Source organism: Scyliorhinus canicula, chromosome 2 (genome assembly GCF_902713615.1).
Source record: "Scyliorhinus canicula chromosome 2, sScyCan1.1, whole genome shotgun sequence".
NCBI classification, from domain to species: domain Eukaryota; kingdom Metazoa; phylum Chordata; class Chondrichthyes; order Carcharhiniformes; family Scyliorhinidae; genus Scyliorhinus; species Scyliorhinus canicula.
The window spans coordinates 32,474,869-32,596,764 of NC_052147.1; the positions used below are offsets into that span (position 1 = coordinate 32,474,869).

General features: G+C 45.5%; 1 protein-coding gene and 1 long non-coding RNA gene across 2 annotated transcripts; one reads left to right on the plus strand and one right to left on the minus strand.

The window, feature by feature from the left end:
• The first annotated feature begins 9,377 nt into the window (after positions 1 to 9,377).
• On the plus strand, positions 9,378 to 89,566 carry LOC119952021. Its single transcript, XR_005457743.1, has 3 exons — positions 9,378 to 9,535; positions 81,280 to 81,409; positions 89,368 to 89,566. It is a non-coding gene; the product is annotated as an uncharacterized LOC119952021 (long non-coding RNA).
• hif1aa (hypoxia inducible factor 1 subunit alpha a) lies at positions 42,211 to 107,822 on the minus strand. Its single transcript, XM_038775483.1, is given in 16 exon segments — positions 42,211 to 43,690; positions 44,480 to 44,597; positions 45,779 to 45,896; positions 47,150 to 47,601; positions 49,140 to 49,262; positions 49,600 to 49,723; positions 49,725 to 49,869; positions 52,391 to 52,608; positions 53,418 to 53,565; positions 53,897 to 54,003; positions 55,918 to 56,120; positions 60,001 to 60,113; positions 61,591 to 61,700; positions 62,097 to 62,217; positions 70,587 to 70,780; positions 107,551 to 107,822. Coding segments are annotated over 16 exon segments (2,475 nt in total). The 5' UTR covers positions 107,580 to 107,822; the 3' UTR covers positions 42,211 to 43,538.
• Between the last annotated feature and the right edge of the window lie 14,074 nt (positions 107,823 to 121,896).

A 121,896-nucleotide genomic window follows, 5' to 3' on the forward strand; every position in this document is an offset into this window, starting at 1 on the left:
GTTTTATGGCAAGGGAGTCAGAACTTATAAATTCTATTGAAACAGTAAGGTCATGGTTAAAATAGTTTTGAACACTGTACTATAGGAAAGATGTTGAGGCGATGGAGAGAGAACGGCACAAATTTACTGGAAAGCTACTTGATCTGGGAGAATAGAAATATGAAGGAAGGCCTGAGAAATTGGTGCAATTTTTATTGGAGAAGTTGAGATTAAGAGACAATTTGGTGTAAGTGTTTAAAATAATGCACGCATAAACAGAGAATAAAGAAGCAGACTGTTCCTAGATCTGGAATGAAAGGTCTTATACATATGACTAAGAAAAGGATTTTCACAGAAATTAGGACAAAAGTTTGTGAGACTATTCAAAGTATTACCAGAGTGAACGATGGAAGCAGAGATCATGCCAACATTTAAGAATAAGTAGGTAGAACCTCATGGGACAGAAGCAGTTAGAAATTCAACCAGAGACATGTAGAATTAGAACAATACGAACTGTTAAACATGGATCCTTCATTCTCTCTTCTCAACCTTCATCCAGATAACCAGCCTCAAGTGAGTGCTTTGTTGTCCAAACCTTTGACCAGGCCATGTACTAAAACCATGTCTCTTGCCTTGCAGGATCATCAACCGAAGAGCCTGAACAGTCCAACAGCTTTGTCCCACTGCCCACCCTCGACAACACCTCGGAGGAGATCTCGGAGGAAGATACGGCAGAGGCGTCCCTGGTCTTCCGACGCTGGGTCTGCCCTGGGAGCCGCTACTCATCGCTGCTGGAGTCTGTGCTCTTCCAGCACAATGATAAGAAGATTAGTCAGCTCCACTGGCTTCAGACCGATATCACTTGGTGACCTGCGAGGGATGGGAGAGAGAGAGAGAAAGGTGACAGAAGGGAGAGACAGTCAGGTTGGTGTTGTAACCAGAAAACATCAGTATCTCCATTGACCCTTTGACCACTCGGAACTGGAAGCAGCCAATCCCACACCTTATTCAGCTGCTACCGCTCGCTCACAGCTCACGTGCTCTCTCATCTCCATAGCTGACTGGCCCCAGACTGTTGCCTTTGGCCTCCCGTCTGGTTCTCCCTTTCCAAATTCTCTATATAAATGGGGGTCCTGACAGGACGTTCGCAAATCCCTAATGGGCACAGTCAACTGGACAATGATGTCCGCCTTGGGGACTAATGTATCCTCATTGTTAGGTGTTGGGGTCTGACACTTAAGCAAGACCAGTGACCCTCGATCGTGTGTACCCAATCATTGAGCCTTGAACCTGAATATACATCCCATTCCTGGAGCTTGAACCTGTGGACAGCTGACATTGTTAATGGTTAATTCTCGATGGCTAATTAGTTTGATGAGCACGGGTCTTTGGATTGTTGGAGGGCACAATTGCTTCCTGCTTCAAGCAAAGCTAATAGGCATCCTTCTTATTCATGCTGCACCATTCAGAGATCTCATTGCTGTCATGCCTCAATGCTTAATACTTCTGGACAGTCACTCCAGATTCCCCCCCCCCCCCCCCCCCCCCCCCCCCAACCACCACCCCCAGGCTGGGCACCGTTCTTTTGGGGTCTCATCCACTCAGCCCATTAGGCCCACCTCCTGGAGTGTTTCCCCCACCTACGGAGATGGCTAGCGGTCTCATCTCCTTCTTCCTTCTCGGAGATCATGGCGCCTGGTTCCCGTTTTTAAAAAGCAGTAGTAATTTGCACCAGCGTGACATCATGCCTGGAAGTGGAATGATTCAATGAGGGCTGAAGATGTTGCATGAACCACACAAAGTATATTATAATGCAATCAAATTGATGAGGTTTGTGCTTTTCCTGGGCTTAAACCTGATCGCATCATCGGAAAGGATCCGGAAAGGTCACATTCCAAAACCTCACTGGTGCAAATCTAATTTTTGTCCTTGTGAGATTTTGCAGCCATGACAAGATTTGTGCCCGTGTCTAATGGCCCTGATTGAATCCCACCCTGTGTATCCGCCTCGTAACTTGCGATCTTACCTATATTTGGATCATCTGCAAATTTGACTCCAAATCAATCAGTCTCTTTATCCAAGTCATTGATATAGATCATAAATAGTTGATGCTCCAGCATATAAGCCCAGGAATAACACAAACCTCATCAATTTGATTGCATTATAATATACTTAGTGTTGTTCACGCAGCATCTTCAGCCCTGTGGCACTCCATTAGTTACAGTTTAAAAACCTGAAAATCATCCATTTATTTTGACTCCCTATTTCCTCTTAGTTAGGCGATCATCTATCCATGAACAGATCGCTCGTCCCAACATCATGAGCTCTTTCCTTGTGCAGTGGCATCTCATCAAATGTCTTTTGGAATTCCAAATACGCTATTCCCACCCAGTGTGTTATATCCCTAAGAACTCTAATAAATTTGTTAGATACGATTTCCATTTCACGAAACCATGTTATCTGCCCGACTATATTAGGATTTTCGAAATGTCCTGTTGCTGCTTCCCTAATAATGGATTCTAGCATTTTCCCAATGAAAGATGTTTGGTTAATTGGCAAATGGTTTCCTGGGGTGGAATTTTATGGTGCCTCCCACCGGCAGGTTTTTCCAATCCTGCTAAACTCATTGAAATTTTGAACAGCTTGCCATGTTTTCTGGCACCGCACCCTTCCACAAGGAGAGCTGTAAGATTCCACCCTGCTTTCCGTCTCTCTCCTTTCTGGAATAGTGGTATTACTACTTGGAATTTTCCAACTCTATCCTGAATGCACTCTGTCAACTCAGCCTCCAAGCTACTTACGCCAATTTTATTTGCCTGGTCTGTATGAAGATTAAAATCATCCTGCTCTTGACCCTCAACAGAAATGGAAGGTGGAGCTGCAGAAGCTGCTCCCCTGCCCTGCTGATGAATGCTGGCAGCAGGATTGTGTTGCTCCAGGTGGGGGCAAGGCAGGTGAATTGCCTTCCCGGAAGTTGGTATTCACCTGTCGAGTGAAAGCACCCAGATAGAAGAAGTCTCTCACCTGGCCATGTTCTTCACTGGAGCTCTTCACTGTAATTGACAAAAGCCTTTCCAGCTTGTCAGTTTCACTGAGGAAGAGCTTCCTGCTGTTGACTCAGCTTGGTCTCCCTGCCCTGAAAGCTGCCTTGGGGAAAGCTGGAAGAGGGAGGATCACCGTAGGATCTAAACCAAGCCAATTTCAGGAACTCTCCCGCTTTTACCACCCCCCCCAACCCTTTCCCAATAAGAGGGGGAAATTCTACCAACCATGGCAGCTGGGTAATTTAAATTGAATGAAATAAAAATAGAATAAAGAAAACGAGTAACAGTAACTCATCTGGTTTCCACGTTGTGGTAGTATGGAGGCATGACAGACCATGTGACCAGCTTGGTGCCAGGGATGGAGCATGGGAACCTCAGTCAATGGAAAGTTTGTGCAGGACCCTGGGAGCAGGACCCCGGGCAGTGTGGAGCAGTTGAAGTGTAAAGTCCTGTTCCATAGTGTTCTGTTATCTCACTGTCTTTGTCTTTCATCAATAAACTCCTTTGTTTACTACTGGAAGCCTCCAGCATATGTCTCAGGCCACTGGCATCCATAGGGAAGGAAATGTGCCTTCCTGATCCAGTCAGATCTTCTTGTAACTTCAGACAGTAATTTTTTTTTTTTTAAATAATTTTTATTGAAAAATTTGGATTTATACAACAATAACGCACCTTAGTAAAATACCAAAAATAACAATAATATTAACAATCATAAACATTCGCCCCACCTCCATGAACAACACAGCATTTTAACAACAACGCAAATTAACGCAATATAAAGTTACAGAATAGACACTACAATAAGGAACACCCCCCCCCCCCCCCCCCCCCCCAACCTGGGTTGCTGCTGCTATTGACCAAGATACCTATCTTTGAGCCAGGAAGTCCAGAAAAGGCTGCCATCGTTTATAGAACCCTTGTATTGATCCTCTCAGGGCAAATTTGACCCTTTCCAGTTTTATAAATCCCGCCATGTCACTGATCCAGGTCTCCACACTTGGGGGCCTTGCATCCTTCCACTGTAGCAGAATCCTTCGACGGGCTACTAGGGACGCAAAGGCCAGGACACCGGCCTCTTTCGCCTCCTGCACTCCCGGATCTACCGCAACTCCAAAAATCACGAGTCCCCACCCTGGTTTGACCCTGGATCCAACCACCCTCGACACCGTCCCCGCCACCCCCTTCCAGAATTCTTCCAGTGCTGGGCATGCCCAGAACATATGGGCGTGGTTCGCTGGACTCCCCGAACATCTGGTACACCTATCCTCACCCCCAAAGAACCTACTCATCCTAGTCCCGGACATGTGGGCCCGGTGCAGCACCTTAAATTGGATGAGACTAAGCCTCGCACATGAGGAGGAAGAGTTGACTCTCTCCAAGGCATCCGCCCAAGTCCCGTCCTCTATCTGCTCCCCGAGTTCCTCCTCCCATTTAGCCTTCAGCTCCTCCACTGACGACTCCTCCACCTCCTGCATTACCTTATAGATGTCCGACACCTTCCCCTCTCCGACCCACACCCCCGAAAGCACTCTGTCCATCGTCCCCTGCGGGGGCAGCAAAGGGAATCCCTCTATCTGTCGCCTAGCAAACGCCTTTACCTGCAAGAATCTGAACATGTTCCCTTGGGGAAGGCCAAATTTATCTTCCAGTTCCCCCAGGCTCGCAAACCTCCCGCCAATAAACAGGTCCCTCAATTTGCTGATGCCCGCCCTTTGCCACCCCCTAAATCCCCCATCCTTGTTCCCCGGGATGAACCGATGGTTGCCACCCAGTGGAGCCTCCATCGAGCCCCCTGTTTCCCCCCTATGTCGCCTCCACTGTCCCCAGATTCTTAGGGTCGCCGCCACCACCGGGCTCGTGGTAAACCTCTTAGGGGAGAGCGGCAACGGCGCCGTTACCATGGCACCCAGGCTCGTACCTCTACATGACGCCATCTCCATTATTTTCCACGCCGCCCCTCCCCCCTCCATCACCCATTTACGCACCATTGACACATTGGCTGCCCAATAGAACCCCAGAAGGTTGGGCAGCGCCAGCCCGCCTCTATCCCTCCCTCGCTCCAGGAACACCCTCTTCACTCTCGGAGTCCCATGCGCCCACACAAAGCTCAAAATACTGCTAGTCACTCTCCTAAAGAAGGCCCTAGGGATAAAGATGGGCAGGCACTGAAAGAGGAACAAGAACCTCGAAAGCACCGTCATTTTGACGGACTGTACCCTCCCCGCCAACGACAATGGCAGCATGTCCCACCTCTTGAACTCCTCCTCCATCTGATCCACAAGCCTGGTGAAATTATGCTTGTGAAGAGTCCCCCAGTCCCTGGCCACCTGCACCCCCAGGTACCTAAAGCTCTCCCCTGCCCGCCTAAGCGGGAGCCTACCAATTCCCTCCTCCTGGTCTCCAGGGTGCACCACAAACACCTCACTCTTACCTAAATTTAATTTATAACCTGAAAAGGTCCCGAACTCAGCTAGCAACTCCATCACCCCCGGCATCCCTCCCACCGGGTCCGCCACATACAGTAACAGGTCATCGGCATACAACGACACCCTATGTTCCTCTCCACCTCGCACCAAGCCTCTCCACCTCTCTGAATCCCTCAACGCCATCGCCAGCGGCTCGATTGCCAGTGCAAACAACAAGGGGGACAGGGGGCAACCCTGCCTGGTCCCTCGGTAAAGCTGGAAGTACTCCGACCTCCTCCTATTCGTGGCCACGCATGCCATCGGGGCCTCATATAGCAGCCTTACCCATCTAATGAACCCTTCACCAAATATAAACCTCCCCAACACCTCCCATAGGTACCCCCACTCCACTCTATCGAAGGCCTTCTCCGCATCCAGCGCCACCATTATCTCTGCCTCCCCCTCAATCGCCGGCATCATGATGACATTCAACAATCTCCGCACATTTGTGTTCAGCTGCCTTCCCTTCACAAAACCTGTCTGGTCCTCGTGCACAACCCCTGGCACACAGTCCTCTATCCTGGTGGCCAGGATTTTTGCCAGTACCTTAGCATCCACGTTGAGGAGAAATATGGGCCTGTATGAACCACACTGCTGGGGGTCCTTGTCCCTCTTTAAAATTAACGAGATCAGCGCCTGCGACATCGTCGGGGGCAAAGTCCCCCCTTCCCACGCTTCGTTGAGTGTCCGCACCAGCAAGGGGCCCACTAGGTCCACAAACTTTTTATAAAATTCCACCGGGAACCCATCCGGCCCCGGTGCTTTCCCTGACTGCATCTGCCCGATCCCCTTAACTAGCTCCTCCAGCTCAATCGGCGCACCCAACCCCTCCACCTTCTCCTCCTGCACCTTCGGGAAAGAAAGCCCGTCAAGGAACCTCTCCATTCCCCTCCTCTCCCCCGTTGGCTCCGACCGGTACAGTTCCCCGGAAAAGTCCTTGATGACCTCATTCACCTCTACCCCCTTCCGCACCACATTCCCACTCTTATCTCTCACTCCAGCAATTTCCTTAGCCGCATCCCGCTTGCGGAGCTGATGAGCCAGCATCCTACTCGCCTTTTCACCATGTTCGTACACTGCCCCTTGTGCCTTCCTCCACTGTGCCTCCGCCTTTCTAGTGGTCAGCAAATCAAATTTAGCCTGTAGGCTGCGCCTCTCCCCCAACAGTCCCTCCTCTGGTGCCTCCGCATACCTCCTGTCCACCTCCAGCATCTTCCCCACCAGTCTATCCCTCTCACTCCTCTTGCTCCTCTCCCTGTGTGCCCGGATGGATATCAGCTCCCCACGAATCACTGCTTTCAGGGCTTCCCAGACCATTCCCACCTGAACCTCCCCCGTATCATTCACCTCGAGGTACCCCATAATACTTGCCCAGACCCTCCTACACACCTCCTCCTCCGCCAGCAACCCCACATCCAACCGCCACAACGGGCGCTGGTCCCGCACCTCCCCCATCTCCAACTCTATCCAATGCGGAGCGTGGTCGGAGAATGCAATGGCCGAATACTCGGCCTCCTCCACTCTCGGAATCAGTCCCCTACTCACCACGAAGAAATCTATCCGAGAGTAGACACTATGTATGTGGGAGAAGAAAGAGTACTCGCATGCCCTCGGCCTCACAAACCTCCATGGATCCACCCCACCCATCTGGTCCATAAACCCTCTCAGTACCTTGGCCGCCGCTGGCCTCCTACCCGTCCTAGAGCTGGACCGATCCACCACACCCTTATGACGCAGCTCCCAAATACCAGCCCCACTCCATACCCCCAACCCGACATAGAATACAACAAACCCCCTCGACCCTCCCCGCAAGATACACAACTCAAACAATGCCCCACAGCAAAAAAAAACAGAACAACACCCCCGTAAATAACCATATCAAAATTGCAAAATTACAAAAGTACAGAAAAAGAGAACACAGCAACAGCAGAAACCAGCAATAAAATATTACAACCGACCCCGCAACCCCCAACCCCTAGTTCAAGTCCAGTTTCTCCGTCCGCACGAAGGCCCACGCCTCCTCCGGGGAATCGAAATAATAATGCCGGTCCGAATAAGTTACCCACAGGCGCACGGGCTGTAACATTCCGAACTTTATCTTTTGCCTGTAAAGCACCTCTTTCATCCGATGACTTCAGACAGTAATGTGGATGACTTTTAAAAAAATGAAATTTAATTACCCAATAATTTTTTTCCAATTAAAGGGCAATTTAGGGTGGCCAATCCACCTACCCTGCACAGCTTTTTGGGTTGTGAGGGTGAGACCCACACAGACATGGGGAGACTGTGAACCCGGGTCCTCAGCGCCATGAGGCAGCAGTGATAACCACTGCGCCACTATGCTGCTCTAATGTGGATGACTCTTCATTGCTCTCTGAAATGATACCAAACCTGGAATGAATGGGAAACAGTCAGGGTATGAATTCCCTGCAACAGGACGTAGGTAGGTGAGCAAAATGGACCTGCAAACGGCAATTTAATACAGAGAAGTGTGAGGTGATGCATTTTGGCAGAAGGGGGATAGTGAGTGGCAATATTGATTTCATTGCACAGCTGTCGAGCGTGTGCAGGGACAGAGGGACATGGGGGTTCATATGGATCCACCTTTGAAGGCAGTAGTGCACATTGTGAGATGGATTATCAAAGCATTTAGGATCTTAGGCTTCATAAATCGATGCACTAAACTCAAAAGCAGGCCAGTTATCTTGAGCCTTTATAAACCTCTGGGTAGGCCTCAACTAGAGTATTGCACCCAGTTCTGGTCAGCACACTTGAGGACCATGTGATGGTCCTTGAGAGGATGCAAAGGAGAATTACCAGAATAGTTCCAGGAATGGGGGAAATTTAATTCCAAGGTTAGGTTGGGAAGGCGGGGATAAGGTAGGCAAGGAAAAGCTGACGGTACACGTGCGCGGGGGATAGAGACATGAGATATTGGACAAGAAACGGAGGCGGAACAAAAGGAAAATCCTTTTTTACACAGTGTGGTAACGTCCTGGAATTTTCTGCCCATGAAGGTGGAGCAAACGGAAACAATCAATGATTTTGAAAGGAAATAGGATGGGCACATGAACAAAATAAACTTGGGAGGGCTAAGGGTTCAAACCAGGGAGTGGGACTGACTGAATTGCTCCACAGGGAGCCCATGGGATACAATAGACCGAATGGCCTCCTTGGGAGTGACTAAATGGACTGGACTAGCAATCTTTTCACATTTGCAATTCAAGGCAGGGGGTGTCTCAGCACCAACCTTCTCAAAGGGAGGGAAATTAGGGAAGGGTACGACACCCTGGCCCTGCCAGTGCCTGCCACGCCCTGTGAACGAGTGCAAGAAGCTGGAGCTGGGCATGAGGAAGTGGGGTGTTGAAGTCAGACCTTCATGAAGAGTTTCAGTGGCTGCGGGAAAGTGGAAGTAATTCTTGTCGAGATGCAGCGTGACATAGATCGGTGACAAGGAACGAAAGCATGTCGGACGTGCAGGGGTGAAGCTGCTGCTGTGGGGATTGCTGAGCCATAATGCAACTATTACCACACACACACACAGCTCAGTGGTGGTGGTGTTGGCAGTTCAGAATCAGTAAGATTTCCTGCGGGAGGAGGGAGGGGGGAATTGAAGCTGAATTTGAGCCGGCTCCACTGCTCCCTGAGATCTAGCAGCGTGCAGACTGCAAACACTCCTGTCCAGGCTCCTCCCGGGGAGGGGCGGGCTCCTTGCTCTTTCATGGTCAATTTCATCCCTCCTGGGGGCGGGGTGCAATAGGCTGTGAATGGTGGATCTGGGGTTGCCGGGGGGGGGGGGGGGGGGGGATGGTTATCAGCGATTGGTTGCACGGCTCCTATGGCTGGGGACGTTCTGTTCCTGCTGAAGCCGGCGTTGCTGACAGCTTTGCAATGTGAACGATTGATCTTCGAGATAAATGAGCGGAGAGTGAGGGACTGCAGCTCCTGCCCTTTGCCCCGGGAGCAGCTTTGCACGGCTCCTGACTCCGGGAGGTAGACTGGAAAAGTTAGCTGGATCCAACAATTTGCAACCATCAGGAAACACAGGTAAGTCTTTGTTCAAATCTCCATTGTCCAATTAATCTGATCCACCAGTTAATTTTCACCCTGTAAAAAAAAGGAGGTCCTCCAATGTATTTTGTTCGCCTGGATCCAGTGTAGCTAGAGGCAGGGATGTTTACGAATCAATCTATCATCTTCTTGAGTTATCAAATGAAAACAACAAAAATTACCACGAGAACATGAACCATTGTACACGTTCATCTTGACAACTCCCCACCCCGGTCCCAGAATGGGGAGTGGAGAATGGACTTTCTTCCTACTCACCGTGTTGCTGTCACCTATATTGCAGCATGTCAGACGGTACACATGGATGTTAGTTCATGCTGTGCAACTTCACTTTGGGACTTAATTGCGATTTAGACGTTGTACAACGCTGCGTTACTTATTTTCACCCCCCTTGTACCAGTCCCATCTTCGAAAGAATGTTAAGAGTCCCAAGAAAGAGATATGCAATTGTCCCAAACACGAACTCGTTGCTTTGGGTAAGAATCCTGCTAATTAATGTGAACAGTTTTTCTTTGCAGGTAAACCTGCCTAAGTAAAATTCCAGCTTTTAGTGGTTCCTGATTTCTCCTAATAGTGTAACAAAACGCAGTACTCCCTGTGGTACAGAAACATAGAACATACAGTGCAGAAGGAAGCCATTCGTCCCATCGAGTCTGCACTGACCCAATTAAACCCTCAGTTCCACCCTATCCCTATAACCCAATAACCCCATCTAACCGTTTTGGATACTAAGGGCAATTTAGCATGGCCAATCCACCTAATCTGCATGTTTTTGGACTGTGGGAGGAATCCGGAGCACCCGGAGGAAACCCACGCATGTCATGGTAACCTACTTAAATGTTTAATTTGCCTGAGCTGATAAATAGAATGTACATGTTTGTTGAAAATATTTACCATCTGAAGCTAAAAATAGATACCCAGAGTGCACTAAGAAAAGGTCAAACATGTAGAGAATTGGTGGTGAACACCATTGTTGAAGTATATGGAATACACCCTGTATTCCCTTCACTGGTTGCACCTGCTTTGCAAACTGTGAGGAATTTAAAATAGCTGAAGGTTGGGCTTTGTTTTTTTTTACAGTACTAATGTTTATTAGCAATGTTTATAGATCTAAGTTTGAAAATTGGCTGTCATAACTTCCATTTCCTGGGGGGCCCTGCAAACCACGTTCATATGTTTTGGTCCTGTCCAAAGCTGGAGGATTACTGGAAGGAGGTGTTTAGGGTAATCTCTAAAGTGGTGCATGTGAAACTGGACCCGGTCCCTCGGGAGGCCATATTCGCGGTGTTGGACCAGCCCGGGTTGGAAACAAGCACGGGGACAGATGTTGTAGCCTTCGCCTCGTTTTTTTTTGTTTCTTTGTCTTTTTTATAAATTTAGAGTACCCAATTTATTTTTTCCAATTAAAGGGCAATTTAGCATGGCCAATCCACCTAACCTGCACATGGCAAAACCCATGCAAACACGGGGAGAATGTGCAAACTCCACACGGACAGTGACCAAGAGCTGGGATCGAACCTGGGACCTTGGTGCCTTGAGGCCGCAGTGCTAACCCACTGCGCCACCGTGCTGCCCGAGCCTTCGCCTCATTGATCGCCTGAAGGCGGATCCTGTTAGGGTGGAGATCAACCTTTCCACCCTGTGTCCTGGCATGGCAGGGGAACCTGCTGGAATTCTTAACGCTTGAAAAGATCAAATTTGAATTGAGGAGAAGGCTGGAGGGGTTCTAAAATTCATGGGCATTATTCATTATGCACTTTCGAGAATTGGATCACATCGAACATTAGGAGGGTTGGGGGGAGGGAGGACTGTATGTGTTAATGGTGACTATCGGTGATTCCTGATTCCTCTTTGTCATTTGTTTATGTTAACATGCGGGCTAATGGCTGGGGTTTGGTGGGAGGATGGGATCGCTGTTATTGATATGGGGATTGACATTACCTTCGTTACTGATTATTGTTGGCTGTAAATTTGGGAGAAAATGTGAAAAAAGAGAATATATAAATTTTGAAAAAAAATAACTTCCATTTCATATCAGCTGTCATAACTTCAGTTTCATATCAGCTGTAGATTGTCCTGTTAAACTGAATAGATACATCAAGTTGACAGTGAGAGTGTGTCAACTGTATCTTGGTGGGTAGCCTTTGATTCAGGAGGTTGTAGATTCAAGGCCCACTCCTGAGATTTGAGCACAGAAATCTAGGCTGACCCTCCAGTACAGTGTTGACAGTGTTGGAGATGGTGTCTTTCAGGTAAAGCATTAAACCAAGACCCTGTCTGCTCTCCCAGCAGCATGTTAACTATCCCATGGCACTGTCTTAATTAAAAATGGAAGAGTTATCCCTGGTGCCTGGGCCGATATTTTTTTTAAATAAATGTTTTTTATTGGGTTTTTGAACAAAGTATATTTACAGTTATGTACACAGAATAATATATATATATATATAGAAGAGAAAAAGAAAACAAAAAATCTGGTATGATATTGTGCACTTGCTCAACAACAGCAACTTGTACAGCTAGCAATATTATTTTTAACAAATAAGTAGGCACCTGTTTGTGGGGGAGTCTGGGGAGGTACATATACATTTGGGTGCCGGAGAAACAATTACATTAGTTATGTCCAATACAGAGAGGGTAATACTAGAATGGATCTGGTGTTGGTGTTGTTACTTGCTTCTCCTGGACTGTTGTCGCTGTCGCGCGTTCTCCTCCACTTCGGCCGTGCGTCCCGTCTTTTGCCCGTATTTTCCGTGCTCTCTGTTACCGTACTTGCTGAGTTTGTTATCGTTTCCCGTGCTCTCCTTCCAGCTATCAGTCCCTTGCCTCCCCCCACCCTCTCCGGTTCCACTCTATTGTTCCCTGTCTACTCCCTCTTCCCCCCTCCCCTTCTTCTGTGATTTGCCTTTCTTTTCTCTTAGGTTTAGCTATCCCCCCCCCCCCCTTCCAGGTCTATCCCTCCCTCTCACGCCTTGGCTACATTCCCGATTCTTGGCTACCTGGCTATTCTTCTGCTTGTTTGTTGGCCACAAACAGGTCTCGGAACAATTGCTTGAATGGCTCCCACATTCTGTGGAAGCCTAGGCCGATATTAAGCCTCAGTCAACATCATTAAAACAAAGGGTGGGATTGTCCGTTGGCAAGGCAATTGGGCGGAGAATCGGTCAGGAGGCCAAAATCGTGGCCGGCGCCGGGCACATGCCAGAATAGCATGCTCCAGTGGCTCGACAGCGGCGTCAATACATTCTACATCGCACATACAGTAAACGCCGTTGGCATATAATTAGCAGGCCTGACCCGGTATTCTCCAGGGCTCCGCCGATGCTCTAACTCCGCCAGGAGGAATTACTGATGGCGAGGTTCACAGAAATCGGGAGACAGACGCCACAGATGCTGAGGGAAAGAGAGGGGGTACAGAAAGTGTCCCACACTGCCATAGTGTGCTGACAGTTGTGTCGATGGCCGGGTTGGCTTCTGCCAGAGCTGGGGGGGGGGGGAGTCACAGGGGGTAGCCAGGAGGTGGGCCATAGGGTCTGGGTGTTTGGGCATGAAACATCAACACCGTAGTCTGTGGACGTCCCGGACTGACCACTGTGAAAGTAGTGCCCACTGTGAAGGTAGTGCCAAGGGTGCCTCCCTAGGCCACCCCGAAGATACCCTCTGGCCCCAGCTAACCCTTCAAAGGGCTGGGCATGTTCCAGTGCAACCAGTGCTATCTTGTTGGCTAGGATGTGTGTGTGTGTGTGTGTGTGTGGGGAGTGGAATGCTAATATGCGGCTGTAGCTTGTCAACCTCTCGAATTCCAATCTCGACCCTGGCAAATCCGACACCATTTTTCATTGGACTCAGTCGTGTTCTCCGAGGCGGCCCATTAACCGTTCCTGAATTGCTCCAGGAGTGCCGCCAATTTTGCTGGCATAGAATCCTATTGATTCTGTCCTGGTGCCAGCACTTGGTCTCTGAAACAGAGAATCCCGCCCCATGGTGTCTGGTCATTATCACATTGTTAATTGAGGGGCCGTTTTGGGTGTAAATTAACTGTCACACTTACGAACATATGAATTAGGAGTAGTCCACTTGCCCCCTCGAGCCTGCTCTGCCACCCAATAAGATTGTGGCTGACCGCAACAACGATAGGTTCACACCAGCACTGACTGGCGCTGGTCAAAAGGTGGAGGCAGGACGGGGGGACACTGACAGTCAGGGACCTATACACGGACGACAGGATCGCAACACTGGACGAACTGACAGAGAAATTTCAGCTAGCTGGGGGGAAAGAGCTACGGTACCTGCAGCTCAAAAACTTCCTACGAAAGGAGACAAGGACGTACCCACAACCGCCACGACAGACACTACTGGAAGACCTACTGGACGCAAGTATCCTCGAGAAAGGGAACTGTAGCGACATGTATGACCGACTGGTAGAAAGGGACGACACCGTACTGGACGCAACAAGAAGGAAATGGGAGGACGACCTGGGGATGGAGATAGGGTGGGGACTCTGGAGCGAAGCACTGCATAGGGTCAACTCCACCTCCACGTGCGCAAGGCTCAGCCTGACGCAACTAAAAGTGGTACATAGAGCCCACTTAACGAGAAACCGTATGAGTAGGTTCTTCCCGGAGGTGGAGGACAGATGTGAACGGTGCCAAAGAGGCCCGGCCAACCACGCCCACATGTTCTGGTCTTGCCCCAGACTTGTGGAGTACTGGACAGCCTTCTTCGAGGCTATGTCCAAAGTGGTGGGGGTGAGGGTGGAGCCATGCCCGATTGTGGCGGTCTTCGGGGTTTCAGACCAGCCAGATCTATTCCTGGGGAGGAGGGCGGACGCCCTTGCCTTTGCCTCCCTGATCGCCCGGCGTAGAATCCTGTTTGGCTGGCGGTCAGCATCGCCGCCCAGAGCTGCAGACTGGCTGTCCGACCTCTCGGAATCTCTCCAAATGGAGAAAATCAAATTCGCCATCCGAGGGTCGGACGACGGCTTCCACAGAACGTGGGAGCCATTCATGCAATTGTTCCGGGACCTGTTTGTGGCCAACGAACAAGAGGAAGAATAGTCGGGTGGCCAAGAATCAGGGGAAAATGGATGGGAATCGGGGGAAGGTTGCCCGGGGGGGGGGGGGGGGGGGGCTACGGGTTCATTATGGGGGTTTGATGGCTAGCTAAGGCCAAAAACCAAACTGTAAATAAATGCCAATAAACATGGGCGAGATTCTCCGCACTCCCGACGGTGCGGAGAATAGCGTGGCTCGTAAAATTTTACGGCCACGCTGTTCCGACACCCTCCCGCTATTCCCCCCCCCCCCCCCCCCCCACGCCCGACTCCCGATACGAATCGCTGCCGCCGTTTTTTTACGGCCGGCAGCGATTCTCAGCTGATCGATGGGCCGAGTTCCCAGCCCTTTACGGCTGTTTTACGAACGGCAAACACACCTGGTCTGGCCGTTCGTAAAAACGGCTGTAAACTCTAGATTTTTAAAACCATGGCACCGATTGGCACGGCAGTACCACGGCCGTGCCAAGGGTGCCATGGGTCCGCGATCGGTGCCCACCGATCGCGGGCAGCGGGCCCGATGCCTGCCCACTCTTTGTCCTTCCGCCGCCCCGCAGTATCCATTCGCGGGGCGGCTGAGGGGCATCCCGGCCCGCGCATGCGCGGGTTTCGCGCAAATGCGCGATGACGTCATCCGCGTATGCGCGGGTTGGAGTCTTCCAATCCGCGCATGCGCGGCTGACGTCATATGACGCGTCAGCCGGCGCTAACTCTGGCAAGCGGGCTTAACGAAATTCGTTAAGCCCGCGATGCCGGAGTTTACGGCGTCGGGATGCTAGCCCCGACCGGGGACCAGAATCGGTTCCCGGTCGGGAAGGGGGGGGCTGGCGTCAAACCCGCCCGGATTTGACGCCAGGCTTACGATTTCTCCCCATATGGGAGAATCTCGCCCCATGTGCCTCGGCCATATTGGGGAATGTAAAATATGTATGCCGGCTAAAGGGGGGAGGCCACAGTTATTATTACGAAGATGCTTACCTGTAAATATATATGTTAATTTTTGCGTGTTGTTTTTTTTTTCTCTCTCTCTAACAATTTGTAATTTGTTCAATATAAAACATGAAAACTGAATAAAAAACATTTATAAAAAAAAAGATTGTGACTGACCTAATTTTAACCTCAACTTCACATTCTTGCCTACCCCCAATAACCCCGTTGCTAATCAAGAATGTATCTACTTCTGCCTTGAAGATATTCGAAGAATTTGCCTCAACCAGCTTTTGAGGAAGAAATTTTTTTTTTCTTTACTCATTCAAGGAATGTGGGCATTACTGGCTGGGCCATCATTTATTGCCAATCCCTAATTGCCCTTGAACTGACTGGTTTGCTATTTCAGAGGACATTTAAGAATCAATCACATTGCTGTGGGTCTGCAGTAACATATAGGCCACACCAGGCAAGGAGGCAGATTTTCTTTCCTGAAGGGCATTAGTAAACCAAATGGGTTTTTGTAACAGTCGCCGATGGTTTCCATGGTCATCATTGGACTTTTAGGAATTTGCACATTCTCCCATTCTCCCCCTGTCTGCATGTGTCTCACCCCCACAACCCAAAGATGTGCAGGTTAGGTGGATTGGCCACGCTAAATTGCCCCTTAATTGGAAAACAAAATTGGGCACTTTAAATTAAAAAAAAGTTTTTTTAAAAACCTTGTCTGCCTTCTCAGATGGATGTAAAAGATTTCTTGATGCTAGGGCAGCCCGGTGGCACAGTGCTTAGCACTGCTGCCTCATAGCGCCAGGGATCCAGGTTTAATTCCAGCCTTGGATGACTTGGGAGTTTGTACGTTCTCCCTGTGTCTGCATGGGGCTTCCTCTTGGTGTTCCGCTTTCCTCTCAAAGACAAAGATGTGCAGGTTTGGTGGATTGGCTATGCTATACTGTCCCTTAGTGTCCATGGTGTGCAGGTTCGGTTCCAGGGTTATGGGGATAGGGCGGGGTGGACGGGCGAGTGGGCCTGGGTAGAAGGCTCTTTCAGAGGGTAGGTGCAGACTCAATGGACTGAATGGCCTCCTGCAGCACTGTAGGGATTCTTATGATTCCAAGAGCAGGAAATTATCCGCCATGACCCGGCAGATATTTATCCTTACATCAACATCACAAAAAAATGAATATTTGGTCACGGTCACACTGCTGTTTTTCGGAGTTTGCTGTGTGCAATGTGGCTGCTGCTTGGCCGAAATCGTGCCAACGACTCTAGTTCGTAAGTGCTTCATTGGCTATGGAAGTGAATCGGGTTATCCTGAGGTTGTGAAAGACATTATATAAATGCAAGTCTTTTCATTTACCTCACCCCACTATACCCCATGAATTGGTTCAATAGCAAGAAGGAATCAAAGGCAACAGCAAAAAATGTAGATACCCCATGAAAAGCTGCCTATTAATTCATAGAACGTAGCAAAATTTGAGAAAGTAATGTTAGGAAAGTTAAAAGAATCAGAAGCAGATTGTCTGAGCACTTGCGCAAGTACATGTGGATCAGACAGTCAGTGTGGAAAGGGTAGGCCATGTCTTTATAATCAAGTCTAATTTTTTTGAGAAGGTCCCTAACATGGTGAGGAGGAGAAATTCCATATATTTTATTGAAATGGATTTCCAAAAGGCATTTGTTGAGGCTCCTCCTGAGATTATAAGCAAAAATAAATAAGAGTGCGCAGAATTGAAGATAACCGCTCTTTCTTCAAAATAAAATTGAAGATAACCTTGTGATTATTGGTGTCGGTTGATACATTAGAGACAGACAGCATTGGAGACAGGTAGCAAGGATAAATAGAATGTATTCTGGCAGGCTGTGACATTTTGCGTTTCCAGATGTCTGTTCTCGGGCGTCAGTTTTTACTTCATGCTAATAACTTGGGTGAAGAAATAGAAAGTAGCTCATGGACATAAGCAGATGGCGCTAAACTAAGAAGCACATTAAATGATGTAGATAGGAGCTGCAAGTCACAAAGGGGTATAAGCTGATGAGGTGTGTGAGCAAAAGAAGGATGAGGTCATCTACTTTGTACCCAAGAAAGATCAAAATATATATATATATTTTGTTTAAAATAATTTTTATTGAAATTTTTTACAGAAAATATAACAACAAACAAGGAAAAGCAACAATAAAACACCATAATAACTGTAACACCCCCAAGACCGTATCAACGTATGTATCACACCCCCCCCCCCCCAAACCCAGTAAACAAGAGAACTTAAAAAGAAATTAAAATTAAATAATCAAACATAGTCAACGTCCCCCCCTCCCTTTTCCCCCCTCTCCCCCCCCTCCCCCCCCCTCCCCCCATTCCCCCCTCTCCCCCCATTCCCTCCCTCCCCCCTCCTCTCCCTCCCCCTCCCTCCCCCCTTTGTATCTCCACAGGACGCCCTCTCCATCCGTTTCCGTGCTGCCCCCTCCCCCTCCATCACCCACTTGCGCACCATCGACACATTGGCCGCCCAATAATACCCCGAGAGATTGGGTAACGCCAGCCCCCCACCATCTCTACCCTGCTCCAAAAAGACCCTCTTCACCCTCGGGGTCCCATGCATCCAAACAAAGCTCATGATGCTGCTAGTCACCCTCCTAAAAAAGGCCCTAGGGATAAAGATGGGCAAATACTGAAAGAGGAACAAGAACCTCGGGAGAACTGTCATTTTGACGGACTGCACTCTACCCGCCAACGATAGCGGCACCATGTCCCACCTTTTGAATTCCTCCTCCATCTGCTCCACAAGCCTGGTAAAATTAAGCTTATGGAGAGTCCCCCAACTCCTGGCCACCTGCACCCCCAGGTATCTGAAACTCTTCACTGCCATCTTAAACAGGAGCCTCCCAATTCCCTCCTCCTGATCACCCGGGTGAACTACAAATACCTCACTCTTGCCTAGATTTAACTTATAGTCCGAGAAGCTCCCAAACTGAGTCAACAGCTCCATCACCCCCGGCATTCCCCCCTCTGGGTCCGCCACATATAACAGCAGGTCGTCTGCATACAGCGATACCCTATGTTCTTCCCCACCCTGCACCAGGCCCCTCCACATCCCCGACTCCCTCAGCGCCAAAGCCAAAGGTTCTATCGCCAGTGCAAAAAGCAAGGAGGACAGGGGGCACCCCTGCCTGGTCCCACGGTAGAGCCTGAAGTACTCTGATCTCCTTCCATTGGTAACTACACTCGCCTCAGGGCCTCATAGAGCAACCTCACCCATTTGATGAACCCCTCCCCGAATCCGAACCGCTCCAGCACCTCCCACAGGTACCCCCACTCAACTCTATCAAACGCCTTCTCTGCATCCAGCGCCACCACTATCTCCGCCTCCCCCTCCACCGCCGGCATCATAATAACATTTAACAATCTCCGCACATTCGTGTTGAGCTGCCTTCCTTTGACAAATCCTGTCTGATCCTCGTGTATCACCCCTGTCACACAGTCCTCTATCCTGGTGGCCAGGATCTTCGCCAACAACTTAGCGTCAACATTGAGGAGCGAGATTGGCCTGTATGATCCACACTGCAAGGGGTCCTTATCCCACTTCAGGATCAGAGAGATCAGCGCCCGTGACATCGTCGGGGGCAAAGCCCCCCCCTCCCATGCCTCATTGACGGCTCGCACCAACAGGGGGCCCACCAGATCCGCATACGTTTTATAAAATTCCACCGGGAACCCATCCGGCCCCGGCGCCTTACCTGACTGCATTTGACCAATCCCCCTGACTAGCTCCTGCAACTCTATCGGCGCCCCCAGCCCCTCCACCAGCTCCTCTTGCACCTTTGGGAAACGTAGCCTGTTCATGAAGCTCTCCATCCCCCCCCCCCCCCCCCCCCCCCCCCCCCCCCCCCCCCCCCCCCAATCGGTGGCTCTGACCGGTACAGTTCCTCGTAGAAGTCCCTGAAGACCCCGTTCACCTCTGCCCCCTTCTGCACCACATAAGATCAAAATATATTAATAACGAGAAACTAAGAACCATGAAGGACTAAAAGAATGTGCATGTTCCTTTTCTCAAATCACAAAGTCTACAGCACAGGTATAAAATGCAACCTAAAGTCTAATGGAGGGATGTTCTTAACATTATAATTCAGATTCACCTAGAATTATACTGGGCTTACACAGGGCTACATTATGAGGCCCAGTTGTACACTTTGTATTCCCATGGGTTTAGAAGATGGATGGGTGATCTAATTTAAGGTATTTTAAAAAGACTAAGATTGCATCAAGTACACATAGAGAAAGTATTTCCTCTGGTGGGGAAACCCAGCTGAAGGGGACAACAATCTTAAAATTAGAGCAAGTAATGCCTGACCCCCTCAACAATTGATATGATTGTGGCTGATCTGATTGTGATCTCAGCTCCATCTTCTTGCCTATCCCTATACCCTTTGATTCCATTAGTCAAGAATCTATCTGCCTCTGCCTGAAAAATATCAAATTACCCTACCTCCGCCACTCTTTTGAGGAAGAGCGTTCCATAGACTCATGACCCTCAGAGTAAGAAAAATCTCCTCATTGCCATCTTAGATGCGAGACCCCTTATTTTTAAACTGTGTCCCTGAGCTCTAATCTCTCCCACAATGGGAAAACATCCTTTCATCATCCGCCCTGCCAAGTCCCCTTGGGATTTTATATATTTCAATAGGGATGCAGGGTAGCTTAGTGTTTATTCCTCATGAGTTCAGGCCGTACCAGTGAGAGGATCCTGTCACCTGTTAGCTGATCTGGCCCACAAGTGATTACAGTGCCAAACAACATAGTTCATTCTCAGTGCCTTTATAACTATGTTCAATATGTACTGCTGGACAGAGTGTTGCTTGCATTCCAACAGCAAACCTTTAAAAATATAAAAAGATTCTGTGTATTCACTGAGAGTGGGAACATCTATGATCAAAATGTATGCGTCAACTCCCAGGGATTTTCAAGCTAGTTTTCTTGAGCTTGCCAATTGTATAAAATTGTACTAAATTTCCTCTTGCACCCTTCACTCACCTACATCACCATGCCAGTTGAATATTATTAGCACTTGCAGTCCGTTCATGCTTCAGGGCGCGGGTCGCAGGTTCAATTCCCGGCTTCCTCCCACAAGTCCCAAAAGACGTGCTTGTTAGGTGAATTGAACATTCTGAATTCTCCCTCAGGGTGCACGATCAGGCGCTGGAATGTGACGACTCGGGGATTTTCACAGTAACTTCATTGTAGTGTTAATGCAAGCCTACTTGTGACATTAATAAAGGTTATTATTGTTATTAGGTTCACCACTGACGCAGATTAGGTGTCAAGTCCGAGACTGTTGCCAAAGTCGGAATGAGGCTGCTTTCCCCAGAAAACCTGTTGCTTCATTCAAAACAGTATCTACACCACAACTGTTCTTGTGCGCGTGTTTCAGTTTGGGAATGCTTTTAGCCACACCATAAGTGCTAATTACTGCTAAATAACCTCTGGGGCGCTGAAAGTTAACAAGGAACACGAGTGTGGACTTTATTCCTTCAAGTTTTAATGATTTGAGATTTTTTAAATGCTAATTTAATATGCCATTTTTCAAAAATCCCATTTTCTTCCTCCCCCAAACTCTTTATTTCCCTCCCTTTCTGTGGCTGATTTGACATTGAAACAAAGGCACTTATTTACACTCTCTTCTCTTGTTTACTTGACAAACATTCAATCTGGATTTGGTGAGAGAGAAAGATAAATAATTCCTTGCTCTGTTCAGCTCCGGTTCCAGTATCCTGGCCCTGTTATCAGTTTACATTTTATGGCAACATGGGCATGAAAAGGAAGTCAAACCGAAAGGCACAGTCTCAGGAGGGGTCACTGCTGGCAGATATTGCTGGAGGCAGAACCTGTCTGCAGAACCCTTAGTACCTCACAGAATAAGATGCAGCCAGTGCTGTTCTGCCTTGGAGTTACCGATTAAATCCTGAGGCACTGGCATCAGTACAGGTCAGGGGAGGGAAAAGTCTTTCTGCTCTGCTTGATTTACAGGAACTCTCTTCCCACAGGAAAAGAGACTGCCTATTGCGGTGTATTTAACATCTCGGCCCCATTTAGAGAACCTATGCCTATCCTGTGTGGTCGGAATTTGCATATTGGACTTTGCCTCGATATTGTCTCCAGATATGGGTTTGTTTGCAGCGGGCAAGAAAGCGGCGTGCCTACGATGAACTTGTTGAGAGGTTGTTCTGGCCGATTGCCACTTCGAAAGGTGACACCAGCCTCTGACCTCCACGCAAATCTGCTGTGTCAAATCCAAACAATTTGTGTTTTGCTGGCATCTCTTCTGTGTGCCTTCATTTTAACCATTCCGCTCGTTGACCAGCAAAGTTCCTCTCTGCAACCCGATCGTGTGCCTCGGCACGTAGGCACTGTGCGAGCGAGCTGCTGTTACTGATAGGAGTGTTCCTGGATGTACTGCTAGCTGGTGGACGTGACCAGCAGCACTTTCCCGAACAGGGAGGGACTCCTGCTGAAATTGACAATGAACTGCACTTTCTATACCCCTCAAACCGCCGAGCAACACACATCGGGCCAAGCAAGGGAAAAAGATACATATAATCGGGCTGTAAGTAGCTGTTTGATAGGCGACTTAAAGGAAATAATCGCAGCAAATGCATCTTAAAATTGTTCGCTCATGTGCAACATTTTGATGGGTAGAAATGATTAATTCACCTGAACACCTCCCCTTTAAGCACTGCTGGCTCACAGCGCAGGGACCTTGCGGGGGGGGGGGGGGGGGGTCAGAGAATCGCCCGGGGCCGGCATAAATCCCGCCGTGGCCGGAATTCTCCGCCACCCGGGAATCGGCGGGGGCGGGAATCGCGCTGCGCCGCTCGGCGGGCCCCCCGCGGCTATTCTCCCGCTCGTGATGGGCCGAAGTCCCGCCGCTGTCAGGCCTCTCCTCCCTCTGGTGTGGGCGGGAACAGGCGGCGCGCGCGGGCGGGGGGGGGGGGGCGTGGGGCGATCTGACCCCGGGGGTGCCCCCACGGTGGCCTGGTCCGCGATCGGGACCCACTGACTGGCAGGCGGGCCTGTGCCGTGGGGGCACTCTTTTTCTTCCGCCGCCGCCACAGCCTCCTCCATGGCGGGGGCGGAAGAGACACCATGCGCCGGGGTGACGTCAGCGGCTGCTGACGCTCCAGCGCATGCGCGGGCTCACGCCAACCGGCGAAGACCTTTCGGCCAGCCGTTCGCGCCAGCTGGCAGGGCGCCAAAGGCCATTCGCGCCAGTCGGCAGGGCGCCAACCACTCCGGCGCGGGCCTAGCCCCTAAAGGTGCCGATAATTCCGCACCTTTGGGGAGGCCCGACACCGGAGTGGTTCTCGCCACTCCGGTACCCCCGCCCCGCCGGGTAGGGAGAATCCCGGCCCAGGATTCAATTCCGGACTTGGGTGACTATGTCGGGTTTGCACGTTTTCCCCGTGTCTGCATGAGTTTACTCCGGGTGCTCTGGTTTCCTCCCACAGTCCAAAGATGTATGGGCTAGGTGGGGTTATACGGATAGGGCGAGGGAGTGGGTCTAGATAGGGTGCTCTTTCAGACGGTCGGTGCAGACTTGATGGACCAAATGGCCTCCATCTGCACATTCTATAGGGGCGGCACGATAGCACAGTGGTTAGCACTGTTGCTTCACAGTTCCAGGGTCCCAGGTTTGATTCCCAGCTTGGCTCACTGTCTGTGCAGAGTCTGCACGTTCTCTCCGTGTCTGCGTGGGTTTCCTCAGAGTGCTCCGGTTTCCTCCCACAGTCCAAAGATGTGCAGGTTAGGTGAATTGGCCATGATAAATTGCTCTTAGTGTCCAAAGGGTTAGGTGAGGTTCCTGAGTTACAAGGACAGTTGGAGATGTGGGCTTAAGTTGGGTGCTCTTTCCCAGAGCCAGTGCAGACCCGAAGGGCCGAATAGCCTCCTTCTGCACTGGAAATTCTATTCTACAGAATGATTCTTCAAAATCTAATTCATCATGCTCCTTCGTTGATTGGTGTCATTTTCTCTGAGCGTGAGGCACCTCAAGGTGCTTTATGAATGCAAGTTATTGTTGAAAGGACAATATTAAATGTGACTGAGTAAAATATACTATATATGCATATTTTTAATCACTGCATTTCCAATAGGCAGGAACAAATGTTTCATTATACTTCATGCCAACTTAAGGGGGGGAGACTTTTAAACAAAAAAACCTTTAGCTATCTCGACTTGCTCAGGCTGCTTGCTTGGTTAGTTACAGATGCTCTCTTTTTATTTCCTCCCTTGTGTGTTGAATAACTCTCCACTTGTCATCCCATCTAAAGATGAAAACATTGACCTGCTTGAACGCAGGCTCTTCAGTGAGTTTGGTCTTTGCATGTTTTCAGATGGAAGCAGCCTTTTTAGTCTGCTAAACATGCACCATTCTCTGCCCATGTGTTCTGGTTACTAAACATGATTCAGGGCTCATGACAAACACTCGGTTACATTTTGATTTAAAATATTATCACCTGTCTTGTGTACAGCATATGTCATTCCTAATGTGGCTGTCACACCAAAGTGTCATAGATCCGCCTCTGCAGAAGGAATATTGTTGTAGATGAGTTTACTTGTGTGTCTGTTTTTTCCCCCATCATGTTTCCAATGGATAGGAAAATCACCTCATAAATCAGCAATCTACACATAACCCAACCAAATTTAAAAAAAAATTTGTTCATGGGACGTGGGCTTCACTGGCTGGGCCAGCATTATTGCCCATCCGTAATTGCCCTCGAGGGGGCAGTTGAGTCAACCACATTGCTGTTGATCTGGAGTCACATTAAGGCCAGACCAGGTAAGGATGGCAGATTTCCTTCCCTAATGGACCATCAGTGAACCAGGTGGGTTTTTACGACAATCGACAATGGTTTCATTGTCCTCTATTAATGTCCAGATTTTTAAAAAAATTCTAATTTCAACATCTGCAGTGGTGGGATTTGAACCTGGGCCCCCAGAGCATTACCCTGGGTCTCTGGTTTGCTAGTCCAGTGACAATACCACTATGCCACTGGCTCTCCATTTCTCTTTCCTTTTTCCGTAGCTACCACTCACCAACTTGTGCAGCAGCAAAACAGAACAAGCCAAGCAAGCTTTTCAAAATCATTTGTGGAAACTGTGTTCCTTTGCTTAGGTGCAGCTCAAAATATTTACAAAACACAAAAGCACAACTTAAAATGATTTACAAGTTATCCAGAAAAGTCTTTCAGGTTGGAAACGTGCACAGGTTCTCTCCGCATAGGATTGTAAGACCGAGCATTTGAATTCTACTTCATTGCCAAAACTGTAAATCAAATGGCTTTGGGTGCTGCAGAGTGCCGACTCCTACCGACATTCTTTGAGGGAAAAGATGCCACATTGGTTCTCATTCTGTTTCTGTCGACAGCAATATTCAATGTCAAGACAGAATATTTATAAACATACAACCACAAATGATTGCTAGGGCCAATGGATGTTTATGTGTTCATGTGATCGTTCTAACTTCAAGCTAGAGCATGCTGAATGACCATGTGTTCATGGTGCTAGTAGTTGAAATCAGTTTGAAGGAAAATACTTGGTCTAATGGCAAAATGGGAAATGTTAATTCACCATCTGACAGGGGTGCAAAAGAAATGAAATGAAGGAATTGGAAGGTCTTTAGAGAGAGGTATGACCAAAATACTTGAATCTTGAGGAGCAGAAAGCATTTTATAATGTAAACAATGAAATTAGGTTAGGGTGTCAATGTAGAGGAAAGGCAAATAGAGTTGAATTGCAGATAAACCATGATTGAAGAATGTTGGAACAGACTCAAAGAGCGGCATGACTTTATTTTCAACACCACCTTGAAAACATAAGCACTTTGTTCTCCACAGAGAAAACTATTTCTAATTCAAACAAGCATGTTTGGGTGTGTAGTTGATGTTGTGCAGTACGTACCAGTTATCTGCTTTTTTTCATATTGAATGCACACATGGCCTCAAACTCTCCATATAGATATTACCTGAAATTCTTTAAGAAAATCTGGGGGAAGAATCAAGTGGACAGCGTTTATAGTTAAAGCGTTTGATAAGGTTCCCCATGGTAGGCTATTGCAGAAAATACGGAGGCATTGAATTGAGGGTGATTTAACGGTTTGGATCAGAAATTGGCTAGCTGTAAGAAGACAGAGAGTGGTGGTTAAGTGGAAACGTTCAGCCTGGAGTTCAGTTACTAGTGGTGTACCGCATGGATCTGTTTTGGGGCCACTGCTGTTTGTTATTTTTATAAATGACCTGGAGGAGGGCGTAGAAGGATGGGTGAGTAAATTTGCGGATGACACAAAAGTCGGATGGAGTTGTGGACTGTGCGGAAGGATGTTGCAGGTTACAGAGGGACATAGATAAGCTGCAGAGCTGGGCTGAGAAGTGGCAAATGGAGTTTAATGAAGCAAAGTGTGAGGTGATTCATTTTGGAAGGAGTAACAGGAATACAGAGTACTGGGCTAATGGTAAGATTCTTGGTAGTGTGGATGAGCAGAGAGATCTCGGTGTCCATGTATATAGATCCCTGAAAGTTACCACCCAGGTTGATAGGGTTGTTAAGAAGGCGTACGGTGTGTTCGCCTTTATTGGTAGAAGGATTGAGTTTCAGAGCTATGAGGTCATGTTGCAGCTGTACAAAACTCTGGTGCAGCCGTTGTGTGCAGTTCTGGTCTCCGCATTATAGGAAGGATATGGAAGCATTGGAAAGGGTGCAGAGGAGATTTACCAGGATGTTGCCTGGTATGGAGGGAAGATCTTAGGAGGAAAGGCTGTTTTCGTTAGAGAGACGAAGGTTAAGAGGTGACTTAATAGAGGCATATAAGATGATCAGAGGATTAGATAGGGGGGACAGTGAGAGGCTTTTTCCTCGGATGGTGATGGCTAGCACGAGGGGACATAGCTTTAAATTGAGGGGAGATAGATACAGGACAGATGTCAGAGGTAGGTTCTTTACTCAGAGAGTAGTAGGGGCGTGGAATGCCCTGTCTGCAACAGTAGTGGACTCGCCAACATTAAGGGCATTTAAATGGTCATTGGATAAACATATGGATGATAAGGAAATAGTGTAGATGGGCTTTAGGTTGGTTTCACAGGTCGGCGCAACATCGAGGGCCGAAGGGCCTGTACTGCGCTGTAATGTTCTATTGTTCTATTATTGACAGGATTACAGACTGAAGGGAAGCATTTAGCCAATTGTCTTCTATGTTTCATTAACTGGCCAGTGGGGCTGCCGATTGTTTCCCGAATTCCTTTTTATCAAAAAATAAATTTTGAGTACCCAATTTTGTTCCTTCTTACTAAGGAGCAATTTAATGTGGCCAATCCACCTACCCTGCACATCTTTGGGTTGTGGGGATTAAACCCATGTAGACACAGGGAGAATGTGCAAACTCCTCACGGACAGTGACCCTGGTCCTCAGCGTCTTAGGCAGCAGTGCTAACCAATGCACCACCGTGCCGCCCGGTTTCCCGGATTCTTTTGGAACTTTTCCTCCTCTGTAATTTTTACATTTCCCAAAAGTTCTGAATTGCTGCAATGTTAACTTTGAACTAATTAAAAAAGAATGAATACATAAAAATGCCACAAGAGGTCATTAGATAAGGACCAAGGGAAGGAAAAATCAATTTGTCCTTTTACAACCTGAATGAAATATATAGCAAGAAACACCAGGCTCCATGAAATTTACTGGCCACCTAGTGGCTGAATTAGCTTTTACAATATAACTTTCAGATTAGTACAGCTGCAGTTGTCAGCAGTCAGTCGCAGTTTCTACCACAGTTATTCAAAGAGAAAGATTTTATAAAAGGGAACAAGCTTTCAAGAAAATGGCCTTAATTTTTCCACTGACTGGACATAGAGAAGTAAATTTTCCTCACTGGACTTTGCCTGTTCATAAGAATGTAAGATCTGGGAGCAAGAGTAGACCCTGTGGGCCTGCCTCATCATTTTAGTGCTAGGTCAAGTTGGCGTTAGGATGGAATATGATGATACAACCTATTACTTGCCATTGGTGATCGTGAGAGGGAACAAAGTCTCCCTGATGGGAAGAAATTGGTTTAAGAAGATAGTTAGACTGGGCTGAGTTATTTACAATAGGAATCGGTAAGAATATGTCTTGACATTAAGAAAGTGCTGGGAGAGCACAAAGTGGTTTTTAAGCAAGGAGGATGAAATGGTAAAATCAAGCATCACAAGGCTGAAGTCAAGATAAAGGACAATGTATCACTCACATTTAGCAGGCTAGGCAGGATGCAATAAGTTACGAGCTCAGTAGAAGCAATGAAGAAGGTGAAGAGCTGGGCCACACACATTGTAGCAGTTCAAAAAGCAAGCAGCTCCATTCAGATGGAGATTATTAGCAAATGGTAAATAAGGTGATTGAGAATGACTCTTACCCACTAGCAATGAAGACTTCAGTCAGCTAGATTTGTCAAATACAAATGTACAATTAGAAGTAACTGACAAGGGTTAGGACCTGCATATAAATTCATACACAAAAAAGTTGCACCAATACAAAATGTTACCATTTGGGGTGTCTACTGCTCTCGCAGTGTTCCAGAGAGCATAATAGATCATATAATAAGTGGAATGAAAGAGATGTGCTGCTTCTTAGATTATCTAATTAGCAGTAAGAAAAAGCAAGAGAGCATTAGGTTGGCTTGATGGCAGAGTGGTTAGCACTTCTGTTGCGTTTGATTCCTGCCTTGGGTGACTGCCAGTGTTGAGACTGCAAGTTCTCCCAGCGTCTGTGGGTATCCTCCCACAGTCCTAAGATGTGTAGGTTAGATGGATTAGCCATGACCAATGCGCAGGGTAACAGGCATAGGGTGGGGGGGGGGGGGGGGGGGGGGGGGAGTGGATCTAGCTCAGGGGTGGGCAAACTTTTCCGTGCAAGGGCCACATTCAGAAATTCACAATTTTAAAGGGCCGCATAGTATATTAAGTAAAATAATTACTTCACCCGGTTATGATTCTGGGAGCCTCATGTAGAACATAGAACAGTACAGCACAGAACGGGCCCTTCGGCCCTCGATGTTGTGCCGAGCAATGATCACCCTACTCAAGTCAACGTATCCACCCTATACCAGTAAGTAACCCAACAGCCCCCCCCCCCATTAACCTTTAAAAAAAAAAAAAAAATTTTTAAAAAAAAAATTTTTTTTTTTTTAATGACTTGGTGGGCCGCATAAAGACCTTTGGCGGGCCGCATGCGGGGGCCGTAGTTTGCCCACCCCTGATCTAGCTCTTTCAGAGGGTCGTCGCAGACTCAATGGGCCAAATGGCCTCCTCCTACACTGTTCGGATTCTAAAGTTGAACAACACTCTAGATTGAGTATGGCATCAAAGCTAAGGAGCTCAAGTGTTGCTCGTGATGTCAAGTGTAGCATATCTGGGTCAGAAAATGGGTTAAGGTATCCACCCAACACAGGAGAGGGTTGAGGGGACTTTGAAAGCAAAGAGAACAGAGAACAAAGAACATTCAAAGGGAGTGTTGTGTATTATTATAAATTATTCTCCATCTTGGCTAATACGCCTGTACCAGCTGCTCAAAGATGGAATAGATTGAGAGTGGGCTTGCAGAGTCGGAAACACATTTGAAGTTAAGAAAGTACTGACTGGTGATGCTGTTTTGATCCACAAGAATAAAACCGTTTTAGTTTTTTTACACTCCCCCACAGAGATTAGATGTGGTGTTAACTCGCATAATGGAAAACAATGTGGAGAAGCCTGTAGCATAGGCTTCAAAGGCAAGATAGAGCAAAATTAGGCATTTAATAATAATAATTTTTATTGTCACAAGTAGGCTGACATAACATTGTAATGAAGTTACTGTGAAAAGCCCCTTAGTCACCACATTCCAGTGCCTGTTCAGGTACACAGAGGGAGAATTCAGAATGTCCAAATTACCTAACAGCGCGTCTTTCAGGACTAGTGGGAGGAAACCAGAGCACCCGGAGGAAACCCACACAGACACGGGGAGAACGTGCAGCCTCTGCACAGACAGTGACCCAAGCCAGGAATCGAACCTGGGACCCTGGCACTGTGAAGCCATAGTGCTAACCACTGTGCTGCCATGCTGCACAGTGCCACTGATATAATATACTCTGGGTGTGGGACTTCATTGTCCATCACCAAGAGTGGCTCGGTAGTACTACCACAGACCAAACTGGCTGGATCTTAAAGGATATAGTTGCTAGATTGGGACTGCAACAGGTAGTGAGGGAACCAAGAGAGAAAAACATATTTGACCTAATCCTCACCGATCTGCCTTGTTGCTGGTGTATCTGTTCATGACAGTATCAATAGAAGTGACCATCGCACAGTTCTTTTGGAGAGAAAGTCCATCTTCACATTGAGGATACTCTCCATCGTGTTGTGTGGCAGTACCAACATGATATGTCGGATAGACTTTGAATAGATCTAGCAACTCGAGACTGGCCATCCATGAGGCACTGTGGGCCATCAGCAGCAGAATTGTTTTCAATCACAATCTGCAACCCCATGGCCCAGCATATACCCCACTCTACCATTACCACCAAGCCAGGTATCAACCCTGACTCAATGAAGAGTGCAGGGGAACATGCCAAGAGCAACACAGGCTATGAGGCGTCAACCTGGTGAAGCTATAACACAGGGTTACTTGTGTTTCAAACAGCATAAGCAGCAAGTAATAGACAGAACTAAGCAATTTCACAACGAACACATCAGATCTAAGCTCTGCAGTCCTGCCACATCCAGCCGTGAATGGTGGTGAACAATTAAACAACTCACTGGAGGAACCTTAGCTCAAATATGGACAGAAGAGCTGAGTGCCAGAGGTGAGGTGAGAGCGACTACCCTTGACATCAAGGCAGCATTTGACTGAATATGGCATCAAAGAGCCCTCGCTGAACTGGAGTCAATGTAAATCAGGGGGAAAACTGTCCACTGGTTGGAGTCATACCTGGCATAAAGGAAGATGGTTGTGGTGGTTGGAGGTTAATAATCTCAGTTCCAGGCCATCACTGCAGGAGTTCTTCAGAGTGGCGTCCTAGGCCCAACCATATTCAGCTGCTTCATCTATGACCTGCCAACCATCATAAGGTCAGAAGTGGGGATGTTTGCAAATGACTTTACCATTCGAATGTTCACCACCATTCGCGACGACTCATATAATGAAGTAGTCCATGTCCAAATGCAACAAGACCTGGACGATATCCAGGCTTGGGCTGAGAAGGGTAAAGTTACATTCGCGTCACTCAACTGCCAAGCAATGTCCATCTCCTACAAGAGAGGCTCTAACCATCGCCCCTTGATATTCAGTGGGCTTACCATCGCTGAATCCCCCACAATCAACATCTTGGGTTTGCCATTGATCAGAAACTGAACTGGACTAACCACATTAATACTATGGCTACCAGAGCAGGGCAAAGGCTTGGAATCCTACGGCGGGTAACTCACCTCCTGATCTCCCCAAAGCCAGTCCACCATCTACAAGGCGCAAGTCAGGAGTGTAATGGAATACTCTCCACTTGCCTGGATGAGTACAGCTTCAACAATACACAAGAAGCTGAACACCATCCAGTTCAAAGCAGCCCGCTTGATTTCTCCCCCTTCCACAAACATTCAAACCCTCCACCACTGATGAACAGTGGCAGCCATGTGTACTATCTACAAGATGCACTGCAGTAACTCACCAAGGTTCGTTCGGCGGCACCTTCGAGACCCACGGCCACTACAATCTAGAAGGACAAGAGCAGCAAATACCTGGGAATTTCACCATCTGGAGCTTCCTCTCCAAGTCACTCACCACCTCAACCCTTCACTGTCACTGGGGCAACATCCTCGAACTCCCGCCCTAACAGCAGTGGGTGTGCCTACACCTCGGGGACTGCAGCGGTTCAAGAAGGCAACTCACCACCTTCCGAAGGGCAACTAGGGATGGGCAATAAATGCTGGCCTAACCAGCGACACCCACATCCCGTAAATGAATTTAAAAAAAGGTTACTATGTTGTATGCATAGTGTGGGAAGTTCAATTTGTTAGCTGATCACCAAGCCCTTGAATGAATGGAACAAAGTTAAGAGCAGGAATAGGCCACTCAAATCTACTCCACCATTCAGATACATCATGGTTGATCGGACTGTAACTTCAATTCCACAATCCTGCCTACCCTCAATAACCTTTCGCTCCCTTATTAATCAAGAATCTATCCAGCTCTTAGCACTGCTGCTTCACGGCTCCGAGGTCCCAGGTTCAATTCCGGCCCTGGGTCACTGTCCATGGGGAGTTTGCACATTCTCCCCGTGTTTATGTGGGTTTCGCCCCCACAACCCAAAGATGTGCAGGGAAGGTGGATTGGCCACGCTAAATTGCCCCTTAATTGGAAAAAATTGGGTACTAATTTATTTTTTTTTAAAAATCTATCCAGCTCTGCCTTAAAAATATTCTGAGACTTTGCATCCATTGCCTTTGGAAGAGTGTTTTGAAGAGTTCCACAGACTCACGACACTCAGAAAAGAAATCCTCAGTTCGGCCGTAAAAGAGCGACACGTTATTTTTAAACAGTGACCCCCTAGGTCTAGCTTCTCTAACAGGAGGAAATATCCTCTCCACATTCAGCTTGTCAGTACTCCTCAGGATTTTATAAGGTTTTGATGAGGTTGCCTCTTACTCTTCTAAACATGCTAATGGATACAAGCTGTCCCTGTTCAATCTTTCCTCATAATACAGCCTGCTCCTGGTGAAAGTAACAATCTTTATTGTCACAAGTAGGTTTACATTAACACTGCAGTTATTATGAAAAGCCCTTCGTCGCCCCATTCCACCCCGAGTCGCCACATTTCTGCGACTGTTTGGGTACACAAAGTCAGAATGTCCAAATGACCTAACAGCACGTCTTTTGGAACGTGTGGGAGGAAACCGGAGCACGCGGAGGAAACCCACGCGGACACGGGGAGAACGTGCAGATTCCACACAGGCCCAAGCCTGGAATCGAACCTGGGACCCTGGAGCTGTGAAGCAACAGTGCTAACCACTGTGCTACACTCTAGTAAACCTTCTCTGAACTATGATCTCTGGGATCCCACTTGGTTCAAAGAAGTGAATTGTGTACTGAATTCCAGAGTTCTTTCAGACCCCACTGTCTACAACAGGTTACTTACCTTAAAGACAAGGGGCGGGATTCTCCGTTGCCTGACACCAAAATCGCAGCAGGCGCCGGTTTGGGTGCAGAATCACGATGCTCCGCCCCTCCTAATTGCCGTTGATGCGCCGCGCGCAGTTGCAACCACATTCAAATCTCATCATGGGGCCCACCAGCAATGCTCACTTCCAATAGGCCGAGTTTCCGATGGCACGGGCCACGTGTGGTCTCAACCGTCATGAGCCTGGCTTGGTGGCTGCAGAGAGAGAAGAGAAAACGGAGAGTGTACCACCATACTTCGCTAACAGTCGTGCCACTGGCCAGAGGGCTTCTGCCAGGGCTGGGGGGAGAAGTGGGGGGTGGACGGAAGGTAGCTTGTGGGGTCGGGGTGGAAGGGTACCTGGTCCAGCAGAATCGGTGCCATCTTTTCGGGCATGATTGGTGCGCGTGTGCGGAGTGTAAGTGTACGCTTGGCCACAGCTGGTCAGACCTGCACGTGTCCAGCACGGACCCAGTGATTCAACACTGTTTTCTGCGTGAACCACTGGTGCTAGCCCCTCGCCAGTAGAGGAATCGGTGTGGGCGTGGCACCAATTTTTCTGTCGTGGAACTCCACGGATCCTCCATTGGCGTGAGCCCTTAAATGCAGGAATGGAAAATCGAGCCCAAGGTTTAGTTTTCTTAAGCCTGAAATCAACAGAAAAGCAAGACAAAGTGAAGGCGAGTCAGTATACACCTGGTATGAGTTCAGTGGTGCTCATGAGGTAGGCTTGTGATAAGCAGATGACTGGAGTTGTTGGGAAAGGAAACTAAGTTCATTCATATATTCAGTAAAGATTGGAGACTCTGCCAATATCATATAGATCATTTGCTTGAAAGATGAAACCTTAAATGGAGAGGAGAATTCTCTTATAATTCAATTTCCTCCTACAGCCCAAAGTGAAAGTTAGAAAGAAACTGTAAGTTTGCCATTATTACAGAAACCGCCAAGACAGCAGAATCCGGGTCTTTAATTAGAGTTAAATGTTACAGCCCTAACGCATAGTGAAGTTGGAAGACACCAATGGCAAGCTAGAGCAGAGTCAAGCTAATGGGAATGGAAGGGGATACCCAGTCAGAATGAGGAAGAAGCCAGATAGGTTAACTGAACGCATGTAAGAAGCAGAAAGTTGTTAATTACTTATTTCCATATGATATTCTTGTAATGTTAAGAAAAAACAATTTCTTTTTCATATGTAAATTGATCTGGAAGTATCAGCCATGTATTTTTTGGTTGTGATCACATACATCGACTAGAAGGTGTAGTGGTTAATTGCTACCGTTAAAAATATTTGAACTTTGATAGTAACTGTGTCAGTGCACTATTGCTCACCTTTAGTTCTGTTCTTCCCAGTTCCTCTTTGGTTGACTGTTACAAGATAAACCCTTTTCTTTGCATATGGTGACCTAATCTCCATAAATTTGGGATGCATTGAAATCTTATTGGACAACACTGTTCCAAGGAATCCAGGTTTCTTTCCACTCATCCCCTTTTACATACTTGTAAAATGTCTTGCAATCTTTTATATATATTTTTTGATAAACAATTTTATTAAGACATTTTGGCACAATAAACAATATAAAAGTGTGCAAAAAACAATTATAGTGCAAGAAAACCAGCTCCCCTCCTACATGGACCAGCCTAACAACCCCCGTAATCTACATTACCCTAACCCCCCCCCCCCCCACTGACGATTAATTTTCCGTGAAGTCGATAAATGGTTGCCACCTCCGGGCAAACCCTGACAGTGACCCTCTCAAAGCGAACTTAATTTTCTCCAGACCTAGAAAGCTCGCCATATCCGATAGCCAGGCCTCCGACTTCGGATGTTTTGACTCCCTCCATGCCAACAGAGGGACTCCGAAACCCCAAAAATAGCCACCTCTGGACTCATCACCACCCATTGTCCGTACCCAGGACATAACATCTGCAAACCCCTGCCAGTACTCCGAGTTTTGGGCATGCCCAAAACATGTGGACGTGGTTGGCCGGCCCTCGCGAACATCTGGTGCACCTGTTCTCCACTCCAAAAAATTTACTTATCCGGGCCACTGTCATGTGGGCCCGGTGGACGACCTTGAATTGAATCAGGCTGAGCCTGGCGCATGTTGCGGTCGCGTTTACCCTACTAAACGCCTCCACCCATAAGCCCTCTTCCATCTCACCCCGAGCCCCTCTTCCCACTTAAGCTTCAGCTCCTCGGTCTGTGTATTCTCTGCTCCCATAAGTTCCTTATATATATCCAAGACACTCCCCTCCCCCACCCATCCACTGGACATTACCCTGTCCTGGATCCCCCTGAGTGGCAGGTGTGGGAAGGACAAATCTGTCTGCGTAGAAAGTCCCGCACCCGCAAGTACCTGAACTCATTCCCTCTCGCCAGCCCAAATTTCTCCTCTAACGCCCTCATGCTCGGGAAGCTCCCTTCCAAGAACAAATCCCCCATCCTCTCAATCTTAGCCCTCCACCATGCTCGGAACCCACCGTCCATATTCCCCGGGGGAAACCGGTGATTGTTGCAAATTGGGACCAAACCGATGCTACCACTCCCCCCATGTGCCTTCTCCATTGGCCCCAGATCTGCAAAGTCACCACCACTCTAGGGCTGGTGGAGTACCGTGCCGGCAGGAGCGGCGTGACCAGGGCTGCCAAACTGGTGCCCCTGCATGAAGCGGCCTCCATTCGCCCCCAAATGACCCCGCATCCCCCATCCACTTCCTTATCATAGCTATGTTTTTTTAAATGTTTTTATTCTCCAATTTCATATTTTCCTCCAAAATTCCCACCCCACCCACAAACAGTAAACGGTAACAAATACAAAATCAATCCCCTTAACAATAACAACGATCCCATCCTCCCACCACCCCAAACAACGGCCCACCTGTCAATCTATGGATCCAATAAAATAAACCCTCCCACGGTGGAAACAAAAAACAAAGGAGAAAAAGAAAACAGAGTCCGGGACTATCCATGGTCACCAGAGTCCACACCCCCCCCCCCCCCCCCCTCCAACTTAACGCCGTCCAACCTCTGAAAGAGTGCCGTATGTGATACCCAAGAGTTGTAACCCCCCCCCCCCCCCCCAACTCCTCCCGCCCACTGCCTCTTGTAAAACTCCTCCTCCCAACCTCTGTTCCTTCCCCTCCAACTTTCCACCCTGGCTAGACCACTCGGACCCTGTTCTGCCAGGCTCCGATGGCCGCAGCCCCTCCCCCCACCTCACTCCCGTTCACTGGCCGGTTTAAACCGACCAGCGCGGAGGCCCCCGCCTGGGTCCCTTTTCCCCTTGCCCAGCCCTAGGAAAGCCCAGAAATCCCCTTTTAACCCACACACCCCACATATGCACCTACACCCCAAAGAGCCCTCACTTCGAGTGCAAGTCCCATCACTTCCCTTGTCCAAATATATGCAACATTGGCTCCTTTAGCCCATACACCCACACGCAGTGAAACAAAAAAAAGAAAATACAGTCCTGAGGTTATATCGGCACATGGTCATTTCTCAATTCTGCCAGTCCTTCTGCCTTTGCAAACTCCGCCGTTCCAAAATAAAAGTCCTTGAGCTTATAAGTCACCCTCAGCTTCGCTGGGTATACAATGCCGCACTGCACCTTGCTAATGTACAGTGCCCTCCTCCACCATAAAGTCCTGGTATACATGTATACCAGTTCCAGCACCACCCGCTTCTGCGTGGCCCAGCACAGGACCTTCTCCTTCACACTGTACCTACCAAGTCACTACCCTTGGCGGCTCACTCGCCTTTGGTACAGGCCTCCATGACCGTTGAGCCTGGATCCAGTTCATGTCGGGAGGGATCCTCCCCCTCCCCCAATCGTTTCGCCAGCATAGCGGCAAAATATTCAGTCGGCCTCGGCCCTTCAACTCCTTCGGGCAGCCTCACAGTCCTCAAATTCAGTCACCTGGATCTGTTTTCCAGGTCTTCCATTTTTCCTCGCAATCCTTGTTAACCTCCCATCACTTTCCGCATCTCCTTCCCCATCGAGGCAAGTTGATCACCGTGCTGCAACAACGTCTCCTCCACTTCCTTCAGCGCCTCCCATTGCGCCCGCACCTCTGCCACTGCCGTCGTCTCTGGGGAAATCGCCTCCTCCACCAGCACACTCAAAACCTCCCTCATCGCCTCCAAGTGCTTTGTAAACTGCCTTTCGAATTCTGCAGCCATCACCATGGTTATTTCTTCAGCCTTAAGCAATGCGGCCTCCCCTGGTGCTCCAGCCTCCTTTTCCCTAGGTGACCTCTCCACACCCAGCTGTTTTTTTAATGGCCATTTTCTTACTGATCTTGGACATCATCTTCTGCTGTGCCTCCTCTGTGGACCCTGGGACCGGGCTTAAAGCCCCGAAAATGCCGTTCCTGAACGGGAGCCCTCCGTTGTGCGGCTGCCTCCCGCCCGCAGTCATCGGAAGACCTTATCATAGCTATGTTGGCCACCCAGTAGTAGTTACTAAAGTTTGGCAGCGCCAGCCCCCCCTTCCCCTCGGTTCCTCTCAAGCATCAATCTCCGCCCCCACGGGAACGTCTCCGCCCACACGAATCCCATAATCATTTTATTGACCTTCTTGAAAAAAGACCGCGGAATGAAAATGGAGACACACTGGAAGACGAACAGGAATCTCTTAGGATTGTAATTTTAACCGTCTGCACCCTCCCCGCTAGTGTCAGTGGGAGTGCATCCCACCCCCGGAACTCAGCCCTCATTTGCTCCACCAACCGAGATAAGTTCAATTTGTGCAGACAGCCCCAGTCCCACGCCACCTGTATTCCTAAGTATCTAAAGCTGTCCCCTACTAGCCCGAATGGCAGCCCCCTCAACCTACCCTCCTGGCCCCTTGCCTGGACTACAAAGAACTCACTCTTTGCCATGTTCAGTTTGTACCCCGAGAACCGGCCAAATTCTTTCAGTATCCCCATGATTTCATCCATCCCAGCCACTGGATCCGTGATGTATAAGAGCAGATCGTCAGCATAAAATGAAACTCTGTGTTCCACCCCCCCCCCCCCCCCCCCCCCCCCCGTACCAGCCCCTAGAAGCTCTCAGGGCAATTGCCAGCGGCTCTATTGCTAACGCAAACAGCAGTGGGGAGAGGGTACACCCGCCTTGTCCCACTGTACATTCTGAAATAGTCAGATGTCGTCCTATTTGTCCCCACACTCGCCTCTGGAGCCTGGTACAACAGTCTGACCCAGTTGATAAAGCCCTCCCCGAACCCAAATCATCCCACTCGACCCGGTCGAAACCCTTCTCGGCATCCATTGCCACAACTAACTCTACCTCCACTACTCTCGGAGGGTATCATGATCACATTCAGCAGCCTTCTTAGGTTGGCCACCAGCTGCCTGCACTTGATGAACCCGGTTTGATCTTCCAGAATGACATCTGTCACAGTCCTCAATCCTAGCCAAGAGCTTGGCCAGTATTTTAGCATCTACATTGAGTAGAGATCGGACTATAGGACCCACATGCCTCTGGGTCTTTGTCCCATTTCAATATCAGGGAGATGGTGGCCTGTGACATCGTCGGGGTAAAACCCCTCTGTCTCTTGCCTCATTAAAAACCCTAACCAGCACCGGCCCCACTATCTCGGAGAACTTTTTGTAAAACTCCACCGGATACCCATTCGGCCCCGGGACTTTATCAGATTGCCTGGCCCTCAATATATCTTTTATATATTTCTTGTTCGTATACTTATTCTATTCTTTCACTTTCTTTTTGATTTCCTTAATCCAAGCAGAAACAGGATTCACAACCATCTTGAGCCTCTTAATTCATAGCTGGAAGTCCCATTTCCATGTTAATTCTCACTTACCTGTGATTTTAGGCAGCTAGACGTCTGAGAAGGTGTCTCATTTGTCCTTGCATAATTTATACTTTGTTTCCTATATTATCAAGGTGGCTGAAGTACATGGGTTAATTAAATTGAGATGAGGACTTGCCCTGGTGTGAAGACTTAGGCCATTTTAACTCCTGGATAATTAACGGTCAAGATTTTGACTTTCATCCAAATTATTTCAAACATGCTAGAAAATAAATTTTAATGTTTGTGCTTTAATGTATTGATTTTGCTGAATGAAACCGCTTGAATTTTATCTCAGAAATCCTTACCACAGTGGGGAAGTTTAACAGGTTTAACATTTTTAAACTTATAAATCTGAGAACTATCCAGGACTACTACTTCCAAGATTGTAGACGGGTTGTCTTGTACATAAAACGTAGATGAACCCAGGCAGTTTGATGCATTGGCCCAAGATAGACTTGAGGCCAATTCATTTACTGTGGCCATTAATATTCAAAAGAAAGTTTCGCTGCTTGATGCAACACAAATTATTTCTCACTAATCAGGTGAATAGTTATGTATTCCCAGCATTTGTTGGCAAAGTTGGAGGCATTCCTGGAGGTTTCACTGTTACATTCTGACCATTGCATTTTATTTCAAAATTGTGAGGGATCCCTTACAATTGATGACCTTTGCACATGTTTTCCTCTGGCAGCTATTATACAAGTAGGTAGATGCAGACCAGTAAAGCTTAATGTTAGTGGTGGGAGGACTTCAGAGACAATAATCTGGGTCAAAATTAATTGAATTCATTGAAAGGATATGGACTCGTTCTGACAGATGTGAGTTTGATAATGAAAGAAGAGGGTTGATCAAAAGCAAGACAGTGGTGGCGATCAGTTGTTTATCAGATTGGAGAGAAATTTAAAGAGGGTCCCCACGGATCAGTAGTTGGATTACTGCTCTGATAATGACTTGGATTCAGGTACTGTGCACATCATTTTGAAGCTTTCATGTGGCATAGCTTGGAAATGTAATAAACTAAGGATAGTAGCAGATTGGTGAAATGGACATTCAAATGGCAGGTGAAATTTAGTGCCGGAAAGTGTAAAGTGATAAATCTGGAAGAATAGGGACAGGTAATATAAATGACATGTAATTTTAAAGGGGGTGCACAAATAGTGAGAGCTGGGTGTTCACAGAAAGTTCACAAATGTTGTTAGAAGTATGCCAAGACGACTGAAGTCATGGTTAGCCTTAATAGGTCATTGATATCATTGATAATAATGCTAGCTGAGGTATAAATGTTCTGAGTACCACAAAGACGTAGTGATGATGTATTAGAATAATTCCAGGGTGGAAGACTTTAGTTACATGGTTGTAAGAAAAGCTGGAATTGTTGTCCTTAAGAGTAGAGAAGGTTATGGGGAGTTCTGATAAATGTGCAAAATTGTGAGGGGTTTCAATAAAACAGATGAGGAAAAGCATCTTTCTCTGGTTTGGGGAGGGGGGTCAGTAACCAGAGGATACACATCAAGATAACTGACAAAAATTAGGAGGGGAGGGGAATAGTTGCGATCCGAAGTGCATTCCCTGACGAGAAGATGCATACTTTCAAAAGGTTACTGGATATATTTGGACTGGTTACAAAATTGGGATTTAACTTTTGTGGCATTGAAGTCTTTAAATGTAAGATAATGGAAGTTGCTGTTCTCTGATTAACATACTCTGCTATCTTACCTTTGCCACTATTACCACTCTTCAGTCCTTAACGGTACCATTAACACTCCCTTAGTCTTTTAGTCCATGACATCTCAAGTCAACCTCTGCTTTGCTTCAGCCTATCTCTGTCCTATTCTGGCCCACCTCCTCCAACTACATATTTCATTACTCCACAGTATAAATATTTCCCACTCTCTGTCTGTTAGTTTTGACAAAGAGTCATCGGACTCGAAACGTTAGCTCTTTTCTCTCCCTACAGATGCTGCCAGACTTGCTGAGGTTTTCCAGCATTTTCCCTTTCGTTACATATTTCATTATATTTCTACCTCCCTTCAGTTCTGTAGAAGGGACACATGGACTCTAAATGTGAACTGTTTCTTGCCCAACAGATGCTGCCAGACCGGCTGAGTTTATTCAGCATTTTGTTTTTATTTCAGACTTCTGTATCTGCAGTATTTTTCTTTTAGATAATGGAAATACCTGGTTTGGGGAGGCTGGTAAACAGACTGTAGGAATTTGCAATTCAAAAGGTAGCCTGTATTTATTTAATAAAGTCATAGTTGGAAATGGGTAAACAAACAGTAGGTGGTCTTCTCTTAGCTCAGTAATGGACCCAGAAAGCAGTAGTTTCCATGAGAGAGACATTTTGTGGGTCCCAGAATTAAAGGGATATTTTGAAAGATAAAGTTACTTTGGGACATTCCACGTTGTCATGAGGATGGATTGCAGCGATAGTTTTTGTTGAGTTTGGGAGAGATTTTTCACAGCAGTTAGTTGAAGCCTGGGATCAGCTTCGAGAATCCGAGAGAATTTGCCCAAAGACCAGAGAAAAGAGCCATCAGATGACAGGGCATTTTTGCATTGGAGCCACAAGCAATAGTGCAGTAAGGTCCATGCTCAGGCTGGGGTGTCCAGAATCACAAGGTCCTTGAGGGGTGTTGCAAGGTAACTTTGCTGGATGATGGTGGAAGCACCGCAAGAAATCTCATACCTCGGAGAAAATCATTAATAGTACTTGCTTTTAATTCTTGTAGTTTTTGTTTAAAACATAACATCTTGTGGTGTTTTTGCTAACAACTGGGATTTTGAATTTCCTTTTAAAAGTTACTGGTCTCCTTCAGGATCATAACAGCTGGCACAGACTCGATGTGCAAAATGGTTCTGTTTGTGCCATATATGGGTCTATAACCAAAGATCCACAATGTGTTGGTAAAGACAGGGCAAATGAAGGGGGAAATATAGAGATGGAGGAATCAGAAAGGTGATAGGGGGACTTGTGGGAGGAACATCATTCCGCCAGTAATTAATAGCATGTCACTGAACCTGCGCCAATTACTAATAGTAATACTGCCAACACGCTGATTCCCTCCAAGTAATAATACAATAACTCTGAACACCTCAATATCCTACCGTTAATAATCATCACATTAGTCTGATATTCACATTCAAACAACTGGCAGAAGCCCACTGCACAAAGTGTGGTCAGGCTTCCCTGATTGACTCTGATAAACAATCACTTGTCACTTGATTCAAGGACAGCAACATTCATTCCTGTCAATTTGATATATTGCAAGGCATAGCAATTTTTTTTTCTAAACAGCATGCAGAAAGAGCAAATAAGATAATGGAATCAAAAGCAAAATTCAACAATGCTGAAAACACTCAGCAGCTTTGGCAACATCTGTGAGGAAATAAAATTAATGTTTCTCTCGCCAAAGAAAATGATGGGTTGTGTAACTGTACAGTCAGTAAGCATTTGGGTGGCTTAAAATCTTGGATACAATGCAAAAAAACGACAGCGCAGTTAAGCACCACCTGTCTGTGTTGAACGTATTTATATTTGCCAATTTTAACGCAAGAAATTCTGTATCCAGAAGATTTCTCCACCAAATTCTCCTCAAAGGCAATTTAAAAAAAAGCTATATAATATTGGAATAAAGATGACAATCTAATGAGTGAACCTGGTCCACATAATGTTTATTTAATGTAATTAAAACAATACAGTTAGTGTTAGATCCAATCACAAACCGTAAAAGATGACTGAACATACGGTACAATTGCACAAGCAAATAAAAAGAGTGAGACCATTAGACTGTTTCATTCAAGAACTGGGTTGGGGCTAGGAATGGCAAGTGGGGGAAGGCAGGAAAGAAAAACAGCATATAAATCCCAATTAAGATATCAGGTAGGTGACAATGGGCTTCAGTTTCAAGTTTCAAGACAGAGACTGGGTTACCAAACAAATTAGGAGCTTTTCTAATACAATGCTGTTTCAGTTACATTTACACCGGATATCACTACCTACACAATGCAAAATAAGCAGCAACATTTATACTTAAAAGTATTGCTATGATATTATAGTATGAACTTGCACAACTACAGTAGGATTTTTCCTGCGCTGGCAAACAAGTGACTATCAATAAAATGTTAAAACTGCACAATAAAGATATTGTCCGTATTCAAGCTTCCAATATTCACTGCTTCCAACAATCAGCTACATGACAGGAAGTCAATTCCACACAGGTGACCAACACAAGCTGTTCTCGATTTAAAAAAAACAGAAATTGAAGTGATTATTTGTGTGTGCATTCCATGCTTAACATGATTTTTTACTAAATAACTAAAAAAATCAGTTGTAGCTTTTGTTCTCTTAAAAACTAGATTTATAACTGCAAAACATATTGCATAAAGGACTGCTGGTACTTCTTAAGAAAATATATTTTGTGCAATTGTGGCTATAATTAACAGCTGGCAAAGCAACAATGCTTGTCAGGCAAGAATCCTGAAATAAGTGAATCATATAGACATCATTGACAATCTTTCCTATCTAGTTAAAGAATGGTCACAGCCTGACTAACTAGAAAAAGGTGCTGTATTCCCTTTATTAAGATTTGCTCAACAGCTTAGATTGAAAACCATTATAAATTCAAGAATTAGACACATGTAAAATGTTATCAATGCTCTTTAAAATAGACCACTAAAATCATTTACATACACAGTGCATCACTGTCATACAATTGATCCTCCAAATACCATCCTAGGCTTGTCCATGTGCCTAAAAGCATCAAGTGTAAATCAGATATTTTAAATTGTGAGTTACAGACCTAGACCAACACTGCAAATAAAGAGCAGGTCATGGATGGGGTCAGTGGAGGAGCACTGCTAACAGAAAACTGTAGTACTGTAGCCAGGCTTCTATAACAATCAGATTTAGAAAATATAAATAGACTGCTTTGGGTGATGGGGCTTCACCATTGTCCGTTACTTTGTTCAGTACTGTGAACTTAGTTGACTTGATCCAATGCTCTGAGAACGTCTTCCCCCTGAAGCAAGGTCCTGTTGCCTTGGATAGGTGCATTCACTTCACAGTCGTAACTGGTGAGTGTTGGCAAGCTACTGTCCTCTGCTGAGTGAGTGAGAAGCCTTGTCACTATATCTAAAATTTTAAAAAAATTCAACCGTGAGAACCAGAGATAAGTAATATTGAATCAAAAATATTTTTTAATGTAATTTTAAATCAGCTATTTACACAAATTTTCAGAACACAAAATGCTTTATTCAGCTTACAAGAGTTTTTCCAGTATTTTAAAATTATGAAAATCAACATTTCGTAAATGATCCTGACATTTAAGCATCACACTGTTTGAAACAAAATTAAGTGGTCAGGTCCAGCAATTTAATTTTGTTGGCTCACACAAGATCTCTTAATTCAACCCTGCAATAGAACTGACCATGTTGCACTTAGAAGCTTATTCCAGTCATTTTTTTTTAGGTAATTCCCTCATTTTATTTGTAGGTCCGTCTCCACATTAAAGGAAGCTGGGTACACAGCTTTTTTTTTTAAAGAAAAAGATTAGAAACTGGTTTACCCAATCTATTGATGATCACTGCAACATATCCTACCAATCTTTAGAAGGAGCATCGGTGGAAAAGATACAGTTCTTGAGCATAGAGCTGGCATCATAATAGATTGAATTTTACATTAGATTTGGGAACGAGAAGGAAGAGTCACAAATAATGGTTTTAAATTTCAGTAATGCAAGCTTCGAAGACTGAACATCAAACTACCGACCACCATGGGCAAAGCCACACAACTACTGGGAACTTGAAATTGTATTTAGAAAGCAGTCAGACAGTCGGCAACTTTTGGAGTCTTATTCAGGAAGGATGGGGAGGAGGAAAAGAGAGGGGATAAAGAGAAAAGGTCTTTCAAACCTGAACTTGCCTGTAGGTAACAACACGAGTGTCCTCTGTTCACCGCTGTTGGCATCAAATCCTTTTGCACGTTTCCAAGTTGATGATGTACTCACTGGAGGGTCGCTGTCACTTTGGAACAATAACCCCTGTTCAAAAGGGGGGGGGGGGGGGGGGGGGGGGGGGGAGAAATATCAAACGTGTATCATATTTTCACTGCAATCTGATCAGCAAAATGCTCATTTCTGATGGAGAAGCAGCTTAAACATTAACATCTTTTCAGGTGGCTAAGACCCTTTAGTAAAACACATGATTGTATCAATTTGGCATTTTACATGAACAAAAATAAAGAAACAATCCTTAATTTTTAAAAACGAAATTACTGCAAGAAAGTGTCTTCAGTGGTGGTCGTTAAACAAGCCTGATCTTGATTTCACTCAGGCTCAATAAATATGTAACAGGAGAACTTGCTGCTTAATCATATTTCATACCCTACCTAACATCAGTGCTGGGAACAGAGTTCTATTAAAATCCTGAAAGCGAAAACTCTTGGGGGTGTGGGGTGGAATGGAATGGATGACAGTCTGAGGAATGTAGCTGGTAAAAGAACAGTTTTGGTGTGAACAAGGGGAAAGAGAAAAAACACATACAATCCTAACTAGTTGCTTATTTTTTTTATTTTGGCACGTCACCCAATATTAGACAAGTGTTATATCACGTACAACGTATTTATTCGTGTTACCATACACAGTAGTTGCTGTCATTCAATTGAAGTCTGTGAAACATTAAATACAATGTATTAATTTGGTTAAGTTGTCTTGTGCTTCACAGCTCTTCAAAAGTTTATTAGGAATTGTAACTGCCTAAGCAGATACTTCTATTGCTCAGGAGCCAAGCAGAATGCGTTAGCATATTTCTCTTTAAAAATTTATTTTGTTCACGTGTGTAGTAGTTTAGCAATACTTCAACCCACAGGGTTGAATGTTTCTTTCTGATGATGCAGGAGGTTCAACAGAGCCCAACTACAGCTTTTATATTGAGTGTAATGGGAAAATCTAAACCATTTCATTTAAAGTTGTACTTTCAGGACTGCAGCTAGCAATTACTGAACTGTACTCTCCATTCCACAGCAAATATTTCTACATGCCTGGTGGTATCAATTCAAAACCACTGTACTGACCACATTCAGAAGTGTGGTTATGGAATCATACTGCATTTCCTCAATTAGTATTATTTATTATATCCCAAGAGCTACTTGCTAAACATACTGTGCTGAGACACATCAAACTTTAGATACAATGTTTAGGCAAGACATAAAACAAACACCTACAATTCCAACTGCCTGGAACAGAGAGGCTGCATTTTCCAGCTTGCGTTTTCTCGGTGAGTTGTGCAAAAGCAGCAACTTGGGGCTCAGCTCTTCATCCGGAGAGTCTCCTGTTGCAGATCTTCAAGCAACCAAAACCCAGTTAAGTGCAATTGCATTAATACAAAACTCTCCAACACTCATACTTTTTCCTGAAATGGTGTACTGGAGAATGCTACATTTTCTTTGACTAGACAGTGCTAGCATCTAGTACAGCCAGGTAAACTCAAAGCACAGCACAAATGCCGTGTCTTATTACCAAAGCAGCCACCTCCCTGTTCTCCATCCAAGTAGTTCTATTTGAGAGCCCAGTCCCATTGAAAACTAAATTGAGATTGCGCACCCTTACTCATAACGCCCTCACAGAAAATATACATCCTATTAAATCTGGACTGAAGCCAGCATCAGGTGGTGAAAACGCTGTGGAGCACCAGGGCGACTGGTCCTCAGTGCAACAAAAGGCTCAAATTGAATTCAGGTGGAGGAGACTGGGAGACTAATATATTTTAAACTTGACCAAGAAAAAAAAATGTACATGTTAGAATGTATAAAAAATAATAAACAGATATAGGGAGAGAGAAAAATGCTAGTAATGTATATAAAAACTACACTCAAAAGGAGAACACAAAAAATTAGGTTTGGAGGGGAGTGGGGCAGTCACATTTTAAACAAAGGACTGTGTGGGGTGGTGGCATGGTGGCGCAGTGATTAGCATTGTTGCCTCACGGTGCTGAGGACCCAGGTTCAATTCCGGCCCGGGTGTCTGTCTGTGTGGCGTCTGTACATTCTCCCCGTCTCTGCATGGGTTACAACCCAAAGATGTGCAGGGTAGGTGGATTGGACACGCTAAATTGTCCAATAATTGGAAACAAAAAACATAATTGGGTACTCTAAATTTAAATTAAAAAAAAGAACTGTGATGGAGATTCCTTGCCCCAGAGTTGAAACCAAAATACAAGAGGATAAACATTTAGTTCGATGTCTAAAAGAAGTCAAACCATAAAAGGGACATTGTTTATTAATTTCCCCCACCATTTTTGAACACAGAAATGGGATCAAATGAAGTGCAATTTGCTCAGTCTTTTCTAGATGTTTTCTTGCTATCTACAAGATGAATTATATGATTCATATCTATCTGCACCTCTCAATTATTTCTCAGTCCAGTTTCGGAGATAGAATAGAGCCATAAACGATCATAATGGGGTCCTATTGTTACAATCATCCATGATGCCGCATGCACATTCATAACTGGTAGATGCTGGGCTGCTTGAGGAGTGACCAACACCACAGTAACTATGTCAATATTTCAGACAGACCTAAAACTAGTACCATTACCTTTTATTGTAAGTGAGCAATGACTTCACTGGAGACATGGGACTTTGTGGATCTGAAGCATTGGTTTGCTGTATCAGCAATCCTTTTCCTCCAATTCGGGCAGGTGAAGCTGTTGTGCTGTTTTTCTCATTTTGTGGTGAGCCTGGAGTAATATTGGCTGGAGAACTACTTATTTGATTTCTGTGCAGGGAAGACAATGATTCTGTTGCAGCTGGAGGCTCAATATTTGTGACTGTTTTCTTTAATGCCGGCGTGTTTTTGTTTGGAGTGTTATGAACACATGTTTCAGTGTCTGAGACGACATCAACCATGTTGTTCAGGCTCGCTGTATTGCCAGAGGTGGTAGTTTGAGAATCAGTAAGTGGTGAAAGTTGGTCCAATGATCGCAGCTGAAAGTCATCATCCATCGGGATGTAAGGAGCCAACATCTCCAAATCCAAGTCATTAATGTCCTAGTGAAATGAATCATACATGATCAAGCAGTCAGAACATGAAGCTTTATACAGAATTCCTTCAGCTAAAATGAAAATGAAATGAAATGAAAATCGCTTATTGTCACGAGTAGGCTTCATGAAGTTACTGTGAAAAGCCCCTAGTCGCCACATTCCGGCGCCTGTCCGGGGAGGCTGGTACGGGAATCGAACCGTGCTGCTGGCCTGCTTGGTCTGCTTTATAAGCCAGCGATTTAGCCTTGTGAGCTAAACCAGCCCCATGTTCTCGTTCCAATTGTAATATAAAATTATTAGAGGTAAGTAGACTTTATAGAACATAAAACAGTACCACATAGTACAGGCCCTTCAGCACACAATGTTGTGCCAACCATATATCCTAATCTAAGATCAACCTACCCTACACCCCTTCAATTTATTGCTGTCCATGTGCCTGTCCAACAGTCGCTTAAATGTCCCTAATGACTGACTCCACCACCTCTGCTGGCAGTGCATTCCACGCACCCACCACTCTCCGCGTAAAGGACCTACCTCTGACAACTCCCCTATACCTTCCTCCAATCACCTTAAAATTAAGTCCCCTTGTGACAGCTATTTCCGCCCTGGGGAAAAGTCTCTGGCTGTCCACTCTATCCAAGCCTCTCATCACCTTGTACACCTCTATCAAGTCACCTCTCTTCCTCCTTCTCTCTTGAGCCCTTGAGAAAGGCTCTAGCTCCTTCAACCTTCATAGGACATGCTCTCCAGTCCAGGCAACATCCTGGTAAATCTCCTCTGCACCCTCTCCAAAACATCCACATCCTTCCTATAATGAGGCGACCAGAACTGGACACAACATTCCAAGTGTGGTCTAACCAGGGTTTTATAAAGCTGCAGCAAAACCTCGCGATGTTTCCTTCAGGTCAAGCTATTGAGAAAGTGTCCCCTTACCATCCAACAATGTATTTCCCCACACCCTCACCAAACTGATGCCACAATCTTACTATACCTCACTATCTTTTTTGTATTGGGATCTTGAGCCAAAGCTTGGGAACAAAATTTAAACATCATGCAGTTAAAACTCCAGGTTGGGAAGGAAACATGTACTTTGGGTTTCCTTTCTATAACTCCTATTTCTCCCCCACTCATCCTAGCCCCAATGCACAGCTCTATTTATTTTCACAGCCGAGTAGCTCTTCAGATTACTGCGCTACGAATAGCAGAGCCTACGTGGCATGCAGGGTCTTTCTTTTTGACTTTGCAGTTTAGTTTCTAATAAAGTGTTAACTGGAAAGTCAAATTGCTTTTTATTTATTTTTTTCCAATTAAGGGGCAATTTAGCGTGGCCAATCCACCTACCCTACACATCTTTGGGTTGTGGGGGCGAAACCCACGCAAACATGGGGAGAATGTGCAAACAACCACATGGACAATGGCCCAGAGCCGGGATCGAACCTAGGACCTCGGCGCCGTGAGGCAGCAGTGCTAACCACTACGCCACCATGCTGCCCGCTTTTTATTATTAATATATAAAACTTCTCTGTGGAGCTACCATGTCATACCTGAACAGAGAATGGGTGTTTGGCCTCCGGGTCAATTGCGAAGAGTTTTTCCATTATATCCAGTTTGAACTCATTGGAAATGTCTGTATCCACATTAAAGCAGTAATCTGAAGGGCTGCTTGGCTGTGAAAATAAATAGTATGATGCACTCCAATTGTTTCAGTAAAACAAAACAAATAAAATCAGGAATTAGAGTATAGAGCCTCAACTTTGATATCTTCTGTTCAGGAAGAGAAACCTTTTTGGGGGCTTTCTGCTGCTACTCTAATGCTGCCATCAAGCACTTCATAGTGGCCAAGTTAATAACAGCACTGAGCATGCGTTTCATTGCACACGTGAAAATACGGCTCACATTAAGGGCTATACACGTTTACAACTGATACACAATTCATCAAGTAGTAAATAAGTACATCAGTTATTATTTAATTACTTCTTTACAAGCATTTGATAAGAAACTTACTTGTGGTGAATTCGGACTGCTGCAGGGACAGGAAGAGCTGCTTGACTGCTCATTCATTTGTGGAATGGGAAATGAAAATTCCAGTGACTCTTGGTTTGTTTCAAGCTTATGATGGATTCTAAATCAAGGCTGGGTCTGTGCTACTGCACAGTGGCTTTTTCGAGTCAGAGGGAGGCAAGGATGACAGCGCCATGTCTACTGTCTTCTGGTTAGTTGAGGAGGGTAACATGACATCATTGTAGAGAGGGACCTCATTAAACTGCTGCATTTCTGAATAAAAGAAAAAGTTACAGGTTCACCAGCTTTATTTTAATTTGGAAAGGCTTATTCATCCCCATAACAACTAAGTTTACAAACCTGAACATACCAAATCTTGATTGCAGGCTGGTGAATTTGCATAATTCAAATCGCTTTTACAATTACGAGGACACAACTTGAAACTCAGCTTTCCAAGCTGACCAGTGAAAGTTTGAATATTAACCCATTGCTATTAAAACCAATCATCTGGTCATTATCACATCTCTATGGGACTTGCTTGACTATCAATTTTCCTAATGCACAAGAGTGGCTTCACGGATTGTTTGGACTGAAGTATTTCACCACCTCATTAAAGGTGCAATACAAGTGCAAATTCTCTCTTTCATTCATCATCTTAGATATGTAGTTGAAAGCCACAATGTTTAAATTTGAAGAATAATTTCAACAATATCCATTCATCTTGCATATGTTATATATTCGTCAGGTTCTAGTCCTGCAGAAATGTTCTGCTAGCTTGGGACTCTGGATCCACAATACTTGGGAACGCTTATATGTGATAGAGCTGTGGGGAAGTTCAAACACACATGCAACGTTGTGATTTCCTGCAGTCCATACACTTGGCTGCCTATAAAAGAATTTTACTGAGGATGGTAGCAGATTCAGAGACAATGAAGAAGGATGCAGAAAAAAGAAAAGAAAATCCAGATGCAAGCTGGATAAGATAAATACAACTCAATACATGAAAGTAGTATCAAAATGCACTAAACCAAACACGACTGAATTGCTCCATCCCCTTTCCCATCCTACACAGTGCTCTGCATCCGAGCTTGGACAACAATTAACAGGATATTTTTTCCATGTCAATCAATTCCAATCCCCTCCCCAGAAATTTCTAAATAAGCATTTTTTTTTTAAATAAATTTTTATTGGAATTTTTGAAAAATGTATAACAAATAATAATAACAATAATAAACACCCCCCGGACACCGTAACAAACGCATATAACGAGCCCCCCCACCCCTGATGAACAACAAAATAAATTAAAAATAAATTAAATTTACATAAACAATACCCCCCTGGAAACCCCCCCGGTTGCCACTGCTGCTGACCTAGTTCCCTATCGTTGAGCCGGAAAGGCTGCCACCGCCCTAAAGAACCCTTGTACCGACCCCCTCAGGGCGAATTTGACCTTCTCAAGCTTAATGAATCCCGCCATGTCATTGATCCAGGTCCTCCACGCTTGGAGGTTCTTTCCATTGCAACAGGATCCTCCGCCGGGCTACTAGGGACGCAAAGGCCAAAACACCGGCCTCTTTGCCTCCTGCACTCCCGGCTCCACCCCAACCCAAATATCGCGAGTCCCCAGCCTGGCTTGACCCTGGACCCTACCACCCTCAACCCATCCTCGCCACCCCCTGCCAGAATTCCCCCAGTGCCGGGCATGCCCAAAACATATGGGCATGGTTCGCTGGGCTCTAAATAAGCATTTTAAAGCAATGGCTCCTAGGCAAAGCCAAATTTTGCCACCTTCAAATCATGAGAATCCGCTGATGTCAGCTAACTTTGCAGAGATAGATAATAGACCTTTTCTATCACCAATTAGTATCAGACCAAGTTCCATACATATGCCAAATATACCCTGCTGTTCACCAACTGTCTTCAAGCTGCTTGCTGGATATCAAGTCTTGAATGAGACTGTGAATATTGCTCAGTTTAATAATGCCAACCCTGTTCAGCTTTTACTCGTTTTATATCTTGGCTAAATTCCATCTCCTTCCCAACTGCTCATGAGACTGAATTCATCAGTGAGCAGCACTGTGATTTGCCATCACCTTTAATGCTGCTCAGATTCTCATCTGTACATTTTCATGCTCAATATCACTGACCTAGAGATGCACTTATACCAGCACTTAATCCAACTCACCCACAATATTGCTTCTATATTCTATTGCCTTCAAGATCCTTCGTGATCCCCATCACTTTTCTGTTCCTCAACAGCATTCGATTTTCTTCTGATCGTCTTTTTCCACTCTGCCTCTGGAATTTGTTTCAGCCCTTCCAGTGTTCAACTCAAATCTACCAGTAGGTAGTTTCTTTCTTAATCACACCATTTCTGATGGACGATCAATGCAACAACCATCAGCCATCACGCACTAGCACTCAAATGTTCTTCCTGTACACCTGCAGCTCCATACAGCTTTCTCCACCTTCAGAAGCCTGCAAAAATCCTACTTCAAACCATTCTTCATTCCTTTAATCATTACTTCTCAGTTTGTGATCCCTTGCCCCTGGTATCTGCCAGACCTATTTTGCTATATTCGAAGGTGCTAAGCAAGTGCTTGTTCCATTTCTTTTCTTCAATCAGCAGAGACAGAGGGGGGAAAAAAAACATTGTTCCTGACCATTAAAATTTCTTTGAATTTAAACTGATTCTAGCTCCAAAGGGATGCCTATAGGAAAATCCTCTACCCCTGTAGAATTGATAATAGACATAAAAAATAGATTAATATGACACACAGCAAGAGTTTCCAACCTGAGGGGCTGAAATCCAGTGAGACCACTGTATCTCCAGGAGCTGGTGCAAGCTGAGTCAAAGCTTCTGGTTCCTCTTTCAGTTTTTCAAAAAGATTGTTGGTCTCTTCATTTGTGGACGAAACAGGGCTCTTACTAGGTTCCTCAGGCTTCTCAACAGATACAGATACACGCTCAGTCTGATCCAATGAAAGAACCACTTCTTTCTCAACTAGACCACTAGGGGGATGGAAAACAAAATCAACAGAAGTTACCCTATGAGCTTAATAGACAAGTGAGCTACGTGACTCCTTATTCATTTCAAGCATCTACTCCCCCGTCGATGTGCAACTTTTCACATCTGTACAGGTAAGCATTTTGAAACCACAAGCTTTGTGCAACTCGGAAAGTCGAACAATTTAGAAAGAAATCCCCACTTCTAAAATCAATCCTTCTTGCTCCTCTATCTCTACTGCTTTCACAGGTCCATCATGCATTCCAGGTGAAAATATGAAATTAAGCCAAACTTGTTCATAGTACCAAAACCACTGCTTATTCTCTAAGAGGTACACTTCCTGGGTCACTGTATGCTTCTCCCTTCACTCTTTTCCCCACCACCCACCCCCCCCCCCCCCCCCCCCCCCCCCCCCCCACCCCCCCCCCCCCCCCCCCCCCCCCCCCACCCCCCCCCCCCCCCCCCCCCCCCCCCCCCCCCCCCCCCCACCCCCCCCCCCCCCCCCCCCCCCCCCCCCCCCCCCCCCCCCCCCCCCCCCCCCCCCCCCCCCCCCCCCCCCCCCCCCCCCATCACTCTCCCAACTTGCTATTAAGAGTTAATTAACAGGGAATGCATGTTTGAAGAAAACTTCAGTCACAATTTATTCCAATATATTCTGGAGCGTTACACTTGCTCTCAATAATTGGATAATGGAGCTCCCTGCTGTTGTTTCCATGATGAGAAATGTATTAATGAAGTAATGCGACGCATTCTATCTTCGACCCACTGAAGTCAGTTAATCAAAATTACAAATTAACTATTTGCAGATTCTTACCTTAAAACATAGTTCACACAGACAATGCACTGAGGTTGGGCGTTTTTGCTGTTGTAGATCACGGTGGCCTGAGTCTCCACCCAAACATAGCCACCTTCCTTGCCCAACATCCGATACTGGCCTGTGGTGGCCTGACCTTTAGTAAATACTAAAAGGAAGCAAAATTTTAAAAAATCCTGTTAATTGTCGTAGAAGCACAGGAAGTATTTTCAACTATGAATAACATTTTTCAATATGAAGTGTGCACAAGTAATATGGCTAAACGTACAGTACTCCTAAACAAGGTGGGTGAACCAGTACTTGAATGCTATCCATGGAATGTTATTGGACGTTTAAGTAACCCAACATCTGGGATGAGTTCAGTTTGTCACAATCACAACTCAAGTGACATTTGAGCTAGAAGGCGCTTAATATCCTTGGAACTGTAGTCCAACAGGATTCAGGAGAGAAGAGGAAGATTTATTGAAAAAATGACTTACAGTCATGATGGGTTTTGGTAAGGTGGTCTGAATCCATTGCATGATAAAATTCATAGACAGAACGACCCAACAATTCTTCTGGCTGGTAACCCATCAACTCAGTTATTCTGCATAGCACATTGAGAGACATATACACATACATGAAGAGAAACTTGTTTAGCGGTGCACGATAAAACTACCATGCTGCAAAATTAAGTGTCACACCGAATCTCACTGCGCAACTCAAAAGCAGAATATTGCAGACGCTGAAGATCTACAATAGAATACCGACAGTGCCGACGGAGGCCATTCGGCCCATTGAGTCTGCCCCGACCCTCAGCATCCTACCCAGAACTACTCCTCTCCCAATTATTCCACCTAACCTTGGACACTATGGGGCAATTTAGCATGGCCAATCAACCTAACCTGCATATTTTTGGACTGTGGGAGGAAACTGGAGCACCCGGAGGAAACCCGCGCAGACACGGGAGAATGTACAAACTCCACACAGTCACTCAAGGCTGGAATTGAACCCGGATTCCTGGCGCTGTGAGGCAGCAGTGCTAACTACTGTGCCACCGTACTGCCCAGATCCAAAATATAAAATGAAAAAGTGCTGGAAATACTCCACAGGTCAGGCAGACATGCGGAGGGAAACAGATGTAATGTTTCTGATTGAGATAGCCTTCACAGAAAAAAGAAGATCTTGAAACCTGAAACGTTAACTCTGTTTCTCTCCAGAGATTGCCTGATCAGGAGTATTTCCAGCATTGTTTTTATTTCACATTGCACCAACTTTGCTCATGAGTTACAGAAGGGGTTGACTACCTATTGCTTAGGGCAATGAGAGATGGATAATAATCCCATGACACGGTTTCAAACAGCAGCAGTGGAGCTATCCCCTAATGTGCTAATCAATCTGTCACCAATTATTATCTGGTCATTATCACTTTGCTGTTCATAGAAGCTTGCTGTGAGCAATTTGGCTGAACATTTTCTCCAATGATACATTTCAAAAATACTTAATTGCGTTCAAAGAACAGTGGGACATGTTGGTGTTATCAAAGATGCTACACAAGTCCAAATCTTTATTGAGATACTTGCGTCATGATTTATGGATGGCACATCAAAAAAATAAAATCAAGCTAAATGCACTCTCATGAACTCTAAAATACAAGTTAGATCATGTTAGTAACAAGTGAATCGTCAAATTGCTCCATTAATATAATAGACAAAGCAAAAGTTAACATTTCATTTATTTGGACCGTTACTTTGGGAAGAGACATCTAACTGGTTCTGTCTAATTGAGTTTAATTTAGGAATGCTATACTACAGGCTCAAATAAAATACTAAAACAGGATACTGCATTTTCTTCACATTACCAATTATGCGCTAAGAGTTTACAGAAAAATATTTGCAGACCACAAATACTGGATTTAATAAAATAGTGAAACAAATCTAGTGTCTTAAGGGAAATGAGAGGTAAATGGGGCAGCACAGTAGCCAGCACTATTGCTTCCCAGCTCCAGGGTCCCAGGTTCAATTCCGGCCTCGGGTGACTGTGTGGAATTTGTACATTCTCCCCCATCTGCATGGGTTTCCTCCGGGTGCTCTGGTTTTTCCCACAATCACAAAATGTGCAGGTTCGGTGGATTTGGCCATGAAACATTGCCCTTAGTGTCCAAGAAGGTCAGATGGGGTTACTGGGATAGGGTGGAGGTAGGGTGCTCTTTCCAAGGGCCGGTGCAGACTCGATGGGCCAAATGGCCCCCTTCTGCACCGTACATTCTATGGTAATTTCTCCCCATTAAAATTTATTTATCCTTCAAACTTCAAGTAATTAATACTTTCATTCAGAAATAACTTTTTTTGCTATTCCTTTTTCACTTCAAATCTACAAGAATATGGTTATCGGAAAATAATTTGAGACATGTTTGAACTGTTCAAACGTGTGAAGACCTTGGGAAATTCAATCTGAACAATTGATAATTTCAGGCAGATAAAAGTAGAACGGAGATTTATTCTGGTGTTGCATAACTCACCTCTCATCACAATAGGAGAACTTCATGTCCAGGCTATGACGACTCAGAAATGTCTTGCTATCCAGTGGTACCTCTATGTTGGATGGGTGTGGAATTGGCTCACAGATCAAAACCAGACAAGTCAAGGGTGGCTCCTTGTAACCACAATGGGTCGGCTCATTACTGGATTTGTACACTCTAATCTGTCCTGTGCAATGAAGGACCTACAGAAGATTGAGAAAGTCAGCATTTGGTAGTTCCCAGGGTTTTAAGCACTTCATCGAATTTAAGTACTTCAGCAGTATTTGTAAATCAAATTAGTCATGCAGATTTGAATTAATTTAATTTAAAAAATTTTTTAGAGTACCCAATTCAGTTTTTCCAATTAAGGGGCAATTTAGTGTGGCCAATCGACCAACCCTGCACATCTTTGTGTTATTGGGACGAATCCCACGCAAACACGAGGAGAATATGCAAACTCCACACGGACAGTGACCCAGAGCCGGGATTGAATCTGGGACCTCGGCGCCGTGAGGCCGTAGTGCTAACCACTGTGCCATCGTGCTGCCCTTTGAATTCATTCTTGATATAAATGCTCAAGTTATTTTCTGGAACAGAAATGCTATTAAGACACTGGCTTTAAATACCACTGTTGCCGTGGAATAATTTGGAACAATTGATGATGTTCGCAATCCATTTTAGGGAGGCAGCAACTAAACTCTTCAGCTGTGACAAAATGCAAACCTAGCTCTCAATTTGTCATAGAAAAATTGCATCTTCTCCATTAGCTCATCAAGGAGAAGGGGGAAGGCAAATCTGGAGAGAATACCTTTGACACTTTCCCATTTTGTACAGAAAAATCAAGATTTTACTTTAAAAATAATTACATTTTAACAGTTGATTAATTCCTATCCTACTCTCAAGAGCCACTAAAATCAAAAAATGACAATAGTGACTGATTCTCACTCACTATCCCAGAGACAATAATGGAAGGGACCTACCATCTGAAACCACATAATTCAATTCAGATTAGGCATCAAACCTGGAACATGTGCATCAGTAGCAGCATGCTGGCTACGGTTTTAATTTTCAAACAAAAGCTGACCCTAGATCTAGCCAGTGCAAAATTGGATTTACGCTAATATTTGGAATATAAATGCAAATTGTTAATGATGTTCAAATACAAATTAAGTTAAACTATATAGCATTAACTTCCGTAAATTAACTTTTTGAAAAAAAATAGGAACAGAAGTAGGTTGCTCAGCCCCTCAGCCATTCAATTAGATTATGGCTGATCTGGGTAACACCACTAGCCATTATGAAAATGAAATGAAAATCGCTTATTCTCACGAGTAGGCTTCAATGAAGTTACTGTGAAAAGCCCCTAGTCGCCACATTCCGGCGCCTGTTTGGGGAGGCTGTTATGGGAATCGAACCATGCTGCTGTTAGCCTTGGTCTGCTTTCAAAGCCAGCGATTTAGTATAGTGTGCTAAACAGCCCCTTACATGGCCGGCTTGGCCAAATTAATAACATCTTTAACAAATTGTTTACACATGTACAAGATAAAAATATGGAGGAGGGTAAGCAATTATATAGTACCATTTACAACAAAGTGCCTTGGAATCTTTTTCAGAGTGGTCGAAAAGTGGACACATTAGGAAAAATGACCATAGCCGTGGTCAAGAGTTGGGTTTTAAAGGCGGGAGAGAGGTGAAGAGGTCAAAGGAGTTGATGGACCAATTCCAGTGCTCAGATCTCAGACACTTGTTTTTCTGGAATGAGAAGACTAACTGTGGGCAGCACAACAGCACAGTGGTTAGCATAGTTGCTTCACAGCTCCAGGTTTAATTCCTGGCTTGGGTCGCTGTCTGTGCGGAGTCTGCACGTTCTTCCCGTGTCTCCGTGGCTTTCTTCCGGGTGCTCCAGTTTCCTCCCACAGTCCAAAGATGTGCAGGTTATGTGGTTTGGCCATTCTAAATTGCCTTTCGTGGCCCGAAAAAGGTTGGGTGGGGTCACTGGGATAGAGTGCTAGATTGGGCTTAGGTAGGGTGCTCTTTCCAAGGGCCAGTGCAGACTCGATGGACCGAATGGCCTCCTTCTGCACTGTAAATTCTACGATTCTATGACTTCAGCAGTCAGTTCTCTTATTTTTTTTTAAATTAAGGGGTAATTTAGCGTGGCCAATTGACCTACCCTGCACATCTTTTGGGTTGTGGAGGTGAAACCAACTCAGACACAGGGAGAATATGCAAACTCCACATGGACAGTCTGCTTTCTTGACGCATATCTTTGATACTGGAGATTGAACTGATGGTCTCGATTAATACTACCTCTAATACTTGGATGTCTTGCCAGGCAACTAGAACTGGACTCAAAAAGACCCATGTAGATATGTAGTTCAATATTCAATTAGCTTTGTTGATTGCTACTCTGCGTTGGATGGATATACATAGCACCCAGTCTACTAAGATGGCTAGATCTCTTTCAGGTTCATCCTGGAACACCATTTCCTATGGCAGGCATTGTCAAACTCGGCTTTTAATAATGACGGCTACGAGCGCCTTTCAAAATGGCCAGGAACAGATAAAAAAATTCGGCCTCACTGCGCATGCGTGCCCGATCATTGGTGCGCATGCGCAAAACTATGCGCATCGATGTTCGGGCACGCATGCGCAGTGCGGCCGAACTTTTTTTATATGGTCGCAGCCCTTTTTTTCCCCAAGTTCGGGGGGGCCAAAAGGACCATTGGTGCCAAAGGGACCCAAAACCGCAGGTCGGCCGGCGTGGGCTGCGCAGGCTGGCCGGCTGGTAAAAATGGGTTCCCGGAAAAAAAGTTTGAAAAACACTGTCCTACGGTACTTTTCTTCTATGCGTAATACTTTACATTTGCCTGTATTTCATTTAACGTGTGATTTTTCTACCCACTTATATGTCACCCAAATCATTGCCATTTCAGAACTACCTTTTCCTACTCCGGTTTTCCTCCTTCAATCAATTTCGTATACGATCATAGCATTTACCGTTAATCCCTACCGCTTTGAGTTTAATTATAGCTTTCCACATAGAAATTGGTCAAGACTTTTGGATATCAAGATCTGCCACATTATAGAGCGTACCACATTCTACAGGGAATATCACTTCTTCAAAGAAATCACGGTCTTAAATTAAAATACACAAAATTTGCTAAATTGGCAAAGGTAACTTGGAAGGACAAGGGCAACAGATGCAGGAGAACACAAAAAAAGCTAAATATTGCACAGGCTGGAAATCAGATAGAAAACAGAAAATGCTGGATAAACTCAGCACATATGGCAGTATCTGGGGAGAGAGAAACAGAGTCAGCATAGAGTCCATATGACTCTTCCTCCGAGCTAAAAGGTTACTCGTCCTGATTTTGAAATATATCGCAGTTCCTTCAGTGTTTAAGGCAAATTGGGAAGAATAGTGCTGGACAAAGTTCTATGGTGTGAGGTGCTATGGAGGATAAATGCCTCAACTTCATGTGCGAAGGTGGGGCTGATGCAGCTGAAGGTAGTGTACAGGGCACCTTAAAAAAAAAATCAAGGATGAGCTGGGGCTGGAGGATGCCAGTGAATGGTGTGAGAGGGACCCTACAAACCACATGCATATATTTTGGTCCTCCCCAAAGCTGGAACGGTTTTGGAGGATGGTGTTCAGCATCATTTTGGGTGTTTGACATGTGGACGTGGAGCTTGGTCCCCTACAAGCCATATTCAGGGTGTTGGACCAACCGGAGCTGCAGGGCAGATGTTTTGTTCTTCATCTTGCTGATTGCTCATAGGCGGGTCTTGTTAGGGTGGAGGTCAGCTTCTCCATCCTGTGCTTTGGTGTGGCCGGGGGGGGGGGGGGGGGAATAGACTGCTGGAGTTTCTGACCCTGGAGGTGAAGTTTGCGCTTGGGGGTGGGGAGGGGGGTGAGTGATGGGTTCTACAATAGTTGGGGTATGTTCGTCATGCATTCTTCGGGAGTTGGTTACTGTTGACTGTTGAGAGAGGGGGAGGGGGCTTGGAGGTTTTGTATGTCCAATTGTTGAAAATTTGCTGAATAAAAACACTTTTCAAAAGAATTCTTAAATGTCTTGCCTTCCATGTTGCAGACTTGACATTAACAGTGCGGCCCCGACTTGTTAAAGTGCACTTCATCCGTAGGAAGAAGTTGCGTTCAGTGTTCTGATCCTTCCCCTTCTTCAGAAGGCCTAAATTTCAGAAACCACAACCAGAATTAACAGCATGTAAGTGACATTTCCAAATAAAGAAAATAACGCTGTGCTGTTGTGTTTTTCAGAAGATCCGCTTGGATCGAGGAAGTAGAATGTTCTTGCTCTACTTATCCTTTAGCTGGACTGATGTTTGCTTTGAACCAAGTTGCTCAAGAAAAATCAACTTTGCTCTTAATGTTAATCGAGCAAGAGGTTGCCCCACAGGTTAGCAAGGCCATAAAAAAACGCAAACCAAGCACTACGTTTTATTTCCAGAGGGATAGAAATGTCAAGCAGTGAAGTTATGTGTTCTGTACTGAACCTTGGTCAGATCACGCAGAATACAGTCTGCAGTTTTGGCCACCGTTTTATGAAGATATGGGGGTAATGGAGGGTGCTGAAACAGGCCATTCGGCCCACTAGGTTTGTGGGGGCATTTCAGCTCTACTGGTGCCTCCTCTGATCTTCCCTCATCATCAGAATCTATTATAATCGTCACTCTCATAATGGTTTAGCTTCCTCTTAAATGAGCTCCAGACAAAGTCAGTCAAACAAACTATTGCACAATAAAAAAAACATTCAGTGATGATGCAACACACCTTACTGTTCTGAGGCACAGACTAATCTCAGTACCAGGCATATGGCTGTGTTCTGATAGCAGCTTCAATATTGGGTGCATCGCCTAGACTGGTGGTGTCAGAACCCCTCGAGGTCTACCCACCTTTCTCTGCCACATTAACCTAGCATAAAAGCCTTCTCCTGTTAGATTAGTCATGCTTCCCTTCCCCTCTGTTAATCTTTAGGGGCTGGTTTAGCACAATGGGCTAAACAGCTGGCATATAATGCAGACCAAGGCAGCAGCGCAGTTTCAATTCCCGTACCAGCCTCCCCGAACAGGCTGGCGTATAATGCAGCTGGCGTATAATGCAGAACAAGGCAGCAGCGCGGGTTCAATTCCCGTACCAGCCTCCCCCGAACAGGCTCCGGAATGTGGCGACTAGGAGCTTTTCACAGTAACTTCATTGAAGCCTACTTGTGACAATAAAGCCCTTATTTATATCCAGATCAGAGTATTTTGCATTAAAGTAGGCCCATTCGGATGACACAAAAATTGCACCTTTTCCAGCAGGTTGGTCAGAAAGCAGCATTAATGCATGTACTGTCAAGAACATGTTTACTTCCCAATGACAGGAAGTGGATGGTGTGAAATAGCAGTGACAGCCCAAGAAAATGCACAAGATGTATAATCTTGCTATGCAGCAGATCTAGTTTCATGCACAAATCTATGGTCGAGCTGTGACACGCCAGATCAGATTCTCTACCAAAAAAGAGAGCTACTAACTTTAAATTGTAATATTATGGAAGATTACAGGGCATGAATTGCTCGAAGCCAAAGACAGGAAATAGTTGCAATTAAATGGTCGCGTCATCAGCTGTACTCAGGACAAGTATTAATGGCAACATGTTTTCTTACCTTGTCTGTGAGAGAGCATTTCCCGCATCTCTTCATGATCACAAGGGTGGGTGAAATCAAAAACACTGTGACCAATCAGCTCAAACTGTTTAAATAAAAGGAGAAAAAGACTCGGATAATCATAGGTACTCAAAAGAATGTGTATACAGACTATAATATTTGAAATAATAATCTTTATTAATGTCACAAGTAGGCTTACTTGTAATAATTAACACTGTAATAAGTTACTGTGAAAATGAAAATAAGTTTATGGATTTGTACATAGCTAGAAAATCAACTAGACAACACAAGCCTCTTCCATCTTGGTTCTCAAAACTGGATTGGTTTAGAATCGGTGTCAATAGCTTCGCCAGAAAAATAATATAAATACTTTGCACAAATGCCAAATTTAAGCCTTTCTATTTAGTCACCCTCTTTTTGAATAGATCCAATATCATTCTGACACTTGTGTCCAGAATAGACTAATAGCACCATACCTGGGGTGAGTCCTCCACGCACTTGTTGACATTCTCAGACATGTTTGAATCATGTCTCCATCCTGTGTTAACACCATGACAAATCCTTCTAGCGCCTTCAAGTAAAAAGCGTTGAGTTGTTGCTCCAGGTCAGCTTCCATCGCGGCATCCCCTGTGCAAGTCAGGTAGATTCATGTTTAATCAGCCACCACTTAAGTTTTGAAAAAAAAAGACTGCATTGCCAAGAAAGGCCCCTATGCATATATCATCTTGTATCAACGGCCTACATAGACTCACTTAATTTTAAGTGCTATGACGTATTTATCATTTTGCACACACTAAAATCTTAGCATTTAAATTGATCCTGTTTTAGTTGAGAAGAGCTTTAGGTGATATCAACCAAAATAACATGGGAACATTAAAACAAATCCCATGCTTCATGGGATTCAATGTCCACAAAAATACTCATAATAACCGTCAGGTCTAAACAATAGGAAAGTTGCATTACTTAAACCCATAATCTCCCGATGAAAAGGTGCAAGTATTTCCACAGAAAGTTGAGCACATAATGAACAATTAACTTAAAATAACTAAGATCAAGAACAGGACATCTAGTTCTTGAAAAACCCATTTTACAACATTGCATTTATATAGTACAAATGCAGTATCTAAATTCAGAACCCTCAGGACCAAGATTTGGATATTTCTAGATTAAGGTCAGACAATTTTAAATAACAAATTCAAACCAACAATTTGGGTTACGGGCAGCTCGTTCCAACCCGAGTTGGATGGGGTCCAGTGCCACTTGGAGTGAGCAAAGTAAGGAATCATAGAATTTACAGTGCAGAAGGAGGCTATTTGGCCCATCAAGTCTGCACCGACCCTTGGAAAGAGCACCCCACTTAAAGCCACCCCTCCACCCTATCTCCGTAACCCCACCTGACCATCGGACACCAAGGGCAATTTAGCATGGCCAATCCACCTAACTTGCACATCTTTGGACTGTGGGAGTAAACCAGAGCACCCGGAGGAAATCCACGCAGACTCCGCACAGACACTGACCCAAGCCATCGAATCGAACCTTGGACCCTGGAGCTGTGAAACAACTGTGCTAACCACAGGAAGTTGGTAACTAGTTTGGTGCCACACCGTGCCAATGTAGTGTATTAGCAAATTGTCCAAGTGCGTTAAAACATTTTTTTTACTTACTTAAAATTGATGTTTGGAAGAATAGAAAACGATAAATTTCCTGGGCATAGGCATCAATGGTGGAGTTATTAAAAACACATATGTAAAAGGATAGAGGTGCAAGACCATGGAGGAATTTGAAAATAAGGAAATTTAAACACCAAGGTATTGCTCAACTGGAAGCCAATGTTGTTCAATTAACATGGGAGTCATGGCTGAATGTGATTTGATGCCAGTAAGGAACACAAGGTTTTAGATGAGCTCAGGTTTCTGAAGAAGATGGAAGGCTGACCGTGAATGTACCTGAATAGTGAAGGTGAAATGCAACAAAGGTATGGATGAGGATTCCAGCAGAATGGTAGCACGGTGGTTAGCTCTGCTGCCTCAGCCCTAGGGACTCGGGTTCAACTCTGGCCTTGGGAGACTATGTGGAGTTTGCACTGTCTCCCAGTGTCTGCATGGGTTTCCTCTGGGTGCTCCCAATTCTTCCCACAGACCTAAGATGTGCACATTAGGTGGATTGGCAGTGCTAAACTGCCCCTCAAGTGTATAAAAAACGGGCATATTTGGTGAGGTTACGGGGTAGGGCAGGGGAGCAGGCCTAACATGGGTGCTCTTTCAGAGGGTCAGTGCAGACTCAATGGACCGAATGGCCGTCTCCTGGATTGTAGGAATTTTATGGTTCTGTATGGACAATGATAGAACTGAGAGGGTGGCCAGTCTTGGTGATAAATCTGATTATGTGGTTGCATGTTCATTAAGGTTACGAACAGTCTGGATCAACCACAGACACTTGGCGTGGAACGGTGTGGAGTCGACAGCTAGGAAACAGTGAAAATAGAAGCTTTTCAACCAGATTACAAGAGAAATAATGTGAATCCTTCCTAAATTGCTTCCATATTTTAGGAAATCCGCACTATATGAGAAACGTATTATGAGAGCAACGGTCCAGAACATTTGTTTGTGTTTCTCCGTTTTCTCAAAGTTACTCACATAATACAATCATCATTAAAAAGATATTGACTAATATAGCACTTTCACAACTACCAGACATCGGAGTACTTCACAGCCAATTAGGTACTTTTTGAATTGCAGTCACTGGTGAAATGCAGGAAACATGGCAGCTAACTGGTGCACAGGAAATTCTCACCAACAGCAATTAGATAACGACGAGATCATGTTTTTGTGATGCTGACTGAGGGATAAATACTGGCCAGGCTCCCTGTGATAACTCCCCTGCTCTTCTTCAAAATAGTGCAGTGGGATTTTATTCCATTCACCCAAGCAGGTGGATGGGGCCCTGATTTAACATCTCATCTGAAAGATGGCACCTCTGACAATGCAACAGTAGATAAATGGAGTGCCTCCTTGATTGTGCCATGGGATTTGAATCCAGAACCTTGTGACGCAGAAGCGAGAGTGCAACAGACCAAGCCATGGCTGACCCAGTAATATGAATAATTGGAATAATCACTTCAGTGCATGGTTGCAGCAGAAAACAAAAGGTAGTGCTACAAGCATGCAAGTATGCAAGATTATTAACATTTTGATGGTTTGCAGGGCACTGACAAGACTCCTGAAACATTTGTGCAATGCTAATTACCAGCATCAACTAAGAAATATATTGGAAGAGAATTTGAACAACCAAGCTGATACCAAGTCCCAGGAATTCAGGGAGACAAAGCTTGTAAAAATAATAATCCATGCTAACATTCTAGGGCAGTACTGAATGAATACTGCACTGTTGAAGATGAAGTATTTTCAAATGTGAAGTTAAAATGAGGTTGTGTGCACTATTTGGAGGTGGATGTAGATGATACCAAATGGGGGAAGTTAACCCCATTCCCCATTTCACTATATATATCCCTCAAATCAACTTGAATCAACAAAAACAGATTATCTGGTCATTACCTGATTATTGATGATTGGATTTGTTTATTGTCACAAGTACAAAATAGCTGCTGCAATTCTATACAGCATGATCAAAAGTACTTCATTTGCTGTAGCTTTGAAATATTCAGTAGTTGTGAAAACCATTCACAGGATCCCTATAGCGCAGTAGGAGGCCATTCGACCCATCAAGTCTGAACAGACCCTCCAAAAGAGCACTCTACCGAGGTGCAGTAACCCAACCTACACATCCTTGAACACCAAGGGGCAATTTAGCATGCCTGTATATCTTTGGACTGTGGGAGGAAATTCACGCAGACGTTATGTAAATGCAAGTATTTTGAAGCGCCCAAATTAAGCCAATTATATATTTGGCTTATCTAAAATTAAGTAAAATTGTTTACTCTGATGAAGGAATCAAGCAACGACATCTTCAGAAGTAGGAAATCAGGAATAAAAAGGTAATTTCGGCAAAATAATTTCATCCAAAATAAAACAAGAGAAGGCAACTGAAATACATCTCCCCCTCACACAGACCATCTACCTTTGTACTCTCAATCACCTCTGCCCTGAAACAGTCATCTATGCCCAATAGCTCCAGAATTGACTATTTCCAATGCTCGTACCAGTTGTCCATCTTCCACCCTCCATAAATGAGCCCATATGAATCTCTGCTGCCTGTACCTTAATGCACACCAACCAAGTCCTGTTGAAGCATTATCTGTGTGTTCGTTAACATACAATGTTGTTCAATCACCAACACCTCAAACTTTAAGGCAGGCTTTAGAGGTGTCTCAACATAGGAGCATAGTAATATATGAAAATCGCTTATTGTCACGAGTAGGCTTCAATGAAGTTACTATGAAAATAGTATGCTATTTGTCCCTTTGAGCCTCCATTTCTATTCCTCCTATAACCCCATATCCCTCGATAAAAGCAAATTAGCGCTCATGCTGGAATCTGAGGCAAAAACAGAAAATACTGGACAACATCAGCAGGTCTGACAGCATTTGCGGAGAGAAAAGGGGGCCAACGTTGGCTGACTCTTTGTAAAAGCTTTGACAATATCCAGACTTAGAACGATAACTCCCTTTTGTCTCCCAGATCCCTTGATATCACGTGCTATCAAGAAACGCTGAAGGCACTGGATACTGCAAAGGCTATGGGCCCCAACAACATTCCGGCAATAGTACTGAAGACTTGTGCTCCAGAACTTGCCGCATCCCTAGCCAAGCTGTTCCAGGACAGCTACAACACTGGTATCTATCTGGCAAAGTGGAAAATTGCCCAGGTGTGTCCTGTGCACAAGAAACAGGACAAATCCAACCCAGCCAATTACCACCCTATCAGTCTGCTGGAAGGAGTCATCAACAATGCTATCAAACGACACTCACTCAGCAATAACCTCCTCACGGACACTCAGTTTGGGTTCTGCCAGAGTCACTCAGCTCCTAACCCCATTACAGCCTTGGTCCAAACATGGACAAAAGGGCTGAATGCCAGAGGTGGGAGTGACTGCCTTTTACATCAAGGCCAAGTATGGCATCAAGGAGCCCTAGCTAGACTGGAATAAATGGGAATAAGGCGGAAAACTTTCCACTGGTTGGAGTCATACCTGGTACAAAGGAAGATGGTTGTGGTGATTGGAGGTCAATCATCACAGCTCTAGAACAACACTGCAGGAGTTCCTCAGGGTAGTGTCCCAGGCCCAAACAGCTGCTTCATCAATGACAAGGTCAGAACTGGGATTTTAGCTGATGGCTGCAGAGTGTTCGGCACCATTCGCAACTCCTCAGATAATGAAGCAGTCCATGTCCAAATGGAGAAAGACCAGGACAATATCCAGGCTTGAGCCGACAAGGGACAAGTTACATTCACGCCGCACAAGTTCCAGGCATTGACCATCTCCTACAAGAGAGGATCTAACCACCACCCCTCGATATTCAATGGCATTACCATCGCTGAATCCCCTACAATCAACATCTTGGGGGTTACCCTTGATCAGAAACTGAATAGGACTAGCCACATTAATACTGTGGCTACCAGGGCGATCAAAGGCCAGAATTCTTATGGCGAGTAACTCACCCCCCCTCCCCAAAGTCTACAAGCCATAAGTATAAAGGAATTCTTATCATTGCCTGGATGAGTACAGCTCTAATACTCAAGAAGCTCGACCCCATCCAGGACAAATCAGCCCGCTTAATTGCTCCCCCTTTCATAAACATTCAAACTCTCATCACCGACAACAGTGGCAGCCGTGTGCACCATCTACAAGATGCACTGAAGTAACTCACCAAGGTTCCTTAGACAGTACTGTCCAAACCCATGACCACTACCATCTAGAAGGACAAGTGAGGCAAATTAGTTAGCACTGTTGATTCTCAGCTCCAGGGTCCCAGGTTCGATTCCTGGGTTGGGTCACTATCTGTGCGCAGTCTGCACGTTCTCCCAGTGTCTGCATGGGTTTCCTCAGGGTGCTCAGATTTCCTCTCAGAGTCCAAAGATGTGCAGGTTAGGTGAATTGGCCATGCTAAATTGCCTTCAGTGTCCAAAAAGGTACGGTGGGGTTACTGGGTTATGGTGCAGACTTAATGGGCCGAATGGCCTCCTTCTGCACTGTAAATTCTATGATTTTATGAACCTCACCACCTGGAGGTTCCCCTCCAAGTCACTCACCATCCCGGTGAAATATATCACTGTTCCTTCACTGTCGCTGGAGCATCATCCTGGAACTCCCTAATAGCACAGTGGGTGCACCTACACCTCAAGGACTGCAGTGGTTCAAGGAGCCAAATAACCACCTTCTGAAGGGCACCTAGGGATGGGCAATAAATGCTGGGCGAACCAGCAACACCCACATCCCGTAAATGAATTTTAAAAAATGATTCTCTAGCATCCGAAAACCTATCAACATCTTTAATGTACTCAATGACTGAGATCTAGAGTAGTGAATTCAAAAGAGTCACATCTCTGTGAGAAGGAATTTCTTCTCATCAGTCCTAAATGACCAGCTTCTTATTCTGAGATGGTGGCCCCCTCACTCAAAACACATTTCTCGGGGAAAACACATTACCAACAAGCACAGGAGCCAAAAAGGGAAGCTAATTGTTCAGCAGTTGAGTGGAAATAGGAGCTGACCTGTTGCGAATTGAGGAGTTAGATTGTCTCAACATTGCACACCTTCAACTGTCTAGGCCTCAATCTATTCACTTTGTGCAAGTTGTCTCAATATTTATCGTGAGTTTGTCAGAGGAGAGTTTTAGTCATTGAGTATCTAAGCTGCTGCATGTCCACTACAGAAGAATCTGTGAACAGGTCAGGTGACGGGCTCTTCAACCAGACTGAAAAGATCCTCACAAACAGGCTAAACCAGAAGTTAGCAAGTTTATTTATATCGTACAGGAAGCAAAATAAAGTTTCTGACATGCAAATAGGATTGAGGGAGAAATACAAATAACGAAACTAGAAATGTTTTTATCTGTACCATGAATTTCCTCAAGAGAGAGAGACTCCACGGCTCTATCCAGAGAGGTTGTTCATCTAGAATCACATATTACTCCTAAAACTGCACAAGCATCAACTTTCATAGCCACCTTTAGTCAAGACTAGTGGGTGGTTCAGGTTCATTCCATTAGTAATTTTAGCATAGATTCCATTGACAATCACGGCAAAAGTGTAGCCTGTGGAGGAGAAGCAGGATTTCACCAGCGGCAAGTTTTGGATTTCTACATTTGATTTTGCAAATGCAGATGTTGGTAAGTTGTTGTCTTTTTTTAACCATATAGTAATAGCAAAGGCTGACAGCCTCGCAGTTATCAGTACCTTAAAATGTGGGCCATGAATCGGGGGCATGCGATTGTGGGACAGTGAAAAATAGAAAGCAGGGGTAGAGAACAGAAGGAGAGGCCAATCGAGCCAAAATGTGGTTTCCTTTTCAATAGTCAACAAAGAGCAAGAACTTTCTTTCCTTCTATTGAGATGTCTTATTTTTAGAAGTGTTGCATTGTTTCTATGACTTAAAGAAACTGCCACGGTCATCAGAGCGGCACTGTGGAGCTACATTGTGGTTATTTTAATTTGGTTGATTTGTTGGAATGAATTTACCTGGTTAATAAATAATACCATAATTAATTCCATTCAAAGTCAGCACCAATATCTGATGGTTCCAGTTGTGCCCAACATTTCAATGTTGTTATTTATATTTCAGCGAGATTTGCCAATGGATAACTGCAATGCAGCTTTCCCAAGGTCACAAATTGATCTACAATCTACAAACGTGTTAATTTCTATGCAGGTCTCGTGATAACATTGGCATATATGCTGTTGCACAATGTGTGAACCCAGTTAGTATCAACATTACTTGTGCTAAGAAACAAACATGGTTCATAAATTAAGCACTTGGATAAATGTCAAATTATGGTTAGATCTCAAATATTGCATTTCAAAATGTACATCCACATAAAGTTGCTAGAACTGCAATTCAATGGAAACTAAATTAAAGTTATGAGATAAAGCAACAGTACTTTATTAAGTATAATAAAGGCTGGGACACGAAAGTTCCAGATTACCATAACTAGTCTTATTGTGACTCGAATGGAGTAAAAAAACATGCAATTTTGTGACTCGAACCCTGTTGACATCCCTCACTCTCTCCACCCCATGAGGTGCTGCTGCACCTTCAACCACCCAGGCTCCATGGAATTCTCTTCCTAAACTCTGCTACATCCTCCTTTTAATGTCCACCTTAAACACCATGTCATAAATTAAGCTTTTAAGTCACCCAAATAAAAACACCCTGGATGTTTGTGTCAAAAGCATGGTAATAACTAACTAGAACTTGCATTTAAAGTATACAGAATGTTCTTTTAAAATAGTTTTACTTATGATTAGGAAACAACAATAATAATGTTCTGGAGATGTCTGATAAACAGGTCAAGAGTGGAATTTCTCATCAACTGAACTGAGTAAGAGTGCGATTGTGAAGAGATTGCGTACCCAAATATCACATTCTCTGGAAAAGCTGAATCGCTGACATCTTTTGGATCTCCGTGGTAATCTGCTAGTGTGCAGACTCCAAAAGTTCCTGCCAGTTTTGATGGAGTAATGGCAGTGAATGCCGATTGTTTCATTGTCATGATCACAGCTAAATCCAGGTCATAACCTTCTAAACTGTGTGGAGCAATTCTCCATTATAGAAAGGAAATGAGTTTGTATTTGAAACTAGTTGACAGCACAGAAGTTGAGCTTCACTGAGATGAGACCCAAGGATGCAAAAATAGATTAATAAAATTACATTGCAATTTTCCCACACAGAGTACAAGATCAATATGTGGCATATTGCAAGGAAAGTTACATAAGTAAGAATAGAGTTGGTCACAAATAATGAACTTTGTATTTATGCATTTTACATATTTAAAAAAATGTATTTATTAAAATGATCAGTTTAAACTACAAATTACTCACCAGCATCGAGTAGTTTCCTCAATCGTAGGTAGCTGATAGTCAGCCTCATGATAGAGGCTTTATCCAGATGAGAAGTGATACTGTGAGGAAGAGGCAGTTCATGAGCCAGCTCATAGAAGACCTGCGACTCCTTGCTCCTTCGACATCTGGCAGCATCACGAGACTTCTCCTTTCTTCGCTCTGAAGTACCACTGCTGGGATTAAAAGAATTATCAGAGGCCTTGTCAGTTTACAATGTGTAATAAATAGTTTTGCAACTTTACTAAATTCAACTCTGAATGTATGGCAAGTACTGCCAATTGTTACACAAAGTATCCCTAGTTCTGCCAAGGAAATATGCAAAAACTCACTATGAGCAGAGAGAAAAGTGCAGTTATTACCTTGAACAAAGTGTAGTTTTTTGGTAGTACAGAACTTGAGCATCACTGAAAGACATGGAAGTTTTTGTCTTGCACTCCTCAGGACATTTGCAAAATGACAGTGGCATGGTGGCACAGTGGTTGGCATGCTGACTTGCAGTGCCAGGGACCCGGGTTCAATTCTGGCCTCGGATGACTGTCTGTGTGTGGTTTGCACGTTCTCCCAGTGTCTGCATGGGTTTCTTCCCACAGTTCAAATATGTGCAGGTTACATCGATTGGCCAAGCTAAATTCTTACTGTCCAACGGTTAGGTGGGGTTGCAGGGGAAATGGACATAGGTCAGGGTGCAGACTTGATGGGCCAAATGGCCTCCTTCTGCAAATGCAAAAGGAACAACAATTTATACTTCATGAGAAGAGTGTGTGAGTTGACAAGTGGACTCCAATTGTTAAAGATGTTGCTATGGAGAGTGCACCAGTTAACTGATTGTATCAAACAGCATGCCCCTTCCGATGTTCCAACAGGCAACCTACTGACCATAACCGACTTGCCTGTACATGTAAAACAGTAACGTTCTGCGATTGAACAATACTTGCTACTAATTCTGAGTGTTCAAGAATTACACTGACAACCAAGTTACAGTCAGGATTGCAGTGTGGCACATTTACACTTGCTGAAGCTACGTATACTAACACAAAGGGCATTGTTTCTTTGCAGACAAAGACTATTGCATGTGTTTTATCTGAACAAAGTAGACGACAACCATGCTTTGGAACATTCCCCAGGGCAATGTCTTGACTAGAGTCAACCTACCTGATTTAAATTTAAACAAAGCTTAGCAGTTAACTGTCAATTATCATTTGGTATTCTTGCAAATATTCTGCATCATGTCTCTTTTTCAGCAATACCAAGTGTAAAGTTAACACACAGGGCCCTGTTCTTTGCGGACCAAAAACATGTTTACAATGTGCCTGTTTCAGCTAAACAAAATAAGTGACTGCCATTCCTCAGGGTTATGCCATGACCAGTCAAGCTGCCTGTTTTGAATTTCAAACAATGCTTGATAGTTAACTGTCAGTCACGATCCACTGGTGCATTCTCCACGGCAATGCTTCTACCAGAGTCCACTTGCTAATCAATCAGCACACTCTTCTCATACAGTATAAATTTGTTGTTTCCCTTGCATTGGTTTCTTATCCTGAGGACAAGATGAGAAGCTTCAACAAAATGCCCTTTTCAGCAATACTCAAAAAAGTTTACATTTGTCTCCGTCCTACACGCAAGCCAAATAGCTTCTCCCATGCAATATCATTCTATGATTCAAAGTAGTGGGTATAGACTCAAATTCAACAAAAGAAAAACCTATATTTTTGCAACGCTTTACAATGGGACACAACTCTCGAATGGTCACAACACAGGATGCCATTGATCTCGTTGAGCCAATGCCAGCTCTCTCCAAAAGCAATTTAGCACTCCTCAGCCCTTTCCCCATGGCCAGCATTTTTTGTCTCGCTAGGTACACTGCCCAAATTCTTTAGAAATGCAACAGAACCGTTTTTTTTTTCTCTAAGGAGAAGATACCCAGATCCTCGAATCAACTCATGCGACTGGGCTCCTCAGCCCAGAAACCACAGTGGTAAATCTTTTCTGCATCCTCTCCAAAGCCTTCGCACCGTATTCTTAAAATGTGATGCCCAATATTGGACAACATTTATTTAGAGATTGAACCAGTTTTATACCATACCTTCCTTGTTTTTATGCTCCATGCCTATATTTATAAAGCTCAAGGTTCCGGATGCATTAAACACTCTCAACCTGTCCTGCTACTTTATTTGATTTATACATGTATGTGTGCCAATATCCATATTAAACTATCCAAATTGTAATTTAGTGAATGAAACCAAAAACAATTGTGAAATCATAATCTGAAAAATGTATTGATTTAGTTGCAACTTAGACTGTTAGGACAGCAGCAAATCCAGAGTAATTCCCCTTGGTCAACTGGATGTTTCCAGCAGCAAAATATGTAGAAGTACTGAGGCAAACCATAAACATTTAAAGCAATTTTCGAATAATCTGATTGCATGTGAGCGCCATCATAAATCCTTAAAATAATCATGCTCGTGGCAGGATCAAACTGTCCTCACAGGCCACCTGATTTCCGAATGGACCGATTTCCCGGAGCAAGCTCGAGTCTCAGGCTAGCCACACGGATCCCCGCCGTCTATGGCAAGGTCTGCAAGACATAACGGGCTACAAGATGAAGGCATGTAAAATCGTCGGCTCCAATGCACCCCTCCCTGATGAGCTCAACGCATTCTGTGCCCGCATTGAGCAAGAGGTCAGCGAGAGCAAGCCCTCCACCCCAGAAGCGGCGGATGAACTTGTATCTGAGATCACCACTGCAGACGTCAGAGCAGCCTTCTTAAAGGTCAACCTACGGAAAGCCACTGACCCGGATGGGGTACCCGGACGAGCACTCAGGCCTTGCGCGGATCAGCTCGCGAGGGTATTCGCAGACATCTTCAACCTCTCTTTACAATAATCTGAGATCCCTATCTGCTTCAAGACGACGACCATCATCCCTGTACCAAAAAAAAGTCAAGCAGCGTGCCTGAATGACTATCGTCCAGTAGCTCTGACAGCCATCATGAAGTGCTTTGAAAGGTTAGATATAGATATAGAACAATTTTCAAATTTGCTGATGACACCACCGTAGTGGGTCGGATTTCAAACAATGATGAGACAGAGTACAGGAGTGAGATAGAGGAACTGGTGCGACGACAATAATCTCTCCCCCAATGTCAACAAAACGAAGGAGATTGTCAGCGACTTCAGGAAGCGCAGTGGAGTACATGCCCCTGTCTACATCAATGGGAACGAAGTAGAAAGGGTCGCGAGCTTCAAGTTTTTAGGTGTACAGATCACCAACAGCCTGTCCTGGTCCCCCCCCCATTCCGACACTATAGTTAAGAAAGCCCACCAACGACTCTACTTTCTCAGAAGATTAAGGAAATTTGGCATGTCAGCCATGACCCTCACCAACTTCTACAGATGCACCATAGAAAGCATTCTTTCTGGTTGAATCACAGCTTGGTATGGAGCCTGCTCTGCCCAAGACCGCAGGGAACTACAGAAGGTCGTAAATATAGCCCAGTCCATCACACAAACCAACCTCCCATCGATTGACTCAGTCTATAATTCCCGCTGCCTCAGAAAAGCAGCCAGCATAATTAAGGACCCCATGCACCCCGGACATACTCTCTTCCACCTTCTTCCGTCAGGAAAAAGATACCAAAGTGTGAGGTCACGTACCAACCGACTCAAGAACAGCTTCTTCCCGACTGCCATCAGATTTTTGAATGGACCTACCTCGTATTAAGTTTATCTTTTCCCTACACCTTGCTATAACTGTAACATTATATTCTGCAGTCTCTCCTGCCTTCCCTATGTACGGTATGCCTTGTTTGTACAGCATGCAAGAAACAATACTTTTCACTGTATACTAATACATGTGACAGTAATAAATCAAATCAAAGGCAGGCTGTGTTCAAACCATATCTCAAACTTACTGCATACTATTTTCCTTGACTTCACATGGACAAGTGCCTATTCAAAAGCAGTTTTAATGTTAGACATTGTCAGATGTCTTTAAAAAAAGGTAATGGCCAGGATTCTCCGATACCTCTGCCGTGATCGCAGGTCACACCAGCGTAAATCAAGGAACCTTTTTAATGGCATCAACCAGTCGTGTTGGCTGACGCCGACGAAGGTGGAAGGGGGCAGCGTGGGGGGGGCCATGAAGATGTAGAGATGGCACGGCCGTGGCTGGCAGGGGGTTACAGTTGTTGGTGGCCAAGGCCCGCCAGGGTCGGGGGTGCGTGGCGGTGTCATGGTTTGTGTGGCTAGGTGTCAGCTGGCAACAGTGGCAACCATGCAGCCCATGGCAACTGGTTGCAGAGGGGGGTATGTGAATGATGATATGCCGTCTACCCCCACCCCTTGCAGACCGTTACGTTTGGCCATCACCCAGCGATGTTGGCCGCCGTGGCGGGAGTCGCTGCCCTGCATGTAGCCCTATCGGAGCTGGAGCAGGGATGTGCCAGGGAGACGGTGGAGGCCGCCACAGAGGAGAGTGCTGCAGGGAGGCAGGTGGCAGGTGCCCAGGCTGGAGGGCCGCCCGTCCAACAGGATGATGAGGAGGAGGAGGAGGAGGCGGTGCCACGGCGACGTCTGATGCGGCCTCGTGTTTACCGGCGCCGCATGTCGTACCGGGACCTCACGGACAGAGCATGCAGAAGATGACTCCGGATGAACCTGGAAACCGTCACACATATCTGCCACCTGATGGCACACCTGGAACCGCGACTCTCCCTGTGAACGTCAAGGTGATGGTCGCCCTGAATTTCTAGGCGACGGGGTCGTCCCAGTCGCCGAGTGGGGACCTGTCTGGCATCTCCCAGGCATCGGTGCACAGGTGCACCGTGCAGTGACAGACATCGTGGAGCGATGTTCCCTGTGGACTGCGCCCTCCAGGATGCCCGTGGCCAGGGTCCCCTTGGTACAAGGGGCAATCGATGGGGTGCTCGTCGCCAAGCAGCCACCAGCAGATAACAGGGCAGTGTTCATGAACAGGAAGGGGACCTACTCCATGAACTTTCTGTGACCACCAGATGAAGATCCTGCATGTTACGCCCAGTACCTGTGCATGACTCGTTCATATTGGTCCTCCAGTACCTATCGGAGGGGGTCGGCCGCATCGTTGTGGTCTGCTGCGTCCTCCACAATATAGCCCTGCAGAGGGGTGATGTGCTGGAGGCAGAGGAGAGGGAGGGAGATGAGGCGGCTGCAGAGGGGGGCAATGTACGAGACATACAGGTTGGACAGGGACAGGAGGCTGTCCACCGATACTGGCTGGGCCAGCTGGCACGGGACGAGTTGTCTGACTCATGGCACAGTACCACCCTCCACTTGGGTGGTCCCTGCATGCGGCCTGGACACTGCAGCGCACGGATCAGTCGTCTGCCCGGGGGCAGGGTGGCGAGGGCGAACTGGCGGGGGGGGGGGGGGGGGGGGGGGGGGGGGGGGCGCGCACGACACACTCACCTGAGCATGATGTCCTATCACCCCTCACAAACACTGGCGATCATTTCTCACTCCGCACCCACACGCATCGGACAGAGAACAGCTTCCGTGTAAAAGTGACTTTAAAGACAGATAGTTCATACATGTGCCGTGCACCTGTGTCCACTTACTCGGTTTAATTTTCTGGCCTACGGGCCCTATAACTACATCGAGATGCTTCCCCAGACGGTACAGCAGAACTGGAGCAGAACTGTGATTCCTGCCCTGTGACTCGGGTCCCCTTTGGCATCCGTTTCCTGGGCGGCCAGGCTGCGCCTCGGCGACCGGGATGGCGAGCTGTCAGTCTGTTCTGCCGTTGCCCACCAGATGCACCTGGGAGGGAAGAACATAGAACATACAGTGCAGAAGGAGGCCATTCGGCCCATCGAGTCTGCACCGACCCACTTAAGCCCTCACTTCCACCCTATCCCCGTACCCAATAACCCCTCCTCAGCTTTTTTGGACACTGGGGCAATGTAGCATGGTCAAACCTAACCTGCACGTCTTTGGACTGAGAGGGGAAACCGGAGCACCTGGAGGAAACCCACGCAGACACGGGGAGAACGTACAGACTCCGCACAGACAGTGACCCAGCGGGGAATCGAACCTGGGACCCTGGCGCTGTGAAGCCACAGTGCTATCCACTTCTGCTCCCTGGGAAGACAGGAAAGAGCGAGGTGTCACAGTGTTCCGGGACCTCCCCTTCAGGGGAGGACCCGGAATAGGCCCCAGCACCTCCTCCTCCCGATGGCCCCCGGGGCTCTCCATGGTCAGGGGTGCGAACGGATCCAGTACCCGAGGCATCCCCAACACCTGGCACTGCCAGTCCTGGAGAGCTGCCCTGGCATCAACAAGGGTCTGCAAGTTTGCAGCCATAGAGCTCAGGGAATTGGCCAGCCCTGTCTGCATCTGGCCCACGGCCTGCCGAGAGCTGGCCCACGGCCTGCCGAGAGCTGGCCCACGGCCTGCCGAGAGCTGGCCCACGGCCTGCCGAGAGCTGGCCCACGGCCTGCCGAGAGCTGGCCCACGGCCTGCCGAGAGCTGGCTCTGGCTCATGGCTTCCTGTGAGAGGGCAGCCATGCTACCCATGTCGAACACAGTTGCCCCCATTGCCTCCACCACAGACGCCACCCGTGCGATTTCAGCCTGGGCCGCACGCATGACCCGCATCACTCCCTGCTCCTGCGTGTAGGTGGACTTCTCCACCTTCGTCTGCAGGTGCTGCAAGCCAGCCGTCACCCCCTCCACTTGTCCCTGGGTGGATGTAGGAACTCCAGGAACCCGGGACCCGTCTGGGTGGCAGGTGGTTGCTGGGGCCGGCCAGCCGTCCGACCATCTGACCCCTCGGCTGGTCCGACCGCCATCTGCTATAACGGGACGGCTGTGTAGTGAGTACCACTGAGTGTCCCAGAAGCTTTATCACTAAAGTGACCAACCGAGGCGAGTGTCTCTGCAATGGTGGATGGTGTAGGAGATAGCAGTGGCGTTATGTCGAAGTCCTCATCAGACCCGAAGTCCAGGGTCCCCTGGGGGTGGGAGGAAGGGGGAGGGGGGGTATGGGAGGAATTTGGGGGGGGGGGGGGGTGTCTCAATTGTTGGTGCACCCCCGATCTCTGCATCCGCAACCTCCCACTCCTCGGGGCCGCCTGCGAGGTCCAGGGCCCTCTATTGTGAATGGTGAGGGGGCGCAATTCAGGTGGACCCCCTCCGGTCCTGGCACGCTCCCGGTTGTTATGGGCGCGTCTCTCCTGGAGGGCAGAGGGATGGGGGGGGGGGGGGGAATGGGAGACAGAGAAAAATACCAACAGTGTTAGGCAGACATATAGTTTCAGCCCAGCGATTGGGTGTAGGTTGGCAGAGGTTCACAGCCATCCTGCCAATGCAGCTTGCATGGGGGGGGGGGGGGGGGGGGGATGCAGCCATGTAGGTCTCAGCTAGGGCTGTGCCGCCCATCATGCGGAGGGGGCGGGGCGGTACCACATGTGTGGGGCGTTGGGGGGGTACTCACCCTGGCTGCCCTGACTAGGTCATTGACCTTCTTGTGGCACTGGCTGCCTGTCCTGGGGGATGGGGGTTATGGCCATGGCGCTGACTGCTTCTGCCAGCTCCCTCCACAGGCGCCGGCCGGTGTTGGCTGTGACCCTGCGGCCATATCCGGGCTACAGGGCCTCCTTCCTCTGCTCCACTGCGTCCAGGAGTGCCTCGATATCCCGGTCCTGGAACCTTGGCGCTATGCAGTGGGCAGCCATTTTCCCACGTTGCCCTGTATCTCTGCCGGTGGTGTCTTTTTTTACAGCGACGCCGCACGAGTCTGTGACACCGTTCCTGCTTGCGCTTCGCGTGACGCCCGTGCGAGTCCCTTCCATAGCGCAGAATATGCGCACTTCTGCTCGGCCCAACGCCAGAGTGGCTCACGCCGCTTTTGACACCGGCGTCAGAACTTGGCCACGGGATCGGAGAATCCCAGCTAATCAGTTCAGCACATCAATAGTTGGTCTATGTTTTCAGCTTCCATGGTGATACTTTATTAAAAATGCATTTACAGGATGCGGGCGCAGATAACGAAGCCCGCATTTATTGACCATCCATAGTTGCTCTTGAGAAGGTGGTGGTGAATTGCCTTCTTGAACCACTGCAGTCCATGAGGTATAGGTACATCCAGTGCTGTTAAAGATGAAGATCCATGATTTTGACCCAGCGACAATGGAGGAACAGGCAATATATTTTGAAGTCAAGACGGTGAGTGACCGGGAGCGGAACTTCAAGGTGACATTCCCAGGTATCAGTGCCTTTGGTCATCTAGATGGTAGCAGTTGTAGATTTGAACAGTGCTGCATAAGGAACCTTGGGGAGTTCCTGCAGTGCACCATCTTGTAGATAGTATACACCACTTCATTGGTGGTGGAGCGAGTGAATGTTTGTACCAGGGTTAGCAATTAATCGGACTGCTTTGTCCTGGATGGTGGCGAGCTTGAGGGTTGTTGGAGCTGCACTCATCCAGGCAAGTGTAGAGTATTCCATTACATTCCTGACTTGCACCTTTTAGATGGTGGACAGGCTTTAAGGAGTCAGGAGGTAAATTGCTTGCCGCTGGATACCGAGCCTCTGACCTGCTCTTGTAGAAACAGTAATTAAACAGCTAGTCCAGATCAGTTTTTAAAATCAATGACAATCCCCAGGATTCTACTGAATGTTATGGAGAAATGGCTAGATCCTCTGTAGATGGTAATTGCCTGGCTCTTGTGTGGCGTAAACAGTGATCATATGTGCAGTCATCAACGAACGTTCCCACTTCTGACCTTATGATGGAAGAAAGGTCATTGATGAAGCAGCTGACAGTGATTTGGTCTAAGACACAACCCTGAGGAACTCCTGCAGTGGATGTCCTAAAGCTGAGATGGTTGACCGCCAACCATTTTCCTTTGTGCCAGGTACGACTCCAACCAGCGGAGGCCTCCCCGATTCTTTTGTTAGGGCTCCCTTTATCTCATGCTCTGTCAAACTTTGCCTTGATGACAAGGACAGTTACTGTCACCTAACCCAATGATTAATTATTTCTGGAATAAAGAATTCTTGGACTTTGCAGTAGCATCGCCAACCTCAGACAGCAGGTTCTCCTGTTGCTTAGCTATGGGACCAGAATATAGACATAAAACCACCTGATTACATCAGATGCTCAATTGACGCAACCTTTTTCAGTCCAAACTTTTAGGAGATTGCTTTTGAAGCTCTGCAATTTAAAGTCAATTTTGAATGATATGAGTCTCACCTTCAGAATAGGATTCAGAATTTCAGTGGCATCCATGCTTTAGAGCATATACTTATAAATAAAATTTGAAAGAAAGAATGAAAGGAAGATGGACAGACAACAACGCAACCAGAAGTAACTAAAACTACAAATTATTTTAGTGGTATAAGCATAATACCGTAAGAAAGCGACTACTGACAAATAGCATTGCGCCGTACTGGTGGCAGCCCCTCAGTCACTGAGCTCAAAGCTGATTGCTCCAGGAGTTTGGAGTTTTCTGGAGTTCTAATTATTTATTGAACTACAGAAATGGGTTTTATCCCATTTTGTACAATGCACTTTATATAAATCAACAAATGCACCCTCATATTAGGCATTATTGATTTTTGAGTTTGTTTCCCCTAAAATTGTCATTTGGCAACAGTATATAGCTAGTTACAACACAGCCCATCAACAATTTTGTTCAGTCTATTAGTGGTTCAGCTCTAAGCCAGCCTCTCAAGATCAGTAACAGTTTGTTTAAACTTTACTACAAAAGGACACAGCCTACTGACTTAAAATTGTGAAACGTGAAAGGCTTACATCACAGCAGGTAAATCCCAGCCCTATCAATGAGCCCAACCCATCGTCACTTTGCCAAAATACTCCTCCCCGATAAACCACACGCATCCCAAAGGTCATTCAAGAGAGAGCAAGCATGAGAACCTCAGCTGATTTTTGCCTTCTGAAGTTCAGGAGAAGCTAATCAATGAATTGACTATATAGATCCAGCCTACACACCAGTTGAATGCGTTAAGTAAAATATTTTTTAATGCTCGCTGTTGTGTTTCAATTACTTAATTCAAAAAATATTTTTTCATCCAAAATGTCTGCATTTTAATTAATGTTACGTAATGCCAAAGACAATCTTAATAATGATCTGAAGTTCAATTTCCAGTAGCTCAAACAAATGATCTGAAACTTGTCAAAATGCATTAGGTTCGGGGGAGGGAGAAGACAAAGAGCTAATTAAGATCCACAAAGTCTGGCATTATTCTGTAACATTTTGCTTCCTGAATACACATCTCCACCACTAGATGACACTATAACAAAACCAATACTGATACCAACAGAATTGGCCAGATATAAACACAATCTGGTTTTGGATAAGTTTTCAAGAGTTAATGCTAATTCAATGACAGGAAGAAGTGCTGTGCTGTTTTTGAACATGACTGTTTTGTAAAGTACAACAATGCTAACTATGGAAGCAACATTTAGAGGCAGAACATCCATACTACACTGAAGTTCATGTTGTTTGAACAGCTTGGATTCCTCATTTCAATTATATATCTGGTTAGATTGAACAGTGCCAAGTACTGTAATAATCTTGTAATAAAGAATCAAAGAAAAGGTAGAGCATACAACAAAAACCTCTAATGTGAAGTCACAGACCTGCGTTAACATTTGCTTCTCTCTCCACAGCTGCTGCCAGGCTAGAGTACTTCCAGTATTTTGTCTGCATCTCAGATTAAAAACATCCGTGGCCTCAGTGGAAATAATCCATAGCTTTCTTAGAACGAGACCAGTAACTTTCAATGAGGAAACAATATCAGTAAGTATTGTTGCATAGGGCGGCACGGTGGCGCACTGGTTAGCACTGATGCCTCACGGCACCGAGGACCCGGGTTCGATCCCGGCCCAGGGTCACTGTTTGGAGTTTGCACATTCTCCTCGTGTCTGTGTGGATCTCACCCCCACAACCCAAAACATGTGTAGGGTAGTGGATTGGCCATGTTAAATTGCCCCTTCATTGGGAAAAAAAAAACAATTGGGTACTCTAAAGTTTTTTTTTTTAAAAGTACTGTTGCACAATAATCTAGAATGACTGCACATTCTTAGGAATGCAAGAACAGGAATAGGCCATGTAGTTGCTCAAGTCTGTTCTGCCATTCAATTAGACCTGCAGCCTATCGCCATAAAGCTGCCATTGCCCCACCCTTTAATACTTTTGACTAACAAAATTCTTATCAATTTCAGTTCCGAATTAACAATTGACCTCGAATGAACTTTTGAAGAGTTCTAAACTTCCATCACCTTGTGTGTGAATTTTTAAAATGAATTTCACTCCCAAAAGCTCTTGCTTAAATTTTCAAATTCTACCCCTCAAGAGCAGAAATAGTTTCTCACAAGCTGAATTCCAGAGGTGTGATGCGAGAGACTGTCCTTGATATCATGCAATCCCTACAGTGCAGGAGACCATTTGGCCCATCGGGTATGCACCAACCCTCTGAAAGAGGGTGCTGGACCAACTCCCCCACTATATCCCTGTAACCCCATCTACCCTGCACAGCCCTGGACACTCGGAAGCAATTTTATCATGGCCAATCCACCTAAACCGCATATCTTTGGACTGTGGGAGGAAACCGGTGTGCCCGAGGAAACCCACGTAGATACGGGGGAAAAAAGTGCAAACTCCACACAGACATTCACCAAAGGCCGTAATTAAATGTGGGCCCCTGGCGCTCTGATGCAGTAGTGCTAACCACCATGCAGCCCCAATATAGCATTTGACCAAGGGTGGCATAAGATTCCCAGTAATACCCAAGTTAATATGGTAAGAAGTCCTACAACACTAGGTTAAAGTCCAACCGGTTGGTTTCGAAGCACTAGCTTTCGCAGCAAACCACTCATGATCCGAAACTAACCTGTTGGACTTTAACCTGATGTTGTAAGACTTCTCACTGTGCTCACCCCAGTCCAACGCCGCCATCTCCACATCAAGTTAATATGAATCTGGAAAAGGGAGGCTGGGCTGGAAATCTTCCCACTGGTTGAAATGATATCTGCCACAAAGGAAGATGGTTGTGGTTGTTGGAGGCTGATGATATGGCAAACTACTAGAGAATAGCATGGACACCAGAGACAAGTGAAGAGGACTGCAAGATTATGGACATCTATTTTCAAAGTGTGTAATTTCAGAAATTAATGGACTGGTGAGATAAGCAGGCGGTAGTGTAAAGATAATATTGCAATTATGACAAATTGGAGAAACAGTAAATAAACTGGAGAATTTAATACATCCTTTCTACCCCCCCCCCCCCCCCCCCCCCCCCCCCCAACCACGCCAAAAACTTGTTTGGCTCCTGTGTTGGTAAATGCCAACTGGCCCGAATGACAAATGCAGTATTTTAATCACAGCTGATTCCATATAGCACAAGCAACACCCAGATTATATTGTAGCCAAAAATACAACAATCCAGAGACATTTCCAACAGCATGAAAAAATCAAATTTCTGAACATTAACTTATGAGCTCGGTTGTGGACATATCAGTCACTTTTAGCAACAATGGACATTTTGGTGTCTTAATTATCTGCACTTCTATTATTCGTGCTCTCATGTTCCTGTGGGAAGTACTCAGCTCCACTGGTCTTATTGCCACTGCAACAAGCTGATCTTCCAGATCAAGTCAATTTCCTTTGCCATGCTTCCAATTAAATGAAGCCTGCAGCAGACAGAGTCAGTCACCAAAACGGATTATTTAACATAACAAGCGAAGGACATTACAAAAATATTTGTGCAGAAGTTTGAGAGAACAAACCCCTACCAGGAAAACCCCAACCAAAGCAAATAGACAAACAGTGAGAAGCATTCAGAGCTTTTTTGGAACAAAATAAAACCAGTTCTAGTAGACTCGTAAATTAACAGTGCACATCTTCCAGTAATAGTTGGAGACGGTGTGTCTGACTTAAATTGCCCAGGTACCATTTTATACTCGAGCCCGTTCACCTTCTGATGCCGACTCCAGCAGGGGCATTCAGAGCCACCGCACCCTTTTTCTTATACAGTAGTCACTTGACAACATGCCACTAAGAAAGGTTGGTCTTCAGTTGTTTTAAATGCAGCTGTCAACACCGCATAGCCTCAGCCCACTCACCTCACAAAAGCTCTCAACCCCATCACGCTCCCCAACAATCTCTCTTTCGACATTGTTGGTCAGGAGTCAGGAATTCTGCAAGGAGAGTTAGGAGAGGGATTCAGCACCATCGGCAGGGAGATGCAGAACAAGGGTGGCTGAATCAGTCAACCACCCATTGCACTCAGTTTCCTTGTTCCATGTGACATTGTTGCCCTCTTCCTTCTCCCAAATACATTGATAGACAAGTCATGGGGATCTCTTACTGTGCCCCCACACACAAGATGACCATACAATGACTTTGCAGGAGATCTGAGCAATACTTTTCCAGACAAGCACCCAGTTAAGCACTTGGTCGTTGAGCCTGAGTTCTGACACAGAGTTTAAAGCACAAACACTCATTCCGCTTCCCATGTACATTCCAAACATCCAGTGATGTCTGGGGGACCAGAGGTGGGGCGAGGTTGGGGCCATATCACCAGGGCTTTGATACTCCAGCTGATTTAATTGAGTTTTGCTGGTTTTGTACCCAAGAAGCAATCGAAGTAAAAACTAGGCCAAGTATAAGGCACAGTGGTTAGTTCTTTTGCTCACAGTATCAGGGTCTCAGGTTTAATTCTGACTTGGGTGACTGCACATTGAGTTTGCACATTCTTCCCGTGTGTGCGTGGGTTTCCTCCGGGTGCTCTGATTTCTTCCCATAGCCCAAAGATGTGATTAGGTGGATTTGCCATGCTAAATTGTTCCTTAGTGTCCAAAGGTGGGGTTATGGGGAGAGGGCAGGGATAGATTGGGTGCTCTTTCAGAGAGTTTGTGCAGACTCGCTGGGCCGAATGGCCTCCTTCTGCACTGCAGGAATTCTAAGATTCTATAGCACAAAACACCCAAGGTTCTGGCCATCTGATCCCACTGTCACTGGAATCATAGACCAGTCCAGGCAGTGTAAAACCCGGAATTTTAAACTTTGTATCCAAGAACTGGGGATATACTATGTCAGGACTTCCTCAGGATCCTGATGCACTTCAGCAGCTCAAGTGGATTCGGAAAATAAAGTATCAGCAGCACAGCGAAATCCAAAATAAGTCAAAGTGATTGAGTACAAACAACAAAACTATTAGCAGAGAAAATGGGGAAATGAAAAGCAAATTTCTAGGACCTGATGATGGTGCTTTTGCCAATCTCCCTACATAATAATCTTTATTGTCACAAGTAGGCTTACATTAACACTGCAATTAAGTTACTGTGAAAAGCCCCATGTCGCCACATTATGGTGCATGTTCGGGTACACAGAGGGAGAATTCAGAATGTCCAATTCACCTAACAGCATGAGGTCACCTGGCTGTTGACCATTCTGCCAATGCAAACAGTTTATCTTGCTCAGTATTCCGTCCAAGCCCCTCACGATTTTGAACAGTACTAACAAATTTCTCAAACTAACAGCCCAAGTTTCTCCGATCTGTCCAACTAAAGTGTTGCATCCCTGGAGCTAATCTTGAACCCTTTTTATCCTTATATCCTTTTTGAACAAATGGGTGTATCATTTGAAATTCTCCACCTCTCTTGCACCACCCGAGTATCAATCATACAGGAAAATCAGAAGATTGCAGCTAGTACTCCTGCAATTTCCATCCATTCTTCCCTCAGCACCATTAGATGCATCTAATCCAGTCCTGGTGATTTATCAACTTTAAGTAAAGACAGCCTTTCTACACAGATTAATTTTGTTCACATCGACCATCACGACTATCTCCTCTTTCACTATGATTTTGGCAGTATCTCCTTCACTGGTATAGATAGATGCAAAGTGTTGCAAACTAATACCCAGCCACGCTCTGCACTTCCGTATGCAAATTTCGATTTGGTCTCCAATCGTCCCCACAGCTCTCGTTACTATCGTTTTGTCATCATATGCTTGGAGAAGCCTTAGATTCTTTTTTACATTACTTGCTACTCTCAATGTCCTCTCACCTCCCCTCTGAACCTTCTACATTTCGATCAAACTGTTGTATATGAATTTGGTAGGTTATTTGTACAATAAAACATTGCTTAACAAAGATTACTTTGTATGAAGGGATCAAATAGATCAAAATACTGCAAAACCTAGGCCCAAAACTAGTGGAAAGGAAATCTGGCTAATGCACAGGATATGGTAACTGCCATTGGGATAAATAACTTAATTGTCAGAGTAATCACAGGGGTAATCAGGATTATAACAGGCTGCTTCAACAATGTTTGTTCATGACATAACAATATTTTCTAATGAATTGAATAGATATCACATAGCACTTGGATACTGAAGAGAAACGTTTGTAAGTTTCTCAAGAAATGGGGGCAGCACGGTGGTGCTGCACTGCTGCCTCACGGCACCGAGGACCTAGGTTCGATCCCACCCCAGGTCACTGTCATGTGTTAGGTTTGCACACTAGGGGCTTTTCATAGTAACTTCATTTGAAGCCTACTTGTGACAATAAGCAATTTTCATTTCTCCCTGTGTCTGCATGAATCTAACCCCAACAACCCAAAAGATGTGCAGGGTAGGTGGATTGACCACATTAAATTGCCTCTTAATTGGAAAAAAAGAGAATTAGTTACTCTAAAGTTATATATTTTTTAAAGTTTCTCAAGAAAAAGGCGCTTCAAATTGAACATATAGTTCAAAGATTTAATCTCAATATCAGACATATGTTCTCTACTCCGGAGGAGAGATTAGGGGATTAACAAGAGGAGGAAAATAGCTGGGGAAATTAACCCCGATGGTTGCAGCACGGTGACTTATAGGTCAGAGTTAAATAATTAGGAAACTTCCAAATGACAGGTTGCTTAATTGGTGCTGACCCCCACCCAAAATCAGGCCATATATTGATCTTAATGAGAATCAGTATAGTACCTTCAAAATAAAAATTTACCAAAAAGATCAGTGCACTGATGGGACAGATGTACATGAAAGCTTAAGGTAATACAAGAATGTGCAAAACATTGGTAGCACTTATGCTGTAGCATCAGAAGGTTGTGAATTAATGGTCTACTCAAGAACATGAACATATTTAAAGGTACTTCTCTCAACCTTGTATAACACAAAGCTACTTGTGGAGCCTCGTGTGTAAAATGCTTGCCACTTCTTAAAAAATGTTTATTAAAAAGATGTTCATATTAAATAAAAACATCCAAAATTACAATAGAAGAGACAAACAAGCAAAAAAAACAATCAACTTTAACACAAAATAAACTAAACCATGCAACAACTGATGGTGACTAGTTCCTTACAAAAAGGAAATGAGTGGCTGCCGCCTTAGATAGAACCCTTCTACCGGCCCTCTAATGGTGCACTTATTGTTTCCAAATGTAGAAAACACATGAAACTAATTGGGAGTCTCCCACCCACCCTCAATCCGGAGTCAGTCATTGCCACCAAGAGAGATTACCCAAAGAATACGTAAAAGGTACAACAACCCGTCCCACCCAAAATGGACACCAAACCAATCACAAGACTGAGCAAAGAAAAATCTGCACCTACCATTAGAAAAGTACACCCACCATATCCCCTGAATACCATCACACTCAAATACACATACAAACAGAGGCAATGCAAACACAAACTACCAAAATCTACTTCTCACAAACACAAACTCCAAGTTCATTGTCAAAAAAAAAACTACTATAATGAGCTGCAGCCAACCCTTCAAAACCACTCCCATTAGCCAACTCTTTGGTTAGCAGGGAGGCTCCCAACTAGAGTTAAGAAAAATGGTTACAAATAACACCCCATAAACCTTATGGTGGCTCCTCAGGACGAGGACTCTGCCAGAGTGTACAGTGGGCTCAATCCATCTCGTGAGGGGACGTGAATCCACCCTCCCCCACCATTTAACCTATATCTCTGCGAAGTACTCCACAGACATTGGGCCTTCCACCCCTCCTGGCCACCCAATTTGAATGTTTTTGCCTCCTGAACAGATTCTTCATATTGGCCTTCAACGATGCATTCACTTCAGCCACCAAACATATCGCCACTTCCAGTGAGACAATCAGATGATGGTGTCTCGAAAGGGCTACTTCCACATCTTTTATCGTGGCTCCATGAGCTTTCACTGTTTCATTGGTCCTCTCCAGAGCCGCACAGGAGGGGCAAGGCTGTCCCCATTGATTTCCAATGGTCCTCTGACATAATTTGCCAGTGTTAATCTAAGGGTGGTCGAAAGCACCTCGGCCATTAGTGGAGCGGCCTGAGCCCCAGAGCTAACCGCCATTTTATGTACTGCCGAATTCGGGGAGGTCTCCAACTCAGTCGACAAATTTCTGCTGTTCTCCTTCTTTCCACTGACTTTCCTGAGCATACCAATCATAAAGGATCCTTTTCTCATTATTTCTGTGGGTTTTCAAAAGAAAATACCCACTCATATTAATTGAAAAGGACAAAAAGTGCAGTACTCTAGCAGGAATCACCTCGAGCGTGTCTGCTCCCTACATTATGTCACCAGAAGTCCTCTCATGCTTGCCACTTTAGTACATTGGGTTGTGGCAGGGTTCTGCACCAATATGGTAAATCCTAATCACATGCAGGATGTCAGCCTCAAGATTTGTAATGTGGTGAAGCGCTCTACAACTTACGTACTATTCCACCGAGCACAATGAATGCGGGTATCGTTCTGCCACTAGATCAAGAATATGATTATTTTCCCAACCCCATCCTTCAACAGTTACAACAGACCCCACCATGGGCAACCCTATGATCCAAGCTTCCCTCCCCTCTCTAATGCTTACACCGTCACCTTTCACACTCTCCTCAAATCCAATTCTTTGTGGCCAACATTTTGTGTAGCCTTCCCAATAACGTGTCCTTTTACTCAGCAATCATCAATTTCCCATCATCCTCCATGAAGGGCAATGTAATTTTTTGCTCTACATTGAAAGCATTATATGAATAGACGTTGTTCCACTTCTAAGTCTAGGACATGAGGAGACAAATACCTTAATTAGATGGCTGCATCGAAGGGACCACCCCCAGTGCGTTAGGATACTGGACCAGACATATCAGCATTTGACAAAACTGCTATTCAAATCAAAATCCTACAACAGACTGCAAAACTACAGACAGACCTGGCTCCTCACATTAATAAACTTATCTGTATCCCACCACGTTCCACAGCCTGCTTAGCTAGGACTAAACACAATCCCTCAAATTATCTGCACTCCAGGGACTCCTGCTAGAGTCCGTTATCTGTAACTAAGTGGTTGGAATGAATTACCTCGCTCTTTTACGAAACCTTTAGTAGACATGTACCCGCCATGTATTTTAAACTCGGGTTTTTAAAAAAATAACATTACTGACACAAAATATAAAATATATAACAATTTGTACATTCATGAGAAAGGTCATTCAATATCTGTCAAAACATAGGACAGCCAAAGGTGGGACAAGGCATCCTGCTCTGTTGAAACTCAGTCACCAGATTGAACATGATTTTAAAAATAACATTTTAATGATATAATCTCATGGAAAAAATGTAATCCCCATGGATTTGCAAAAAACCTTGCATATTTATTCCTTTAGACCAAGTTTGCTAATGCTCAAAGTTATAACACAGACCGAGAAGAATGGATATGCATACAAAATGAAGTTCTAACAAATTAAAGAAACACAATTCATGTACACAGGGATGAATGAGCACAGAAACTGGTGAAATGAGGGCAACCATTGAGGAAAATTTACATTAACATCACACCCTATGTACTCAAAATACTCTTGTCCATCACCTCAACTGATGAGCTAAATGAAGGCATCAACTTTGTCTGGTGTAGACATGGTACAACAGCCAGATAAAACGCATGAAGTCTGGACCAGGAAATTCTTGTTGGCAGCAGATGAAGAGTATTAAACCGTACTTTTCTTTCCCACCTCAATTAATGGAAAATAAACATGGCGCTTAAAAGAGCCTTTGATTAACCGGGGATGGGGAGAGAAAACAAGCTGTTGCACAGGCCCTGCATTTATTTCTCCAGAGCTAAACAAGATTGGACAAGTTTTTAAAGGGGTGGAAGAATGTCAGTGAGAAAGCTTCTTTCAAATTCAGAAATTACAAAGACTGCCAACAGAAAAGAGGATGCTGGAATGTAATACTTTCCCAATGTTCTAACGTATAATAAAAAATTCCCAAGTGCTAACCTTAAACCAACATTCTCCTTACCACAAGTCGACAAGAAATACTAGTGATGTCAATGCTTAGATCACCAGTTACACAACCATTTCAGTTTGACCTCAACTAACTTTTGAACCAGCTCTTTTTAAATTGCTCAATGTTTAGAGTGAACGAAAGGAAAACCAAATCAGAATAATGTACTTCAAATTTTCTTCTAAAATATCCATCAACGATGTCAATTGATTTATGCAAATGACGACTGAAGCCATGACTGGAAACATTAAAGTTAAAAAAACATATTACAAACATCAGCTTTACATTACAACACTACTGAGGTCAGCACCACGGTAATAGTTATCTATCACATAAAGGTTCCGGGAAAAATGAAAAACCACATCTAAAAATGGCAGGTTACCCAGAACTGGCATAGCTGCAGGTTTCATCCATTATATCTCAGCCTTCATGCACATATAGCTGCTTCTTTGTAGACACCACAGCATCAAAAGCATCCATACATTACAAAAATATTGATCTTTGAACCCTTTTTTCAATGTGTAAGTATGGGGTTACTAAAGCTTCAGTAGCACCTGCACTGCACTCTAGAAGTGCGTGCAAAATAAAGCACTAATTAAGCACCAAGCTGCACCCAAACAACGTCAGACCAATATTTTCTGTATGCTCACTTTAGTGCAAAATATGCAACTATAGTTAACAAATTTCCACACCACTGAATTCTCTTGTAAAGAACAGAACTGGGACAGCACGGTAACACAGTGTGTAGCACTGTTGCTTCACAGCTCCAAGGTCCCTGGTTTGATTCCCGACTTGGGTCACTGTCTGTGCGGAGTCTGCACGTTGTCCCAGTGTCTGTGTGGGTTTCCTCCGGATGTTCCGGTTTCCTCCCACAAGTCCCGAAAGACATGCTGATAGGTAATTTGGACATTCCAAATTCTCCGTGTACCCGAACAGGCGCCGGAATGTGGTAACGAAGGGCTTTTCACAATAACTTCATTGCAATGTTGATGTAAGCCTACTTGAGGCATTAAAGATTATTTAAAAAAAACTAGACATATGTGCCCCTCCAGCATCTCACCCAAATGTAATTTTCAACAAGAAAGCAACTGCACATCAAGAATTATGCTCTTAAAAGATGAACTAAAGCCATTACAAAAAACATGTCTTCAGCATTTTCCAGCAACAGTATTCTGCACCAGCCACATTCTAAATGATGGACTTGGGAGCACAATAAAATTCAAAATGAGAGCCTATTAAGGACTGCAATACCAGCCCTCCATGATCACTTGCCCAAGGGCTACCAATGTCTGAAGTAAACTTATACCTTTATTAGAGCAAACTATCAGCCCCAGAACATTGTTCAGAACTTAGCCACTAAACACGTTTTACACATTTAATCCGCGTCTGAAAAACTCAGACTTTAATTAACCTAAAAACTTTAATTTAAATCCAATTCTGTTTGGGCACCCATATAGGTTCACTTTACATTTGCTCTCTTATTGCAACACTGAACACAAAAGCAGCCATTACAAAGAAATAAAACAAATTCAAGATTTCAAGTTCAATGCGAGCCATAGCATAATACAGATCAGAACCTGTGATTCACAAACAAAAGAAAAATAGATTCACCACACAGAATAAATGTTGTGACTAAAATCAGCAGGCAAGATCTTCCACATTGGTCCCACCAGCGAGATCTTTAGACTCGACGCCACCGCACCACGGGTTGCACGGTGCTGTTGAGAGGGGGTTTCAATGGGAAATCACAGGGTTCCAGGCTGTTTAATACACAATAAGGATAATGTTAAACATGCTATCAACACTCATTTTAAAGGTTCATTAATGAAAAATTAATTTAAGAGAGGTGTGGAGGGAAAAAGTAAAATTGGGCAATATATAAATGTACGGCACAGATAAAATGCAACTCTGACGTTCGAGAGACTCAAGAACAATATTACACCTTGCACAATCTTTATGCTGTTCCTGTGTGCAACAATTCAAATATCATAGCGATCTTCAAACAGCTCTGCAATCTGATCAGTTTATCAAGCAGCACCATGTCTTCTGCAAGACCAACGGTGAAATTTTACAATTCTGGGGACAATGGGAAACGACAGATCAACTGGGTAAACTTGAAATGAAAATGAATGAAATGAATGAAAATCGCTTATTGTCACGAGTAGGCTTCAATGTAGTTACTGTGAAAAGCCCCTAGTCGCCACATTCCGGCGCCTGTCCGGGGAGGCTGGTACGGGAATCGAACCGTGCTGCTGGCCTGCTTTAAAAGCCAGCGATTTAGATCATAGAATTTACAGTGCAGAAGGAGGCCATTCGGCCCATCGAGTCTGCACTGGGACTACCCAAGGTCAACACCTCCACCCCATCCCCATAACCCAGTAACCCCACTCAACACTAAGGGCAATTTTGGACACTAAGGGCAATTTATCATGGCCAATCCACCTAACCTGCACATCTTTGGACTGTGGGAGGAAACCGGGGCACCCGGAGGAAACCCACGCACACACGGGGAGGATGTGCAGACTCCGCACAGACAGTGACCCAAGCCGGAATCGAACCTGGGACCCTGGAGCTGTGAAGCCATTGTGCAGTCCCCAATGCTACCGTGCTGCCCATAAATTTACAAAGACAGTGAACTTTTGAAGCATTAAAAAGTGTTAAACTTCAGAAAGTGATTTTGCTGACAGAGACAGTGGGGCATAGCATAAGAAAATACAGCTATATGTTTGCAAATTGTGGCAGAACTTAAAGTATTATTCTAAAGAGAATTGCTGCTAATGTTCAGAATTGGCGTCCTTGAATATTTTGGATTGTATAGTTGGAAAGCAGGCTTCATTAGAAGACACTGACACTTGGATTAAACAACCTATTTCAAAGCACAGGTACACAGAGTTATACCCTAAACATATCTGGAGGAATGGTCCATAATTGTAAAATTCCACCATCATGCTAGATAAGCAGAAGGGGAGTCAGCTGAATGGTATTGTTATGGGCCAGGGTTTAGAGAACCCCAAAGTGTATCATGGAGTTCACCTGACCCACATCTTTTAATAGATTGTGGTATGGGGAGCACACAACTCACTCTACAGGTGTATTACAGCAGAAATGGGAAAACAATGTTTATTTTATGAACTGAAGTTAACTTACAGTGAACATCTTAGCAACCATTAATTCAAATACAACCCCCAAAGAATACAACACTAAGTAATCCTTTAAGCTTTACTTTTAACATCCATAAGACTTAAAACACCTTTTACCAGAAGCACATCAGGTTAAAGTCACTACTGTTATTAGTTTTAAATCACCAGGATTGATTTACAATCTTTAGGTTACAGAGACAGACTCTAATACACCTTCTGGCTGTGACTGCAGCTATCCAGCTCTGAAAACAAAACTAAAACACACCCTGCAGCAAACAACCCAAAACGAAAGTAAAAAAACAGACAGACAGCCCAACTCCACCAACTGACATCAGTGCAGTAATAAACATCCATTTCTTAAAAGGGTACTCTCACTACAGATATTTATATACACCCATTTATAAACATCCATTTCTTAAAGGTACTCTCACATGACAGTATCCAGTCCAACGTGGGGCTGGAGGTTATGAAGACAGGGAGGCATTTGAAAACATGGTTGAGAATTTCAAAGAAATCAGGCATTGCTTAACCAGGAGTGTGTTCAGGTCAGCAAGTATACGTGGGTCAGCAAGTATATGTACAGGTATAGGTGATGATAGCTAAATGGGATTGGATGCAAGTTAGGACACCAACAGTAATTGTGGATGACCTAAAGTTTAAGAAGGTATAATGTAGAAGTTTAGACATGAACACGTGTCTAGTGGTAATATGGGCTTGGATGAGGATTTTGGTAGCAGCTGGGCTAGATGGAATTGGGACATGTTATGTAGGTCAGAATAGATAGCATTAGTGATGGCACAGTTATGATTGGAAACTCATCTTAGGGTCAAAAATAACAACACAGGTTGTCAAAAATCTGAGTCAATCTCTGACAGTTACGAGGGTGAGGAGCAAGTTTGTGGTGAGGAAGAGAATTTGCGATGGTGACTGAGGACAATGACTTTGTTCTTCCCACTATGCAATTGCTGAAAATGTATGCCCATCCAATACTGGATGTCAGTCAAGGAAACCAACAATTGAGAGTGTGAAAGGAACAGGTGGTGGCGAGGTAGAGCTCAGTGTCAATGTACATAGAACAGTACAGCACAGAACAGGCCCTTCGGCCCTCAATGTTGTGCCGAGCAATGATCACCCTACTCAAACCCACGTATCCACCCTATACCCGTAACACAACAACCCCCCCTTAACCTTACTTTTAGGACACAACGGGCAATTTAGCATGGCCAATCCACCTAACCCGCACATCTTTGGACTGTGGGAGGAAACCGGAGCACCCGGAGGAAACCCACGCACACACGGGGAGGACGTGCAGACTCCGCACAGACAGTGACCCAGCCGGGAACCGAACCTGGGACCCTGGAGCTGTGAAGCATTTATGCTAACCACCATGCTGCCCATGTGGAAACTGCCACTGTTTTTGATGATTTCTCAAGGGGCAGATAGCGATGATGTTAATGAGGGGCCACGGATAAATCGTGGGAGACATCAGAGGTAATGGCGTGGGAAGAGAAGTCACTACAGGTAATTCTCTGGCAATGACTGAATAGATAAGAATGCAACCAGGTGCATTAAGTGCAGCCCAGCTGGATGCTGATGATACATACTGGAGAAAGTTGGTTTAGGCAACCCTGTCAATGGGAAGGGAAAGTATGTCACTGTCAGTCACATTGGTGGTCACATTATTTTAATGATAGCCATTTCCATATTGTTGCGGGCAGTATTCAAATGTGCAGGAATCCAAGTGGAGCTCTGGAGAAGATGGACATGGAGGATTTGGGACACAGGTTCAAGGACAGGAAAGGGAAATTGGACATGGGGCTGTAATTAGCACTGACAGAGGGGTCAATGGTAATTTTTTTTGAAATGGGTGGTGATGGCAAACAAGGAGAGGGAGATAGTAACAGAAGAGAGGGAACCGTTAACAATGCCATCGCACATGAGAACCAAGAAGAGTTGGTTGGCTATTTAGTGGGAATAGGGCGGGGAAAAGAAGAGAGCACATGGTGAATTGAAGAGCTAAAAAAATCACAGACACTTACTGCAGAGGCTGAGGGAATAAAGAAGTGAAACAATTTGAGCAAGATGCTGATTTTTTTTTAAGGTATTTCAGTGGGCGATGGAGAACAAGAATTTAATGGAGAGGCACGAGGGGTGGAACAAAGTGAGGTACTCAAAGGAGGAAGAAGTTCAGAGAAATTAAGGGGACAGACCATGATGTGAATTGGTGGCAAGAACTGCAACACCATCACAATGATCTGAAAGGAGCAATGGGCGGAAGGTAAAGTCAGGAACAAGGAAACATGCTATGCCCCTGAGCAGAGTTTCAGTAAATTTGATTAAACCATCCAAAATAAGCTAATGGACGTAAAAAGGCCTATTTACAAGTGAACAGATAATCCGGAGAGAGATGTGGAGAGACATGATAGCCGAGCGTACAATGTCAACAATGGTAAGGACAAGTTGTCTGAAAGGCGATTGTTAGTTAGTCCCAGCAGGTGTTGGACAGAAAGGTCAACTAGATGGTAGGATGGGTAGTTCAGGTTGTTGTTCATAAGGAACGACTAATGCATCAATGGGTTGTTTAAAAGATACTGCGAGACACCGGGGGAGATTGTGGGCTTACTTTAAGCGGCAGTGAATCCAGGGGTTGTGCCAGAGTACCCAAGAAGGCAGGGGGGAGCGAGAGGAAAAGCAAAAAAAAAAGAAAATAGAAGAGGTTTATAAGATGTGGGGGATAGATAGAGTGGACGTTCAGAGACTATTTCCTCGGGTGAATGTAGCCGTTACAAGGGGGCATAACTATAAGGTTCAGGGTGAGAGATATAGTGGGGAACGGAGGGATGTCTGAGGTAGGTTCTTTACTCAGAGAGTGGTTAGGGTGTGGAATGGACTGCCTGCTGTGATAGTGGAGTGGGACACTTTAGGAACTTTCAAGCGGTTATTGGATAGGCACATGGAGCACACCAGAATGACAGGGAGTGGGATAGCTGGATCTTGGTTTCGGACAATGCTCGGCACAACATCGAGGGCCGAAGGGCCTGTTCTGTGCTGTACTGTTCTATGTTCTAAAGTGATGGGCTCAAATCTAGAACAGCAGCCAAACACGTGGCTGGAACGGACTGTGGGAACATTCAAGTCTCATGGATGTGGTTACATAGCAATTATGATACATATATCCTGACAGCAAATAGAAGAGGGGAGATAATAGGAGGGAGTCCAGAGATAAAGCTAGAATGTTTGTAGTGGAATAAAGTTGATATAGGCAAGGGGGATTGAGCATGAAACACCAATGAACAGTTGTCCAAGTTTAAAAAATTTTTTTTTATTAAGGTATTTGAAAATGTTTATAAAAGTAACATAGACAATGACATCAACATGATACAAACATTTCCCCCTCATATCAATCGTCACACACACCAACCATAAAACAACAATCCGGCCCTCCCCACCCCCTTGGAATACTGTATCTGCTGACATTTTAATTTTCCCCAAGAAAGTCGACAAACGGCTGCCACCTCCGGGTGAACCCGACCATTGACCCTCTTAAGGTGAACTTTATTATCTCGAGACTGAGAAACCCAGCCATGTCACTAATCCACGTCTCTACACTTGGGGGCTTCAAGTACCTCCACATTAATAAGATCTGTCTCCAGGCTACCAGGGAGGCAAAGGCCAAGACGTCGGCCTCTTTCGCCCCCTGAACTCCAGGCTCTTCTGACACTCCAAAGATCGCCACCTCCGGACTCGGCACCACCCGTGTTTTTAGCACCGTGGACATTGCCGTAGCAAAACCCTGCCAAAACCCTTTCAGCTTCGGGTATGCCCAAAACAGGTGGACATGATTTGCTGGGCTTCCCACGCACCTATCTTCTACCCCGAAAAACCTACTCATCCTAGCCGCTGTCATATGTGCCCGGTGGGCTACCTTAAATTGTATCAGGCCGAGCCTGGCACATGATGAGGAGGCATTAACCCTGCTTAGGGCATCCGCCCATAGACCCACCTCTCTCCTCCTAGCTCATCCTCCCACTTGCCCTTCAGCTCCTCCACCCGAGTTTCCTCCACCTCCGAAAGCTCCTGGTAAATATCTGAAACCTTCCCCTCTGCCACCCAGGTACTGGAGACTACTCCATCTTGTCTTCCCCCACGGCGCAGCAGAGGAAAGGCCGGCACCTGTTTTCTCAGGAAGTTTTGCACCTGCAAATACCTACACCCATTCCCTGCTGGCAATTCAAATTTATCCACCAAGGCTTTCAAGCTGGGAAAGCTCCCATCTATAAATAGATCCCCCATCCTTCTAATTCCTGCCCTTTGCCAACTCCGGAACCCACCATTTAGCCTATCCGGTACAAACCGATGATTATTATAAATCAGGGTCCAAACAGATGCTCCCTCCACTCTCTTATATCTCCTCCATTACCCCCAGATTCTCAGAGCCGCCACCACCACCGTACTTGTGGAGCATCGGGCCGACGAGAATGGAAGAGGTGCCGTTATCAGTGCTCCCAAACTGGTGTCTTTGCATGATGTCGCCTCCATCCGCACCCATGGCGACCCCTTCCCCACTATGAGCCGCCCAGTAGTAATTGCAGAAGTTGGGCAGTGCCAACGCACCCTCTCCCCGATTGCGCTCCAGCAATACTTTCTTCACTTGCGGGGTTTTACCCACCCACACGAAGCCCAAAATAACCTTATTCACCCGCTTGAAAAAGACCTTTGGGATGAAGATGGGCAGATATTGAAAGACAATCTGGGGAGGACCGTCATCTTCACGGTCTGTACCCTCCCCGCCAGTGATAGTGGAAGCATGTCCTATCTCTTAAAGTCCTCTTTCATTTGTTCTACCAACCGGGATAGGTTTAACTTGTGCAGTGCCGCCCATTCCCGGGCCACCTGGATCCCCAGATATCGAAAGCTCTTCCCTACCATTCGAAGCGGCAGCTCTCCCCGTCTCTTCTCCTGTCCTCTTGCTTGGATCGCGAACATCTTACTTTTCCCCCCATGTTCAATTTATACCCCGGAAAATTGCCAAATTCCCCCAGGATTCACATTACTTCCCCCATCCCCTCCAACATGTCTGAAATATACAAGAGCAGGAAAGAGAGACCCGGTGCTCCACCCCCCCCCAACCAGCCCTTTCCAGTATTTGGGTCCAGTATATGTGGCCAGTATCTTAGCCAGCAGTTGGTGTCCACATTCATTGGAGAAATTGGCCTGTATGACCCACATTGCTCCGGATCTTTCTCCCGTTTCAGGATCAATGAAATTGAGGCCTGCAACATTGTTGGGACTCCCTTCTCTCTTGCTTCATTAAATGGCCTCACCAGCAGTGGCTCAATATCTCTGAAAATTTCTTATAGAATTCCTGGGGCCTTGCCCGACTGCATGCCCTCCAGTCCCTTGATTATTTCCTCAATCTCAATTGGGGCAACTCTTGCCCAAGTTCAGCAACAGGTGTGGCAGGAAAGAGGTCCAGAAGCTATATGAACTGCAGAATAATTAAGGAATTATTTCCTGTAATACGATCCCAACATTGGCCAGAATACAGAACACAACCCCCAAAATGGTATTTTTGTTTTTTAAGACGGAGGATAGGATACCTCGCTCCAGAAGTGATTTCACGCAAAATAAGGATATGGTATATTAAATCAAACTACATTACTGACAGTGTTAAAATATTTTTAACATCACACAAGAAAATAGCTTACAATTATCCATTGTCAATGCTAATCAATACAATGACACAATAACCTTAACTGCTATCTTTGTTTCCACTCAATCAACAAAATTATCTCGGATCCCAATTCACTTTTAAATATAGTTTGTTCTTTAGCAGCCCATGCTGCTCAGGAATGCTTGTTGTATGGAGATGTATGGAATACTACACTTTGTTCTGAGATCTTTTGAGTCTGCTTGAAAGAAAGAGACCTGACACCCTGTCAGAATAATGCAGAATCTCTGGCTGTATTTCTTCAGAAACTGTTTCTCAGCTTGTCTTCCACCCCCACAGTCTGACTCTGAGCCTCAACACCTGACTGCTTCAGCCATTGGTTCCTCCCATTAACTATATCATCTTACTAAACTGAACACAGTGTCTCTAATTAACTACTCTGCAGGGAACCCTCTCAATATAAACAAAAAAAACATTAGCCCAAATGTGCTTTAATTGCACTTCTAGCTCCCAAAAAGCCAACTGTCTTGTAAACCAGGATTTTTAAAAGCACTATTGCAGCAGGCATATGCATTCTATCCCATGCCTTTAACCGTTACTGCATCAATTACATACAATATAATAACCTAAAATTCCTACCTTCATCACACCTGACAGATTAATGATTCAGAAGGGTGCAGAATTGATTGTGGGACAGTAAAGTGGTGACACATTTTCAGATCACCACAAAATTCAGAAGCGGCAGGAAGTCCTGGCAAGTGAAACTCTGGCCAGGAAGCTGACTGTACCTGTAAAACCCCAATTGAACTAACAAACCAGTCACAGTCTCAGCAGGAAACAGTGGCAGAGAAGAAAGAGCAATAAACTGATCAAAAGCTACTTTTAAAATAAACAACTGAACCACAGATTATGCCCCCAGTGCAGAAACAGTCTTGGTGCTCAGAATGTCCATGAATTTGGATGCCAAACTTGAGAAGTCATCCAGTGCTCACCAGGTTTTTGAGAGGGGGGGGGGGGGGGGGGGGGGGGGGGAGTGCACGCTGGGTAGTGGCAAGGCAATAAACAAGACAACATACAAGTACCTTTTGCAAGCACATCTAGCCTCAGCAGATTTGCCAAAGGGAAACAGCCAGGCCAGAACAAAAGGTTTGAAACGTTAAGCTGCAAGTAGTAATTCCTGCAGGGTAGATGGGCTACTAAAGAACAAACTTCAGCTTGAAAAGTACATAACAAACTAGCACTTATTACTCTCCTAATCACTTTTGCTCTGTTATATAATTCAAAAAGCATGTTAAATGTTCCAATTATATTTGTATCAAATATATTCATCATTCCTTCAGAAGCAACAATATGCCCATATATCTCATATGGTATTGCTTGCATTGCACTGGAAGATACAAAAGAAAATTAGTGATGTGAGAATAGAGTACAGGTTATATAGAAAGTGCTTGCTCTGAAGCTTCCCAGAAAATGGGCATTGTTTTGGGTTACAAGTAAGCAAAGCTTTCTTTTTTCTTTGTTCATTAGCCAGTGGTCAAATATACATCAATGGCAAAAGGATGATAATTATTCATTAATAGCTACCTGGATTTGTTTCTCATGAACAGATAAAAGCATATTTATCTCTACAAACTAAAAATATTCCACGAGCAACTTCCTCCATTCTTCACTGTTTATGCTGAATTAGCCCATGTCAACTGGACACTTTAATGGGTCTCAGGATTTGGCAGGGAAAAATTCAGAGAATACCAGGGGATGCCATCACCTACAGAATTGTACTCTAGAGTCAGCTGACCTCAGTATTCTTCCGATTTTATCTGGCAAATAGCCTCATGAGGCCCACAAAAAAAAAGTCCCCTTGGTGAGATAGTATTGGGGCAGGCAGCAAAGAAAATCACATTTCAATAAAGCCAACAATTTCAGAAGAGAAAAAATAAGACCAACATCCCAGCAATTTCATGTGATATATTTGTGTGGCATCTATATTGTGGTCCACTTTTCCAAGGACCAATGCTTAAAGCTACAACAACTCACACCAGGCACATAAGACAGGAAAACTGCTCTAAAACAGAAGTAGGCTATTAAGTTCCCTTGAAAAAGAGACTGGTGTAGATTTTTTGAAGTGCATATGAAAAACAACCAAATACATCTGTACCACTTTTAACAGAATATAACTAGATTAGTCAGACAAGACCTACCCAGCCTTGTGTAGTTTCCCAATTTCTCCAGCCCTCCCTTCTTAAACAATGAAGTAATATTCATGTTTGATATTTTGTTATTTTCCTTCATTGTGGAAACAATCACATACTTAATTAACAAGCCAATTTCCTTATTGTCTGCTATAGTCACACCTGCACCTGTCCTTCCAGGGAATGATATTTTCTCTATTCTATGAGGTGTGAAAGTCACCGGCAAGGCCAGCATTTCTTTCCCATCCCTAATTGTCCTCGAGAAGGTGGTGGTAAGCCACCTTCTTGAACCCGGTGTGAACACTGTATTTCATAATTCAGGTTTCTGAGGTATATAAATGCTCGCAAGTAGAAAACTGTTTGAAAAACTGGTAAAACGACCCTGAAGTGTAATTCAAAAAGACCGGGGGTAATTATAGTTCAACAGGGGAGGCTGTGTTGCTGGGAAGGTTATCAAAAGTTAGGATTATAATGGCTACTTTGGGTTTTTCTGGAAGAGCCAGTTCGAAACATCTCAGAAAATGAAAAATGAAAATCGCTTATTGTCACGAGTAGGCTTCAATGAAGTTACTGTGAAAAGCCCCTAGTCGCCACATTCCGGTGCCTGTCCGGGGAGGCTGGTACTTTGATGTTTTGATGTTATAAATCTGTGAGGTTTCGGTTATTCATACAAGTTCCACAGAACAAAGCAGCTAAAAGCAACTCGCAAAGATTGGGTTTCTTGATTACCTATTATCACAATTAGAGGTGTAAATTAGTCACATGGGTCACAGAATCAACATGTTTTGAGGGCAAAAGATATTTAATTTACATTTTTGTTTGGAGCATCCCAAAGCATGCAACGCTGCTATGGAGATCGGCCATCTAAGTTTTGTGTGCGTTTCCTCACAGTAAACAAGCAGTTTAGCTTGGGAGTTAGTTTGGAGACAGGTGGAGAAAATGAAAAATGAAAATCGCTTATTGTCACGAGTAGGCTTCAATGAAGTTACTGTGAAAAGCCCCACATTCCGGCGCCTGTCCGGGGAGGCTGATACGGGAAGGAGGGAGTCTGCCAAGATCTGTGAAGCAAAAGCATAGCGAAGGGCTCTCAGAAACAAAAAGGGACTTTCAGTTTTCAAAGTCACTAAATAAGAACATAAATGAGATCCAGGCTTGAGTTGGGGAATCCATAATCATGAGGTTAAAGAGTCAAGGGGGTCACTTTGCCAAATGCAAGTGGAAAGATCCCAAAAGAACTCATACCTTGGAGAATAGTTGGAACATGGAGGAGAGATTAAGGTGAATTTCAGAAAGTTATAGCATACATGGTTTTGTCCCAAAAGGAGAAGTGAATGAACATTCAAGGTGTACAAAGGAATTCCTGATTGGAATTAGGGAGAAAAAGGGGGCTGGATTTACAGTCTTAGTCTTGACAAACTACTTATTGTACTTGGTTTTTTAAAAAACATATACAGTAAAGTTGCCTTTGATTAAAATATGAAAACTTTATATAGTTCTTTCAGCCGATCACTATTTTCAAACTCATAAAATGTTAATGAATTCCAAAAAGACCAGGCAGTCCATCTGGTACATATAGAACATAGAACAGTACAGCACAGAACAGGCCCTTCAGCCCTCGATGTTGTGCCGAGCAATGATTACCCTACTCAAACCCACGTATCCACCCTATACCCGTAACCCAACAACCCCCCCCCCCAACCTTACTTTTAAGGACACTACGGGCAATTTAGCATGGCCAATCCACCTAACCCGCACATCTTTGGACTGTGGGAGGAAACCGGAGCGCCCGGAGGAAACCCACGCACACACGGGGAGGACGTGCAGACTCCGCACAGACAGTGACCCAGCCGGGAACCAAACCTGGGACCCTGGAGCTGTGAAGCATTTATGCTAACCACCATGCTACCGTGCTGCCCCTAAGCAAGCATTAAACATTTTACACTCTTGGGGAAGTATTCTTAAATGCAATCACTAATTGCTGGCACATGTGCCCCTATGTTATGGTCCATGATGGGACCAACAACTGGGTCCTTCCTTGCTTGCTTCCCTCCACTACCCCAAATATACTTTCAACCCAGTTCAAAATGTCCTCATGCTGGACCTGGTAGGAAACAAACCGTATAGCTTCTCGATCCTGCCCTCTAAGGATGCATATGTCTCCCCATTGTTGTTAAATTCCCAACAACTAAATTAGACGTCCTCATACTCCTCCACCCACCTTTTGCGCATGGTCTAAGTTGCTACAGTCAGCATTCTGGCTGTTATTCCCGGTCTTCATCTTTATCCTGACAGTTACCAAGTACATTGTGTCTGTCGACTAAGATCAATTTCTGCAGATCGCTGCTCTCCATTTCAACAGGATTCTCCTTACTCTGCACCGTAATGATCACACTGTGACATACAAACAAGACCTACAACGATCTGTTCAGATACTGCTTTTGCTCTCACTATACATCAGCGTGTCTCCAACCAGCAGGCTAGCTCAACTCCAAGGTAGAAAGTGACAGATCTACTGCAGTCATATTCACAGAACAATCTCAACATCATCTACCTCTCACATACTGCAGTCCAGACACATAGCCAGCGTTGCCATATTCTGGCCTATATGATTTACATCTACTAATTAGTCTGGGTCAACAAGGAATAACCATTTTTACAAGGCTAACAGCCACTAGCACTGTTCTTCAATCAGGAGTCCTAATCTTCAGGGGACAAGAGGAGGAAAAAACTGCATTCTTAAAAATTACCTGCATTTAAACATCTTCAAAATAGGTGTACAGGAGGCATAACCCAAGAAATGGATGCTGAACCAAAGAATGTAATATTCAGTGGGACAAAGACATGGGGCATAGAGTATTGGGGGATTGACAGAGGAACAGGAAGTGAAGGAGATAGAGTGGCATTGCATTTTATGGAGAACATTCCTGCATAGTGACAAGAATACATGAAACAGAAGACGACCATAGGGCTTGTTCAGCTAGCGCCACCATTCAATACAATCATGGCAAATTTTTGGCTTTCTAATTTCACTTTCCCGCCAGGTCCCCATATCCCTTGGTTCCGCGATACAGCAAAAATCTGTCACGGAGCACTAAATATAGTGAACAATAGTCAATACGCTTGCTGTTCCTGCTCTCGAATCCTCCTGGCTCAGAAGGTTCTAAAGTGAACTGCAGAAAAAAAGTGGGTACAGAAGGTTCTGAGTGAAATTCTGGCCTGTGTTGAAGTAACTGAGCTCAGTCTTCGTAACAACTGGATACAAGTAAAGTAACTCAAATCTGGTATCCAAAGGATTGAGGTTGTGTCGGATTTTGGATATTTCAGGATTTACGGTAGGGTGGTTCGGCTCAAGCCAGGTCAGGTGGGGTCTCAAGGGTCGCCTGAAGTGCAGGAAAGAGCAGCACATTAAGCAGGGAAGCTGGTAACTAGCCTGGAAACACACTTGCCAATGCAAGCACCTAACTAAAAAGCCAAGTTAAATTTTACTCACTCAAAAATTGATACACAGGTTATAAAAATGTGCCTGGTTTTCAGGGAACTGAATTTGAAGTACTCTACCTGTACTACATTAAGGCTCAGTGCCTCTGGGCTAAGGAGGGAGGAATGCAGCCAAAACACTGACTTCTGATCACTATCCAGTGATTTTTGTTCAAAACTGATGCATGGATATCAGAATAGAATAAAATCACATTGCAGGCACTCAAAATGTAGCACTAGTCGATTTCCTTGAGCAAGAGGTTGGAACTAAAATGTAGATGCATCTCCAATTCCAACGTCCTGAACAATCCACATTTGGTACAGCATGCAATCATGTTCGCAAACATATGCGCTCCATTGACATTAACTGTGGAGCACATCCATCGCATAGTACTGGAGTGAGCATTAGCTGATTTATTTCAGGTTAACGAGAAGATTTCCAATTAAACTTAAAACATTAAATTACTTGAAATACTAAAATTCCCTTTATTAAATAGGTATGTTTAGGCTCCATGGAGAAGTCAAAATATTAATTCTAAAAGAAAAAATAACTCAAATATAACCTTAATCATAAACTACCATTTTTGTCTCCGAATCATACAGCATTTATCTCCAAATCATACAGCAAAGATACAACCCAATGGCCCTAACATGAACCAGAAGAAATACATGGTAAAAAAAGCAGTTGATCTTATAATCTCTCAAATGTTATGTCTGAGCTCATGTCTTCTACCAGTTGAAGGATCGAAGCTGCAATATGTTAATAGAATTCCATCAAATTTCTGATTTAAGTCACATGTACTGAGACCAGTTTTCACCAGAAACTTCCTAAAAAGCAGGAAATTTAAGTTATCCAATATGGAAATACCCATGTTTACACTTAATAATTCACCCTCCCACAAAGTATCTCTGAACAATGTGCTTACAGCGGAAGTTCCTATATAAAACATTTAGCGGAGACCAGCAAGTCATTGACATTTATTTTGCTTTAAGAGTTTGCCAGTTTAGAGTATTAAAGTGCACACGTTCAACTACCAAAGCTGCAAGACCCACAAAATGACTCTCCCAAATTTAAACACACACACCCAACTATAGTTAAGCACCAAAAACAGCAGACACCTGTGATACTCTTCATGGTGTGCAGAGTGTACATGATTAAAAGTGAACATTACAACATATATTCCACGTTCACATTTACAATCATAAATCCATTGCTGGCATCAGTGAAGCATAAATTCCTGGATGTCTCCAGCCTGTGGCAGGTCAAACCGTAGTCTCAGGTAAAGCTGAGTGAACAGATCATTCACCAATATAATTAATCTGATACTCCCAAATATCCATAAATTGTTGTGATGTGGAGATGCCGGCGTTGGACAGGGGCGAGCACAGTAAAGTCTTACAACACCAGGTTAAAGACCCAACCGGTTGTTTTCAAATCACTAGCTTTCGGAGGAAAGGAGCAGTGCTCCGAAAGCTAGTGATTCGAAAGAAACCTGTTGGACTTTAACCTGGTGTTGTAAGACTTCTTACGATAAATTATTGGTAAGATTCTCCTCCATTACGATGGATAATTCGTATGACACTACCCTTGTTTCCTATAGCATTTATTATCCAAAAGGCTAATTTTGCATTACAACATTCCAGTGAAGTAACTTGGGGATTTAATTGTGTTTAAGGTTTAAATAGTTTGTCGTTATCCTTATTTGCCCTTGAGGTGGCAATGGTGGTCCACCTTAAACTGCTGCAGTCTGCACAGATAAGGTACTCGCACAGTACCATTAGGTAGTGAGTTCTGGGAATTTAACCAGTAATGCTGAAGGATTAGCTATATATTTTAAATCAGGGTAGTGTGTTATTTGCAGTTGGTAGCACGCCCATGCATCTGCCATCCATGTCCTTTTAGTTATGGAGGTTGCAGGTTTGTGAGGTATCTTCAAATAATTGCTAATGTGCATTTTGTACATGGTATAAGACACAGAATTCTGCTGGTGGAGGAGTGATTGTTTAAGGAATGGAGTGTCAATCAAGTGTATTACTTTTCCTTGGATGGTGTTGAACTTCTTGAATGTTCTTGGAGCTGCATTCATCGGTAGAAGTGGGGAGCATTCCAGCACTAGCTTGTGCCATGATGGATGGTAGTGGAAAAAGGAGAGGAGTTACTTGCCACGGAATTCCAATCCCTGACCTGCTCTCATGGTCAGTGTGTATTTTATGGCCAGTCCATTTCGGTTTCTAGTCAGATTTAAGTCAAGGGCATCTAAGCGCTTGATTTCATCAATTTAATGTGCACCAGGGCTCAGGATCCATGAGTAAATTTGAATCGTTGTTCCAATTGGTTTGTAATTTATTGAAAACCTTTACCCACCATCAATAACTCTCCCTAAAACCAGGTCCACAAAATTAAAACGGCACAGACCGTCAAATGATATAAGAGCGCACATACTCATGCAGTGATTTAGCAGTTACGCGGAATTACTCAACGCGAAGAACGGGAAAAGCATTAACCCAAATGACAAATTTCCTGTCACCTTACTATGAATATGGAAACAACACCTGAGGAAGCCAAGTATTGAACCTCTAGCTTAAACACCCATTATTTTATTGAAATATTTCTTAAAGTTGGTGAGCTTCTTAATAAACAAAAATAACGCGGCGCACATTTCGATGCATATTATCCCGCAAGTGGGGTGGGGGTAAAGCAGACAGTAACATAAAATTAAGTGGAAAATACCCGTAAATTATTATTGATAATTGATACTGATTGCAGTAAGAAAAAAAAACTAAATGGAAATCACATTAACATCGAAGTAAAGACGCCCGAACCTCCAGACCGGGTAGAGATGTCCCCTCATCCGGACCCTCCGCCCGGTGTCAACTGCAGGCAAATCCCGGCAACAGCCTGATCCTGGGAAAGTCTCTGAGACAAAGCGGCCCAAGGTCACCCCGAGAGGCCGGCCAGCCCGGCCCTCCCGCCAGCAGGCAGCAGCCTCTCCCCGGGACACAGCCCAGGCCGAGCTGCAGCTCCACAAAATGGCGACGCGGATCCCGGAGCCAGCCACTCCGGGAGCTGGGAGCGATTCCCAACCAGTCCCGGGAGGACGAAAGCCCGGCGGGGCCCGTAGACAGGCCGCCGCCTTCCCCCAGGCAAAGTGCCCCCTGGCCCCCGGAGTCCGCGGAGCGGCCGCACTCACCACTTTTTCTCGCCGTCCTCCGCTTGCATCTCGGCTTATTGTCTCCTCAGCCCCGGGGCTGTCTCTCGGTCGCTTTCAACCTCAGGGGTAAAGGCTTGCTGAGCCCCGAACCGCACCAGGCCGCGATCACTCTCACTCTTCTCGTTAGACTCGCTCAGGTAGCCGCCCGGACTGTCACATCCAAGCGATTAAACTTCCACCACAACACAGAATGGCGCCGCCGCCAGCACTAACTTTCTGTCGGCTGCTTGTCCCCCGTGCGTCATCGGCACGCACGCCCCCACTCGATTGCGTCATCGGCACGCGGGACCGACGTTGCCTACGTAAGGGCCCTGCCCTCCACTCCTCGTGCTGGGTGTTTCCCCCAATATGCATTGTGCTTGGGTGCTTAGGTTGAGTGGCAGGATAGCACACTGGTTAGCACAGTTGCTTTACAGAGCCAGGGACCCGGGTTCCATTCAGTCTTGGGTCACTGTCTGTGGGGAGTCGGCATGTTCTCCCTGTGTCTGCAAGGGTTTCTTCTGGATGCTCAGGTTTCCTCTCACAATCCCCGAAAGACGTGCTTGTTAGGTGAATTGGACACTCTGGATGGAATTCTCCGCAAAGCCCAACGCCGTTGTGAAACCCGGAGTGTTTCACGACGGCGTCGGAAGCCGCTCCTCGCCCCCTATTCTCCCCCCCCCCGGGGGGCTAGGAGCGGCGTTCCGTAAATCCCGGCGCGCCGAGAATAACGCGGCCGGCAGCGCCTAATGACGTCAGCCACACATGCGCAGTTGCCGTCTTCCCCTCTGCTGCCCCGCAAGACGTGGCGGCTTGATCTTGCGGGGCAGCGGAGGGGAAAGAGTGCGTCCGCTGGAGACGCCGGCCCGACGATCGGTGGGCACCGATTGCGGGCCAGTCTCCTCCCGAGCACGGCCGTGGTGCTCACTCCCCTCTCCGCCCCCCACAAGCAACAAACTCATCTTTGGCGCCATGTTCACGCTGGCAGCGACCGGGGGGGGGGGGGGGGGGGCAGAGTGGCCCTCCCGCGATTCTCCCACCCGGCCTGAGCAGCGGAGAATCGCGCCGTCTGTGTGCCCGAACAGGCACTGGAGTGTGACAACTAGCGGATTTTTACAGTACCTTTGTTGCAGTGTTTTGTTATTAAATTTAGAGTACTCAATTCATTTTTTCCAATTAAGGGGCAATTTAGCATGGCCACTCCACCTAACTTGCACATCTTTTGGGTTGTGAGGGCGAAACCCATGCAACATGGGGAGAATGCGCAAATTCTAAACGGACAGCGACCCAGAGCCGATATTGAACCTGGGACCTCGGCGCCATGAGACACCAGTGCTAACCACTGCACCACCATGCTTCCCCCTTCATTGCAGTCCTAATGTAAGCCTACTTGTGACACTATAATGATTATTATGATTATTCTCCCAGTGTCTGCGTGGGTTTCCTCCGGGTCCTCTATTTTTTCTCCCACAGTCCATAGATGTGTGGGTTAGATGGGGCTATGGGGATATTGAATATATTTATTAGTGTAGAATCCGCATGGACCAGGCAGGTGGAAAACAAAACTAAGGTTTATTTACGCTATACAATAATCTTCACTTCCGGGTCCGGGTTTATATACTAGTGATTTTGTCCCTTGTTAAGGGGAAGAGTCGTCCCCATTAACGAGGAAGTTCGTACTCTGTGGAGGTCACGGGGAATCTGATAGTTCTTATGCTGTGACCTCCGCGAGGGTTATAACAAATAGCTTTGTATTACAGATGACAGTATCTGATAGCATCCAGGTTCCTAGAATAACCAAATAATGTTTAATAATACATATTTGAGAGACAATCATTTTACATGACTATCATTTATCAATCTTTGTCAGTGCTTCGCAACCTGCGGCCCATGGACCACTGGTAGTCCACGAGAGTACATAGAACATACAGTGCAGAAGGAGGCCATTCACCCATCGAGTCTGCACTGACCCACTTAAGCCCTCACTACCAACCTATCCCTGTAACCCAATAACCTCTCCTAACATTTTTGGACACTAGAGGCAATTTATCATGGCCAATCCACCTAACCTGCACGTCTTTGGACTGTGGGAGGAAACCGGAGCACCCAAAGGAAACCTACGCAGACACGGGGAGAATGTGCAGACTCCGCACAGACAGTGACCCAGTGGGGAATCGAACCTGGGACCCTGGCGCTGTGAAGCCACAGTGCTAATCACTTGTGCTACCATGTTGCCCGTAAGTACTGCAGCTGGTTCGTGGGGAAAATAATAATACAATTAGGGGCACCTCGTGTATATCATAATCGCTGTTACATTATTATTCGCAACGTAATGTGCTACACAAAAGATCCTGGTGAATATATAGGACAATGGTAAGCACTGCTTCCTCACAGCGCCAGGGACCCGGGTTTGATTACAGCTTTGGCTGACTGTGAAGTCTGCACTTTCTCCCTGTGTCTCTGTGGGTTTCCTCCAGGTGCTCCGGTTTCCTCCCACGGCCTAAAGATGTGCAGGTAGGTAAATTGGCATAGCAGGGATAGAGGGGCAGAGTTGGTATAGGTAGGGTACTCTTTCTGAGAGCTGGTGCAGACTCGATGGGCTGAATGGCCTCCTTCGGCACCGTAGGAATTCTGTGATATTTTCTGCTATGATATATATAAGTTTGCCTCCCGTCAGCTGTCGGCTATGTGAAAAATGTTTAAATGTTTAAAAAGGTTGGGAACCGCTGGTCTGTGTACTAATATTTTGCATCTTAATTTTGCATTGCAAATTTAAAAATACTCAAATCCGTCCTCGAAGATATCATTAAAGTTCAAATTTAAATTTGTTAATGACTAGTATTGGGCGTAACGATAAAATTAAAGATAGCATAGAACGTTGCTGGCAGAGTTTTAGGAGATGATACGTTTAATGCAAAAGGTTCAGACAGAATTGGCCCTGTTGAGGTTATGCCAAGACCTTAGAGGTTAGTACAGATAAAGTTATGCAAATTACCTATGACATCAGTATGTTCAAGAGGAAACACATTCACTCGGATATTTGCTTTCAAATTTGGCTTGGGAACTGGATATTGAAGGCCCATTCCTTGTGTATGAAGACTGTCAGTTAGGCAAAGCTTTTGTGTTTCCTAACTGGGACAAACTGAGACAAGCATCACTATTTTCCAAATGGCCCTTGTGGTGAGGGAGCACAGTCTTAGGGCAGCCACAATGATGACTCATCCTGTTCATTCCCTCTCTATTGTGGCTGATGTTGATGTAGAGTAACAACTATAATTTAAATTCAGCTGGTTAAGCTGGATAGTTCCCTCAGGAGTAGCAGAGTTTTTGTGAATAGGGCATATGTCCCATGGTTGTTCTGCGTGATCTGAGTCACGGACTGGAGAATTAAAAATTTTTCAATTTATGCTTCAACTATCCACATCTGCCATAGTTTATTCAATTGCAATTTAGGGTTGCCCATTAACTTTGCAGAAGATCAAAGTGAGGAACCATCTGCTTCAAGCCTTTCATTGATCTTTGCATTGTTGAAGGTTAAGCTGTTTCCCTTGTCGTCACCTTGGCACCTACCTTCTCCAGGTGGCTGTGGAAGTTTAGTGTGCGGTCCAGCTTCACTCCAAGATAGGGCAGAACACGGTAGCATGGTGGTTAGCATAAATGCTTCACAGCTCCAGGGTCCCAGGTTCGATTCCCGGCTGGGTCACTGTCTGTGCGGAGTCTGCACGTCCTCCCTGTGTGTGCGTGGGTTTCCTCCGGGTGCTCCGGTTTCCTCCCACAATCCAAAGATGTGTGGGTTAGGTGGATTGGCCATGCTAAATTGCCCGTAGTGTCCTAAAAAGTAATGTTAGGGGGGGGGGGTTATTGGGTTACGGGTATAGGGTGGATACGTGGGTTTGAGTAGGGTGATCATGGCTCGGCACAACATCGAGGGCCGAAGGGCCTGTTCTATGTTCTATAGGTCGGAATGCTGTCATATTACACAGTAGTGCTCCAGAAAGCCATCTCCAGGATTCACTTAGCATTCCTGTTATCAAGGCAAATGCAGCGTCTGTTGTTTTGTGGGAGTTGTCTTGACCTTCCACTTTCACAAATGTTCTTCCATGGCATTTAGATTCACCTCCAGGCGCAAACAATTTCATAGGTATTGACTTGCATGCTAGGGGAACGTCACCCACCTATGCTAATTTGTGTAACTTTGTTGCTGGCATGTTGCACATGCAGACATTGAAGAGCGTTGGTGTAAGGACTGAATATCATGGCAGTCTGTTGTTGCGTAATCAGGCTGAGCTGACTTAGTCACTAAACTGGACACTTGGCTGCTTATTATTCAGCATTGTCCATAGTAGGCAGAGCACTTTGGGAATCCATGCGTGCTTCGGGATTAGTCTTTTAATATAGACCTGATGACACATTTATAAAGGTTACACCAGTCTTGGAAGTGTATGCCTGAATATCAGATGAATGCAGAATTGGGCGGCATGGTGGCGCAGTGGTTAGCACTGCTGCCACACAGTGCCGAGGATACAAGTTTGATCCCAGCCCTGGGTCACTGTCCGTGTGGAGTTTGCAAATTATCCCCGTGCCTGCGTGGGTCTCACCCCACAACCCAAAGATGTGCACGCTCGGTGGATTGGCCACGCTAAATTCCCCCTTAATTGGAAAAAAAATAATTGGGTACTCTAAATATATAAAAAAGAAAAAGAGTTGGAGTCTATTGCAATGCCCCGAGTGGTTGAACAGTCTGCCAAAGTTCACCATGAAGAATCACACTTAAACATTGGACATTTGAATGAAGAATGAGCAGGGAAGTGGCAACATTGAAATTCCACCCAGCTTGGTCAAGAGAAGGAGCAAGGAGAGCTGAGAAGAGAAAACATTGACATGAAAAATAATAAAAGGTTTGTATTGTGTGCACACTAGGAACGGGCCGTCCCTCGGATCGTTAAGGCTTCGATTGACAAATAAACTGCTTACTAGCACTCATTAAAGAGTGCTGACACTGCAATTAATAACCTCTTCTAAAAGTGAACAGTTGAACTTGATCAAACAAGTCATTGCTGAGGATTTCTAGTGCTATTTAAGACCGTGCTTACCTCCATATTCACTCGCTGTTGGAGATTGACTTTGTTTGAAGAGGAATTTTGAGAACACATTGGGAAACTTTCTATAACACTTTGGCAATACTTCACCAACACTCTTGTCAACAATTTTCCTCAATTTTTTCTGAGGATTTATCCCAAAAAGAGAGTTAGTGTCGCACTACTCTTTGAACACAGGAGTAAGGTAGTGCTTGGTCAAAAGAATCTTGCTAGGTGTCACCATTTAGTCTGAATTTTATAAAAATATTTTATTCAGGTATTTGCATTAACAAACAAAAAACAAAACAAATGAAATGAAAATTGCTTATTGTCACGAGTAGGCTTCAATGAAGTTACTGTGAAAAGCCCCTAGTCGCCACATTCCGGTGCCTGTTCGGGGAGGCTGTTACGGGAATCGAACCGGGCTGCTGGCCTGCCTTGGTCTGCTTTCAAAGCCAGCAATTTAGTCCAGTGTGCTAAAGCAGAAGTAAAATTATACAACTTAATAAATACCCAACACCTACTCCCCCCGCCCTGCCATAACCTCTCCTCCCTTCTTGCCTTCCCCATTTTAACCTCCCTCCATTATGCATTTTGGAAGGTCTAATACAGGTAGGGAATATACAGTGAATGGTAGAACCCTCAAGAGTATTGACAGTCGGAGAGATCTAGGTGTACAGGCCCACAGGTCACTGAAAGGGACAAAACAGGTGGAGAAGATAGTCAAGAAGGCATACGGCATGCTTGCCTTCATTGGCCGGTGCATTGAGTATAAAAATTGGCAAGTCATGTTGCAGCTGTATAGAACCTTAGTTAGGCCACACTTGGAGTATAGTGTTCAATTCTGGTCACCACACTACCAGAAGGATGTGGAGGCTTTAGAGAGGATGCAGAAGAGATTTACCAGGATGTCGCCTGGTATGGAGGGCATTAGGTATGATGAGCGGTTGAATAAACTCGGTTTGTTCTCACTGGAACAACTGAGGTTGAGGAGTGACCTGATAGAGATCTACTAAATTATGAGGGGCACAGACGAGTGGATGATCTGAGACTTTTTCCCAGGGTACTGGGGGGGGGGGGGGGGGGGCATAGGTTTAAGGTGCAAGGGGCAAGGTTTAGTGGAGATGTACGAGACATGTTTTTTTACACAGAGGGTAGTGGATGCCTGGAACTCGCTGCCGGAGGAGGTGGTGGAAGCAGAGACGATAGTGATGTTTAAGGGGCATCTTGACAAATGCAAAAATAGGATGGGAATAGAGAGATACGGACCCCGGAAGTGTAGAAGATTTTAGTTCAGACGGGCATCATGGTCGGCAGAGGCCTGGAGGGCTGCAGGGCACGTTCCTGTGCTGTACTTTTCTTTGTTCTTTGTTCCCCTACCTCTCTGCAGACACCTCAATCCTCCTTGAAGTCAATGAACGGCTTCCACCTCAGAGTGAACCCATCAGCTGACCCCCTCAGAACGAAATTGACCTCCTCCAGCCTCTGCAATTCCGCCAGATCACTCACCCACACCCCCGCTTTCGGCAGCTCCAAGTCCCTCTTACCAAGCAAAATCCGTCTCCAGGTTATCAGGGAGGCAAAGGCCAAAACATCAGATTCTCTCGCCCCCTCTACCCCTAGGGTCTTCCGACATCCCTAATATCACTAGCTCTGGATTCAGGGCCATCTTCACCCCCAACACTTTGGACATTATGTCCGCAAACCCCTGCCAGAGCCCCTTCAGCTTCGGACATGCCCACAACATGTGGATAGGATTCGCAGGCCTCCCCGCGCACCGCCCACACCTATCCTCCACCCCCTCGAAAAACCTACCCATCCTCGCCACCGTCATATGCACCCTGTGAACTACCTTAAACTGAATAAGACTGAGCCTTGCACACGACTAGGACGCATTCACCCTCCACAGAGCCTCCTCCCACGTCCCAGCCTCCACCTCCCCTCACAGCTTCTCCTCCCACTCCGCTAAATGTCTCCCATTGGGGCCCCCACCCAATCCATCAGCTCCTTGTAGACTCCGGACACCTTCCCCTCCCCTATCTCCTCCCTTGACAACACCTTGTCTCGTAGCCCAAGGGCAGCAACCCGGGAAAGGATGGCTCCCCTCTCCTCACAAAATACTGGACCTGCAAGAACTTGAAACCATTCCCCTGAGCAGCTCGTACTTTCCCTCCAGGTTCTCTAATCTCACAAAACTGTCACCTACAAACAGGTCCCCGAATTGTTCAACCCCTGCCTGCTGCCACCCCCGAAACATCACATCCAGCACCCATGGTGCAAACCTATGATTATCATAGATCGGTGCCAAAATCGAGGCCTCCTCCAGTCTCAAATGCTGCCTCCAGTACCCTCAAGGCCAGCACTATCACTGGGCTCATGGAGTACTTGGCCAGTGAGAGCGGCGAGGCACCGTTCTCAATGCCCTCAATCTTATTCCTCTACAAGAAGCCCCCTCCATCCGCCCTGTACTGACCCCTCCCCCACTATTTCCTGACCATAGCGATGTTTGCCATCCAGAAGTAATTCATTATATTCGACAATGCCACCCCCCCCCCCCCCCCCCCCCCCCGCCCCCTTACTGTTCCAAAAGCAAGCCCTTTTAACCCATGGGGTCTTTCCTGCCCATACAAACCCAAAGATCAATGCATCAACCTTCTTAAAGAATGACTTTGGAACAAAGATTGGAATGTTCTGAAATATGAACAGGAATCATGGCAGCACCGTCATCTTCATCGTCTGTACCCGTCCCGCCAACAACAGTGGGAGCACATCCCACCTCTTAAAATCCCCCTTCACCTGTTCCACCAGCCGAGTCTTATTTAACTTATGTAGCTGAACCCAAGCTCGCGTCACCCGAATACCCAAATATCTAAAGCTCGCCCCCACCACCTTGAATGGCAGCTGCCCTAACCTCCTTTCCTGCCCTCTCGTCTCAATCAGGTACACCTGACTCTTACCCATGTTCAATGTGTACCCAGAAAACTGGCCAAATTAACCCTAATCCTCCAAAATCCCCATAATGCGCCAATGCCCCCCCCCCAATGCGTCCGAAATATATAAAAACAGGTTGTCCACGTTCAGCGAAACCCTGTGTTCGATGTCCCCCCGCGCAATCCCTCTCCAGTCCCTTGATGCTCTAAGAGCCATTGCCAATGGCTCTATAGCAAGGCAAAAAGCAACCCCTGCCTTGTCCTATGGTGCAGCCCGAAATATCCCAAGCTCATCTAGTTCATCCACACACTTGCGACCAGTGCCTATACAGCAACTGGACCCAGTCCTGAAACCCCTGCCCGATCCCAAACCGCCCCAGCACCTCCCACAGATACTCCCACTGCATTCAGTTGAAAGTCTCTTCCGCGTTCATCGCTCTGACACCTCCCCTTCCTGCCTCTCCGGGAGCATCATAATCACATTAAGCAGCCTCCTCACATTTGCCGACAACTGTCTCCCTTTCACAAACCCCATTTGGTCCTCACTTATCACACCAGGGACACAGTCCTCAATTCGCGAAGCCAACACCTTCGCCATCAACTTAGCATCCACATTCAACAACAATGTCAGACGGTATGATCCACACTGCTCCAGATGCTTATCCTTCTTCAATATCAGGGAGATGGATGCCTGCGACAGTGTGTATATTGTCCCCCTGGACCCCCTCACCTGCCCTACGCCTTCCCCGTAGACACCAATCCAATCTCCATCTGGAGCCTCTGCTTCTCCCTCAACAACACTGCCTCCGGGGCCTCCAAATACCTCCTGTCCATCCTCAGAATCTCTTCCACCATCCATGCCATCTCTTCCCGTTCCGCCTTTCCCCTATCTACCCTAATCAAAAATCAACTCACCCCCCCTCCCCGTGAATCACCACCCTGAGTGCCTCCCACAGCGTGACGGCCGTGACCACCCCCGTGTTGTTCAGTTCTATATACCCCCAAATGGTGGTCCTCACCCGCTCGCACACCTCCTCATCCGCCAAGAGCCCCACATTCAATCTCCACTGCGGGCACTGAGACCACAATCGCCGAATACTCCGAGCCAACCATCTCCGCCAGCAACACCCTGTCCACCACAAAAAAGTCAATCCAGGAGTATACCCTGGGCATTTGGGAGAAATACGAAAATTCTTTTGCCCTTGGCCTCCCAAACCACCATGAGTTTGCCCCCCCCCCCATACAATCCATAAACCCCTTCATCTCCATCACCACCGCCGCCGCCATCTTCTCAGGCCTCGTGCTCATCCGGTCCAAGCTTGACTCAATGATCGTATTAAAATCCCCCCATAATCAACTGGTGCGCATCCAGGTCAGGGATCTTCCCCAGCTGCCGCCTCATAAAATCTACATCATCCCAATTTGGGGCATAAACGTTTACCAGGACCACTGGCATCCCTTCCAGCTCCGCATTAACCATCACAAAATACCCCCCGAATAGGCCACAATGTTCTCCACCTCAAACCACCCACTTAATCACAAGCATCCCCCCCCCCCCCCCCGCCCCCCCGGTCTTCATGTCTAGTCCTGAATGGAACACCTGCCTACCCATCCTTTCCTCAGCCTTTTCTGGCCCCAATCATTAAATGCGTCTCTTTAGAAAAGCCGCATCCACCTTCAGACTCCTCAGGTGCACAAACACTCGTGACTGTTTAACGACCCACTCAGCCCCCTCACGTTCCTCGTGACCAGCCTGGTTGTGGGGGGGGGGGGGGGGGGGGGGGCTCCCCACCCCCCTCCCCTGCCAGTCAACCATATCCCTTTTTGGGCCAGACCCCAGCCCATGTCACACAACCGTCCAGGCCCAGCCTTGGATGTCCACCGTCATCACTCCTCTTCCAACTGCACCACAGCAACCACACCCTTGTCAGCAGCCCCACTCTCCTAAAAAAAGCAACAGCCCCATCCCCCTCCCCTTTACCTATCTCCTGACGACCTCCCAGTGTGCTCCCGTTAACTAGCCCGCCCAACTAGCGTGACAGCCCCCGTCCAAGGCCTACAAACCTCCTACCTCTCTACCCCCGTCCACACTTCCCCAAGAAACAAAGAAACAGAAAAAAAGATGCACTCATCCTTGATGCTCTCCAAGCACCCCGCCACCAACCCAGCCAAAACATTTCAAAGGGAAAATGTTTGCAAGAACAACAAGAAAACACCTCCTCAAATGTTCAGTGTCCTCCTTCTCCTGCCAATCCATTGTCCCTCAAAAACTCCATGGCATACCAAAATAATATTCTCGATGCTGGAAAGTCACCCAGAGGAGTACCAGGCACAGCACTCCAAACTTCATCCCCTTCGTGAAGAGTGCAGCCTTGATATGATCAAACCCAGCCCTCCTCTTCACCAGTTCTGCAGCAAGGTCCTGGTACACAAGCAACTTGTTCCCCTCCCAGATGCACTTCCTCGTCTGCCTCGCCCACCAAAGAATCTCCTCTTTGCTTTTTTAAAAATGTATTTTATTATAAACATGTATCAAAACAGGTTACAGCAAATAAACACCCCGGGAAACACACTTCTCAGCAATAAACTACCCTGCCCCCCCCCCCCCCCCCCCCCCCACCCAACTGCGACGAACACCTCCTCAAACACTGTCACAAACCCATCACTATTTCTCAAACTCCCCGGCTGAGCCCCTTAACTCATACTTTATCTTCTCTAACCGCAGGAAGTCATACAGGTCGCCCATCCATGCTGCTACCCCTGGTGGCAATGCCGACAGCCACTCCAGCAAAATTCGCCGCCGTGCAATCAGAGAGGCGAAGGCCAAGACATCGGCCTTCCTCCTCTCCATGAGCTCCGGCTTCTCTGAAACCCCAAATATCACCACCAAAGGGTCCACCTCCGCCTCCACTCTCCTGGCCAAGACCGCGAACTCCCGCTCAGAATCTTCCCAATTTTTCGCAACCCCAAAACAGGTCCACGTGATTCGCTGGCCCCACCCACACCTTTCATACTCATCTGCTACCCCCTGAAAGAACCCACTCATTCTCACCCGAGTCATATGCAGCCTGTGGACCACCTTAAACTGTATCAGGCTCATCCTTGCACAAGAGGATGTCCCGTTTACCCTACGCAGTGCCACACTCCATACTCCCCAACTGATCTCCCCATCCAACTCAGCTTTCATTTCTCCTTGATCTCCACCACCGGCTCCCTTCCCTGCTCCCCTACACTTGTATATATCCCCAATTCTTCCCTTCCCTCCATAATTCTACAAGCACAAGAATATTTAAATTGAGGCATTCATTGATTGGGAACCAGTGTAGGTCAGCAAGTACAAGGTGATTAGTAACAGTGCTTGGTGTGAGTTAGGCCAATGGCATCAGAGGTTTAGATGACCTCAAGTTTATAAAGGATAGAATATGGGAGTCCAGCGTTCTGTGTTCATTGTATACATTAAGCTTAAGTATATATAGGTGCAGGGCAATCGTTGGATAATTACCTGAGCACACATAAAGAGACATTAGGCCTGAAGACACTATTTTAATTTAATTTGGTAATTTTCCTTTGAAAGTTTAGTTTTTTGTTACAGTGCCTCTTTAAAGGGCTTTCAATTAGATAATGAGTTTACTTGTTAATTAGTTTACTTATGGATATCAAAAAGCAACCTTTAAGAGGTGTTTCTTGAGATTCCAAAGAGTAGAAAAAGAAACTTATTGACGCCGGGGTTGGGTTATCAATTTCAGAGCTATACACTTGTAATGTTTCACTTTGTAAATAAACCTAAAACTGAGTAAATGTTGACTCCTGGTCTCACCAACTGGCTGTCAGGCGTTTAACATGTTAGAATGGTCACAAAGGCATGGGTGGAAGATTCAGCAACAGCTGAGCTGGGGCAGGGGCAGAGTTGGGCAATGTTACTGATATAAATTGACTTTTCTAGTCAGGTATAAGAGGTTTAAATGAGAACTCATTAAGAATAATTAACTATAGTCATACTAACCATGACAGTAAGGGAATGACTTCAAAAACGCATAGATTCCTGGAAGGCACAGAGGGAGGTCGTTTGATCCATTATGTTCCTGTCAGTTCTTTGAAAGACCGATCCACTTAGTCCCACTCCTCTGTTCTTTTCTCATTCCCCTACGCGTGTCGCCTTTTCAAGTATTTCTCCAAATCCCCTTTGAAAATTACTGTTGAATTTACTTCTGTCACCTCTTCAGGCAAAGTATTCCAGATTGTAACAACTTGCAGTGTTCAACAAATTCTCCTCATTCCGCCTGTAAATGATTTCCCTCAGTTTTCTTTAATGTGTGTCTTTTGGTTGCCAACAATTTATACTATTTGGTGAAGTTAAGCATCTGAGACATTGGAGCCCCCTACCCTCCAATCAATTCACAACAGGATGTTAATTCATCATATTGAATTGTCAGCGTATTACCCTCGAGTGTTAAGATGTGGGCTGGTGGCTATCTTCAGGTAGTTAGGTTTCTGACTTCAACTGTACCATTGTAATGAGGAGTTACGTGGGGCCAGACACTTGCCCACATGGAGAATAAATAGGTAAAATAGAGGAAAAATCATCTTGAGCTGCTCTTGGGCGACTCCTAGAGGTTAGTTATGAACAGAGGTTTAGGATAATGGGCCAGCCTTGGGCGAGCTTGTCCTGAAGTTAAGCTTGTTTCAGGGATGAAAATTGTACCACTTTAGAAGACCTTATTATATCTTTTCTACATTGCATATTTCAATGATTGCTTCATTATATGCAAAGCAGCTATGACCCATGCTTATCCTGGAACTCATTTGCATTGATTGAAAGGATGTCACAACCTTTTGAACTCCAACAGCAATCTGTAGTATCGTCACAGGAAATAGCTAATAAAAACAACTTTTAACTTAGAATGCAGATGCAAAAAATCACATGGTGAAGAATTACTTTCCACTACATTTAATTAAAAAAATACATGATAGCAACATGTAAGGAAGACCTCAGTCCCTTCCTGAAACTCAACTGACTTTAAAGTTGTACATAATTGGGTGATGCAGATCAGCAAGATCCCAGCTTTATCTTAGTCAGGGCAGTGGTTAGAAAATCATTACAACTGGCCCCAATGTTCTTGGATTGAGTTAGACTGGGTTTGGTTGGGCTGGAGAAATTTGTAATAAAAATATAAGAGTTCCCTTATTTTAATCAACATGCACATTTTCTGGCTGGAACATGTGTGCATCTGTCGATCAGGTGACTGCCAGACAAAACTTACCCAACACTTACAGTCGACACTTACTCATGAACAATGCTAGTTTGGCAATGATACCAGAGGTTACCCAGCAGCCATGCAAGCCAGGCCTCAGTGAGAAATCACTGGCCAGAATCTTCCCACAATGCAATGGGACCTTGCACATGGCAGGTGACTTCATGGGTACTTTGTTGGTATACTTTGGCCCATTGACATTAACAGGTAGAAAAGTGCAAATAATTCACAAAAGTGGCAGTGGCAGAAAATTATATGTTCAGGAAAGTGGTGGGCAGGAAACATGCAAAAAGAACGTAATTACCTGAAGAAACACAATAATATTGCAATGTAATTCCTCACACAGTGACTTCTGAACCTTGACAGGATTAACAGGGAAAGGAAGTATATTGTTAATTCCCCTGAGGCTGCAGGGAGGATAATCTGAATATGAGTCTTTATCTCAGCCCCATCACTTCATGTCACGTGAAATCACTGACTTGCTGCAACAGGATTACAGGGAAGCTGCTACCCTTTCAGTGCCACATCCTGGTGTGCATTATTCATGACTAGGCAAAGACTGCAAGCGTTCGCACACGATGAGGCCATGAACAACAATACAACCAAGTTCAGTTCTATCTTGAAATCCATATATGTGCCCCTTCTCAGTTGTGAAGAGGATTGTGATTGACCACTGGGCCATCATCAGAAGCAGGAGCTCAAGGTCGTGCAGTGGTTAGCACTGCTACCGAACATCACTGTGAACCCGGGTTCAATCAATGCAAATGAGTTCCTGGATATGGGGCGGGATTCTCCTACTCCCTGCTGGGTTGGAGAATCCCTGGGTGGCGGCGTGAATCCCGCCCCACCACTCCGAAGCCAGCAGCCATATTCTCCAGCACCGGTTTTCGGGCGGAGGCGGGGTTTATGCCACGCCAGTCGGGGGCCGTTGGCAGCGGCCCCCTGGCAATTCTCCGGGCCCCGATGGGCCGGGCGGCCGTCAGTTCCTGGCCAGTCCCGCCGGTGTGAAATGGACATGGTCCCACACAGCGGGACCTGGCTGGTAGGCCGCCTAGTGGAGTCCTTTGGGGGGGGGGGGGGGGGGGG